The following is a 144,179-nucleotide window of genomic DNA, read 5'->3' as shown; positions in this document are numbered from 1 at the left end:
TAAATAATGTAAATAATGCTAAAATTAAATGAAAGGCCATTTCACAAGAAAATAAACAAATCCCTAAACATTAAAGTGACAGACGAGTCCCTGAGCAGAGTGGGAAGCCCCGGAGCGGTGGCCTTACTGCGGTAAAACTAAATCATCGGTACCAAAAGGGTCTAATAAGCCATTCAGCTTGATGAAAGGACACGATTACGTTACGGAGCCCAGAAGGCTCTGCTTCTGCTAATGCCACGGAGAGAATAGGTTAAAAGACTCTAAATGGTATTGCCAGGGCCTTCTGCAGCTAAATACGCAAGGCTACAGGCAGATAATAAGCCTTTATTAATTTATATAACGGGGCACTAGAACCAATGAGAAGTTTCTGCCATGTTAGATAACTGAGTTTGCTTCATTTGAACATTAGCGGGTCAAGGCTTGCAAGAAAACAAGTTTTCAGATAAGATTTTTTGAGATAATGAATTTAAATTATTGTATTGAATGAACACTTCTACTCGTGGCTCTCAACCTTCCTAACACGATTGCACTTTTGGACATAGTTTCTCACGCTCTGGTAACCTTCAGTCATAAAATTATTTTTTGTTGCTGCCTCATAGCTGTAATTTTGCTACCGTTATGAATTGTAATGTAAATATCTGATATGTGACCTCTGTGAGAAGTTCATTCGACCAATGAAGTTTGGGACCCACAGCTTGAGAACCCCTGTTCTAAATGAAAGGCATGAACACTCTAATGTATGCTTAATACAAGTTTTAGACTAGTAATGTGTGAGACATAGGGAACACCCACGTTCTTCTCTTACAACATTGCAGGCTCTCTATCTGGTACAGTTCTGGGAAGCTTGTTGTTGAGTCTTTCATGTCATTGGCATAAAATGGATGGAATGCTTCGCTTCTCAGAAAGAAAATGCTACTCTTTCAGTTCAGTATTTTGATATTTGTCTCCCTGTATGATGCTAAATATTCTTTGACCTTTCTCTCAGGAATGTCCAATAAAAAGAAGTGAAATTCAAGACACTGAACCATTTGTAAGTGCCAGTCCTCGTTCTTATCAGAAGCATGTGACACACTGCTGTCCATTAGTTGTCATGAAGGTCAACTTTGCTGAACTAGGCATGGTGCTGGACAGCTGCAATCCCAGTGTTTAGGCTGTACACAAAGGAAGACCAGGAGTTCGAGGTTAGCCTCGACTACATCCAACTTCCAAAAACAAGGAACAAAAATCAAAACCAGTTATGCTTCAAATATTACCTAATGACCTGCCATAGAATTTAACAATGATATTTGAAAATGACTTCTTTTTAAAAGATGTGAATTTCTCTGCTTTTAAATATATAATCTTCTGGCAACAGTTGCCTGATACTGTGCCCTGGCATGTTTTCAATTACAGTGAATTAAGTTTAATGGAAAATGATGCCTTTTCTATTGTTTCTTAACTAGTGTTCAAGAAGAAAGATGCAATGTTGAATGGAAAAAAAGTTATTTATGGTATTGTCCTTTTTTTTCTCTGTGCCTTCTCGAGAAGTATAAAGATAAATGCTGAGGTCCTCTGTCCGGGCATGTTTTAGTAGTTGAGAAGTACTTAATCATAATGACAGACTCCTGGTGTGACTCCAAATACTGCCTAGGTTCTCGTGGGGCAAGAGTTGATGCAACTTGCCACTCCCCTGAAGGGCATTGAGACACTTACTCTCTTGGGGCATCCTAAAGGGTTTGGCTTTCGCAATGCGTTGAATGTATTAATAATTCTGGCCTCATTTGCTGAATCTGCAATCAACTACATACTAATTTGTTTTCTCAAATGATAGTGCTTATGCGAGCATGTGCATAACCCCGTGTGTGCACTGTGGTTGGGCTATAGGACTATTCACCAATTCTCTATCATCTCTCCTCAGAGGAAAAAATGTTGATGCTTCTGATATCAGGTGATAATTAAGAGCTCTTAACAAAAGCCTGTGAGCAAAGGTCCAGGGAGAAAAATCATAAGCCTCGGTTTTGTGATCTGACTGATTATTGAAAAAAGATGGCTGCTGCTCTCAGTCCTAATTCTACACACAACAATAGAAATTATATCGATCTTCACCGAATCCTCTGCCTAGCTATCATTACGGCACATTTTTGCTGTTTTATGTCGCTGAATCCAGAATGTAAAGCTTTTCATGTACAATTGGACGTTTGTGGACTGTATCTCTGTATTGAATTAACCCTGATAAAATCCTTGATGCGGAAAATGTGGCAAGTCGGCCAGGGTTCCTTGACAAGACAATGACCTGGCTTAACATTGGTCCATCCAGCCATGACATCTTACTTTTGCAGAACAACCTCTTCATTGGGTTTCTAAGGTATGTTAACTCCTATGGATCAAACACACCCATGATATGTTTCCATGGACTGTGAGATCATCAAACAAAAGAATACTGTATCTAGCATTTATGGATGAGAGAATTGTGTTTGATGTCTGGATAGATGTTGGTGTTTGGTGGTTGTGTCCTTTCAATATGCAAACGTTGAATCTGGAATTACCCTTGAAAATAGGTCCATAAGGAGATGACAAAGTTCAAATAAAATCATTGGGAGAAAGGCTCTAGTCTGTTAAAGCTGATGCCCACATAAGAATAAGTAGAGAGTAGTTTAAAACAATACGTTGTAAATACATACATACATACAACATACATACATACATACATACATACACACACGTACACATGCGCACACACACGATTTTAAAATTAAACAAATCTTTAACAAAAAAAAGATTGCATGGTTTGAAGCTTTATACAGTTTTGGGTGATAAAATCTACTTATGAAAATTTGGCTTAATTGTATTTCTACCGAAACCCTTTCCTTGTTATTAATTTCTAAAGTCTCATCTATAAAATTCTTCCACACAGCAATTATATTGGCTTTCCAAGTTCTCCTCATTACTCATGTTTGGAAACCACCTTCTCTGCTGCTAAAGGTCTTCAGTGGACTTCATTAATGCTTATCACTCCCCATGTGCTTCATAGAAGCGCTCTCTTATTTTCATTTCCAGATTGCGTAATTAGTATTGAATTTTTTTTATCGTACATCTTTTCATGTTTATCAGGTGCCCCCCCCACCTATTTATTCTGTAACTTTAGACAGAAAATAACCTTTCTAAATCTCTGCTTAGTTTCCATTTTCCTTCTCATGTTGTATTTACTATGACTTATGCTCATGTTTAATATACTTAGCACAATTATTGCTGGTACAGATTATTGGAGCTCATTAAAAGATTGAGATTTCAATGGGTGAACTTGAACATTTCAACTTAATGTGGCTACTAGCATTGAGAATATTTTATGAATAAAATTAACATGTAATCAAAAATTGTTTTAAGTGGGTAGCTTTGTTTTAACTTAAGCTGACATAAGGGAGCCAGCAAGCTGGACTACCAGTCGCTGAATATGTTTTTTTCCTTCTAAGAAAATCCCAAGAGGTCACTTCATAAACAAGTAATTATTGAACACACGCAAGGGGATCTGGATCCTATTCCCAGATCTACCATTAAGCAAATTGCTTTAATACCCTTGTCTTCATTGGCCCAAGGTTGTGCTAAGATAGAGTCAGAGAGACTGGAAGCCACAATACGCTCGGAAGCCAGTGTGCTCTGAGGATTCAGTTTCTCATTATTATCAGCAATGGACATACGGCATAATGCCTGCAATGCCTACTTTTTATAGCACAAAACAAAATCGGGCTTCTCCTGTGAAAAATCTCTATACAGCCAAAGTCCTACTGGTTTACACAGAATGGAGGTTTGATGATGTAGTCACCAGTCTAATACTACAGTCAGTTTATTTTTGGAAAGGTTGGCTTTAAAGGAACCTCTTTGCCTCCTAATCATTTGACATATGAAGACTATCATCAAATTACAGTCTTTTTCCTTGCTTTGGTTTCGATGGAATCACAAATGACAAGACAAAAGTGACGAGGAGGTCATATCTGTCACCTGTATGACTTGTGAAAAGATAGCATCAGTTCAGGTTAGAAATGGTCCGTGTATCTTCCCAGCTCAAGGCCTTCTCATGAGCTTTTGCAGAACCAAGATTGTGCTTTGGGACTGGCAGTCAAGACCTGTTGGGTCTAGTGTCACCTCCCTTGTCCTCCTTTTTTTTCTTCCAGTGGATGGGGAAATGTGCCCACAGTCCCCTAGATAGCGTGCTCACGCTCATGCACTCAGGCATCATTCTCAGGACACGGGTTTCCAAGTACATGTGTGAATCTGTAGGACCCTACAACTGCTTGATCTATTTGCTTAGAAATTTCCGGGCATGCTCCCCCTCCACATTGACTAGGAAAGTGCAAAGTCAAATGAGTATGTGTATCACACAGAGAATTCTGGGTAGATCTCATGCACAGGATGACAATGGTGGTTCTCTGGTGATGAAGTAGTATTATAAAAAGAATTTCTGTAAGCTTTAGCCTGGAAGGATTTTTATGTAATCTGAGACCAGAAAAGTGAATAGGTACATGAAAAAGGAGGCGAAGATGTGTCCGGACTATAGAAGCTTTTTTCAAAACATTACAGAGAGCAGAAAAAGCATGACACATTGGGCAAACTTTGCAAAGTATCTTATAAGGGAATGTCAAATTCACAGGGATAAGTTACAAGAGATGGGCCTGAAACACTGGTTCTAGAATATGTCCGTAGAATGCTGACAGAGATGCAGTAGATAGCCTGGTGCCTGTGTCCTAATGAGACTGTTCTTGTGATAGCATGATGCATATATGTGATGAAGCTAGGAAGATAAGTTAGAAACCTGGCAGTCACTGAGGGGAGAAGACATGATGCCAGCCAGAGCTAGGAAGGGATGGTGAGAATGGAGAGCAGTGGAAAGAGTTGAGAGAGACAAGTTGGTAAAGCAAGAACTTGCGGTTTAACCCTATATAAAGAAATGCATGAGAAGACCAAGGGAGTGTTAACCCTTTCCTGATAGAATTCATTTGGCTGGACACAGTCAATACATCTGAAGACAAGAAATTCATATAAAAGAATAAGTTCAGTGAGAAGGAAGACAGGCCTATGAGCTCAGCTCCACACTGAATGTGTTTGAGAGGGACCCATGGGATGCTCACCAGGGATTGCAAAGCAGCTGAGTACAAAGCAGGTTGGGTTTTCAGTAGGTATATGTGATCTCGAGTACAACCCATGGGTTTTCTTAGCTGGTCCACGGAAGTCTTCTGAGAGATGAGATGCCCAAGGAGAATGAATTAAATTAGAATTTAATGCACAAAAGGGTCTGGGCAGCAGGGAGAGCATCTTTCTTCATTATCCCCAAACAGGCTTCTTCATACACAGTGGAGTGCTTAATAAACAGCCTTGAAGAGAGATAGCAGACATAGCAGAGAGTAGCTTCTTTCAGGGATGTTTCTATCAATGAAAGATACAGCAGAAACGCTCACTGACTTCAAAGCACCTTGCTTCACCAAATGCTCTGCCAGGCTAACTTCACACAGAGAATGCAGCATGCACAGGTCCGAGAGAATGGCTGTCTAGAAGTCAGAAAGAGGTAGTGCTGGATCTGAGTTCTGTCTCTCATTAACGTTTCCCTTTAAATTCAACCAAAAAACCCCACTGTAGGCTTCTAAGGGTCTGCATTCTCAAGATCTAATCTGGCTCCATTATTAATAGTGAAAAATGGCAAAGATGCTTACAAAAGAGACAGTAATGTAGCTAGATGCAAGATACAGTTGAATCTAACTTCTCTCGGTGAGTCAAAGAAGGAACTATATCCATTAGCCTTGAATTTTTAAATCTTATAGTAGACTTCTATTCATACTGCAAATGCAACCCACATTCATTCAAGACAATCAATGTTTATCACTCAGAGACTGGATCAAAGTTTCATCTCCCAGTAACTCAACTCTTTGAGTGTGGTGAAGAAAACCCATGGCAAGTTCCTCATGCAGGAAGCCCCGTTAGATATGAGGGCATCTGACGTGAGGGTCTGGTTAGCTCTTCCAGCAGACAGCCAGAAACCTCCTACTTTTCTGCAGCCGCATTCTGTTCCTCCAACAGATGAAGCCCATGGTATTCCTGATTCACAGCATCCACATAATCCAACGATTATGTCTTACTCTTAAATCAAAGGTGGTTGGCATAGCTCATCTTGACCTTTCTTACAATACAGTTTCACCAACATCCCACAGACTCTGTTTCTTCCCCATGTTGTAAAAACAAATCTTCACTATAGTAGTCTAATTCTTGATAGACATAGATGAGTGGGAATCTATGCATATACAGTATTATACCTTTGCTGGTTTCTTTCTTGAACAATATTACATGTAAGAGACATGATTTCATACAAGTGTGTATTTTAAATCACATTTTCTAGCTTCAACTTCTCTCTACTCAATTCCCATGAAAACGTAGACATTTATGAAGATCAAGGTATGGAAATACATGAACTTATTTCCACTAACCATACACGTGCACACACACACGCACACATCTGTTCATGAGTAGTGCATTTCCACATTTGGGCAGTCAGGCATTTACTCTCCCCACACATTTTATCTTAAGTTCAGAGATTCAGAGAGAATGAAAAGGGGAGGGGCTAAGAATAGATCTGAAAGCCAGGGAGCATAGTAGTTTTAACCCATGCAGAAGGAGGGGGTTGGGTGAAGTGTTACACTCAGTGCACAACAGTCTGAGGAAGTCTGGGCTGGCATGAAGGGAGCCTCGGGGCAGGCTTTCCATTAGAGCAGAAAGAGCCAGCTGTGGCAGCTGTGCTCTGCTCAGCACTGGCTGCAGTCATTTGGAGAATTTAGCCTTTGGGTGGAGCCTCCGGTCAATCATCAAAGCACGGCTGCAAGACGTTGTCAGCTAACTAGACCTGGCTGCTGTACTTCCTTGAACTGCTATCTTTACCACACAGCTGGAAGTTGCCCCCGACTTCACATTTTTTCCCATTCTTCTTTGCCCTGTACATTATGGTTGTAGAGAGTACCAAGAACCCTTACTACCAGAGGACACTGTGCAAAGCTTTATTACTGACGATGGGATCTCTTTGTATTTGGAAAGTTCTACTTATACATCTATTGTGAACTGCGTATTGAAAATTGGCTCTGTGTGATGGGAACTAGGGATATAAACCAAACACTCTTGTCATTCTCATGCAATTCATAGTCCAGTGCAGGACATAGAGCATAAACAAATAAAATATATCAGAGTTCTTTCTAAGATGGATTATTAGAGATCACAAAGAGAACATATAACTACTTTAAAAATCGTAGGGATTACAGATAGAAACTTTTTATGACTGATTTATTATGACATAATAAGTTAATTATTGGAACAAACCCTCAGTTTTTGTGGCATTCACATCTGCTGACTCTATTAAGATCCAATTGGAAACATTTCCTGCAGATGTGTCTGTACTCAATATGTTTAGTTCTTGTTATTATTTCAAAAAGAACTGCATTTATGTTGTAGTAAACATTATATAATGGGGTAAGTATGAGTTTAACTTCATGAATGTATATGCTATGTATAAATATTGTGCTATTTTATATAAGGGCATTGGAGACTCCTGAAACTAATCATCTATGGATACCAAGAAATGACCATATGTAATTCCTGTCACTATGTGTCAACCTGCTTTATCAAGTGCCTACAATGGACTCGACTGTGGATACCATCAAACCGTCTGTATTCGAGACACAGACTGATAGAAGTTGAATGATTTCAGGGTGTTATACAGCTGCTCAGCCATGATTCCACTCCTGGAACCTGACTCCCAAGCCATCTTTCTCTGCAATTATGATAAATTAATCCTCCTTCCTACACACACACACACACACACACACACACACACACACACACACACGAATCAGAGCAAAGATCTGGTCTCTGGAGAGAGACTAACTCCAAGTAGCATTTAACTGTGGTCTAAGGATGAGGGGAGGAATCCATGGAAACACATTGGAACAAATAATCCAGGCCCAGGGAGCAGCTGGGGGGTGAGACAAGAAGTGCCTCTCACACAGGAGGAGATCCAGGCCACTAAACAGATCTTTCTTTCTCCATTCCAGTAGAGAGGAAATCTTTTACATTCAAATAAGATGTAATTCTTTACTTGAGTTCACATTTCCACCCGTTGGTTGACCTAAAGCTTCTTTTCACCCCTCTTTCAAAGGAGAGTCCCAAATCTTTGAAAACAACTCTCCATTCTATTGCGTTTGTTTCCCATCCTGATCTGGTACTCTGTCCCCATTCTTGCCAATGTGGCACACTGATCCATTGCATCGTAATTCTCCTCGGGTCATGCGTCCATGTATACATGTCCCCTTTAAGACAGTCACCCTAAACTGAACAGGTGGTGAGTACGCATTGTTCTGCCCAGTGAAGACTCTGTGTCTAGATAGATGTAATGCCCACCATAAAATTTGAAACATAAAGCAGAGCAGTTCTTTGCTCTCTAAAATGGTTGGCAACCTCACTAGCATCCATTGACGGAGACACGGATGCTTTACCGGATGTCTCCGTGGCGTGGACTGTTCAGGACAATATTGGCAGCATCCAGGTTAGAATAACAATGATATGTAAAGTAAATGTTTGTGAAATACAGAAAAAAATGCACAAATGAACAAAATGAAACCTTCCACCTTTTGAATCTGACATTCATATAAATGAAACAGACAACCAGAAAAATGTATTACTTGTACAGATGATAGGCAAAGAAAGATGATGGGTGTCGATGAACAATGGAATGAGATGGAAGAGAAACATGAGAGCTATCAAAGTAGAGTGGTTCCCCTCTGGGCAGGAGAGAAGTAGCAGAAAATAAATTTTGGGGGTAAATCCATGTCACGATGTGTGGATAAATAGAACACACCCCTCTTTCTTGACAGAAACAACTCTGAAGAGAATGGTGTATACCGTCAACTCTCTTTTTGGTATTATGCTCCAAATACGTACAGTGACAAGGCATACTTTGATTCCTGTCAGCCATGTCTCATTCTATTTCCTCAGCTAAATAAAAGGTTTCTTGACTCTCCATCTTCAGAGTTTTGATGCATACTGGAGAAGTGGGGGAAACCTGAATCAGAGTAGTAAGAGCTATGTCTGAAAAGGGCATGAAGATATCGTGTTATCTTTCTAAGTGCTGTCCATATTTACTGGGCCCACTGTAATTCTCATGATGCTTCGGGGAAACCTCATCCAAGCAGCTCAGTTGGTAGGAGAGGACATCAGAGATGTGTTTATGTTCCTCCATATGCCTCTCAGCCTAGTTAGTTCCTGTTCCCGGGCCTGAGCAGTGTGCTTCCACAGATGTGTGAACTGTCAGGCTGCCTCACATGACCCCCGTCTTCCTCACGTGGAGGCCTAGCTTTTTCAGAAATTCAAAATATGAAACCCTGTCCTTGGCTGAATGATTACATCCATCCAGGCTACTAAATAGATCATCGCTGTTTACCACATTGATGAAGGAGGAATATTGCGTCACCCAATACTGCAGTCTGACCAGACACAGCACCCAATGTGAGATAGGTGATATTAGCATATTCCCATCACTTGTACCTTCCTAGAGTTTACAAAATGGAGTGGAGGCCATGCCGAATAATCCAGGTCAAGCCCAGGAGCAGAACAAACAACTGGGATGTGGAAAAGGAGTTTTCTAGAAACCCAGCAAGGCGGCCCTGGTTCTTTTAGGAGGAAGTGATTGGCTTGAGTTCCTTTGCAGGCGGACAGTGAAGCAAATCCTGATAGATTGAGTAGCAGAGGCAGTATAGCTGATCCCCTGGGAAAGGAACCAGCCAGGTGATGATTTCTTCCTATCGTGGGTAACATTGGTAATTATGATGAAAGCCACAATCTTCACATGAGGTTTCTGGGCCCTTGGGAGCCTCAGCTGTGTCAAGGTAGTACAGAAAGTTTTCAGAGCCATTAAAAGTTTGAGTGGTAAATTAATGAAAACAAACCATAGCTGTGTTAATGCCAGCTAGAAAAAAAGTAACCACGTTGCTTCGGAGGTTGACATGAAAAATTAAATATTCTTTCTACATCTGTTAGAAGGTGGTTGATCACCTTTATAGAGTTTTCTATAAAGCACTTTTCTGGGCAGAAAATGGGCTTTACTTAAATGTGTAAATATTTCATATTGTGGGTAATCATGGTGCTTGGTGTGTTCTAATTTTAGACTTCCATTCCATAAAGAGTAGATTCTATGACATTGAGAAATAGGAAGGGCCTCCGGGGATGTTCCACATACACAGGAGTGTAGGAAGCATGTCTTTATAACTGATCACCTGAACTTGGCCGCCTGTTCAGAAATCAATGGCACCAGCAGATACACTGTCATGATTTCTGATGAGAAAGGGAGGGGACACAACAAATCCTGTAGATATTTGGTGGTGTTAATCTTCAGGTCAATATGTAACATTTAAGTTGGTGGTCCAATAGTCTACACTTAGGGAAATGAACCCCATGGCATTGTCCTTATTACATTAGATAGTTCATCTACATTAATAATTTCATGAGTAAAATAAAAAATAGTTTCAGAAAAAACAGCTATGATTTCAAAGTCTTTATTTTGCTCTTACAATCAGAAGAAATTGGGCCGTCGAAAATTGTGTAAAGAGGTCTTAGAACAGAATGCTTCTGGGTTAAAACACAGATATCTCTCAGCTGTCTGGCATAGTAATAACTAATATGTTAGCCACCTTAAGACCCAGGACAGTAAATTCTCATGGAATATTTGTCCCTTCTGCTTTGTTTCAGACTCCAAGATTACACCTTCATTGTTGGAATCATAGAGAAACTTTAGAATACTTGTATCAATTTTATTTTTCATAGATTGCATGTAACCCCATTTTCAGTGTACTGGAGAACCTCATTCTTCCTAGCCAATGTGCTTCTGGAAAGTCACGAATGGAATGATATTTCAAAGGCAATCAGGAAAGAACCCTTTGAAAACACGCTGTAGTGAGGGCTTTTCAATTCAAGTGTTCTGTAAGCTTATGTTACTGAGAATTGGATTTTATTAAAATGGAGCCTTTGTACAGAGAGAAATAACTCACCTTAGACTAACAACAACCAGTGGAAATAACTGGAAAGTAGATTCTTTAAGTACAGAAAGGAAATTGTCATTTTTTAAAAGATCTTTAAACATCTAGGTGTGCAATGAGGAAATTTGCAGTGGAGTTTGGGTCTCAAGTCTGTCTTTCTAATTTTGAAAATTCATTTTTTTGTTTGCCTGAAAGAAAGTACTCTCCAGGCAGACAGATTGCTTAAATGACTCCTTAAAGGAGTTTTATAATTCATTTTACATCATTTCAGACAAAAGAATTCTTTTTTGGTCTTCTTTTCATACAAGACACAAAGCCATGCACTGACCTCCGAGGTGGCATTTAAAATAGAAGACAAGGGAGGAAAAAAAATCATTTCAAGGATATTGTTTTCATAATTCTTTTTTCACCCCATTTTATTGACTAAATTTATGTTGCAAGGAGATTGCGAAATTCTCGACAAATATGAAAATTCTTTTCAGAGCTCGGCCACCAAAAGGCTGAAAAGGATTAGCACACTTGAACAAAACCTCCACGAAAGTCAGACAGTTGGCTCTGGGAAGATAAATTGAAAGCTCGGCTTTTAGATGTCTCCATGTCTCTCTTACCCATAAGATGAAATAAGATCCACCCATGTTCAAATCAGACAAAATGGCAGCACTGACAAGGGGAAAGATACAAATCCCACCCTTGACCAAGAAGCTGTTTGTCATTGATCACTTAGGGGACAGGGAAAATCAGTTTTCTCTGATAGACTGTCACTGGGTCTATCAACCACAGTCCAGGGCAGGCCCCTCAGCAAGGACTCCATCCGTATTATATTTCTTTTACTATTTTTTGTTTTATCTTGTTTTAGTTGTTCACTTATTGTTTTTATTTTCGTTTTGAGAAGAAAAAAATGAATTTTGGTGAGTAGGGAGTTAGGGGAGAATTTGGGGGTGGGGGAAGGAGAGGAAAGACTATGACCAGAATATATTGTGTGAGAAGTATATTAAAATATATGACATATATGAATAAATTAAAATGGAATCTTAGGCTGGTGAGATGCTTCAGGATAGAAAGACACTTGCTGCCAAGCGTATGCCCAGACTTCGAGCTTAGGTTGGAACATACAAGAAGGAGAAAACTGACTTCCTCAAGTTGTTCTCTGGCCCTAACACATGTGCTGCAGCAAGTGATACCCTACATGCATGTTCATGCATGCTACATGCAGCTACATACATGTGCACCTGCGCGTGCATACATGTGCACGCATGCACACAGACACACACACACACACACACACAGAGAGAGAGAGAGAGAGAGAGAGAGAGAGAGAGAGAGAGAGAGAGAGAGAGAGAGAGAGAAAATGTATATTTTTTAAATGACAACTTAGGGAGTTATTCTGTTTAAAAGTTTTTAAGTTTAGGTTTTCTTTCTAAAGGTCAGCATATCAATCCACCTTCTAACACATATTTATTTATACTACCATTGGTTAGATACTTCATATCACATGGTGGTAACTATGATGGCACACCATGATTCATAAAGCACGATATCCACCAAGAAAAGAAAAAGGCAAACATATGGTTTAACTCTATATTCCTGGCACCGAAATAACTCACAGGAACCACTTAAGGGAAATGGGGGGGGGGGGTTCTAATGACTCACTGTTTCGGAGAGGTTTCTGTTCATCTAGGCTGGAAGGCACTACGGCAGGAGTACATACGTACAGGGGCTTTTCACATCGCAGCCAATCAGGAAACAGAGTGCAGGGCCTCCATCTAAGGTAGTTGTAATCTTGAAATCTCCTTCCCTAGTAATCAATTTCCTCTAGCGAGACCCACCTCTTAAAGGCTCTATATAGCTTTCTCTCTCCTCCTATATCACACCACCAAATGAGAGACCAAGCAAGCACTCAACCCATGGGAGAAGTGGGAGGGGCCTTTCAAATTCGACCCATGATGTCATGCAAAGAACGGGTGCAAAGGACAGTTTGGGTGCTATTAGTGCTACACACTGGATTCCTGAGAGGAGAGGCTTTATCAACACCTCTAGGACATAGGCAGCATCTGTAATGGAGAACTTTCTGTGAATTAAGGTTCAGAGTAGGTGGGAAGGGGGTTTTCTGAAGAGAAGAGGTCTGTTTCATCAGCGTGCATGAAGGGCAAAGTGGAGAGGAGCCAATTCAGCTGTGGCCTTGAATTACAAGTCAAGTGATTTAATCTGAAGTTTCTCTGGAGAGAAACAGGAGGGTTTTGAGGGAGGAAGTATTATGACAAAGCTTGAGCATATTCAACATGAGCATGTGTGAGCACATTCAAAGAGAGACCAGTCTTCAGTGTCCTTCCTCAGGAGCTGTCTAAATTGGTTTCATCTAATTCTTTTTTTTAAACCTGAGAAGGGGTTTTTCACTAGCCTGAGATTTACAGACTCGGCTCAGCTGGCTGGGGTGTGAACCTCAGGGATCCATCTTTTCCCAAATGTATGTCATCAAACCTGACCTTAAAAATTAGTGAGTACCAGGGATTGAACTCGGGTCCTTGAGATTGCATGGCAAGCACTTTACCAACTGTGCCGCCTCCATAACTCTTATTTTCTATTAGTAGGGGTGAATCTCTCTTCCGGAATGCTTGGTGTTAATTAGTAAAAATGGAAAAAATACAATCAAAATCCATGTAAGCAGAAAAACTTACATCTACTGAACAACACACAGTACCTTCCACAGACAATGGGCACTGAAGTGTAGTCAGTGTCACTATGAAGAACTCAGTGAATAGAATGGCATTTTCTGCTATTTCATTTATACTTAAATACTGGGAGTAAAGTTTGGGACTTAGTCGATTGTTTCACAAGTAAAACTTACTTCCATATATCAACATTGACTGTACTTTACTAAGTCTGGACCAAAGACTTACCTGGACATTTTCTTTGACTCTTAATTACTAGAATAAAATAGGATATGTTTGCACAACTCTTAAATGCCCTTGAAGTATGAGATCAACAAAAAAGTTGCAATCATACAGTGTATATTCATCAATAGTATTTTATAAAATCAACAAAAAATAATACATTAGTGACCTTTTGAGGGTTGCTTTTCTTCTTCTCTTTTTTTTCCTTGTGGAATGACAAAGCAAGAGCTGCCTATGTTTAGCACAGGGTAATAGTAAAGGCCAAGGGAATGAAGAAGTCTCCCCAGAAAGTCTCCAAGAGGAGTCCAAGCTCTACTTTTGTTGAGAAAAATTTAGAAGGATCATAGAAGATGGCTAAGCTCAATGCTGGGAAGAAACATTATGGGGACATCTGTCTTCTACTAGCTGTGTGTGGGCAATACTTATAGAGATTGTGCCTGGCCAGCATCCCTGCCGTGAGGAGTATTGAAGTAATGTGCTGTGGATGGATCTGAGTGGTAGATGACAGAGTGTGTTCAATCCCTCCAAGTCTCCTGGCTCTATGTCTTATTCCAGCTAAGTTTTGGTGAGCCCCAAAGCTACCTAGATTGCGCCATTCAACTTCTTCCTTACTTCCTGCTCTGTTTGTCCATGATGTCTTGGCAGGGCATATTTTGAGAACTTGACTTATACTTCTACATGTGATCCAGGAGTGGAGATGGGTGATCCACTTGTGAGGATCCCCTTACACCTCTTCTCCTAGATTTTTAAGAAGTCCTTTCAGAAGATTCTGGAAGATAGCTGACAGCTACCTTCATGTTTTTCAAGCAAACAAAAAATGCTTGCATTGGCGTCTCTCCTTTCCTCTCCATGAGATCATTGACCCACTGCAAGCAAACCTTTGTCTTAGGTCTTTTCCTGGGAACAATTCAAGCTCTGAAAGAAATGCTTTCTGAAGATGCCTGGAACTGAGCAATGCCAGTGCAGAATGGAAACTTCATCTTTCAAAACTACAAGCATCCACTTTAAGATTGTTACTAGAAATGTTGATAGACTCCCAGTGTCTGTGGACTGCAATTTTAGAAACAACTGGCGAGAATGATAGTTTAAAAGCTCTAAGGTCAATAAGCAAATGTCAGCATCAGTAGATTAGAGAAGAGGATGCATTTCTCTGACCTGTCCTATTGCTATACCCCTTTCGATCTGTTTTGGTGGCTTCTCTAAGAGTTGTCTGATCCACATACTCTTGGATTTTTTTTCTAGCCTTCTGACTTGCCTTGCTCATGAAAATGTAGATGTGGTAGGTTGGCAATTCCAGGACAGAGTGTTAGGAGGCCTTGCTAAAGGAAGAAGGTCAGTGCTGTTTGAATAATCACTGATAGAAGATGTGATGAGAGGGAGAGTGGGGGTAGACTAGTACATGACCACCCTATTATTCATCAAGGATACATTTTAGACCCCCAGTAGATTCCAGGAACACTAACCCTCTGTACATGATATTACGTTCTATATATCTGCACGGACATACATACTTAATGTATACATAGGCACATCAAGAGACAAATAGCAACAAATAATGCAGACTAAACCAATTATAACAACATATTGAAATGAAGTTGTTCAAATTCTCCCTCCTCCTTCTCTCTCAACCTGGAAGTTTCCGTTAAACATTTTTGAGCAGTGGTTGGCAAAATAACAGAGAAATGGTGGGAGGAGGCATTGTCTTTGTAGAACTATTTCATACAATGACTCAATTTACGAACGCTATCTAAATATTGCTTCTTTAGTCATACAGGATACTATATCCACTTCAAAATGACATAACTCTATGCCACGTTATGCCTTTACAGCAAAGAGTCTATTGTGTACAAAAATAAATTAAAGTTTCAAAAGATTAGAAGGTATGAGGGTTTGCTATTTCTGAAACCTAGGGATTCCAGTCCCTTTGATCTGCCCGTGTGTGGTTTCCGTTTTCTACAATGCCTCACAGTCCTCAGTTACTGCCAGAGATTCAAGGATACCATCTACCTTGGAGGGATCTGGAGGGAAAAACAGGGACAAAGCAAACCAAACCAACAGTAAAAAACACAAATTAAAGCCACCCTCCAACCCCTTTTGTAGTTGCTCAGTGCCTCCAGAGTTGTTAACAATCTGAGCTGCAGGTCAGGGATTAGGCATTTTTATACAAGTGGCCAAGAGAATACAGAGGGACACAGTGGCCTCATGTCACTAAGAGATAATGGGAAGTCAGCCATTAGGCTGGTAACTAGCGTTTCTGGCAACAGGGATGTGACTGATGTCTTACATGTCTGTAAGACCAGACATGTATTCCAACTGGCCCATACTCTGTTAGTACTACGCAGATTATGAATGTAGTTTAAAAGTGCATAGAAGCACATGTTTCAAACCTCATCCAGTCCCCATATGTTCTAATTCGACTTTTTGACAAAGATAACTTTGTCTCTTAGATCTTAACAATTCTCCTGTGTTCAATGTAGCAGCATGATGTTTCAATCTTAGAAATTAGGAAAACATTAAAGGGCTTTTGTGTGTTTGTGGTTTGCATAAAATAAGCTCAGAATATATTTTCCTTTGGTTATTGGCCATTGTCACAACAATTGAATTATTCCACACTTATCCATCATGTAACATGTTTGGATTTATAGGGGAGAATGAACAGACAATGGATAAATGTGAATTTTAAAAGATGAAGAAAATAACAATCACCTGATTGTTATGTGCCATCTGAATAGAGTTTTCTAGAAATTGTTTACTCTGAAGAGAAAGAAGAGAAAAAAAAGCAAAATGACTTCCACTTTGTAAGAAAAAAAGCAGGACGATCTCAATCTTAATCAAATATTTCTCAGATCTCTGTGGCTGGGGCTGCTTTCATAGGAACATTTCGAAAGTTTTTTTCTTTTTGTTTTGTTTCTTGTATTTTTTTTAAATTCCAGGTCTTAAGAAGTCCATGCAAGCTACAATTATACTTAATAATTTCATATTGTTTAAGTACAAATTCAAAACCAGAAACAAATATTTTTTGTCTTCTTTCTAAATAAATAGTAATATATTCATGCACTGACAGAGGGATTTTTCTGAGCCTGGATCGTGTGCCTTCAGGCCCTAGCTCGGTGCCTTTCAGCATCTACATGCAAACTTTAGTTGAAATTATGACCCTAATTGACAGGATTTTTAAATTGAGCACCCACAGGCCACATTGCTACACGGCACACCATCATTTTCTTCTCCATTGAATTAATTTTCAATCAACATTGTTAGAAAAAAATTGAGGCAGAGCAAAGCTGGCTACCGATACTCAGAAGCTATCTCAAATCCCGAAGCACAAGGATTAATTAAGAACCAATTAATACAGAAGGTATACGTCAAAGGAAGAGAGGGAAGATATGATGAGGTCAGGGCAAAAGTCGTTGCTGTTTTCTTCCTTTGGTGCTTTCCATGTTTCAAACTGTGAAGTGGAAAAGAAAAGACATGCCAAGTGGCAGCGTGTGTAGTATTTCAGAAAAGCATACATGTAGGTGTTAGAGATTAGTCTGAACAACCTTATCATAAAAGAGAAAGCACCCAAACTATCAGAAAAATGTCTCTCTTAATTTCTTAAGAAAATAGGATAGTAGGAGAGCTGATAAGCCTTGCAGTGAACCATCTCAATTGCAAGGCTGGCTTTTTCTTCGTGATTCAGAATGTATACTTGGCCTCTTTGTGCCTGATGCTGCTTCCTCCTCCTCCTCCTCCTCTTCCTCCTCCTCTTCCTCCTCCTTCTCCTCCTCCTCCTCCTTCTCCTCCTCCTCCTCCTTCTCCTCCTCCTCCTCTTCCTCCTCTTCTTCTTACTTTAAAAAATGTGATCAAATGAATTCTTAGTAGATAAAAATTGCAGGAGAAGTCAACAAACCCCCACTATTTCCAAAAGATAATTTAAAAGATTCCTCAGTAAATATCACTTCTGTTAGTGCTAGAATATGTCTGAAAGGCAACTGTGTGTGGGGGGGGTTCTTGAAGCAGCCTATATAGATCTACTACTGTCTTATATGTTAGTGTGAAATGTTAACTGTTCCAGAATATGGAAGAGTAGTGTGTGCCCTTGTCACACCTGACAAAGTATGCAGGCAAATGGTGAAGGATTTAGGAAACTATCTTCTGCTGTTCTTAAGTATTGAAGTCAAATTTCACAGGAAGGGGAAAGCTTAGGAGAAGTGTCTCAGACTGAGATGCGGCGTGCGGGGTAAAGTGGAGAACGTGTCTTTGGTTGGAAAAAAAATCCTAAGGGGGGAAAAAATCAGCCATCCTCTTAAAAGAAGAAAGCAAAAGGAAAAACGAATGAACTGAAGGAATCTGGATTAAAACAAGAGTTTGCCTTGAGAGAAACCTTTCACTGCTTTCGAGTAGGAAAGATCAAATCTTTCAGGCCAACAGCGATGGCCTCAGCAAGCATAGGAGACATCCTGTCTCCATGAGAACCGATGTCACAGTCTTGGACCTGAATTTTAGTTGTTGAGCTGCGGTCTTAGGGAGAAGTTTGCTGTGTAAACTTCAAAGGGTCTTCTTTCTAATTTACACATCAAGGTTAGGTCACATGGATCTTTCTGAGACTTCACATGTCAACAACGGGAGGAAACTCACGAAGACCACGATGCACATCTGTGTCTGTGTCTCTTTCTTCTGCTCGTCTATAAAGGCAGAGAAGTCCTGAAAATGACTCTTAAAGATTCTAGCATCATCAATTACCACTAAATCACAAAGGTGGAGATGCGCAGGAGTGTAGATGTGCTTATAGGCAGCGAAGTCCTATGGGATATCAGCAGGCATAATTGTTGAAGTCGCTGTATGGATGCCCTACCTCTAGAGAGCCATGACATTGAGTTTAACATGCAACTTTTCCCTGAAATGGGTGTCAAGTTGACTTCAATAGATAAGCCATGTACTAGACTCTCATTCCCATGCTTATTGGAAATGTTCTAGGGAGGGCTTTCTCTCTCACTTTCTTTCTTTGTAATCCATTGTTTCTTCATTATAAACCATGCATTTCAGAAATAACTTATGTCAGGCTACATTTGCTTCTCAACTTGCAACCCCTCCCCAACCTTTAATGTGCTGGCTTTTTTTTAAGTCAACTTGACACAAGCTAGGGTCCTTAGAAAGAGGAGGAAGGGTCAAGTGAGAAAATGTCTCCATAAGCTTGGGCTGTAGGCAAGCCTGTAGGGCATTTTTTAAATGATGCCCAATAGTGATTGATGCCCATTGTTAATAGTCCTGAGTTCTTTGGGAGCATGGAAAGCAAGCCATTGGGAACAAGCCAATAGCCAACACACTTCATTGGCCTCACAATCAGTTCTAGTTCCTACTCTTCTTGAGTTCTTGTCCTGACTTCTTCCATTGATGTACTATGGTGTGAAAATATAAGCCAAATAAACCCTTTCCTCTCCAAGTCTCTTTGGTCATGATTTTTCACCATAGCAATAGAAACTCTAAGAGAACATGTATATATATCCCTTCTCATCTTCCCTAAATCTTGGGGTAACCTAGTGGGGAGGTTTCAAAGAAAAACATCCCTCAAAGACTTGGATATTTCAGTACTTCATCCCCAAATAGTAGACTGGGAAAGTGGTCCAGCCCTGCTGGAGGAAGGTAGGCGACTGGCGATGGATTTTGAAAGTTTGTAACCTCACCCTACCTCCAGTTTGCTTTCTCTGCTACGTATTTGGAAATGTGATCTCTCAGCTTCTTGTTTCAGCTGCCTACTAGCAAGCCTCCCCAACCATTATGGACTCTCACTTAGAAACCATAGGCCAAAATAAACTCTTCTTTCCTTAAGTTGCTTTAGTTAGGGTAAAAACCTCCAAACAATTAGAGGAAGAAACTAAGATTTTTCTGCTGATTTATAACATATTTAATTGTGTATTGGTAACAAAGCATAACTAATTATTTCTTTTGCACTTATGACATATTAAGTCATCATGTATTTATGTTTGCAATGTTCTAAAATGGTGATAAAACCCAATTTTCTAGATAAAACTTAGAGTCAAATTTTAATTTATCAAATATTGATTGTACAACTAACATCCAATGAAATTGAGTTACGAAGGATGATTTTTATAAAGAGTGCTCTCAAAGGGCCATCTTGTTTATATTTCAGCCACATTTAATCTTGTGTTTTATTTGTTTAGAATGAGTGCATTGCTCTGCAGATAGTTCTCATTTCTTTGAAAAATCAGTTATTTTTAGTATGAGTGCTACTGATATCCTGAGTTCTCTAATTTGATGTGAGCGAATCAGTTAACCTAAATCAATTAAGTCAATAAATTAATTAAGGTAGAATTTTAACATTTCATTTTAATGTATACTTTTGTTTGTCTATCATATCTCTTCTTATCTATCTAATCCCAAGTATAAGTGACATTTGTTTTTCCACATTTTCAAAGAGAATAATAAGGTGCGAGACTGGGTGATGTGATGTTTCTTTCCTCTGTTAGTATGATATAAAAATAGTCAATTAGTTCTTTATACACAAAGCCTTTATTATGTTCTTACTGTATTTTTGTAGGGAAGTAATAGCCTCCCAAATAATTCAGGAACTTCCTATTATTGATTTAGAGTGTTTCCCATATAATAGCATTTTGTTTACAAATTATAAAATTATCACACTTATACTTGTTATGCTGCTATAGAATCATTAAATTTTGACAATAAAGTACAAAATCTATAAAGCTCTCTCTCTCTCTCTGTGTGTGTGTGTGTGTGTGTGTGTGTGTGTGTGTGTGTGTGTGTGACACTGAATTAGTGTTTGAATTAATAAGGTTAATCATCGTGGCAGGATACTGTTTTTCTGTGATAGGACAATGATACCAAGACATTATACCAAGTCATTATCCAGTTACAAGAAGTTAACTAGACTAGGTTTCTTTCTCTTGCTGTGCTAAAACACCATGACCCAAAGTGGTTTATTGAAGAAAGAGTTTATTTTACTATATGTTTCCACCCAGAAAGTCCATGGTAGCAGAGGAGGCATAGCAGACGACAGTCCCAAGAGCACGCTGAGAAATCATGTCTTCAACAGCAAACATGAAGCAGATGGAAAACTGCATGAAGGAAGCAGCTTTTCAGTAGAAGGCTTTGTTCTGGACATTGATAGGTCCCCATGGTAACTGGAGGAGAAGCGAAGGATGCACAAACAGAGTCGATCTGTGAGTGAGTGCTGTGAAAACTGTCCCCATTGTTACTTCCATTCACAGGGAAGTCTCACATTAAGTCATGAAGTAAGTGAATGTTGGGGGAACTTCTCTGTTAGGAGGCTGCAGGCTGAAGAGAAGACACAGTAGAGCTGTCTAGGGGAGAAAGAACAGAGAAGACAGGATGAGGATCTGTCTTGATAGCTGAGGAGTTTTAAAGAGCAAGTTAAACCTTAGAGTCAACTTGCTTTGCAGTATAAATCATAGGCTCATCTGGAAGAACCATTTATTACTAAAAATATATTGGGACACTTGATTCCATTCTTTTACATCACTGCCTTTACCACACCATTTGCATATGAATAGTAACTATATTTAAATTACTTTTATGTCTTCTCCAAACTATCTGATTGTGAAGTACATAGTTTGGCTGAAAACTCATGAATAAAAGTCTTAAATGCTTTGTTTTTTTTTCTCTAAATAAATGTGGGCATTGCTAATCTGAAATTTTCCAGCCCCAAATCCTCTGTATCTGAAACTTCATAAACACTGTTAAGTGGAAAATCGCACACCTGACTCCAGGTGAGGGGTCTCAGTCAAACGCAGGTGCACTTAATATATTTCATAACATTACCTTCTGGCTATGTGTATAAAATACATATAAACACAAATGAATTTCTTGTTCAGATGTGGTCTCATCCCCAAGACACTTCATTATGTGTATGCAAAAATTTTAAAATTCCCCCAATCACTCAAAATTTGAAACACTTCCCAGCCATTAAATAAGATCAAATCATCAAATCAATCAAAATGCTCTCAAAATTCTGGATAGCAATTATTCAATATGTATTTCACATTCATTTCTTTTTAAAGCTTAATAACCTGCCCAGAAGCTGGTCAGGTGTAGTACCCATATGTGGGGACTGCGGCAGGTGTTTGGGAAGTGACCTTCTTAGACTGCACTTCAACCTATCACTGGTTTTCCTCAGTTGGCTCAGTTTGACTTAGGCTACAGTCTGCCTTTGATAGTATTGAATCAGTCTCCTGACTGGCTTTGCTAGTTTGGGTCAGGACAAAGCACAAAGCCTCAAATCTAATAGCATGGCTCACAGAACTTGGGAAGATGGGGGTTGGAACCCAACAAGCTGCCAATGTTAGACAAGTGATGAAATTTGTGGTTCCTGTTTGTAGCATGGAAATGTAAGTGGTGTGTGAATATCTGGTTGCATTGCTGTACTGCTAAACAGAACAATCCATGTAATATGCCCAGAGCAGGGTCACATCCATGCTGACGAACTCATTTGCCCAGCTTTGACTTTTGTTCTTCTGAAAATCCCTTCTACCCCAAAATGATCTTTAACAAATCCGGTCTCATTAGGTTCCTACCTGATAACCAGCAATAATTTTTTTATGCTGGAAATAAATGTCTAACTTCTCACATTCTCTAGTGCTGGCATGGCATAATTCAGACCACCTCTCCCTTCACCCGAGGTGTCGTGGCTTTCCCTTCGGATCTCTTTCTGATCTGTAGCTTTTTTTTCTTTTCTCTGCTCAGAACCCTTGGCTCGTAGTCCTTGGCTATCTGCCATGCCTTCTTCTCAGTCAGGTCTTGGATCAGATGCTACCTCTGCAGAGAAGAGCACTCTCTGCAAAAGAGCTCGGCCTACCTCTTCTTGTTTTATTTATCCATAACTGAAATTGACATTGTTATTTACCATCGTGTCAATTTTTTACCCTCGCCCCCCAAGCTGGTATAAACTGAAGAAGACTGTGGAGACTGTTTATATCTTTCACTGGTGGAGCACTCGTGGCCACAGTCACAGATCACCAAAGCAACAGCATGGTGCTAGCACATTGGGTACTGACTAAATCTATTACTGTCATCTTCTAATTCGCAAACACAATCAGTTAGTATATCCTTCAGTGAATGGAGTTAGACTCTATAAATCCCACAAAGATCTTGGGGAATCTCCCAACTTCTCCTTACTCCTTATCCTCCATAGAATCAATCCATACCTTCCCTTTACTGACACTGCTCAGGATTCTCTCTGTTTTTATGAGACAAGGTCTCACAACAAGAATAATAAGGTCAAGAAATCACATTTGGGGCTGTGTACCATTGTTACTTAAAACCCTCTGACATTCAAACAGTTACACTGTACACCAGACACTGATAGACCTTAACTTAAGCATACACCTAACTTGCCTGAAGTTGGGGACAGTCTCTGAGAGGTCGAAAGTTTTCCATCTCAAGTCTACCCTTTTTGTACTCTTTCTTCCTCCTCCTCATCCTCTTCCTTCCACCCCACCTCTCTCTCCTGGGAGCTATGTAGTACTCATTGAATTCTGGGAGCACTGTTAAAAACTGGGCTATAACATCATAGATAAACACCCTTGTCTTTCTCACTCTCCCAGATCCAGACTTTGAAACTTTCTCAGTTTTCACTGGGTTTCTTTTACTCCGAATGCCCCTGGAGGCTAACATTCCAATGACTGTCAAAGAGAGATGGCACTGTACGATGTAAAAGTAAGGCCTGTTGCCTATAACCAGAAATATACATTAATTGAACATTTTTGTATCTTCATATCTCACTTTCTCTTCTTCTTTCCTTGTATATGATGAAGCCCACTTAGATAAAATAACTACATGAACACCAAACACATTGTCTCAGGGCCAATATTCAGGACATATGAAGGAAGGTAGATGCCTGAAGTCCGGACTACATTTTCTTCTCCACGTTAGTTCCCCTAAGTGGACAGCCACTTCCTACTCTTACCCCTGTGTATGGGGACCACAGCAATTTCTTGAGTACACTGGGACATTCTTTCTGCATAAGCCTGTATACTCTTCTAGTATTTTAAACACTACTACAATACCCTGTTGGTTAACCACGTGTCTCATTCTACCAAGCCTTCAATGAACGGCAGCTCAAATAGAGTCAGAAATGTATACTTGCTCATGTAATTCCTTAAAAATGTAAAAACATTTTCGTTTAATTTTACAGAGTACCACATAAATATATTGCTGAAACTGTGAGAGGACATGTAAGCAGATATGACAACATGCAGTAATTTTTTACAATTAGGATTATACGTCTTTCTGCTTTATAATGAGCTGAAAGCAATACTCAGTAATACGTATTCAGAAACAGTGAAAGATGTCAGAAACAGTCTAGAAGTCCAGAAAATACATTTGTTGGAGTCAGACAAATTTAATATGCCAATAGGAACCTAAAATTTCTTTTTATAAAAGCCATGTTCTTTTTATGGAAAATTACCACACTATTACTTTTCATAGAGATGTTTTCCCTTGCCAAAAATGTTCAGCGAAAGTAGCATTAGCTTAACTTTAAGTAAACTTTTAAGTTGTACCAGCAAGAGCTGAAGCGATGATAGAATTTAACTCATTATGCCTTTATTTTTACCGTAATACTCTTAGCAAGAGATAAATATCATTTCAAACATATAATTAAAGTCTTTGAGTAATCCATGCTCTAATATGATTTAAGACGGTAAATACCTCCTACAACCATCTCACTGCCCCTTTTACTGTTATGGCTTTCGTTTTCCACAATGTTTTAATTTTGATACAAATACAACAAAAATTCAGTGTTCCTACACACTGCCAGTATGTATTGTCATGAATATATGTAGAAAAATGGATGCTCTTCTTGCTCTGGAGTCAAGATCTAATAGTTACCTGGTCAAATATTGTAAATGCATGGGTTCCATGTAGAAGTATATTTCTAGTTTTTTTCATTCAGGTCTTTATATATCTGGGGAATCTCTATTCCTTGTCAGACCTCAGAGGATGCCTATATCCTAGCAACACGGGTTGCCTGTACCCCATCACCAGAATCTGCTTATGCCATTGCATGCCTGTGTTCCCATCAACAATCTACTTGGATACTGGCCATTAGGTTTTTAATGGATTTCCTCTGTACTTACCTGCAGAATGATGGCCCTAGTTACATCTATTTTTCCAATATTACATATTAAGCTCTCTAGTGTTGTATTTAATGTAAGAAAATACCGGGAAAGAAAGCTTGAAACTTCCTCCAGGATACATTTCTCTTTATTTTTTTCATAATAAACCTTTAGTTGATGACTTTCTTCAGGTTTTTATTTTTGCATTTCAGTTTTATTAAGCATATACTTTTCCCACAAACTTAGCCTAATTTCCTAGTATGTGCTGGTAAGTCTTAAGACAGTAATGGGGGCCTTAAAATGCCTTTACAAAAAGAAGAATACAGACTAGTTCAAATTAAGGTGCAGTAAAGTTATTAAGGAAGTTAATGTAAATGTTAACAAACTAACCGAAACTTCTCATTTACCTTTCTGGTTTTCCATAGATATTGTATTTCTTTATTGTTTTCAATGTGCTTTATAGCTAATATGATAACTCTATAGTAATATAGTTCATAGCTCTAAAATTGCAACAATTAACAAGTATGGCTGGTTGAAATCAGAAAAAGGAAGAGTGCATTGCCGAGACACTTAAGAGAAATGTTTGTAATACAGTGTAGCTGTACAGTCTTTGGAGAGGCATTATTTACTAGGAGTCTTGCCAAAGCAGGCCCTGAGGACAACTACTTGGGAAACTTTTAGAAATGTAAATCCTATGTCCCTCCCTAGACCCACTACGGAACATAGTTTTAACTCATCTTGACACAAACTAAAATCATTTGAGTGAAGGAAACCTCAAGTGAGAAAATAACCTCATAAAATAGGGCTGTGAGGCATTTTATTAATTGATGGTTAATTATAGAGGGCCTAGCCCAATGTGGGTGGTGCTCTATGGGAAATGGTCCTGGGTTCTACAGGAAAACAGTCTGAGCAAGCCCTGGGAAGCAAGTAAATAAATAGCACCCCATTCGTGGCCTCTGTATCAGCTCCTGCCTCCAGGTTCCTACCCTGTTTCAGTGCCTGTCCTGACTTCCTTCCTTATGGAGGTATAAGTCTAATAAACCCTTTCCTCCCCAACTTGCCTTTGGTCATGATGCTTCATCATATCAATTGTAACAAAAACTAAGACACTAACTGTGTCAGAGACTCTGAGTAGGTTCAGAAATCAGACTCTAAACCAGGCCTCCCAGGAATCTGAAGCTCACACTCATGCCACAGATCACAGCTGTAGATGTTCCCCACCATGCTGCCCAATGTACATTCTTCCATATGAAGAAACAGCTAGGTCTGTAATCAAACCTCATCTAGCAATAGTTATAAAGGCCTATGATTTGGGCTGATCTAGTTTGAACAGCAAGCTCTAGATGTTTTCTAGGTTATGTCTAACCCTCTAAGGGCCGGAACCCGGTTCTGGTTCTTGTGATTCTTCTCTATTTTGTCTTACAGGTAGACCTAGGCATGTGAACTTACTCCCATCTAATGTTAAGGAGAGTAGAATCCACTAGTTTACAGGCAAGGCAACAGGAAATAAGAATACATCAGTGTTAGATATTTTTACCAAGAAGCAAATGGATGACAAATCAGGGTCATGAATTTGGTTTATTATACACAGAGGAGATCATTTCTCTACTTACTCTATGCCATTGTTACTGGCTATAAATACATTTACAGTAGATGTTTTGAAACACTCAAAAACAATTAGCATGTGGATAAATCAACATAGGCTCCTTCTGGAATATCCAGCATGTTTGTTAATATTCACACTTAGAACTATTTGTCCTTTGATACATAGAATCCTTTTAAAAGTTTAAAAGTTGTTTGGTTTGTATTGGATGGGCTCAAAGTCTTAGTTTACAACTGGGGAAGTTCAAACCTTTTCCCCTAATGCTTGGATTTTAGAAGGGTAGGCTTGCTGTCTTTCAACTCAAAACCCATAAATACTTCACATTGTTCTATTCTTCACACTTGATCTTAGCCAAAAGGCCGAGAAGCGATACATTGTTCTATTCTTAATGCCCCCCTCAGAACCACATTTGATGGCAGTTCAACTGTTCCTTGAAAGTTTAAATGGTATTACAAGTACCAGAGGGGTTGTATTAAAATCATCTCGTGCAACTCTTGTGTGAGATCTTTGCTACCCACTGGTTGTCATCTGAAGGAGGAAAGTAAGCTTCTCCATAGAGAACCTAAATGATATTGTGGAGATGCTTGGCATTTTCCCGAAATTTTCAGGGATATTTATCTGTCAAAATATCACTTACCAAATGCTTTTGAAGTGTTCACTCCTGACAGTACAGGCTCAGATTCTCCAGAAGCAGAAGCAGAAGCAGAAGCAGAAGCAGAAGCAGAAGCAGAAGCAGAAGCAGAAGCAGAAGCAGAAGCAGAAGCAGAAGCAGTGCATATGATTTACGTTTGTTATTATTTGTGGTAGCTTTGTCTGTTCGACAGCTTCTTTATCTGAGGGTTGCTCATGGTCACCATGGTGATGTCATAGGAATAAAACTAAAGCCCTTGCTATCACTGCAGGGGTCTCCATGTCCTTCCTTTGTAGATCTCTATTTTCTTGCTGGGGTAGGGGAAGTAATACAAGTTTCAAACTGCAGAGAGTAATGAAGTCCTATTCATTCAACCTATGAGGTGGGAAAGGAATCATTGTTTCCCCGTTAAAAAACATGAAACTGGGATCTTTGCCATCACCAAGCACTTCCTCCAAGCCACGAAGCATTCTCTACTTAACCAAACCAGGCTAAAGACCAGCTCTTTGGATCCTAATGTAGAATTCGAACTAGTTTCTGATGCCCTTACTAAGTGACCAACCAACCAACCAACCAAACAGCCAACCTAACACACAACTGAGATGCAGTGTGGGGACATTTGTGAACTACACAACTACATTAGAAAACTGCTTCTTTGTGGTAGGTATGATTGAAAATTCCCTCTGTGGAGGAGGGAATGAGGCATTTGATCTGGAGCTTACTTAAGCTGGAAAGAACTTGGTCTTGGAGGAATTATACTCAACCAGCAAAGGAGGAAATGGTTATAAGGAGGACCACAGCAGATGAACTGTAGGATGGATGGATGTACTCTTGGTCTTGAAGAGCCATCCTGACGGTGCCTGGTCCTGTCTGTTTGTTGAGATTCTGATATGCTGCCAAAGTCCCATGGTTAGAGCTTTTAGAGCAAATCAACACTGATGGAGTCCACATCCTTCAATGCAGCTTTTGTTTACCTACAGGTACAGCAGGAAGATGAGGATTCTTAGCCAGGATCTTTGAGCCATTTTTGTTTTGTTTTTAGATCTTTGAACTGCTCTGGTTCTTTCAATGTCTGGGACTATAATGTCTGGGACTATAATGTCTGGGACTATAATGTCTGGGATTTTTTGCAAGAAGACTTTACATGAGATGTGGTTTTTTTCCTCCTGCATTTTAGATGAATCTACACAGTGGAGGAAAAAGCAGCATTGTCCTCAAACAGCGCAACAGTCAGACCTAATTATCTATTAGTTTCTGAAAAGAAAGTCCAGGAAAAATGTCCAAGCCTCCAAAACATGCTTGACATACGATTGCTCTTCCTTTTTCTCAGAGCACTGAGCCTCTGACAGTAGATGGCAGTGTGAGATGGGGAATTTGAGACTTGGCAGTGATTTTTCTTGAAATAAGCCCAGTAAAATGCCTTTTCTTCCTCATTTTCTTTCTTTCTTTTTTTTAACTTGGAAGCACTGAATTGAGTTTTCAGGCAGAGTTTTGTCTGGGAGCCAAGATCCCACCCTGGAAGGCTCTGGCAACCTACAGGTGAGGCTAAGCGAGGGTTTTGTTTGAAGTGGGGCCGTTGCCCTGCTCAGAAGCAAGGTGGGAAGTATGTGTTCACAACTTATTGTCATCCAGCCAAGCCAACTGCCACTCACCAGTCTTGGCAAGTCTGTACGCCTCCCTGGTGAAGCCAGCTCCCCTCCCCGTCACGTTTCTCAGAAATCCATGCTGTTTAGACCTACTACACAGAAGCTTTGATATAGCCAAGGTACTAAAGCAGCTTCAGGAGTTTACTTAATCTTCACTCTCCTAAACCCCTTAAAAATCTGAGGCAGGGAGAGAGGAGATGTCCAAATTGAAATGTGAATTAAATTATGAGAGAAAAAAAAAACGTTCCCTGGGTTCAAAATCATCCCCTTCCCTGTGGTCCCTCAAGTCAGGGATCCTACTCAGAATCTGTGAGAAGTCAGGAAAAATATGAGTGTATTAAAAGTGGTTATCACTTGTCTTCTTTATCGTCATAGTGTAGTGGCAGGATGTGGGGTCTCTACTCACCTAGACTAGTGGAGAGCATCTTATAAATGCACTGTGCTTTAAACAGGATAGGAATAACTAGTTGATTTGTTAAATGTTTCAGTTCATAAAAATTGATTTAATTAACCATTCTGATAAAATCCTTTACCGCACACAGTAATATCAGGATTTGAATAGTGTGTCTCATCCATGTTTCTGGGTTAATAATTGTTTTGCTTTCTATTCTTATGTGACAACGATACTTACCCAGTTGTAGGTGTCCTCTAGTCTAGTTTAATCTCAGTGCTTGTATGACAAAATACCCATGACTTAGCCACGTTAAGCTCCAGTTTCCCAATTGCACGATTGGAATAATGTCATATTTACTCCATGGTGCCTGAGGTAGAGCACTGGTCATTCTGTTCAGATGTGCAATAAATATTATCCATTGGCATTAGGCATAATGGATGACATTGGTGCTTACTCTCACTTTCCAAAATGGTCAACACTTAATTACTCTGGATGAAGAAAAGTCAAATAGGCAAACTTCATACTTAAAATGTGATGATGTGGGGTTGGGGATGTAGCTCAGTGGTAGAGCACTTGCCTAGCAAGCACAAGGCCTTGGGTTTCTGTCTTCAGCTCCAGAAGAAAAAAATGTGATGATGCTTGCAAGAGTGAGTGAAGGGAACATCTAGATTGCTCTAAGAACACTTTACATTTAAGCGAGAAAACAGAATGTTATAGCTAAATCTTTCCTCAGCTGTGAGTGTGTGAATAGACATACACTTTGCATAACCACTTCAGCCAATGGTTTGGTTAGCAGGTGAGGAAGAAGGCTTCTAGGATGAAGGGAAAATGGAGGTAAGGGAACAGACACAGTCATGAGGGAGCCTGAGAGTGAGAGCCTGAAAAGGTAGGAAGTCTTAGGGTGAAGGCACTAACCGCTAGCTGGTTGGGCAGCACAGGTTTGTAATCCCAGCACGAAGGAAGCTGATGCAGGGGGAATGCCAGGATTTGAAACAGCCTGGGATACAAAGTGAGTTGGAGGCCAGCCTAGACTACATAGAAGAAAATGCTTCAGAAGAATATAGCAACAAAAGAATGCCCATAGCAATCTTTTTCTTAAATTAAAAAAGCATTTTTTTATTAAGTAGTTGTCTAATGCATGGAGTCTCTATGTCAACCTGGATGTTGAAAGATTGACAACCACATCATGGCTTAACACCAGGATGCTATTTCTTAAACTCTTCACTTTTAACATTTTTGTATTCCCTTAAGTTATTCATTTATTGTCTTATTAGTGTAAATAAAATGTTTTCTTCTTGTTCTGTGACTCTAACAAACTGCTACATAGCCCTGTATACTATGAAAATGGGGAACAACACGCAGAATATTTCAAGGTAAAACTACTTAGCACTCAATCATGGCAGTTACTTGGTCAGTCTTAGGCATATGGTAGGCCAGTGAATAGAGCCAGGCATGGAAAGCACCTTCCCAGTTGATAAAGATAGAACCAGACAACGATAGAGTGCTATGACTGCAAGAACCCCATAGTAGCCAAAATTTCTTTTTCTTATAAATGCAGAAGATGATTACTAGAAAGGTTAAGTTGAGATTGCTAACATAAATTGCATTTGAATTCTAAGCAAAAGAAACTAGGAGAACACACATAAACACAGCATAAGTTCTATTATCAAGAGTCGGGTCCCATCCTACTTTGAGACTGAGGAATCCCAAGATCGGTAGTTAGCAAGTTGGGAGTTCAGAAAGCTAATGGCTTGGAGCTAGCCTAAAGTCTGTCATGCTTGAGATCTAGGGAAAGCCACTGTCTTGGCTGCATCTGAGGGCAAGGAGAGACTGACAACTAACTCAAAGCAGTCAGCCATGACAGATTCCCGGACTGACAAGAAGGGTGGATTCAAGAGTCCCTGTTTTATTCTACCCAGGACTTCCATTTACTCGGCAGTCGGCTTCATTTGATCTGCTGATTCAAATGAGAACCATCTAGAAGTATTCTGCCGGGAACATTCAGAGACATATTTGATTAGATATTTTGACATCCTTGGCTCCATCTAATAGACATGTTTATGTTCTCTTTATATTGAAGTCTGTGAAACTGTCACCTCAGAGGAAGCAGAGCCAGGGTGTCCTACATGCTCAATGTAGAATTTTTTTTTGTTTTAGTCCTAAACAGGACCAGAGTTTCCTTTTTCTGCAGACAAGTAAACATTCTCAAGCTTTAGTTTCATTCTGGTTTGGCAAAAGCATTCTAGAACTTTTAGTTCATGGCCTTCAAGCAGATGTACGTGTGAAGGTGTTTCCCCTAAAAATGCCCTATCTGTACTGTACTGGTATTGACTCAGCCTTTGAAGCTGCATAAGGAGTAAAGAGTGGGTTTGCAAACAACAGGAGAACTGTGATTCAAATCCACTTAAACGAAATATCAGAGACAGATCGTGGTTTACCCATCATTCAGGATGTTGATGTAGTTTCCAGTATGGGCAGCCCTTGGAGGTTGAGTGCTATTCCAGGCGCTAGGATGAGCAAAGGATAGCATGTTTATGAAAGGTTGCAGCAAACTCAGCTAAATCCTGGTTTAATTTTTTCACCGTTAAACTGGCTATCTTTCAAACACTACTGAGTTTACTTGAACTAAAGTTTGAATCAGGCAAAGAATGAACAAGAGCTCAGGGTTTTATCTACTCACTGCTAAAATTCCAAACTATTGGGTCTCACCCAACGTAACACATATTTCCCCAGTGATCGCAGAGCATCAGAACCCCTAAATGCTGACACACGGATTAATAGATTAAAGCACCTACTATCAGAGAACTGGGCTACATGTCTGTGCTTTGTTATAGTCAGTTTCGATGGTCAGTTTGACAGGATCTAGAATCACCTAGGAGACAAACTTCGGGGTGTAAAGGAGTTTCCTTGGGTTAATTGGATAACATTGGGCTAATTGAAGAGTCATACTATAAATATAAGTGGCTCTATTCCACACGATTAGGCCCTCATCTGACTAAAAGGGAGAAGTTGTGTTGAGCCTAAGCTTTTTTCTCCCTCGACTTCCCCACTGCAGACGTACTGTGACTATGTGTCTCAGGCCGTGATCACCAAGGCTTTCTTGGGATGGACTGCACCTTCCAACGGAGCTAAAATGTGTTCACCTTAAGTTACTTCTCGTCATGTCTCTGTTCATAGCAGCAAGACAGATAACTAACATGTGCCCTCTTTCATAACTTATTGCTAGAGTAGAAAACAGTACTGTCCCAGTGAAGGATTCGGATCCTGTATAAGATCAAGGATGAGAAGCCTTGTGGGATGAGAGTTAGTCACAGGATCAGTCTTGACTTCAAATATTTGCACACTTATCAATATAAACGAGGTAGGTGTATTTAGAAGAATAATTTTCGAAGAACACACTTGGAGGTCTATGGACAGGTATTACACTTTTATTTGCTATCTAAGGCTTTTTCCTGATTTACTTCTAATTTATTTAATATATGACAGGCTAAGTTGGAATGAAATAGCTCTGCTCTAAGTATTTGCCCAAGAATTTGAGGATTATTGAATCTATAGGCTAGATTCATTCTTTAAAGAACTATCTGATGTAGAAGGCTCCAAGTCCATTAGAAGTTGAGAGATCTGTTGTACTGTTCTAATTGTAAAAAGAGTATACCCAACTATTGATACTTCTAATGAAAGCAGCGAGCTTGATTCAAATCAGCTTAGAGCAAGAGTTCAAGATAAAGGTCCCTTGTCTTTCCTTTAATGCCCTTTGAAAGTCAAAGAAGTTACTCATCTATTTCATTAATATCTATTCTTATGTCTATAAGGAATACGTTAAGAAAAATTTTCCTTTAATTTAAAATGGACAGAATGCATGCATGCTGAATGACTGGGGAATATTTAGATGTTTCCTGAGCATGCTTACTGCTGGTCAGGGTACGGCAATGCAAGAGCGGGAAAGGGGGTATTAAGATGGCTCAGTGGGCAGTGTTTATTGGAGAAGCATGAAGGTGTGAGTTAGAATCTTCAACATTGAAACTGGAAGCAGGGTTGATGGCATACATTCAGACCACAGCATTGAGAGATAGCGGGAGATGGATGCCAGGATCTTGTTGACTAACCACTTTATCTCAACTAGTAAACTCTATATACACCTAATGTCCACACATGCCTTCTACCACAAGACTATGAACATGCATGAGTGGTTACATACACACATACATGTGCATATATACAACAAGAATTTAACAAAAGAAAGAGATAAAGGATAGATACTTTAGTCCCCAGAGTGAGCTCGGCTAGAAGGTCCTAAATGAATACCTCCACACAGAAGTTCAGTTTTTGTGTGAGGAAAGTTAGAATTCTTGAGTGTTTCCCTTTATAAAGGGGATAGATGAAGAAAGAGGCTTTACTTTCAGGTTTTAGGATTTCTGAGAGTATCGAAGAAGAAGTACCTATTTGTGTTTCCATTAAAAAAAATCAGAATCTAAAACCTCAGTTATTAAAGCAGTGAATTCATGGCTATGGTACTGGGGGTGTTTGAAGGCTGAATTATTCTTGCCAGGAGTGGTCGATGATAGATCAAGGTTCTATTTTAGAGGGAAGGGGAACATTCTTTACTAAGTACAGTTTCTCTAAAGTGCAGGACTGTTAGTAAATGCTGGTGTTGCTACAGCTATGGGTGTAAATTCAGGACACGTGAGTCCCAGTATCCTCTCTGCCTCTAAGAGCCCACATAACAGTACAGACATTACTGCCTCTCTAAGCTGATTTTATTTCATCCATCACCAAAATCCAAGAGTGAATTAGATGTTTTTCGTCTTTCTGCAAACATGATAACTAGGATATCTGCAAAATATCTAGGACTTTATATAGACAATATTTTCAGAAAGTCCACTGCACATACATGATTGATTATACATAATTTAGGAAAAAAGTTGAAAGTTGTAATTCCTAATATTTAAACAAATAGAGTTTATGTTCAGGAGTACATTTTCACAGACTAGCCTTTTGCTTGTTTTGTGGACTTTATTTTGACAGCATCATTAGCCAAAATCTCTGGCAGAAGAGATGGAGAAAAGTTATGTCCCCTTCAGAAAATGTTACCCATCAAAGTTGGGATTGAGACTGGACAGTTTCTCCTTATCTACTTCCTCAGCTGCTCCTAGAGAAGCTTGGTGCCCTGCTTCTGTGAGTTTGTTCTCACAGACTCCTCATGCTGGAGAGGGAAAATATCCAAAGGTATAGATAACTATTTAGATAAAAGGTTTCCGTTGCTCTCCTAGATGTACTAATTTCTTGTACCATTTTACTGGTTGAAATACATCTTTTGTTTTTTATATCAGTGATACATCCTAAACCTTGTTGCTTCTTTTCCCATGAAACTGGGATTTCCTTGGTATCTCTCAAGAATTCCTTGATATTAGCTGACAGAGGTTTTTCTTGTTGTTTCTCTGTGGCGGTCCCCATGAAAAGGTTTAAGCAGTTTCACATATTAAACATCACACATCACACACATCACACACCACACACGTACACACACACAGTATACATCACACATACATACACACACATATGCACACACACATACACACATACTACATCATATCCCACATACCATACACTGTACACACACACATCACACATATCACACATACCACAAGCAAATACCATACACACCACATATAAACACACAAAAAAACATACACATACCACATCTCACATACTGTACACCAACTCCCACACACACAGCAAACACCCCCCACAAACACACAACACTCACACACATCACACATCACATGTAGATTGTGGGTCTTTGACTTGGAAAGTATATAGCACTCCCTACCACCACCACCACCAGCACACAGCTTTACTTTGACTCTGTACTTTTCTGTCACATTCTCTCTTCCAGAATCCCCGTCCCTCCCAGGTAGTAAGTTGCCACCTTGTTTGAAAACCTGAGGCTCACCTGAGGCATGTTGATGAGTTTGAGTTACCTGGAGTACTGTGAACATTACCTCACAGTGGTACCCACCCATGTTTCTCTACTTTAACTCCCCTTCATTCACTTGGGGTTCAAACTGCTACTCACTTCATTGCTCAGCTGCTCTAAAAAAAAACAAGTAATAGTTTTGATCCCCACAGGGGTCAATTAAGACCTTAAGGATCAACATACCATAATTCACCCCCAATGAAAACTGCTATTATACATCTGGCTTGTTCAACTGCAGAAGAGGGAAGGTGGGCAGAATAAGGCAAAGGGGAGGCAAACATTTTGAATAGATTTACCCAATTCCATAAGTACACCTGGAAAAACTCTAGAAAAGATAGATTTTTGAATTTGAAGCCAACATTTGATACTGGGCTTGGTGGTACATTTACTGTTTGCCCATAAGAAGCTGTGTGACCATCAAAAACTCAGTTTCTTCGTGTGTGAAATGTAGATAATAAAGACAACTTTATTGGATTACTGAATACAACAAAGAAAGTAGATATCATGTTTAAAGTTCCTGCAACTCGAGAAGAAGGGGCGCTGTCTAAATCATATCCATTACCATGACTAACAACACTACAAGTTAATCCCATTCCTATCAATGAGAAATGAACAGTCTCCTGCATGCAATTTAACTATTATTCATTGAATACCATCTGGATTCTCTAGCTGAGGGTGGGGGCTGGGGGCTGTGTGAAAGTGACATGAGTTTTAACTGTTTTAAGCATTCCTCCGTCCTTAGCTCAGTCTACTATATAAAATCCAATATTTCAGTACTATACTTAAAGTGAAATACTATTTTCTTACTTGGTTCTCATTCAGATTTTTCTAGACCATTCTCTTGTCCTTAACCCCATAATTCATATTGTTTATGAGTCAGAATATGTATGTGTGTACATGGCTGTGTATGCATGTGGTGTGTGTGTCCACATATGTAGCATGTATATGCATGTTTGGTGTTTTTGTTGCATGTGTTGTGTGTGTAGTGTATATATGGACATGTAGTGTGTATGTGTGTGTGTGTGTGTGTACATGTCTGGTGTGTATATGTGTGTACATATAATGTGTGTATGTGAATGTTTATGTTTATGTGGTGTGTGTGTATGTTATATGTGCACATGTATGGTATACATGATGTGTATGGTACGTATGATATAGGGTGTGTGTGTGGTTTGTGTGTGTATGTATCATGTGGCACATGTGTATGTGCAGTGTGATATTGTAATGTGTGTGTGTATGTGTATGCATGGTGTGTGTTATGTGTGGTACGTGAGATATGGTATATGTGTGTGTCCAGTTTGTGTAATGTGTGTGTGTGGTGTATATGTGTTGTATATGTGGTTTATTTTTGTGTGATGTGTGTGTGGTTGTTGTGATGTGTTTGTGTGTGTATGTGTGGTATGTGTATATGCATGGTTTGTATGATGTGTAGTATATATGTGTGTATCTCCTGTGTTCTTTTGGACTGAAGACAGATCACTCTCATACCTGCTATGAAATAACTTCCTATGTAAGCTCTCCAAGAACATTGTTATCATGATGCTATCTCAAATAGTTTCATCACTAACTGAAAATATTATTGTTGAAAATTCCTATAGCACAGCTAAGCTACAGAACAGCCTTTGTGGTCCTAGTGCTTATGGGAGTCATGATTGGTACCCAGGCTCCACAGAGAGACTCAAATCACATATTTCTGACCTGGAAAGGGACTAATTAAAGGCAGAAATAGAAATAATATCGAACATGCATCATCTTTGCACCATTACAAAGTCAAAAAATCCTACAATGGAGATTGTGTGTATTGTCATCTGTGTGACGTGGACAAACTCAGAATCTAGTTTCATTGTTTGTCTGTCCACAAATGGAGGTTGTTAATGACTTACATAACTGAGAGGATATACCAAAACCTTTGCAATGTAACAGGAGATTTACCTTTAAATATAGTAGTAGTAGTAGTAGTAGTAGTAGTAGTAGTAGTAGCAGCAGTAGTTGTAGTAATAGTAGTAGTTGTAGTAGTAGTAGTTGTTGTAGTAGTAGTAGTTGTAGTAGTAGTAGTAGTAGTAGTAGTAGTTGTAGTAGTAATAGTAGTAGTTGTAGTAGTAATAGTAGTAGTTGTAGTAGTAATAGTAGTAGTAGTAGTTGTAGTAGTAGTAGTTGTAGTAGTAGTAGTTGTAGTAGTAATAGTAGTAGTTGTAGTAGTAATAGTAGTAGTAGTAGTTGTAGTAGTAGTAGTTGTAGTAGTAGTAGTTGTAGTAGTAGTAGTAGTAGTTGTAGTAGTAGTTGTAGTAGTTGTAGTAGTAGTAATACCATCTTTACATTGATTTACATGTAGGTGCATAGATGTCTTCCACTAGGTTTGATTTCATCCAGGCTAATCCACAGCTCCATGATTCTCACAGAGCCCAGCAACTATTGGAAAGAAAGAGACACAAATGCCCCCTCATCTGTCAATCTCTGGACTCCTGTGTACGGAGGAGGCTCCAGCTGATGCGACGATGTCCCAGGTCATCCTTCTTCAACTCGGCCCCTCTTTTAAGGGCAGAACACAGTCTGAGACTTCAGATTGTTGGTAGCTCTTAATGCTTCCTAAAATTCAAGTTTGAAGTTTAAACATTCTAGTTGCTGCACTTTATTTTGTTCGTGTCTCACAAAAGGGATTCATTGTGTAAGCAGGACTCATATATCTTATTACTTGTCTTTCATTTAATGGCAATCTAACAGTTTCTTGTGGGCCAAATAGAACTAGCAGCATTTGAAAACTATAGTTCAAGATAAATGACAGAGCAGACTGGTACCTTAGTTCACTAGGATGGACACTTCAGCTTAGGATCTCTAAAACAGAAATAAAATTTTAAAACAAACAAACAAAAACAAAAGAACCAAAACAAAGCAAACCTGTCTTCAGCATTCTGGCTGGTACATTTTATGGTACTACCTTAGCTTTTGAAAGAGGGTCGTCACCAAGCAGATGGGAGAACGGTACAAATGAGCGAACGAGAGAAATGCAGAACAAAGGTAACAGCAGCAGCAGCAAACCCAGAAAAGCCCCAAACAATCAAGCTCGTGTTTAAAAAGCTATCAAATATACGCCAGCATCTAAGATGCCCGATTCTTCATGTGAATTGGTTTACGGTTTTTCAGGAGAGCAGCGCATCTTTCTCCTAAGTGGAATTAATGCAAGGGGCTCTGCTAACCTCTGGTAGTTTTTACTCGCGTGTTTTTCGTCAAAGGACTTGAGTTGATTCAATTAATTATGCCTCCCCACTGAGTTCCATTTTCATCGAAACCCACATGGCAAAGCTGTAAATGATACGTGCAAATAAGGAATCATCTCTGGGGAAAGCCGACTTTGAGGAACGTAGTTCTTGCTCTGCGAGAGGCTAACAGTGTGTGTAGCTACGTTTCAGGGCTCTGACCTAAGAAAAGATGCTTCTCTCCTCTTTTTCTGCTTTTTCAGTATGGGTGCCAAAAGAACCCTCTTTCCCATCGTTGGACAACAAGGTGAGAAGGTGAATCACATTTCTCATAATTTCAGAAATTCCTATAAAGATGTAGTCTCTTCTCTCTTCATTGCATTGAAGGATGTACCAGACAGTCCATGTTTACTCAGGTGTTATTAAAACTCAAATACACCTCTTTCAATCTTTTCACCGTGATCCCTTTTCAGTGATTATTGAAACTTCTTGATGAATATCTACAGGCAACTAATGACCACTAAGAGCAATAATCTGCCTTCTCCAGGGATGATCCCACTGGTGGGTTATTCAGTTCTAAGTAGTCAGCCTAAAACACATACTACACTACATACAAACAACACTGACTGCACTCATCAGGAACAGATTATATATATATATATGTGTGTGTGTGTGTGTGTGTGTGTGTGTATGTGTGTATGTGTGTATGTGAGTATGTATAATAACAATGATAATTAAAGAGGAAGTCATGAATTTAAGAGTGGGGGACATAAGAGGAGTTGGAGGGGGAGAGGGAGGGGGCAGAAATGATGTAAATATATTATCTATATGTGGGATTCTCAAAATACTTAATTTAAGAATAATAAAGTAAAAATAACAAAATTTCCAACAAAAGTAATATTAGAGTGAATTTCACACTGAAGTAGTTCATTTCTTCCTATGGGAAAATATCTTTTCAAAATTCAGGTAAGACTTCGCATTAATTGTTCCAAGTGAATGGAATAGCCAAGCAATACAGTTTAGATTGTTCGTGATTTTTTTAATTTTAATTTTGGGTTTTAGGCAACACATACAATTATGGCAGGGACTACTAAATCTTGCTTGCTTTTGACTCATCACTTGCAACCTGAAGTATCATTCAAGACATGTAGAGATTACTCTGGGGCTGATTTCTGTCTAGCTTGTCAGTTTGTCAGTGAATGTAAAATTGGAAAGTACTGTGCACAGAATGAACCATAGTGGATCCTGGACAAACTGGGCTCGTAATCAGCTCTGCTCCTGGGGAAATATATATTCTCAGTCTAGTTTCTTATTATCTCTGTATTTCACCTTTCCCAACGTAAGTAGATATACTAATGCCTACCTTAAAGGGTGATTTGGGGAATTAAATATGTTATGTTGTACTGAGAGCTTCATACATAGTCAAATGTAATTGCTTTGTTAATTAACTATACTCCTTAGACCTGCAGCATGAGCTTAACCTGAGAACTTATTAGAATTCTCAACCTCACGCAACTGCTGAATATGAAATCTGGGAGCTGGATCCAGATATTCATATTTTAAACAAGCCAACATGTGGATATAAACCTCATGAGAAAAGGTCTTATTTTTAACTGAATGGGCCATCCCATCTCTCCTAGTGAAGGGAAACATTTCTGATGTACCCTTCTGTATCAAGAATTTTTTCTATTGACCTGAATAAATTTTGATGAAGGACCTCTTTAGAAAGCATATATCTTCCTTGGATTGCAAATTAACCATAACTGCCTCCCCCGACACATGTACACCCTCCCACACACACTGATTGGGGAATTGTTTTAACATTAATTTTGCCAATGTACTTGCAATTCATGGAACCAAGCTGACATTTCACTCAGACATTAATCATATAGCCATAAAACTTGGAGTTGAAATAGAATTTGGAGAATAATAGTTACTTGTTCACAATGAGAACTCAGACCCTGATGTTAAGTGACCTGTGTTCAAGGTTAAATGGTTGTTATGGGATAAGCTAGAAGACACCCTCAAAGTCGGTTGACTCCTAGTCAACATTTTTCTTCACTTAAAACTACCTTAATATAAGTGAGCTGTCTTTGAGTGTGAGCGTGTAACATCTGAAAGGTAGGTGTACTCTGCCCCACAGCAAAACTGGCTTTCACATAAAGTGTAGAATTCTTCTAGTCTGGGCTTTCCACTAAAAGAATGGTAGCTTTTGTCAAATGAACATAATGATACTTCAGTTTCCTTAATTCTGAATTTGGGGGACAAATATTTTACTTAAAAACTTTATAAGCACATTTGTAGGCACAAATTGTTTGCAACCTACTTTTAATAAGGTTTCAACCTCTCCTCTAGCCCATTGCTCAGCAGAGGTAGTGAAAGAGAAAAGGTTTTAGCATATGGGGGTAGTGGACCTGTTCACAATTGTTCTTTGGAGGAGAGCTCAATCTTCTTTGCTAGAAATTCAGGCCCATAACAAACACCAAATAGGATTCAGCAGCTGTGGAACAGGCCTGTAGGCAGGCAAACACCAGGCACAAAATGGCAGCTATAGTCCAGCCCTTTCAGCAAGCAGACATCGAACACAAACAAGCAACTGTAGTTCACTCCTGAAGAAACTGCCAGGCTTATCAACTGGCTGCAGCAGGAACCCTGAGAGCAGTTCTTGGGTGAGTTTCTTTCAATGGCAGCATTTCCACAAGTGGAGATCAATAATACTATGTAAGGCAAACCAATACATGCTTGTAATTAGTTAGTGAAGAATAGCAAGGCGAAGCAAACCAAACCGAGGCTCAGTGCTCCTCCCCCACTGTCTCTGTCACATCAAGTGTCTTTTTACCTGTGTATGCTTCAGGAAAATAGCTTTTCACATGTTTGCTTTAGCAAGATATCCTTTCACCTGCATGCCCCAGCAAAACACCATTTGACCTAAGTAACTTTCTAAGGAATCTAGAAGTTTCTACTCTGCACATTTGCCATTCTAATGTCCATCCCATGTTCTAGTTTGGTTTCTATTGTCGTGGTAAAACACTTGCCACAACCAACTAGGGGATAAAAGGGTTTATTTTGCTTGTAGGATACAGTACATTATATGGAAACCTGAAGGCAGGAACTCAAGTCAAGAACTTGGAGGCAGAGATTAAAGCAGAAAGACAGAGGATGGGAACCGACTGGCTTGGTTTCCACAGGTTTCTCAGTTTGCTTCCTTACACAACATAGGATCATCTGCTAAGGGGCAACTTCCACATCAATGATTAATGTAGGAAACTTTTCAATGGCATGATTACAAGCCAGTCTGATGAATATAATTCTTCATTTAAGGTTCTCTCTTTCCAGATCACTATACTTTATGTCAAGTACTTAACCAGCATAATGGACATCTTATCATTCAACTGTAACCTTTATTTTCTTATTTATCCTCAGTATCTCTTATTAGTACTACAATGTAAAACATAGTATACCTTTAAAAGTACCACAGTCTTTTAAAATCCCATATGCTTTAAGAGTCCAAAGATCCAAAGTATTTTTGAAAAGTTCCAAGTGATCCATTGTGGGCTCCTAGAAAATCACAAATAATTTACAAGTGTCTTATTACAAGGATGGAGAAATCAGAATCAAATTAAAGCAAAGCCAATATCTAGAAGCGTGAATCAAATATGGTGGCTCAATACCTAGCATCAGAGATTCACTCCCAATCTTTGGATACAGAGATCAGGGCATCTCCACTTCTGCCTCTGCTGTCTGTAGCATACATTGCTTGTGTCCTAGGCATGTGTTGGCTCTGTTTCACACTTGCTTTTCTTATTGGTAGTCAGCCCATGGTTCTATTAACCCAAGTATTCTGGGATATCCACTGAAGCCATGGCTGTACCTTAACCTTTGGCTCCCTGGTCTTTCTTCAGTAATTCTAACTCAGAGGAGTGGTACCCAGCTTCAATTTTCTCCTCATGATCCTTTCAGTCTTGAGTTTTCCATGACAGCTGAACCTGTACCTCTCTCAACATTTCTATTATCCATTCAGCTCTGAGAAGTCAACGGTTGTCTAGTCCAAAACTGCAGTGTCTTTCTTTAATCCTCTCTGAAAACAACACAGCCCGGTTCATCACATCAGCATCTTGCTCTTTGGTACCAACTTCTATCATAGCTTGCTGTCTGTTGCTGTGATAAAACACGATCAGGAGCAACTTGAAGAGGGAGGATTTGTTTGGCTTATGAGTTACAGGCCATCATTAAAGGAGCCAAGGAAGGAATCCAAAATGAGAATCCGGAGGTGGGAACAGAAACAGAGACGAAACAGAAAGGCTGCTAACTGGCTGGCTTTCTTGGCTTGCTCAACTTTCTTTATCACACAGCCCAAGACTCCTGGCAAAGGGTTACACCTTCTACAATTTTCTGATTTCTCCCATATTGATAATTTATGAAGAAAATGCCTCATAGACAGGAAGGTCTGGTGTAGGCAATTCCTCAATTGACACCTCTTCCCAGGTGTCTCTACTTTGTGTCAAGTTGACAAAAACTAAGTAGCACTTCCCACATAACAGCCATCTGAAGCTGGTGGCCCGTATTGCATAATTGATACCCTGAGAGAATTTGTTCATCGCCATCCTAGGTGTATGTGTAGTTCATGATCAGAAAAGCAAACAAAAGCTAAATATGCCCGAGAAAACAGGTAACGTCCTGAGAATTTGTATAATTGATATAAAATCTTTCATAAGAAGGATTTACTAATCTCACCCGCGACACCATTGATTTACTAAAAATCACAGTAGAAATTCCATAGTGTTTCCTTATTCTAGAGTTAAACCTAATTTGCCTTTGAAAGATTATGAAAGTAGCTTATATAGAGCATGCACAATGGGTGCATAGTATATACATGTAGTAACATGTGTTTTATATGTATTTACTTGTTTACAATACAGTTAACCCATGAACATCTATCTATGCATATATGTTTGTGTTTGTACCCATCTGTAAGACAAGCTGAGGCAATGAGTTCGTGTGTGCCCATGATCAGTGGACAGTTAGATTTATTTATAGCAAAGAGAGTAGATTGATTAGGAAGGTCTAGCAGTTGACAGGTTAAAGCCCCCCTGCAGCATTTGCTATGGCCACTCTATTTCCCTAATTAGAGGATTTTAACTAGGTAAGCCATTTGGAGTTTGTTCATTCCAAGCATTCTTGTCAGAGGATCCTCTTGCAGAATGTGAAGTGCCCTTGCCGCTTAGAACAGTTGGCCAGAGTGTGTCATAATTCTTTTAAAAACAAAGAGAATGTGATAAGGGGAAAGAAAAGAAGAGGTTCTCATGTTTGCTCTCTTATATTTTAGTGCTGTATGAAGACTTGCTTCCCTTTGGAGGATGAAAGAAAAATGCGAGCTTCATTTCATGGACTGGTCCTTGTGGATGACTGGCTGACTGGCGGACCAGCATGGGACACAGATCTGAGGGCTGGGTGTGCAGCACCCAGGAGAAGGGAGGAATTGTCAATTACCCATAATTAATATTTACTGGGGGACTCAAGAGGTAGGTAGGAGGAAGTGTCAAACATAGCCACAAAAAGTTATGTTATTTCAAGTTAAATATAGATTCGGCTCGAGGTTTTCCCCAGCAGCCTCGTATTTTTTCATTCCTTTAGAAATCTAACCATGTCTTTTTAAAGAAGGGTTGGCCGTATATTCTTTAACTTGTTTCTTTTTTACTTCTCCCTCAGGCAAAAGGAAGCCACGGCAACAGAAATAAAAGTTTTTATGACCTCGCTGAATCGAGATGCTAAGACAAGAGTTAAATGAAGAGGCGTGGTGGTTTTAATGAAGAAAAATAAAACAATTTAAGCGTTGCCAGGTGGAAAATGAGACGGTCTCTTCATGTGGCATGTGTAGAAGAGGAAGAGGCACAGAGATGCCCGAGAAGGCAGTTTCTAGTGTCAGGAAAATTTTGCTATGGTCTTTGATCTGCAGTCCAATTTTAGTCGTGGTCTAGACGAGGAAAACAAGGGAACAGATACAAAAACAACAAAAAGAGAAGAAAACTATTATTTGCTTTAATGAAAATGTCTCCGTGAGCCAAGACTGACGATGCAAAACTGAGGGAAGAAAATGAGTGTTGATTCATAAAAGCAAACATCTTTAAAAACAAAAATCAAGACAACACAAAGGTCCGCTCTCCTCTCTCCCTCCCCAGTCAAGGCCACAAACTAACCCTCAACATCAGAGCCGCCACACACCCAATGTACTCCTCACTCAGGATTATCATGTTTGTGGTTCTCTAAGCATCGCATCTTTCCTTCAGAATGAGTCATGTTACCTCAGATCTCAGGACTAGCCATGGTTCTGACTGGGAACTTTCTTTCTTTTTTCCCCCATCTTTATTAAATTGGGTATTTCTTATTTACATTTCAAATGTTATTCCCTTTCCCGGTTTTCAGGCCAACATCCTCCTAACCCCTCCCCCTCCCCTTCTATATGGTTGTTTCCCTCCCCATCCTCCCCCATTACCACCCTCCCCCCAAGAGTTCCATTCACTGGGGGTCCAGCCTTGGCAGGACCAAGGGCTTCACTTCCACTGGTGCTCTTACTAGGCTATTCATTGCTTCCTATGCAGTTGGAGCCCAGGGTCAGTCCATGTACAGTCTTTGGGTAGTGGCTTAGTCCCTGGAAGCTCTGGTTGGTTGGCATTGTTGTTCATATGGGGTCTCAAGCCCCTTCAAGCTCTTTCAGTCCTTTCTCTGATTCCTTCAACGGGGGTCTCATTCTCAGTTTAGTGGTTTGCTGCTGGCATTCACCTATGTATTTGCTGTATTCTGGCTGTGTCTTCCAGGAGAGATCTACATCTGGTTCCTGTCAGCCTGCACTTCTTTGCTTCATCCATCTTATCTAGTTTGGTGGCTGTATCTTTGTTTCATCCATCTTATCTAGTTTGGTGGCTGTATATGTATTGGCCACATGTGGGGCAGGCTCTGAATGGGCGTTCCTTCAGCCTCTGTTCTAAACTTTGCCTCCCTATTCCCTGCCAAGGGTATTCTTGCTCCCCTTTTAAGGAAGGAGTGAAGCATCTGCATGTTGATCATCCTTCTTGAGTTTCATGTGTTCTGTGCATCAATGTAATTCGACCATTTGGGCTAATATCCACTTATCAATGAGTGCATACCATGTGTGTTTTTCTGTGATTGGGTTACCTCACTCAGGATGATATTTTCCAGTTCCATCCATTTGCCTATGAATTTCATAAAGTCATTGTTTTTGATAGCTGAGTAATATTCCATTGTGTAGATATACCACATTTTCTGTATCCATTCCTCTGCTGAAGGGCATCTGGGTTCTTTCCAGCTTCTGGCTATTATAAATAGGGCTGTTGTGAATATAGTGGAGCATGTGTCTTTGTTATATGTTGGGGCATCTTTTGGGTATATGTCCAAGAGAGGTATAGCTGGGTCCTCAGGTAGTTCAATGTCCCATTTTCTGAGGACCTGAGTTTGCTTGCCAGAATTCACGTCAGGCAGCTCACGACCACATGTTACTCCAACTCCAGTGGAGCCAGTGCCCACTTCTGGTCTCCTCTGCCACTGCACTCACCGGAGATTTGACGAGGTATGGCTCCCATAGATTCATGTGTTTGATTGCTTGGCCCATGGGGAGTGGCACTATTAGAAGGTATGGCCTTTTGGAGGAGCTGTGACCTTGTTGGAGGAAGTGTGCCATTGTAGGTGGGTTTTGAGGTTTCCGTCTATGCTCAGGCTTTACCCAGCATAAATGATAGCCTCATCCTGCCTGCCTTCTGATCAAGATGTAGAACTCTTGGTTCCTCCAGTGCCATGTCTGCCTACAAGCTGCCATGCTTCCAGTCATGCTGATAATGGAGTAAACTTCTGAAACTGTAAATTGCCCCAGTGAAACGTTGTTTTTTATAAGAGTTGACTTGATCATGGTGTCTCTTCACAGCAGTGAGATCCTAACCAAAGTGCATTCACAGGAACACGTGGATTCACATAAATAAAACCTTTCTAAAATAAATATTTTAAAGGACAAAGGTTTTATGCTTCTGTAAAAGAAATATTAATTTCTGACTGATTCAAGTGCAAGAAGTAGATAAGTATTGTGATTGTATTGAGTCCAGTGAGAAGAAGCGATCAAGTATTGTAGAAACACATCAGTATAATCAATGTCATCATAGGCACAAAAATAAGCATTATAGCTAAAAATAAGAAGGCAAATGGACTGGAAGGTTCAGCTTATTGACATCTTTGAATGCAGGAGACCTTGCCTGGGTCCATCCTCTAAGTCTTAAAATAAGAAGGTGACAAAAGAGAGCAGTGAGCTAACATGTTGACTTGAATATCAGTTGGGATTTGGATGTATTTAATAAACTGCTAAGACTGTTCAATATCATTTCAAATGGATCTAAGAACGCACTGATCCCTTGCTCTGATTCACTTTGTGTGGACGAAGTCCATTTGTACTCAGTGAGTGAGTTCTGGCTGATTTACACAAGTTGCTTCTTACAATGCCTGAAGCTGCAGGGCCAGAATGCTTCTCTTTGCATTCCCGATGGCCTTTCTCATGCCTCAGAAGGGCATAAGCATGGAGAAAGCAGCTTTGGTTGTCTGATATCCCACTCAATGTCAGACTTACCCACGCTTCCTTCTGGTAGGCCAGCAGGACCTGTGGAAGGATGGGCAATTTCTTCTATATCCAAGGTGATCTCTTTGCCCTGGTCTCCCCAAGGCTAAGACGTTATCCCTTCTTTTATTCTTTAATGCAATGAAAATATGCCAAAGAACTCACCACTCAAATGCTTTACAGGTTGCTTTTGGGGGTTGTTTGTTTTGGGGTTTGTTTGTTGCTCATTTCTAGATGACTGATACAGTGCAAATATTCAGAGTCTGTGCATTCAGGTCATTATAGCTGTGTTGATAGAAAAGGTTCTCCCATTCCCTAAGTTCAGGTCAATCCTGCTGTACTATATCCAGCTTTCCTTAGCTTTCTACTTCTTGCTTTTCTTGCGGACCAGAAACTGCTTGTACTTCTTTGAATACTCCCAGGTTCACTCTCAACAAAATAATGTCATTTTCCCTGGACATCGATAAATCTGATATATTTTGACTATTTATCTCTCTGGCCATAAAGATCTTTGGACAGAGTGCATTTCATGAATTAGCTCAAATTACATTTTGAGCTGCAGAGAAAGGTGCCATGCATTTGATACTCTGAGCCACATTGGATTTAACTTCAGGGGAGAATAGAACTTCTCATTGTCTCATTAAAAGTAAAGTGAAAATAAAAATCTGCTTTGTTAAAAAAACAAAACAAAACAAAACAAACATTGGGTCATTTATTTTAATTTATCTGTCACTTTTATTAGAGGAATCATGGTGATGTACATGTTCTGCAGTTTAGGGATGAATCAAAATGAGCCAATGCACGTAAAAATGTACATCTGTCTTTTTTAGATGGTTTATTGTACAGTATTGACTATGAACTATTAAAATGACCATGAAAAATTGAGAAATAGTGATACGATCTATACCCTCCCTGACTTCCTGGTATTGTTGTCGTCATTTATTAGACATGTCTGCAAGATATTTCAGCTCATGATATCCATATCCAGATAGGGAGGACACCTGCCAGTTGGGAATTGAAAATGTGTTTTTCTTGTGATTTGTTTTTACCATAAAAGGGCGTGCCAGTCAGATGTCCATCCCCTGCTGTCCCAAAACACTTGAGATAACTAACTTATAATAAAGAAAGTTTTGTTGCATTTAATTTTGGGGGGCGGTGGAGGTTTTGGTCCATAGATGGGCAACCCCATTGCTTAAGCTCTGGGGCAGTAGTACACCATTCGTGGAAGAGTCTGCGTCAATGAGGCTGCTCAACTCAAGCCCAGCACGTGGACAAGGGAATGGGATTGGTTGGGGCTCACAATCTTCTTCCTGGTCTTGGGTCATGACTCCAATGAGCGGATTTCTCACAAGACCCCACCTCTTACAGTTTGTGTGCCTTCCAATTATTGGGGATGATACCATTAACAAGTAGACCATCCCTAATCTAAACAGCAGCGAGGCTGTAAGAATCCTTCCCAGCAGCCACATGAGAAAATTCTCTTATGCATAACCTAATCCCTGAATATAGGAAGAGTAGGTATGTGCTGTGTAGTCAACTTCCTGATTTTCTCAGACCCCCCCCCCTCCCCATAACTAGAGGCTGCAAATCAAAATCAAAACATTGGCTAGTCAGCACTGCTCAAGGACAGAGATTAAAAAACTGACACCTCTTGTGACAGATGGTTCTGGGAATTGTAGGCCTTTTATAATCAGAATTTCCCCCTCTTGTGGCGCTCACATATAATGGAAGACTTGATCAGTGAGTAGTGATGTGGTGATGTGGGTCAGCCATGCCCTTCTGGCTTTGGAGAGGCACTGGTTTTCGGGGGTGGGGGGGAGGGAGGAAGGGAGGAAAGGAAAGGGAGAGGGAGAGGCAGAGGAAGATACAGAGAAAGATACAAAGATACAGAAACACAGAGACACAAAGAGACAGGGGGATAGAGACAGGGACAGACAGGGAGAGATATAGACAGGGGCTAACTTTCAGTCAAAGAATTTTTTTTAAAGAGCAAGACAAAGTGGTGAGACGAGGAGAAACTTTCCAACTAATTCAGCTAGAGCAGAGCTAGTTCTTGAAAAGTCCTGCATGAGAGGTAGGAGGGTAAAGGTCTGATGCACTGAGGAAACAGGCCCAACATTGACAGATACAGCCTAACTAGACACACACCTCATCCTTTCTCTTATCTCTGGCCCAAGCAGGTGTTTTAAAAGGTTCTAAGAGCATGGGTTCATTTGCTAAAGAAAGAGAAGTTTGACTGTGCAAATGGTTTGTGTTTGTTATTTGGAAAAACCAGATCGAGGAAAGGCCAGATGACGAGGGGAGAAATAAAAGCTTTGAACAGAGAAGAAAAATGGAAGGAGGGTGTGTCTGGATCTCTGAGGATACCCAGCCTATGAACTAACATTTGTAATTCTGTCAAACATAAGCATAGGAAGCCTTATTGATTTCATAGTGTACATTCTAACTGCATCCTGCTTTTATTTTCTCCACTAACTTAGTGAAAGTTTGTTTTGTGTACCTGGTGGAGATCACCATGCTCATTCCAGACAATAGAAGTCCATGTGATGAGAGATCACATTTACAATGTTTAAGAGTCTTTGTGTCTTATACTGATGTTATTCTTAAGCTGTGAGTTACATGTGACTACAGTTATCTGTTTAAGAGACAGGGCCATTGACTCTGTGAGGACAGGTGCTTGCAACTAAACTTGACCACTGAGTTTGATCCATGGAACACACATGGTGAAAGGAAAGAACTTACACTTGTAGGTCATCCTCTGATCTCAATACTGATACCAAGACATGGCTTTTGTGGTGGTTTCAATGAGAATGGCCACCATAGGCTCATAGATTTGAATGTTTGTTCATTAGAGAATGGCACTACTTGAGAGGGATTAGGAGGCGTGCCCTTGGTGGAGGATATGTGTCCCTGGGGGGCGATTTTAGGGTTTCCTAAGCCCAAGCGAGTTCCGGAGTCACTCTCTTTCTGATGCCTGTGGATCCAGATGTAGAACTTTCAACTACTCCTCTAGCAACATGTCTGCATGTGTGCTGCCATACGGGAGTGATGAAAATGGGCTAAGCCGCTGAAACTATTAAGTGAGCCCCGAATTAAATGTTTTCTTTTATAAATTGTTGTGGTCATGCTGTCTCTCTTCACAGCAATAGAACATTAACTGAGATAACTCTGTGTAAAAAAAAGTGAATAAATAAGCAAAACATTTTAAAACATATTATCTCACATCTTTAACATCCTTCAATGTCATTTTAAGTAATCATTCTTGGACCTAACAACAGAGAAGGCACCTGCCATTAGTTACTGATGAGCCAGGTCTTTAGGGGCTCCTGCCACTCTCTTTCTGATTTTTTGGGTTGCTTTTGAAGTAGATAGTACTGACCAAACTCTTCTTTATCTACTACCTAGATGGTTCCTGCAAGGAAAGTCTGACCAGAAAAATCTCAACCTGAATTTTCTTTGAAGGTAAAATTTCAGTAGTAACCATAATTTCTCTTGTAAATACCAGAACCTTTAAAATTTTCCACTGATTCATAGTATTTTTTTCTTTTAGAATCTAGTTAAAGAAAATATTCCAATTTGTTTTTGAGGATATGGATACTATACTTCTATACTTTTGGTATGCTTTGATAAGCATGTGACTGTTGAGATCTTAAGTCTGGTTTTGCATTCAGGCTGCATTTTTTATTTTCTTTGAATTTTATTGATTTGAATTTTCTTATACATTATAGCTCTTCAACATGATACATAATTAAATTTGTTTTTGTCCCTTTAGATATCACTTTCAATATGTCTAGATACTTTAGAGTTTAATAATTATATTTATTTATTCAGTGGGTCTTATATGATGCTATAATTGATTTTACATTTTATTTACATTTAAAAGAAAAGACAAACCAATTATGCTAACACATGTAATAATTATTAGTATGAAGTATTTAAATGGATCCAACCAATGGGTGGGTTATTTTTATTTATTCCAGTTGACTGAAGTACTCTTGCTGTACTGCAGTTTCTCCTTTGCAAACTCAGGTCCACTCTATCTCCATGACAGTGGGATATTTTCTAAGATCCTTAATTTCTTGGTTGTGAAACATGGTTCCCTAAGCTTCCCAAAGCTGTAGGAAGTTCTACTTTGACACCCAGCTTCTTAACCTCTCTCCTCACAGCAAAAGAATTTGGTAAAGGCCTGGAGCAGAAGATACACGAAGGCCCACTTGGCTACTTTTCTGTGGGACTTTGGTTGCCCTGGAGACCTTCTGGGGCAATTTTTGATTCCCTAATGCTCTGAGGTAACAGAATCTCAGGCGGCCTCTTCTGGCCTTCTGGCCCATGCCTTGCACTCTCATAATTTTTTTAACATTTTACTCGGTGCCAAGGACCAGAAAATGTCCCAGAGGATAGACAGGAGTCAAAGAAGCAGGATCACATATCTCTACTTCCTGTCTCCATCACTCCAGTCACTCATTTCCTAACTATCTTCCCAACAGCGTCCCATGGTGTTTGAACTGAATTTTCTAGGTGTTCTCAGCAGGGAATTGCTAATGTGCAGATATGTAGCCCAGCTCACAGTGGAGATTGTGTTAAGACTAATACAAATTTTAACCAAGATTGTGTGTGTGTGTGTGCGTGTGTGTGTGTGCGCGCGTGCGTGCATGCGTGTGTTTGTGTGTGTGTGTGTGTGTGTGTGTGTGTGTGTGTGTAGCACGAAGACTTCTTTTTAATTTGCTAAAGGTGACTGGGTTATCTGGTAATTATAATTTAGATGACTATAGAGTTCAAATACATACTGCTTTAAAACTCACTTAAGGGTAGGACTCAAAATCTGGTATAATCGCCTGTTTGAAAGTCTCAAGTCCGTGTACGTGAAGTCATTTGAGTTATAGAATCAGTTTTGTGAAAGCCAGTTCTTATTATTAAAAATCACGTTATAAAATTTTTCATTTGGATTGTCTTTAATAACATTTCTTTTATGGCAGCATCCCTCCCAGTAAATACTATCATGTAAGTTTATATATTTTTTCACATTGATATACAAATTATTTATTCATGCTGTTTTACCATAACAGGACAGGAATGAAAAAAACACCTCAATCCTTGAGATATAGTATAATAATTAATCAACATATTTTCAATATCTGCATGAGATATTTTCACAGGCTCGATGGCAAATCCTGATACCTTCAGTAGAGTGGCAACAAAGGAGTCGATCAGATTTTTAAGCTACTTAGGAAGGAGCCTAGAACCCAAAGAGAAAAAACCAATGCAAAGATTAAATAGCCCCATGTTAATTCAGTCAGTAGCAATGGTCCCACTGCCTTTGTGTGGAAAATATTGATTGAAGCTGATTGATGGGTTTCACGGATGGAAGAGAAACCGATTACAGGAACTGGGTAGATGAACTCACAGAGCTAGGCTCATTCATTAGGGAATGGACGTTGTGCTGCATATACAGACTGCCTGCTCGACTTCGAGTACACTTGTCTTTTAACATGTCTGGAAGCATTACCTGTACGCGTAGTAAAACAGTGTCCAGGAGAAAGCAGCTGTGCATTCAGCTATCCCTTTAAGCTGGATGAATCCAGCCACAGGGAGGTGTTCCCATGGGTTTGCACTGGAAGCTCATTTAGCAACATATATCTTTTAATTGGATCATTTCTTACGATATCACTCGATGGGGAAATGCAAGTAATTTAACTACTAATATGGCTGCTGAGACATTTTGAGCAAAGACAACATTATTCTTATGTATGCAAAGAAGCAACGGCTGTCACCTAAGGGATATTTGGGGATGGGGACTTAACCATGACTGTGCTCCCTGGGAACTAGTGGCTTTTCTACCGTAATATGAGTGCACATTGGCTCCTAAGAAGATCACAATCTGAGGCTGGGATTTGGATCTGAATGATTCTTCCCATTCATTCTTTGAAACATATGGTACCCTTCTTTAGTGCCAAGCAGGAGCAAAGAGCAAAGCCCACAAACTCAGATCATATCTAAATCACAGGGTACACATCATTTGCTGAATTTGTGTACTGGTATCCTGGAAGGGACTGTTTGGAAAAGGGGCAAGAATACACTTCTGACAAAAGAGGAGCAGAGAGGTCTTACCAGAGCATGCACTTTATAAACAGAGGGGTGTACATAGTGCAGATGACAGGCTACCTCAGAACTGAAGTTCTGTTTAAATTCCCACTTATCATGAAGGGAAATGACTTCTTGCTTAGAATCTGACTTCAGCTATTGTAAAAGTGGGATCTTATTGGTAGGTAAAGGCACAAATTAAAAACACCAGAGAGAGTTTACTGAAAGGTTCTCTTCTGTTTCAAACATGTTGAGGCATATCTAAATCACTGGAAAGTTGTGCTGTGCAAAGTTACTCTGGTAGCCAGATTTTCTTTGTAATACCAGTACCATTCTTACAAATACCCTAAAAATAAAACTACACCTTTATTTACTCCTCAATGCTCACTTACAAATATACCCTGACTCCCCTGTACACTAACATAGAGTTCTGGCCAAGAAGACAACTGCTAGGATATAAGATAAATGCCAATATGCTACCTTTTATGCCTAAAACAAGATAGATTGTGACCAGAAATGAGGACCTGGGAATTCAACCAAGGTGTGTTAGTTTCTTTTCCCATTCCTGTGCAGGTGACCTGATAAAAATATGTAATGGAAGAAGGGGTTATTTTGGCTCACAGTTGAAGAGGCCGCAGTCTGTCTTGGTGAGGAAGGCATGCTTACTGGACAGTACTACACATGACAGTGGAAGCTTGTGGAGTAGGAGTTCCTTTCCTTCTCTTTTTTTACCCTGTCCTGATATATTCAAGAAGCAAAGAGCTCTAACCTGGACCACAACAAAGATGTTAACTTCGAGATACAGCATTTCTGCTAGCAGGTTACATGTTCCACATGTTCCATTACATTAAAAACCAGTGTGGTTGGCTAGGAACCAAGTGCTTAAACAATAAGCTGGTGTGTGTGTGTGTGTGTGTGTGTGTGTGTGTGTGTGCATGTGTGTGTGCATGTGTGTGTGTGTGTTGCAAATTTATATTTAAATTACAACACAAAGCTAATGATGTATCTGTGAGACAGTAGTGAATATAAAATGATATATTGGAAAATGAAATTTGCTGCAAAGGTTTTGGTTGTTTTTAAATTGTTGGTTTTGGTTATTTCTGGATGGTCTAAATGGAGTCTTGGGAATAGAGTGGAAAATGGTTTGGAGAACTTCAATGGCAAATCAGAGTCTACAGGGGAACCCATGTGGTCCTCAGTTCAGAGTCTACAAGGGAACCCATGTGATCTTTAGATCAGAGTCTACAGGGGAACTTATGTGGACCTCAGATCAGTGTGGGGAACCTAAGATCAGAGTCTACAGGGAACCCGTGTGGTCTTCTGAGGTGTTGGCTTTGGAAGGTGATTTGGTTAAGACACAGTGAATAGGTCTAATGTGCTCTTAAGAGAGGTCTCTTGCTTTCCTACCATATGTAGCCATAAAGAGAAGATATCACCTATGCACAGAACCCTGAGCCCTCACGGGACTTCAAATTTCTTGGCAGTGCGGTTTTGAATATCCAGGTACCAGCCTTTAAAACTGATCAAATAAAATTCTTGTTCCTATAGGAGCTGGAATCCAGGGAATGATGTTCTACTCGCGATGGAGAGGAGGAGAGTGGCATCAGGTGTGTGGGTCAGGAAGTAACACGTGACTGGGAGCTCAGTTTAGGCAAATGGCTCCATCTTGGGTCTGAGCATGTTGACTTCGTGCTCTCCTAGGAGTAACTTTATGGGGGAAAACACTGCAAGGGAAGTTGAAAGATAGATTTCAAATTCTTTAACCCAAAATTCATAATCTGGGGGTCAAAAAGAAAACCCACCCAGCGTATCACAGGAGAAAGATGGGTTGAAGTGGGGGACGGGGGGAGTCAGGCTGCTGTAGGACAAATCTTAACACCTGGCCCTTCCCCCCTGGGCTGTACCAGTTCAGTGATGGATTTAAGTTCGAACTTATATGGATATGTGTACAAGAAGCATCAGCTGTTCGGGTAAGTTGCTAACTCTTTCTGTAAGTGCAAATATCTTACCATTGATGGGATGAGGACAAGTGTCGTGTAACTCACAGGATTGAAGCACACCCTTCATGAAGATACTTGATGAACTGTCCTGTGCACCCAAGGACCAAACTCTCCTAAGATGGGTTGGGAATGGTTGTGACTTTGGAAGCAGATGACGGGATCTTAGTTAAGTACATGCGTATAGAGCAGTTTTGTTGTTTTGTTTTTACAACACACTTGAATGTGTGGACAAGTCACACACAACTAGTCAATTAATATAGCATAAATCAACAAGTAATTTATATACCATAGATGTATTGTGAAGAACAAACACGAAAGTTCTAGCAAAGTGTGGGAAAAAGGATAATTACCACTAGAAGCAAACCTAACCTGGTTAAGTTTGCAAGTTCTTAATCAGCTTCTGCAAGGAAGTGTCCAAACTTTGGGAAAAAAAGAAAGTGGCAATTTACTTCATAAGAAAAACCTTGGAGGGGGTTGGGGATTTAGCTCAGCGGTAGAGCGCTTGGCTAGCGAGCGCAAGGCCCTGGGTTCGGTCCCCAGCTCCGGAAAAAAGAAAAAAAAAAAAAAAAGAAAAGCCTTGGAATATTTAAATCATTATATTTAATAATTGTGAAACTCGGGGACCTTATATTGTCTTGTCAACAACTGTCATCCACCAACTGATTCCTGTTTACTCTTTCCTCCAACTTAGAAAACAAAAACTGAATGATTTAATTTCAAATCAAAGTCTATGCCTTCTTTGCTGTTCATCCACTCTGGATTTTAAGGGGCAAAAACAAGCCCTCTGTCACCGGGAAGTAGAAACAGAGATCCAAATAGAACTTTTAAAAAATAATCTTTATTTGTACTTTAATTTTCCGGAACAGAATTTGAAATTCCTAGTCATCACTTGTGTTTTTATTATAGATATTTACATATGAAAATATATACTATATAATATGGTATATCAACTTGTCAGCAACTGTCATCCACAGAGTGATCCATGTTTACATTTTCCTCCAATTTAGAAAACAAAAACTAAATGATTAAATTTCAAATTATATAACATATGATGTATTAATATATAAATATATGATAGAATGGAAATGATTAGAAATTAATATATTGTATAATATACATTTGTATATAAATATGCAATATATAAGAGATATACTGTGTATTTAAATGCATGTACTATGAACCATACATGGGAGTGCATGCCAATGCACTTCTATGGCTTCGTTCTGCAGCTTTCACATCTACAACTACTTTCCATGTTGAGCCCAGCTCCTCGGAGGTGAATCTGCTTTCCTTGACCCATGACCTCCCTGATGGAAGACTGTGCATCTCTTGGTGCACTTTGCAACTAGATCCAGAATGTTCCTCATTTTGCTGGTGACCTTGCAGCTCTCTCCCCTCTCTCTGTGGTGTAAAATGCCTTTCAAAGTCGAGGTTAGCTTTTTCAAATTGTTTTCCACCAAACACAGTAAATCTAACAAATTTTGACGGATGCCTGCTAAGGGCAAATGGTAGGAGCAGCATGTGAACGAGGAGATGTTCGAGGGGGGATTTGACAATTAGCATGAGGTCCTGTTTCCTTCCAATAAGTAGTAAAAGAGAGAAACATCTAACAGTGGGGTTTATATCTGCAGATATCAAGCAGACTAAAATTACGTGTTAGAATCTTGGCTTCTGTTTAATTCTGGGGGAGATCTTATATGTTTCCCTCCTGGGCATGGAAAAGAAAATGCTAGTTTTCCCAGGCACAAGAGAAAGGCCCAGGTGACTGAGGCTTTGCCAAGGGCTCCCTGTGAGGCAGTCAGGAGCCAGGCCCGACTCAGGGTACAGAACCCTGCAGAAGCACACAGGGCAGAGACAGGGAAGAACAGATTTGGAATCGGCATGCGGAACTCTACCCTTTGTAATTATCCACTGCGCTGCTTTGATTCTTAAAACCCCCATCTTTAAAGGGAGTGGGCCATAGCCTCTGACCGGGGTTTGTGTGCGGAGACGCCCCGCAAAGCCCCTGAATCTTGGAGTGGTGGGAGAGTAAGTACTAGGTTGGTTTTAATTAAAATTTGAAAAAAGACTCAACCCTATCCTTCCTTTTCCTTGCATTAAGGATTCTGCAATTACTACATTAGTCCAGTAAGGTCTGCTTTCAGAATTGTGAATTTTTACCAGCAGATAATTTGTGTCTTCTATTGTTGGCTACTTTTGGGGTGCATTTTACTGCTCTCATCTCTGGCAGAACTAATCTGGTTTTCCTCAGCCGCGGTTCCGTGCCTTAATCCAGTTAGAGATTTCTACGTAGTTTCTCCTTGGCTGGGAAGGGCAGTACCTTCAAGGATTTCTCTGCAGACACTTAGGAAAGTTTGTTCTTGGTTTTCTGTTCCGTGTGTGTGTGTGTGTGTGTGTGTGGGTGTGTGTGTGTGTGTGTGTGTGTGTGTGTGTGTGTGTCCCACATCTGACACATATGTCTAAAGGGTTTTATATTCCAGTTGGTTTATTTACTTTTAAAATAACTTTTCACATGTGGTTATAAGTTTCTCCACAGATTCATTTGTATTTTTTAATGTATAAGGCACATTTATGAGGGACAGTCCCCCAAAGATAAATATGGTACAATTTCTGAGTTCTACAAAGGCCTAATGAATTAGTGGCAATCCTTTCTCAAGTTCATCTTCCCCCAAAAAAATCAGAGGAGGAAGAAATACATCTAAATCACTCCGTGAGGCCAGCTGTACTCTGATACCAAAGGCAACTGAAGACACCAGGAGAAGGTAGCGCTCAACATCCCTTGTGAGCAGAGATAGAAACATCTTTGACAGCGTACTAACAGCCTGGTTCACACTGCATATTCAAAGGATTCTAGCGCATGAGCGGGTAGGTTTGGCACTCGAACACCAATCAGTGTGACATCTCATATAAACAGAATGAAGGAAAATAAGATAAAATAAACTGGTCATGCCATTGATGAGGCTGTCTCATGTTTTAGAAAACACTTCAGTTATAAGCTCAAAGGAACTTTCTATGCGTGGTGCGCGACAACAACAAAAAGCAGCACCTACGTCACACCCGGTGGGGGAGGAGGGGACAGTGTGAAGTTTGATTGGCACAGATACTTCAAGACTAAATTCTCGGGACAAAGGAAATGACTTTGCCTCACAGGGACAAAGGGCAGGCAATAAAAGAAAGATAGGAGATAGAGAATGATGGAGGAGAAGGAAAAGAACAAGGGAAGAGATGTTTGTGCCGGGGTAGGAGGTTAGGGGAAGCTGCCTCTGGATAGAGAGGAGACAGACAGGGCCCATAGGTCAATACAGTTTATAAAGGAAAAAGGGGAAACCCTATGTTGGAATGAGGTGTTTAATTTTCATCGGACTGGTTAATTAGGGTAGCTGCAAGAGGGCTTTTGATTTCTAGACTTCAATAACTCGAAGCACAATTGGTCAAATAAAGGAATAGACCTTGCTGACTAGCGTTAGAAATATTAATTAATTTATTTATTAATTTGGAATGGGGGAAGGGCAAGGCCTAGCAGAGTCATGTTTGCTATGCTCGGGATGACCAGAGTCAGTACAGGTGACAGCATCACTGTCACTGTTGTGTCACTGCAGTGACCTCAAAACTGTGGGCTAAGGATAAGGGTGCATCTATAGGCATTTGACTGTTGATAAAAAGATTTCAGCCATTTTCCAAAATTTATTTATAATAGATCAATGGCTTAAAAATAAGAATTTAGAATATGGGAAGACGTCTCAGTGGTTAAGAGAATACACTGCCCTTGCAGGGGATCCAAGTCCGGTTTTCAGCACCTACTTAAGGCAGGAAGCAACTGATTCCATCTCCTGGGACTCTCCTGGCCTTTGTAGACATCGATGCTCACATGAACTGAGCCTGGCACAGAAACATACATACATGTGACTTTTTTTTAAAGAACAGATAAACTAATAAAATTATAAAAATCTTAAAACATCTGAGGGCATCTTCATAATTTTGACTTTAGCAATGATTTTTAATTTTTAAAACCATGGTTCTAGGAATTAATCCCAAGGCCATGTATGCAAGGCATTCACTTTAGTACTGAGCAAAAATCCCCAGTCTTTGGCTGCCATTGCATAGATATGATACCAAAAGTATAAATAACACGATTAATATGTAGGTTGGACTTTGCCAGAGTTACATACAACCTGTTGTACATCAAATGACACTCGAATACAACTACAGCTAACAGGATGGATGTAGATAATTTCACATGATTTAAGGATACTGGTCCCCTGTGAGCAATACAGAAAGGACTCTTGCAATTCAACAGTAAAAGACAAGTGAATCAAAACTGAGCGAAAGCCTGGAGTGGACCTTTATCCAGAGATATGAATGATTCAGAAGTCCACAAAAAGGTTCTCAACATCATTGATTATAGGGAAATGCAAATCAAAACCACACTTTCATACCAAGTCATTGCCATTGGAATGGTGAGCATCAAAAGACTTGAAAGCGAGAAGTGTTTATGATACAGAGAAATTAGGTCATTGGTGGGAATGAAAGAATGGTACAGCTGCTGTGAAATAAATCATTGGTGCCTCAGAAATTTAAAAGTGAGATGATCACATTTGAGGGTTCCCTAGAAGAACAGTCCCCATAGGATGAATAAATCTATCTCTATATCATCTCTCTCCATCTCTCTCTTTCCTCTCTCTCTCTCTCTCTCTCTCTCTCTCTCTCTCTCTCTCTCTCTCTCTCTCTGTATTACCAGTTGACATTCGTTCATTAGACTGGCTAACATGAAAGGGTTAGTGAGTTCAACATTGACTGTCTGTACATGGTGGGGCTGAGAAACTGATAATTACTTAAACTATCAAATAGCAGTTCTAGGCTAGCATGAGTGCCTAGAAGACTCTTAGAGAGTAACTAGCTTGTATCTATTCTGAAGGAGCTGAGTTCTGAGGTGAACAATGGTTTGTGACAGCACCAGTGGGATAGAGTCACCTTGTAGCAGGAAGCAAAACAGCTTCTCTTCCTCAGACCTCTTTATATTTGGGCTGCCATGGGAAGATGATGCCCATTTAGGGGTGGGTCTTCCCTTCTCCGTTTATTTTTTCCCTGGGAATGTCCTCACAAACCCACTCAGAGGTATGTCTCTTAGTTGATTCCAGACCCAACTAAATTGACATTTAAGAATAACCACTACAGACCACATGACGCACTAATTCCACTCCCAAATCACACATGAGATAATTAAAAGCATACATTCAACCGAAGATCGTGGCAGAATTCTTCATTGTAGTAGGTAAGAAACTAAAATCACTGGGATTTAGTCTCCCTAAGTACATGAATTCTTTTCAGTGATGGGTGAGAGGCAGTGCTGTGGTTTGAATCTGACCTGTCTCTTGAAGGACTTTGGTATTACATACTTTGTCCTTGGTATTATTAGGCTATGGTGGGAGCTTTAGGAGATGGGTCTTTGCAGGGAACTTTAGATCATTAAGGGTACAGCTCTACAGCTCTAAAGGATGGAGGAAACCCAGTTATTTCTCTTTCTCTCTCCTTTGCTTTCTCAGCATCAGGTAAGCAGCTTTTGCACATCACAAACTACCCCTCCTTATTATATTGACTTACCACAAGATAGAAGTATGAGGACTACCTTACTGTGGACCGCAATCTCAGGACCATAAGTACGTAGCCTTTTTTCTCTTCTGGGCATTTTACTATCCCAGTTCTTTGATAAGTAACCAAAAGCTGACTGATACAAGAAGATTCAAGGAAAGATGCTTTTATTGGCTCACAAGAGAATTAGAGGTAGAAGAAAAGGAGTCAGGAAAACAGGGAGAGTATGAGGATATAAAAACGGAAAGATAACTTTGATATTTTAAGAAAGAAATAAAATAGCAGCAAATTTCAGCGAACAGAAAAATCTAAGCATTGGGCCTCTTGGTTCCTATGATGGCTGGCTTCTATCATAGCAAAGGTCTTGGCTGTGAGAACTCTCAGAATCAAGGTGACGTACAGGAAGAGTTTCATTTTTACCATCTGCACGTTGGTCTTATAACAATTGGCTGTAGGTTGGCAACTTATTATTCTTATCATTATTTTCACATGATTTCCAGAAATTATTCTATGATAATGAGAGAGAATGCTCTGTGGGGAGCATGGTCTTTTGCTTACTAGGATGCTATTGATGGAGAAGTGGGAAGTTCTAATAGCGCTTGTAGATGTCAGCCAAAGTTAGCCTACATTTGGCGTCAAATTTACAACTGAACTTATGAATTAGATGGTGCATTTATTTTCTCTATTTGATTGGAGGGTATGTGGTACACACACATGTAGATATATGGATGATTTTGCCTGCCTATCAGTATGTATAGACCAAAACTTGACATCAATGTCATCCTCTATCACTTTTCGCCAGTGTTTTGTCTGTCTGTTTGTTTGTTTGTTTGTTTGTTTTTGAGACAAGATCTCTTACTAAGCCTGGAGCTCATGGATGTAGGTAGAGTGTCTATCTAGAAGCAAGGACCTACTCATCTCTGCACCAAGCTTGGGATGCTCCCCCCTGTGATCCTCATGCTTGTGCTCTGAGCACTTTAAACACGAGGCATCTCCCGTTCCCTTCTACTCATTTCCTGTCAAAAGAATACCACGGAGACAATGTTTCATGTCACCCTGATCAGCACTGGAGCTGAGACACCACTGCTTCTGATCTCGTTGAAAGCTTTGTCTGTGTATTTAGACTGCGCAGATCATGTGACAGGAATGAAAAAGTGACACTAGAAATTATTTTCACATGCGTAATATATGTTTACTCTCCTTTTAATTCAACTTCAAGATTCATAGGTTTCTGACCTGAGTTCAAACAGGAGGTAAATAAATTACTATCTGACTTGATCCACCAGGTTGATCTCATGGATTCTAAGAGAATCTCAGTATCAGGAATCACTTGGAGGTGGGAAGACAGTATTCTCTACCTCCTGTCTAGCTTGTACATAAATAAATCATCATAGATATGATGGCCTCTCAGAGCTTTGAAACTACCTGGTGATGTGTAGAAAGTGATGGAGCCCATACAAAAAGACTTTAAGGATCAATCTTCTGCTCTCCCCTTTCTCATTCTCTGCTGTCAGGGTGAGCTGAAGCTGCTGGTGGGGTTAATTCTTTGATCGTTGTGTCAGATATGAGGCTCTGCTACATATACTTCTGTCTATGTGAACAACTGTTTTTTAATAACCTGCCAAGAAGGTATAATCTCCCATTGCAGTCCCCCTGGGATTTAATTAGAATGGCTTTCCAAAGTCTGACATGTTTATGGGGCATAGGTAAAGAGACAGTTCATAAAACTGTCAATTTTCTGAGAAATTAGAGAAAAATTGGCCTGTTTAGTGCTTTGGCAATTCTGGGCTGCTGATACTAGCATAGCAAGCAATGAAATCAAAGGGAGTATAACAAGATCCTGGTGCATTAGGTATGGGCAAGTTAAAAATCATGTACAAGGGCATTTGTCAATTTGAATGCATAAAGAGGTAAGAGAAGAAAGGACACCGAAACTGGGCTAGCTCAAGTTGGAGGTGTTTGGGAACGAGGAAGTAAATACTAAACTTCAGCTTGTTTGCATCTGGAAGGAGTTATTATCTTTCCTTTTCATAGACGAGATCAAGAAATGAATTCTCAGGAGAATGCTGGGTCTCCCCTGGGACTCGAGACTGTGATAGTACTGTTTTGTTTTTCTTGGGGGGGTCCTTCATTTGAACTATCTCTTCCTCCTTGAACTGAAAGGTGTCAGTCACACAGAGACTGTCATGAAGAGAGAGTTGTTGAGGCTTTTGGTAAGCGGGAGGCAGATATGAGCTGGTCAGGCTTTCTTGTGCACTTCGTCTCTATTATCTTTTATAAAGCCCTCTCTCTGAAAGCCGCCTATGACCATAACGTTGAATGTGTTGAGTTATTGCACCTTACTTGCTGTAGGAACAGGGTAAAGTGAAGGCACCACGTAGTCTTCATAGTAGTATTAGCCAAGGAGTATTTTTAGGGTTACTGTGAACAAAACTACGATCAAGACATAGTTTATCTGAGTTATTATATTAGATAATTATCATACATTTCTCCTTAGACTTTTGCTAACTTTGTTCTGAAGGATGTGCTATATATGTCATTTTGTATGTGAGTGAAAAGGCACGGAGATGTTATGTAATCGACTCAAGATCTTTTGGTCAGGAAGAGGTGGATAGAGCTGATACAAAGGAATCATTATTTACACAGTTTTAAGGCATCTATAGGATTGTGGAACACATGTAAGACATGGAGGGTTTAAAACAAGTGGAGTTTTAAGATTGTTACCCACATAGCAGAGACTTGCATGAAGATAACCACATCGTAATAGTGGATCAGTGGTTTCCTGGAGTTGAGTGTCGGCATGATCCTGTTCCTCAGTTCCAGCTAAAAGGCAGAGACTGGACAATGGAACTGAGTATGGTTTCCTCACTATGCATCTGGAGTTTTCTTTCACAACCACAATAGCATGACAAAATTCACGACTGATGAGTTTTATACGTTTTTATATTCATTCATTTAATGTGAGTTTCTCAGAGATTTGGCAAAGCACGTGAAATCTGAAATGCACTAAGACACAGTTTTGTTTGCATAGTGGAAAATAGGATTTAAACCATACGGAGTTGGTTCAAGATTACGACTCTGGTTCTCAATAGTACTGATTATTTAACCTCCCAGTTTTTATCACAATGAAATAGTACTTATTTCAAAATTGGATTGACACACAGACTACTGCTTTTATCTTTTATTTTTGTTCTTCAGGACCTTCTATGTCGGTGATATATGTAGGCACAGCAAAAGCAAGAAAATGATGAATGCTAGAGTACTAATTAATAGATTATACACAGATGTATGAATTGAACTTTACAAAGTATTAGACACTGAACTTAGAATATCCTCTAATTCCAAGGCATCAAATCTCTAACATAGTGCTCATAGAAAGTAGTGGAGCCTTTAAAAGATAGGGGTGTCAGAGATGAATTTAAAAAGCCAGTGCCAGATGTGGGATATTCTTCCTTTAGTTGTTAGTCATGGGGTCACAGAGAACCCCTCCCTACCAAAAATATAGGCTGTTGTTCCTGTTTCTTCACCAGAACTTGATGGTAAGACCCTAGTGTAGATGACACAGTATACTTTGGCTATAGAACGTGAATAAATCGGGTTGGTAATGTCCAGAAGGCTCCCTCTCCACTGTCTAGATTTCATAGTACCATAAGATGCTATGTAAGGTCCTTAAGAAAATTATACTTACCATTCTTACCCAACTGTGCACTCTGTGAGCTACAGTAATCACCAAAATGGGAAGACATGTTCCCATGTGTTATAGTTGTGTAGACGTTATGGGAGTAGCCCACTGCTTTCTGACTATATTTAAGGCCCCCTCCACAGGAGGAACGATATGCCTGTGTATTGGCTAGTTTTACATCAGCTTGACACAGATAGATTCCTTTTGGAAAGAGGGAAATTCAATGATGAGCATGCCCACACCATATTTGCATAACGCATCTTTTTGATTAACATCAAAGAGGCCATATCGCTGCAGGTGATCCCACCACTGGTCAGGAAGTTCTGAGTGCTTTAAGAGAGCAGGCTGGAAAAGCCACGCCACACAAGCCAGTAAGCAGCACTTTTTCATGGTCTTTGCAACAGTCTCTGCATTTAGATATTCAGGTTTCTGCCTTGAATTCCAGCTCTGGCTTCTTTGGATGATAGACTATACGCTAGAAACTGAAATAAACCCACTCCTCCATAAGTTGCAATAGAAACCATAACCACGATGGCTGAGTACTTTAAATCTAGCCAAGAACCCATGGTTAAGGAGAGCATGGGTCCCAGGTGAGTGAACTTACTACTATTATTTTCCTAAGTCAACACAGTATCAAACTGTCTTTTAAACTTAGATCTCCATACTCATAGATTAGAACAACTTTCAGGCCTCATCGGAGAAGTTTCTTTGCCCAGAAGATGGTGGTTACCATAGAAACTCACAACTGGTTTTAATGTGGAGAATAAGTGTCCCTGGAGGACTCAGCCACAAATAGGCCTCCTGCCTCAAACCACTCTTTCCAAGGTTCAGGGACCATAGTGGAGGAACAAGAAGCTGACAAGATTGTAAGGACCAGAAAACAGAGGAGGACATGACCCTGGTGAAGCAATGACTTCTGGATGTCTTGGGATTAATACAAAGCAGCTCTGATTGTTTTTCCAGATCACACAAAATGGCATTTTAGCACAGAACAGGGAAGAGCTCAGAAGCGCCACACTAAAACTAAGGAACTATTGGCAGTTGAAGGCTTTTGAGATAAGGAGAATTGGTTTTCTTTAAGAGTGTATCTCTTGGTAGGTCAACTGCATTCTTGCGATTGAACGGCCCTTCCTAACTTAAAATAAAATATTTGTATAACTCCAACAAATATTTTTACAGGATAATAATGATAGTTTAGTTCTCAAACACTATGTACTGACATCTTTGATTTTACAAACTACAAAAAACTGTGAGAAACAAATTTTGTGACGTCAATGGGTGTGATTTAATTAATCTAGGACATATTTCCCACCACAAAACCCGTTGAGTTGCCAAGATAAGAATCGTTTTGGAAAAACATGTTGGATCATTCATCCTCTAGCAAAACATAGCCTTGATTTCAAATTATATATGGATTGTTTTCACCAAATCAACGGCACCATAGCTTGATAAAAATCCATAGCCTACCAACACAACTTTGCATAGTTTCGCCAATCAAGAGGCCTGCCAGCACTGGATATGATTGCTAGAGTTAAGTGATTATAATTACAGCCTATGCAAACCCATAATTAATGCAATGTTGTATTTATAATTTTGTAATGGCAATAATTTAGCAGGCTGTAACTTCTTTCATCTAAGGGTTAAGATATGATTCATAATCATTAACCGATTAAGCATTGTAAAGTATTCCAAGAATAAACCAAATGGTCTATTCACATTGGATACCCCAATCAGCAAATTCACTCTGCATTTGATACTGTTGGAAAGTAAGTGAGTGGTTAGATAGGAAAACGAGTGATTTAGTTTGTGATTTAATCGAAATTGATTGAGAACATTCCGGACTTGGTTTGTGAAGTGTACTTTGTATAGAAAATACAGGGGCCTGTGTGCACCATTTCCACCAAGAATACGGGTCATGTCAGACACAGGAAAGTCAGTGTCCCCACAGAACCATGACTGTGAGACTGAGGAGGCTGCCTACACATGGAGCACAGAACCAAGGCCTAAAGAAAATGCTTTGGTCTGTGCTGGTGATGATTCAGCAGGCCAAGGTGTTTGCTACCAATCCTGATGGCCTGACCTTGAGTCCCAGGATGCACATGGTGGGAGTAGGGAAGTTGTCTGTCTACTCCATAGGTAAACATAAACACCTACACACATACATAGAACAAAGCATAATAAATAAATTTTATAAAAAGAAAACGCTTTTTTTTAGTAAGTGATATGAATGTAGGGATAAAAACATTCCTTATAATTATCACTGAACACAAGAGAGCTTGATTCTAGATGTACCAGTGTATCCAGTAATGACTCTATAAATATACTCTATTGGGTGTTCATACCAGAAAACACAACTACAGTTCAGTTTGTCATATTAACAACTAATTAAAATAAACTTGTAAAATCAACATATTGTAGTACAAACTATTAATTTTTTCTCTCATTTTCCAGGTCTACCCTTTTCTGTTTCGAACGTTTCCAATTTGCTGTCCCATAGCATGCAGACTTGACTATCGCCCCTTCTTGCTCTGTCCTCCGTGCTGTGGTCCTTATCTTCTAAGTTTTTGGAATCATTATCGTTACTCTTAGGGAAGATATAAAGGTGTCGCTAGACGCCGGACTCTGTGTAATTTGTCTTTTATAAAACATAAATAACCAGAGAGAGGGAGAGAGAAGGAGGGAGACTGGGAGGGGGAGGGGAAGGAGGGAGAGGTAGGGGGAGAGGAAGAGAGAGAAGTTAAGCACTTTAAGACATTGTATTTTTATTTCTTGGGTGATTATTTAGCTTGTGTTTTGACATTTTTTTTTTAATCTTCAAATCACCAAAAGCCTTCCTGGTTCTTACATATTCATGAAATAAAACCAACTAAATATCAAATCTCTTTCAAAGTGAAAATGAACGTACACACATGTATATGCATGCACTTTACAGAAAGGAGGAAGTGGTGTTGGTAAAAGAGCAAAGGGCAGAGGTCAAAAGGAGCCGTGCTAAAGATCACTGATGTAAGGCAGGGAGAATTCATTCAGATCAAAGAAAGCTGGGGGTTATTTGACAGTGTTTAACATGAAGCAGCATCCCAGAGAGGTCTTTAGTAATAGTCCATTCTTCTTTTGACTTGCAGAGTTCTGAGCTGTCTCCAAAGAATTCAGTTTATGGAATGAGGCCACCGCTTCCTGATTTCCCTTTCCTGTCCAATTCAGAAGTCATTCAGCAGTGTGATGTGCCTGCCTGTGAGATAGATGTGTCAGTCTCTATAAGCACCACATGTCCTGATCCTGAGGTGTTGGGCTACGAAATGGATTTTTGGTGCGGCAACAGATAGCGTTGCCTTGCTTGCACTTCCTAGGGCTGTAGTGGATGGGAAGCAATGAATTCTCTAGCCAGCCCGGCCATCTTCTCGGCCAGCTTTGCCTGGGGCACCCAGGATATTGCTGCTTTAGAGCTATATTTCATGTGTTCTCAAATGTTCTCAGCTAACAGCCCATGTTTGAAGGCTGAACCCTCTGCCACATAACCAAACTGTCCAGCTCCCACCACTTCTAAGAAACTATCCATCAGAATTTGCTAGAATTTATTGCAAGAACAACCTTCCATTTCATGTGTTTGCTACGTGTGAACCTTGGCTTTATCCACTATTTGAGTAACGTGACAGCTTCTAATCTCTATCTAATAAAACAACAAAAAAATTATCAATTGGTCAATGAAGGGACTCTCTAGCTCCAAAAAGTGGTTCGTGAAGTCTGTGTTTGAAAACTTTCACTAGGTATTGTGAAAGTTAAGGGAACGCAATAATTCACATTGACTTCCCTAATTATTTCTTAACAAAAGTATCAAATTCACGAAGAAATAAATTCCAATAAATTCTGACTTCAGAGCAGAACATGACAGGTTTGTAGGAAAACTCATTTACCTTTTTTCATTTTTTTAAATTTAATTTTATCTTTAAATAAAGCTAGTGAGCTTTTGCGTGTGTGTGCGGGCATACATGCGTGCATGCCTGTGTGTGCACAGATGCCTGCAGAGGCCACAAGAGGCCACCAGATCCCCTGAGGGTGCAGTTACAGGGGTAGTCAGCTACCTGATACAGGTGTTGGGAACTCTACTTTTCCACAGGAATAACACATTCTCTCAAGAGCTGAGCCATCTCTACCTCCTTATATTTGTTGTGGTGGTTCTTCTTCTGGGGATCCAAGTCAGAGCTTTAAGTCCCCTGCACACTAGCAAGTGTTCTTTTTCTGGGACACACTCCCTTCCCCTCACTTCTCAGAATCAGAGTGGTTAAACAAATCCTTCCTTGCTTCTCAGGTTCTCTGTCTTCTCAGCAGAGGAATGAGCTCACTGATTCATCCTCCTGTTCCTAATTCAAAGAGCAAATATCCTGTCCCCGGTTTGACATGTGTGAGGGCAATTCTTCCTCTACTGGATTCTGTCTTCATTCTTTCTGATCACCCTGGGATCTTCTTCTAAGCCTTCTTTTCTTTATTTGACTTATGTTCCCACCGGAGAAAATCAATTGGTATTGCTTGCAAGCTCTTATCAGCTTCGTGAAATCTGGAATGTTTTCAATGTCTTTGCATGGAAAGTTTCATGTGTACACAGGCACAGAGAATAGAATGATGGGACCCACTCAATGCAATACCAACTGTCCTCAGTTCAGGATCAGTCACTTCCGTTGAGACTCCCATGACATCTCCCTGTCTGATTATTTTGAAACAAATCTCACCCATAGAAAAATCCTCATTGTGTGTCATGAAAAGACTCTTAAGTTCTATTTAATGAAAATGTCATTATTATTGCATGTAAAAAAAAAGGCAACAGTATTCTAATACTATCAAATATATAGTGTTTAAATGTTTCCTTCCTATTGTTTCTGGTAATTTTTATGCATGTTGAGTCAAGATGCGAATGGAATCCCACTTTGCATTACTTGATACATTTTCTATGCTTTTCCTTTCTTTTAGCAGTTTGTCTGTCAAAGCTTTGCGGCACCCTTTGCCTGGGGTCCCTCACCTGATCGATGTTACCACTTTCCTTCCGCAAACATTTAGCAGGGCTGGTCCCTGACGTTCCTACGAGTTGGACATTGATTGAGGAAAGCAAATTGAACTCAAGTTTACTGTTGGTAGCAATAGCTGTATTTTAGACACTCATACATAAAAACTGTCCACGCAGATGCAGTTCCTCTGAGAATCTTTCAAGGTTAAATTTTGAATTTGGATTTTTTTTCCCTCCTGGTAGCAAGTGGAGCTCTCGCACCCCCATCAACCCTGAGATCACAGGGAAAAACGACTGATATCCTAGTGTGCCCTGTGGTCCTTCCAGGGTGTTTTCCAGATTAGGGTCATGAGACACCCTTTGACTTCCGATAATTTCACTATACAGTGGGTTCACTAGAATGCAACCCCACTACAAAGGAAAAGCTCAACTGTAGTTGGTAGGTAGCTGATAGCTTTCTATCATCCTTGTGATACTGAAACTAACTGACCAGATATAGGAGCACAGCTCTGATGGAGGTCAGGAGGCTAAGCTGTAAGCAGGAAGTGGTTCCAGTGATTCAGTAGTTTAGCGTATTAGTTCTCAATTCCAAGGGTTGTCTTTGAAAAGAAATCTTCTACTAAATGCTAAATTACTAGTGTTGACTGTTGAGTTTGAATAATGTAGACGCCAGACTCACATTCATGCACCTGTATGACTTCCTCTGATAGAGCTCTGTTCAACGTGGTAGCGAATTTGGAGAAGACTGGTTACATAAAGTCACAGGCGAGCATGAGGTAAGGATAGACTTTTCAATTTTGAGAGTAAGTTCATAAGGATCGAGAGCCGTTAGATAGTCAGTTGGGATTTTAATGCTTCCTGTGCCACCCCAGAGATTTAGTTTCAATGAGTAAGGATATGGGAGACATCATACGACATAAGCTGAGAGACTTCAGTTCAAGGAAACGTTTTTAAAAGACAGAAAGAGAGGTGCAAGATGCAATCGTTTTGTGAGGTCAGTGCAAATCATTTCATCTTGTCATCTCCTTGCAGTCTTATTAGAGTTAGTTTGTACATGCTTTAAAACTTAAGCATGTGTTTCTAGAGCAGCACAGAACACATGCTCAATTCTTCCTCTTTATTTACTAGCTTTCAAAAGAATGGTTTGCGTCCCTGGCCAAGTGTCCCCGCTAGTCATTTCAGCCACCAGCCACTCATTGACCGGAGGAGCAGCAGCAACTTCATCAGCTGTGCCTCAATGGCTTACACTGCCTGCCTTCTCAGTGATGTAGACTCCTCAAGGTAGTTCTTGAATTTTTCTCAAAAAAGCTTTAATTTTGTTTGAGAACGTTCTTGCTATCAGCGTACATATTACGTCAATTCTACTGGGTTCAGTCTTCCTAACAGTCTTGAAATCACTCATTATCCTAAAAAACAGGTTTTCTGCGGTATGCCATAGTTTAGAACATCATCCACATACTAATAGTGTTTATTCCTGTTGTCCAGGCAACCCTTCCATGGCCTTCTCAGTGGAATACAGAGGCAATGTGCACAGCATGTCCTTACTAATGCTGGTCTCCACATTGCCAGTTTCCCTAGTTCAATGTTGAGCTCATCTCACGGTGGCAAATTATGTTTCTCAATAATACCAATATGAATAAGAATCTGTTCTATTACATGTAAAACACTGTCAAAAATCACAAAGCCGGCACTACTGTGAGCGCCATTACTTTACAAACACAATACAATGACATCTGACTTGTACTTCTGTACCTCTGTGCCTTCATTTTCTTTTGAAGAACTACATGGTTCCTTTCCTAGCATACTCATACACTGATGTGTTCTTTCATATATATAATATATATGGAATATATAAATATAAAATATATGACTATAAAATGCTCACAGACACATATGTGCTTCAGATAGTTTCATTACTTTGTCCAAGAAAATAGAAATGTAAAGAAATAAGTAATTAAACATGACCGTTTCTCTTCAGCTTTTTCTTGGTTTTTTTTTAAGATCCTAAAGTTTAATATCTGTACCTAGTGAAACACAGAATCAAGATCTTGGATTTTGGCATCATGCACCTTACATGCCACTGCACACAGTGTGGCTTTTGCCTGTATGGTAGAAGGAAGACTGTTCTGTCCTTATATTCTCTGTGAGTCAGTTCAGTTTATCTATCAGACATTAATATATATTGTAATATGTTTCTATGTATTCAAATTATACCAAAACTTTAAACCAGCAACTGAGTAGCATCTGTGACAAATATTAATCATCATTATTAACCTAGCTCCTTGCTCATGCATTGATACTGCATTTCTAATTCTTCAAAAGCTATCAATCATGGTAAGAGTGGAACTCAATAGGCTGGCTGGCCATTAAGAAAGTAGAAGGCACTGATTTTTCTCTTCCACTCATTGGCTTTTCCCAGATAGAGATCACAAAAACAGCAGTTGTTTTTACCTCTGGAAACCTGAGTCAATTTAAACCAGTCTTAAGTCACTGCACCCTGAAGGTAATTTCTCTGATTGCTAGTTATGATGATGAGAAAAAAGTTAATTTTAAAACAAGGTCTATTCTTAACCTCATTCCACCAGCACCACCAGCAGCAAATGTCTCTTTTACTACTTTGAGATGAGGAGGAAAGTAGTTGAGATGTAATCCCCTGAAATTACTAAATTCCTAGCCATCATTCCACCCATTTTTTTCAACCCTCTTTTCATGAAGAACTGAGGATTTGTTTAGTTGGTGGAAAGGAAAGCAGCTTGGGAATTACCCATGTACTACAAACTATGACATCTTTCTATGAATGTCATGAATATTGACTGAAAACATAATCCTTACATTGGCAACCGACCCATATTTGTGTTGAAGGCACGAAGTCAGCCTTGTCCTGCTTAGAATAAGAGTAGCTGGGACTATAGTGTTGCAGTTGCCTCAGACTGCACCTACTCAACTTTCTTACTTTACAGAGGAGAGAGTTTCAGTTCAGACAAGGAAAAAGCGACTCACTTTATAAATGAAATCAGTGAAATCGTAATGCATGGGGCCATTGGCACCTTTATTTTTATGCTTTATTCTTTCTTACCAACTTCACAATAAAAATGAGTACTGTCTCTTCTTTATCTTGAGAAAATTACCTCCTTTTGACATTCAATGTTCAATGAAGGTATTTTCTAATCTAGTGTTTTCTTCTTACAGCACATCTTGAGATATTGAAAAGGCTTCTCTGTTTTAGATAAATATACAAATTTGAAGAAGTGATAATCAAAATTCCCAAAATATATTTTATAAATTTTTGTAAATCAATTATAAAGAAGTCAAGAAAGCAGAGTAATAGGTGGGAAGGTTTTTAAGTGAGAAATAGGGCAAGCATTTCCTACAGACATCAGGATACAATATATAAGGACAGCCAAAAAAATCATGTGTGGTTTAAGCATAAAATAATAGAAGAGTGGTATATACTAGATTGCAGTACAGACATGCTGATAGTTGAAGAAGGATTAAAAAATATTGAAGAAGGATTAAAAAATAGTTTGTGTTGGTATACAAAGAAATGGGTTTATTGTTATGATTTTATGTTTATATATTTTCAAATTTTAATTTCCTAAATGACAAAATATGCTTACACAATTTATACACACACACATATATATGTGTATATATACATATATATATATATATATATAAAGACAGAGTCAAGAAATTGATAATTCCAGCAATACAAAATAAGCTAAAATGGCCTTGTGTATATATAAGAAACTTGTTACCCAATTTGCTCTTTAAATTGTGTTGTGTATATGGTAAATAAAGAAGAAAGGAAGTCATCAGTGTAACTGGAGAGACTATCCTGTTTTGTTTCTTGACTCTATATGTCCATATAGTATTTTGAATATTTACTTTTGCAACTATTATGAAGAATTCAGCCCAGGTAAGAAACAACATTCTGGTGGGCTGTAAGTCCTGCTTCATAGGATGCATCCCATCCCCAACAACATTTTGGGTCAATAACTTATGACCGGACTGGTCATAGGACGTAGGAGAGGACCTAATAGAATCAACTTGCTAAATGAGCATAATGACTCCTAGTGACTCGTCATTATACCTGTAGATCAGTCTTCTGTCAACCCTCCTCAGAGGAGTTTCTGTTTGTAGGAGATGATGATTGACACAGAGACACACAACTAGCTAGGTTTTAAAGAATAAGAGACTACAGACTCTACAGCAAAAAAAAAAAAAAAAAAAAAAGAAAAGAAAAGAAACATATAGCGTACTACTCCTCTCCCCAGTAACTCCAGAATCCTCATGCAAGAGGGAACAAAGAGGGTGTCAGAGCTTGAGGCAATGGAGAACTACAGGTAGCTGTGTCTTCAGATACAGATACAGGAAAGTAGTAGCCCACCTCAGTTCTCAGTGATTATGACGTCATGCACACCACATGTGCAATCGTAAAATAGACTGACTCCCTGCATGTTGCTATGTGAAGGACGTACAATCCCACCCTTACGTGAGACATTACTGGCAGTTATTAACTGCTGAGAGAGAGAGAGAGAGAGAGAGAGAGAGAGAGAGAGAGAGAGAGAGCGACAGTTTTTTCTGAGTATAGTCTGGTAAGCTGACTACTTTCCAGTAGTAGGTCACATATTCAATTATATTTGCGCAGCAAAATGCTTAGCCTCCATGGGTTAAAAATAGGACAGAAGGTTGGATTGGTAGAGAAGAGGGGTTAATTTGGGAAGATCCGGTTGGGGGTGGGGGAGTGAATCAAAGCTCATCATCTTCTGAAAAACTAATACAAATATTTAAAAAAGAAGTTTAGGTCCAAAATTACCCCTAATGAGTTGCACATTTTGTAGAACATTTTTAGCAAATAGTGTCTCTTTGGTATGTTTTAAAACCACATCATATTGTAAATTAAGAAAAGGGACTATTGTGTCTACTCTTCAACACAGTAAGTGGTCCCTCTCTAAAAACCAGAATTATCCCCTTATCCCTCCAGTATTAAGCTTGAGTGTTGGTCCATCTGGTTTTCTTTAATCCTGCTTCTTTCTACTTATCCTTAAAATCTGGGTGACCTGATGTTGATTAAGCATGTCGTGCTGACTTCTGAATGGTGGGCATTTTTCTGGACTCTGTTATCTGCTTCTGCTTAAGCTTTGATCCATGCAAGTTTTCTATAGCTGAGGTGAAGTATAAAGATTTCAAGTCCCCTTCTTTATAAATGACCTAGTATCTAAAGGCCAAAGATGTCTGTTTGGTCATGAGAGATGAAGAAACTGGTTTTAAAAGATAGATGGCCAATGGATGTAATTATTAGAAGTAACAGCAAAGATCTACAGGTAGAAGACTTCTTTGAATGGCTTTTAGGCATCAGTTCATGCCATCCTCAAACACAAGGCTGTCTTTCTCATGAAGAAACTGGCACAGGGAACTTGGAAACCAGCCCTTGTACACTGAGCTCAGAAGTGTTGGCATCAGGATGTAACCCAGGCTATCTGTTTCCAGAATCTATTCTGCAAACACAGCCAAGGGTGCAGGAAACAATTTTGTGTAGGTTTTCTCATGGCCACCCATTTAAGTTGTATTTAAAATTTTTGGCTTTTGATTAACTGGTTACAACTTGCTTCTTACTTCTCTATATTCTTTCGGCACTTTTTCTATGAATCCTTGGGATGAGTCGATTTTGGATTTTCAATCAATTTTCAATCACCTAGACAGCTGAGAAAGTTTCTGATGGAATTGTCCTATAGACTTGTAAGATTTTGTTTTGAATGGACCTGAATGGGAAATGATACATTCTGTGGGAAAACTGGATTCCTTGTTCTGTTCCTCTGCTATTTCCTGGGCCATGCACTGGTAAGTATGGCATGATTAAAGGAAACTTTCCTTCGCATTCACTCCCCCTTGCAATATTTCACATGGATAGGAGGATGTTTTATATGTTTTTGCATTTAAGATTGGAATAATTTCTCATGGCCTTTGACCCTTGTAGAATCAATGAGAAAGGCATTAGGTTCTAGGAAAATCAAACTCCTTTTTACTGTATATATAAATTGACTCAGGAGAATGGACATCTTGATTGGACCTACCTTGTCCTTTTGAATATGCTAGAAGGTCTAATTAAGACAGGATGTTAAAACTCAATTGTTACTGACTCTTACTGACTTTATAGTAGCTAGCTTCCAAGAGGGGAATGGGTAGCTCCCAAAGTACTATCCTGGGAGTTCTGATCTCTGTCACATGTCAAATCTTGAGCAATAGTATTTGAAAATGGATTGCTGCTTTTAATGAATATCGAGAACTTTTCATACTATGCTCTAGAATGTTCATCTAGACTGATACATGTTACCAAGTATAGAAAATACCATTTGGACACAAATAATAATTTCTTCTTCTTCTTCTTCTTCTTCTTCTTCTTCTTCTTCTTCTTCTTCTTCTTCTTCTTCTTCTTCTTCTTCTTCTTCTTCTTCTTCTTCTTCATCATCATAGCAAGTCTGATGCCGCAGAGTCCCTACTGACTTGTCACTTGTGACTGATTTGATGCCTTTGGGTGAGACTGAGCAGATATATTGCAGAGTGAGCAAGTGAAGCAACATTTCAAAGGCTGGATGTGAAGTCATCCTAACCTAATGGTTACAGCTGAATTTAACTGCTTGTACAAGTTCTTTAGGTTGGATCTACAATACAAAATGAGGACAATTTAGTCAAGTACCATTTCAGACAGAAGTGCTACAAAATTAGACAAAAATATAGCTTTCAAAATGGCTTAGTTCTACTCTCTCCAAGAGTCAATGTAGAGAAAAAAATAAATTATGATTTTCAATGTTTTATGGTGGAATAACTAAGAATATATCCCAACTGTTGAGATTATACATATCACCCCCCTCCTTTAGTTAACCTTGGGCAATGTCTTTCAAAAGCCATTCCTACCATCTGCTCAATGTTTTGTTTGATGTCTCCCATCAACTCTCTTCCTTGTTTTTCACAGCAGTCTTATAGACTACTCATATATTTCCATTTTATAGTCGAAGAATTTGAAGCTTAGAGAAGTTTGGCAAGCTAAACTAGCTAGCTGCAATGAAAGAGAGTTTTAAACAGGGTTGTGTTGCTTCTTATTTCATTTTGTCCTACCCATTTCTCCATTAACTAGCAATATAATGAAATAAAATAAAAAAAGTTGAAACAGGAATAGAGCAGTGACTTTTGTGAGGTGATTCACGTTTTAGTTATATATACATCACTCTTTTCCTGTTAACTTTTAATTACTCAAGAAATAATGGGTTTAGTTACAATTCTTATTGCCTCCTTTCTTCCTCAAAATAATTTGATCTTTTTTTTATTTTTATCATATGAAGTGTGTGTGCATGTGTGCGTGTGTGTGTGTGTGTGTGTGTGTGTGTGTGTGTGTGTGTAAGAGAGAGGGAGGGAGAACAGAGGCAGAGAGACAGATGATATATATGATATATGGCATTTTGTATTTCTTTATGACATTACCCTGTTGTTTTTTTCTCTGTCTCCTACGTTTAAACTTCTTCCACTCTCCTCAGGGCCCCATTCTACATCAGTCTCATGTCTGTCTGCCTGTCTATGTACATGTACATTTGATATATATTTAAACTTAGATATCCCATTTGAGATATAATGGCATATTTGATTCTTGAATGAGCAATCAAATCCTAACATTTGAAAGAGCCCCATCATCTTATTCACTGTTCTGTTGCCATGAAGAGACATTGTGACCATGGCAACTCTTCTAAAGGAAAGCATTTAACTGGGGCTACTTTCCACTTTCAGAGGTTTAGTCCACTGTAATCATGGTGGACAGAATGGCACCTTGTAGGCAGACATGGTACTAAAGAAGTAACATAGAGTGTTATATCGAGATCTGCAGGCAGTGGGATGAGAACGAGAGCTGCTGAGTCTAGCTTTGACTTTTGAAAGCCTCAAGGTCTACTGGCCTACTTCCGGTGATGCGCTTCCTCTAACGAGGTCACATCCCTAATCCTTCAAGTAGTACCAGTCTTGGCTGACTAAGCATTCTAATCTGTGGGCCTGTGAAGGCCATTCTCATTCCAACCTCGACTCAGTTAGCCCATGTCTATTCACCCCACTATTTATATGCTACTAATTTTATTACTTAAATTGCTGAGAAGCTGAAGGTTGTTGGGTAGTTCATAACTTTCAATGCTAGGTGCGTTTGGAGGACTTCTCAGCTTTCTGAACTTTATGCATCTGGCAGACTATTTGACTTTAAGGAATCCTGATTTCAGGATCCTTCCTTCTCAAAAACTATGAATTCACAGTCGGATCAGATACAGACAGGCCTGATAAAGGTAGACCAGAGGGTTCTCTATCAGATCTTTTTCTTTACATTTTACTTAAAAAATGGAAAATGAACATAAATGGGATTTTAAAAAGGATATTTTAAGGTGTATTGGTCCCAATTTTTGTATGGAAATTTTGAATGAATAAAATTATAAAAGTAAAGTTTTTAAAATGTTATTTAAACACAGTATGAGAACACTAGTAGCCCAAATCTCACTTGAAAACCGATCTTAAAATACACTGGACAAATAAGAGATTTTATTAATTCATGAAGCTTAATGGTCAAATTTTCTTTCCTTCAAGTGATTGACGACTATAAAGAATTACAACAAGGTAAACACTGTGGTACATATCTGTAATCCCAGAATTTAGAATGCCCAGGCAGGCAGATTGTGAGTTCAAGGCCAGCATAAGGTCCGAGGAACATTCAGAAGACTGAGGTAGCTGGCTTGTGAGTTCAAGCCAGCTCGAGCTATCAGAGCTTTCAGTAGTCCAAGGGAAGAGGAGGATTGTGACTTTGACTAGTTCAAACCAAATAGTGAGATCCTCAAAATACCAAATGTTTAAAAACCAAACAAAACAAAGCTTAATCAAGTCAAAGGAATGAGGTCAGTCTGAGCTAAGGGATAAGGCTTGTTCCTATACAAATGATCTTCCAATTTTGTTTTCATTTAACCAGTATAAACTAGTGCAATCTTAATCATCTTATTTGAAAAATCTGTTTTTAGAGAGAAAAACAAACAACAAAACCACCCATGCCAGAGGCTGGTGGCATAGGCAGCCTAATTCTCTGTGACTTGCCCTCTGACATAGGCATGGCTGTGCCTTGTGTCCACAGAAGATGCTCACTTGCCTCCACTGGGCCTGGTCACCCCATTTCCTTTATGCTCTCTTCTCCAAAGCTCTGGGATTCTTCACCTAACTGTGTGCTAGGAGAGTGCGAGAGTTAGAGAGTAGAACGTTAGAACATTAAAGGCCCACGTCTTACAGGTTTGTCCCCCTAGGATGCTGTGGCTGACAGGTGGTAGGATGAGTGGCTCAGTGAGAGGAATTAGGTCACAGGGTGCATGCATTTGAAGGAGATACTGTAATCCTGCCCCCCACCCCTGCCTCCACTTTTGCTCAATATTTTGCTTTCTGGCTATGGGGTGTTTTTGTCCCTTTGTATTCTCTGCCCTGTTGCTTTGTCGTACCCCAACACTGACCTAAAAGCAGCAAGTATGTCCAATCACAGGGACCAGTGAAATGATAGAACGAAGTACACCATTTGTGCTTATAGATAAACTATATCAAATATTAATTATGGTGGCATAAAGTTAGTTAACACAGGAATAGGAAATATTAGTGACCCTAACTTGGCTCTCATTTTGACACAGACAAGAGGCATTTTTTGATAGACCAGACAGATCCAGACAGACATACCAAATGCTAAATATCCAAGTTCCCATCGTGCTTCTTCTGTATGGGTGTTATGCAATGAGAGGTGGAGCATTTAATGTCTCTGGTTTGTTTTTTTTAAACAATGGTAGAAAATCATGTCATCTAAAGAGTTAAATATAAAACCTTACTTGCTTGGTTTGAAGTACAGAATTGGGGGAAGAGAATTGTAGCGATCTGGTAAAACAGAAAGGAGATCAAATCATATTGAAGAAAATCACAAAAAAACCCTTCAGATTAAAATCAGTAAAATCAAGATGACAGATCATTTCTCAAATCCTTGAACATAACCTCTTCAAGCCCCCAGCCTGCAAAAAAAAATAAACCCCTTATAATTATTATAGATAGCTGTAAAATCAATTTGTTCAATAGCCTCTCTGTTTTATTGCTTAGACTTGCTGGGATATTTTGCTTATACATGGATTTCATATGGAGCTCATTTCAAATCATAAGGATAGGCCCGGCCTGTCTGTGGGTTATGAGACTACCACAAGTTCTTGTTTGTCCTCACAATAGATGGGTAATTGGTTTAGAAGCACTTAAACAACACATGGTTTCAGTACAGACAGGGCAGATTTGACCCTCAGACACAATGTTGTTATTTTTTAATAAGAGTGATTGAAGAAAGGCAGGAATAAATGCAGTTATGATAAACAAGGCAGAGGGAGGCTTACTCACCACAGGCAGAAGTCAAGCTCTTTGAGGAAGGTGATTATTACCTCTGACGTGTAGAATGTATACTGCTTTAAATTAAGGTTCTTAACGAGGCATTTCATTGTATGTCTGTAGCCAAGGAAGTTGGGGGAGTGGGGATAGCTTTGTTTCCAAAGTCTATGCAAAAGACAAGTTCTATATTCAAGAGTTGGCTGGAAGTGACGATTTGAGGAATGACTCAGTCAGGGATATTAAATGCATAAGGGCACGTGTAATTTCAGAAGAGACCATTTGTGTGGAAAGCACAACTAAGTGCTTTGTTTCTTGGTAGGAAACTTAAACTTGGCCACATCCTAACAATATGTGTGTTCAGGTTAGACAGGAGACAAGTACGCTGTCCTTGTCTTTGTGTTATTAGTGAAATAAATACGTTTGAATAAGGAGTTTGCAGAAAGTATCACAGACACACTGTAAACTTTACTTCTACTGCTTGGTTTCATTGCTGCCTTATTTCTTTGCTGTTCTTCAACAAATTTATCTTCCTACTCTACATGTTTAATTGCTCGTAGGATGTGAGACAAGCTTCATTTCTTTTAGACTTACAATCTCTTATCTGCCCACAAGATGAGAGATTTTTCTTGACCCCCAAAACCTCTTTGTGCCCATCCTTAAGCCGAGTCTGCCTAAAAATAACTATATTATGCTCTAATATGCGCCTCTTATGATACTTGTAGTCGCAAACGTGTATATTTCGAGCCAACTAAATTGCTTCTCACCGAGCACATTTATTTTAAAAAGATCTATTTTGTGGCTCCGCTTCCCTACATTTAAAAATATCTCACCAAACCACAATGCTATTACAAGAAACGGATCGGGGCTGTTGCTCAAATCTAAAGTTTGCGTTGGAACTCTTTCTGCGAGCATATAGCTAAATTCTGGAAAACCTAGAGCCCATCACCATGATTTCCCCTGGGGTGTTTACCTGCTCCATCTAAGAATAAGTGAGGGTATAGCAATTTCCTAGCCTCATTTTCTCTATCTGAAAAGCAGTAGTGTCTACGGGGTACCCAGGAGACGGGCAAGGCCAGGATGGAATCTATGATCGGTATCTACCATGGAGAGAAGAGTCTAAATCTTTCTAAACTTTATCAGATGAGAGCATTTGCATGGGACCCATAATATTACTAACGGGTTAAAATCCATTTCCAGTTAAATTACAAAGTTCCATTGTTACTCACATGAATATCGTCACGGGACTTTTGCGACTGGTTCATGTCCTTGGCAAGGCTCAAAACCTTCTTCTCTAAGGTCAAATAGTCTGCGACATGAAGCGTTACATAAGGGCTTGATGTGGCCCCAGCTTCCATTGCCTTCCATCATGATGTCATGCCTCAAATAGATGTTTAGTCTGATTTTAAAATAAATACGCCACTTTCTGAATCTGCCATGCACTGTCTGTCTAATATCAACAGTCTGTATTGCCTTTATTCCTCACCACCATCTTCGGGTTATTTACCCTTTGTACGGGAGACATCTTGTCATTGGCCCTTTAGCTCATATAGTTTACTCTGTACATCCCCTGTAATTTAAATTTAAAAAATCTAATGAAAACAATGGAATATTAATTTGCCTAGCTGTGACCATCATCCACCATACATTTGTATAAGAAGACATCATAATATATATATACATATATTTATATGTATATGAGTATATATAAAATATAATGAGTTAAAACATCGAAATTCAGAACATAATTTTAACATTGAATTTGTTTGCCAACTTATGCATATTATACATTTGATCACCATGAACACTTCCTCTATTTCACATCCTTCAACCTGTATTCCTACCCTCTCCTTCGTGCACGTTCTCTTCTTGCTTCCACATCTTTTTCTTTTCTTTGGAGACTCACTGATTTTAATAAGGATCCCTTGGAGTATGGTGGTCTCCTCCGAGGGTACATGGTTGAAGATAATGACAGCACTCTTTTAGAATCCAGGAGCACCCAGTAGTTCCACAAGAAAGGCTAAGTACCCAGTGGCCCCTCCCCATCAGATGATTGACTGTTGATAGGCCCAGTCTTAGGCATGCCCATTGCTGTCAGCCATAGCAGCTCTGGGATCATGATTTTATTGATGGTGTCATGCGCAGAAGACAGCATTTTCACAGCCCTCCTCCCTATCTACTTCCTCATGCATTCTTTACACTCTTATTTCCTCTATGCTTCCCAAGATTTAGAAGGGGTGGTACATAAGTAAATTTCCTATGTACAGATTAATATTCAGTGATAACTTATCCTCAGCATCTTGAGCAATGATGTGTCTCTGCCCTCACTACTGTTCTTCCCAAGGAAACATCTCTGACTGAGGCTGGGAGTAGCATGGGTCTATGGGCATAAACATAAACATTTGTACTTTAGTTTCTTAAGGGTAGCAATACAGTCCTGGAGGAGATGAAATTTCAAAGTAGCTTTAACTTGTACTTTGCTGGTGCTAATTGATGATACACACTTTTAAAAATGCTTATTGGCCACTTGTACCAATTCTGTTAGAGAATTCTATTCAGATCCATAGCTTGGTATTTTATTATGATATATATGTCTTGATATTTAGTTTCTCCAGTTCTATCTGTAGTCTAGATGTTAACCATCAATTAGAGCTGAGCAAAGATTGTTCTTTTTCCTGAAGGTTGCTTCTTCACTCAGTTGATGCTTTCCCTTGAAGTACAGATGCCTTTTTTTTATTTGACAGAATCCCATCTGGCAAGCACGTTTCCTTTGCTACATCATTTTCAGAAAGTCCTTGCCTCTGCTAATACGGCAATGTACACTCACTACTTTTCCTATCTGAGTTTGAGAATTTTAGGTCTTGTGCTGGGATGCCTACTCTATCTAGAGTTGAGGACATTGCATAGCAAAAGAGAAGGATCTCATCTTTCCCTCTGCTAGTTGACATCCCATTTTCCCAGAACCATATGTTGAAAAATCTGTCTTGTCTCTGGTTTGTATTTATGTCATTTTAATAAAAAAATATGAGACAGCTGCTGTCACATGGTCTAACATCTTGGTCCCTTACTTTGTTCTACTCTTCTGTTTACTGATCTAATTTTGCATCAGTCCTGTGCTGTTTTCACTACTATGGTGCTGTAGTATTCCTTTAAACCTCGTGTGGCACTACATCCCCACAGGATTCTTTTATTTAGAATTGTTTGGCTCATTCATGTTCTTCTGTGCTTCTACATACATTTTAAGATTCTTTTCAATATCTGTAAAGAATGGCCCTGGGAATTACAATTGGGATTACATTGAATTTTTAGTTTGCTTTTGATAAGGTGGCCATTTTCACAATAGCATTTCTTCCATTCCATGAAAAAGAAAGTCCTTATCTTTTGGTATTTTCATTAAATTCTTTCTTCAGTGTCTTAAAGATGTGATTTTTCCCCTCAGATAATGGTTACTTTCATATATATTATTAATTTTTGATTTGATATTATTAACTGAGTCTTTCTCTTTATTTCCTTCTCACTGTGCTTGTCATCTGAATTAGGGAGATCGATCTATAATTTTAATTTTTAGTTGTGTCTTAATTTGTTTTTGATATAAGGATAGTATTAAAATTCCTAAAAGAGTTTGGAATTTTCTTCTTTTCTCTATTTTATAGTCTATCACTATTGATGTTAATTCTTTTTTAGAGATCTGACAGGAATCCCTTTTGTACTGGGATTTGGGGGATGGGTTTGAAGAATTTTGTTTCTTCTTACTCCTTCTTTTCCTTTCCTTTCCTTTTTTCTCTTTTCTTTTCTTTTCTTTTCCTTTCCTTTCCTTTCCTTTCCTTTTCCTTTCCTTTCCTTTTCCTTTCCTTTCCTTTTCTTTTCCTTTCCTTTCCTTTTCTTTTCTTTTTCTTCTTTTCTTTTCTTTTCTTTTCTTTTCTTTTCTTTTCCTTTCCTTTCCTTTTCCTTTTCTTTTCTTTTCCTTTCCTTTCCTTTCCTTTTTCCTTTCCTTTCCTTTTCCCTTTCCTTTCCTTTTCCTTTCCTTTCCTTTCCTTTCCTTTCCTTTCCTTTTGTTTTCCTTTCCTTTAAGAGGATCTTTCTGTCCTGGAACTCACTATGTATACCCAGCTGGTCTCAGGGATCTGACTTGCATCTACACCCTAATGTTGAGATTAAGGGTGTAAACTACCATTCCCAACTTGAAAAGTTTTAATTAGTGCTTCAAACCAACTCATTACTGTTTAAAGAGTTATTTAAATCATGTATTTAGTCTTGGTTTAATTTTGATGGCCATACACTAAAATTTTACTCAGATCTAAAAATTTAATCATTTCTTTTATATTTTCTGCTTTACTAATTTTATTAGAAGTTTTAATCTCCTTTGTTTCATCTCTAATTTTATTAATTTGGGCCATTCTTTTGACTAATTTTTCTAAGGGTTTGTCAATCTTGCTGATCTTTCCAATGAACCAAATATTCATTTAATTGATTCTCTGATTTTTGTTTCTGTTTTATTGATTTATGTTTTCATTTCAGTTATTTACCCCCTCCTACTGTTTTTGTTTGGTTTCTTCTTGTTCTCCAAGGCCTTAAGGTATACGATCAATTTACTTGAATTCTCTGCGATTCTTTTTAATGTAGGCATTTAGATTACCAACTTGTCTCTAAGGCCTTCCTTGATCTTCATCTCCCACCATAAATTTTATATGGTGTAGCTTCATTTTCACTCAGTGGTATCTTTTATTCTCTTTTACATCTTCAATGATTCAATCATCATTAAGTGTATAATTTTCAGTCTTCATGATTATGCATGTTTTCTATGATATGTAGTAGGCAACTCATGTTTTGCTTGAGTATTAGAGAGAAATATGTGAAAATCTCTGACCCAGCTTTCAAGAAACACAGCATGAATGTTCTTCCTTTACTCTTTTCTTTGTTTATTTGATTTTGTCACAAATGAAATCATTTTTCTTGTTTAAATTCCCCATATGTAACATATGGGCAGATCTTACAACCAAATTTGTTACTCCTAACCACGCAATCTTAATTACAATTCTTTTGCCTTTCCTGTTATAAGATTTTGAAAATGCTTTACATTCCAGCTCCTTGCTTATTGGTCCACCCCCAGGAACTCTGGGTAAGTGGGTGGAGACTCAGAGCAGCTTGGACTTTTTTGGCTGGGGATCTCCTAATGCCAGTTGAGATCGGACAATTTCCATAAATAAAGCCTCAGCCACTTGCCCGTGAGAGTCGAGTGTGGAGGAGTAGGAACACCGCCTGGCTGATAGGACTTGGAGCGCCAATAGAGAGTGACTGGAGGAAGATGAGAGGGAAAAGAACACTTAGCACAGAGCCTGGAAGACATAGTAGGCTTACGTGTTCTTCATATCTGTGTCTGAAATTTTGAACTGAGCTTCAGATCACCCCTAGGCATATGTTTCTCTTTCGTTCTTTTGGAACCAAGCACAGTAGCCCTTAAAACCATTTTGTTAGCCATCTCCATGTTTTGCGGCCCATCACCTAGATACCTGACAAGATCATTTGACCTTTGCTGTGCCATCAGAAGTCTTAGGAAACAGATGCAGTTGACAAACTGTCCTTGTAGAGGTTTTAAAGAGACATCATCCTGTAAACCCCTGCGGTGCATTGTTCCGCACTGCATCTCCTTGTCTCTCATCCTAAAAACACCCAGAAAGAAGTCAGGTGCTCTTCATTTGGGTTGACTTTTTTCTTTGTTGACAGGGGTTTTAATTTTAGTATTTCTACCTCAACTTCTTTTTTGGTTTTCTATTTTCTTGATATTTCTAGATGTTTCCTATTCAACTGAGGCTGAGCCCAGGGATGTTCTGCTTCATAATTCCACAGTTCATATCAGTGTCTTTTTCCCCTCAGGCTATCTCTTATCCATGGCCTTCTATAAGACCCTTTTGCTTTGTTTTAGATATTCTAGAGTTGTTCGGTAAAAGTCAACTTGCTTTCTGTTTGGCCCACAGAGAGCGAAGGGGATGACCTCTCACATTTGTTGTCACATCTTAGTCAATGTCTTTTCTTGTTGAGTTCTCTTTCATCTTCCGTCATGTCTTTTCCAATGTGTTTAAGTCTGTAGTGTTTTCTTTTTATCTTTCCTTAATCTCTCTCTTTTGAAGACAATTGTGTGAGACAGCGAAGATGCGTATCTGCATTTAGCTGTCTGTGATTAACTGAATGCCTTCCATCTTCCTTTCTCAAAGGTCGAAAACAGCTCACTTATTAACCCTCAATTTTCCCAAGACTCTTTGCATTGTTATTTTCCTTTCAGTTGTGCAGTGTTAAGTATTTCTTATTCTTCACATGCCCTTCCTTTCTTATTACTTGTGTGATGTCTATTCCCTAATATGAAAATTTTCAAAGGCCCTGTTTATATCCTTCTCACTTCTAAAGGCCAAATTGGGTAACACATGTCCATCACTTATTGCAGATATAGCATAAGGCATGAACTCGATTATCACCCCTTGAGGATGATCTCCTTGAATTTTCTCTTGTCCTGTGATACTTACTGAAACAGACTGTGTTATCTGAGCAGTGAGAATCTAACTTAAACTTCCTACAGTCCATAGCACCTAGAACAATAGATAATGTATGTGAATATAAAAATGCTGATCGTTCAATAGATGCTCGCACAGGGAAGTCCATAGGCTTTCTGTCTCCCTAGTATGAGGGCATCTGAATACCTCTGATCAGTTCCTGGAACCAAAAAATCTAGAAAACAGTAATTCCTAATATCTGTTCAGACAAATATATTCTGTAAAAGGAAAAATTTATAAGAATGTCTAAGAGCCCAGCAAAGTGAAGTTTATTCTCAGAGTTAAGTTCATAGCTACTCATGCCTCATGGTAACCAGCCTACCACAGCTCTGGGGACAGTTTTGTGAAGAAGATGTGCTTGGGTTTCTCCAGTGGCTCTGATACCAATGTGTGACAAATATTCGATAATCTCAAAGGTAGTCATGGTGACACTGGCCACGCCATTTTACAAGTTCCCTATCAAACCATTTCTGTAAATATTGTACTCAGGAAGTTATTTTCTGAGCATCTTCAAGATCTAAGTGACTAGCTTTAAAACTTTGAGAGTTTTATTCTCTTTCTCACTTAATAGCAATGAAAAGATCCTACATAGTTTCAATTTAATTGGGGTCATACTACAATATCAGGTAGGGTGCTCCATCCCTCAACTAGACACCGCAGTGCTTGCAAGTTAAAATCCCAGTACCAGGAATGGGTAGCCTCGTTTTCAGTTGTTAACCCAAGGGACCTCATAATCACACCTAACACCTTGCCACCACAACATAAGAAACTGATGTCATTACTCTCATTTTCCCTCCAGAATTACATGAGAAGACTCTATTCTATTGCTGCAGACGATCACATACTTATATCTTCAAACATGGAAAAATCAAGCTGGTGCTGATCTGGAAGCTTCAGCCCAACTGGTTCGATCTCATAGCTAAAAGGTGTTATGCCTGCTACTGGAGAAGAAAAATAATCACCACGTTAAACTAGCTGTGAATCCTGTAAGTTATAACAAATGACTATCTTAGCAAGTTAGACATATTGCTGAAGGAGTGGTGTGAATGTTATGGGAGAAACGAACCACTTTATTATTGGATCTGAAGCCTAGTTCATAAAATGAAACCCATACTTGAAACCATTATGGGAGCTCAGAACCTATAGCTGGATAGGTCATATGCCCTTAGGGAAGAACCTACTATTATTATTTTGCTAATAATTTGCATTAAGTCTTTGAGAGTTTCATGTAATGAATTTCAAACATATTCACTCCCATGTCTACACCCTACTTCCATATCCATATGGCTTCTATCTCTCTATCATTAACCTACAATTTAAAAGATTCCTAATGATGGCCATTACTGTATCTATAAAACAACGCATATCTCAACCCTCATGAAAGAAACTTTCTTTGGCAGTATATGTCAACCAACAGAGAGGCCCAAGCTCGGCTAGAACAAGACATCTGTATTATACCTCTTCTGTATTATACCTCATGGCAGAAGATAAAATAAAACTATCTTAAGAGCCAGCGAGAGTGGATGACTACAATGAACCTATGTTCTGGGCACAGCAGGGCAGTTTCACACATGAACTCAGAAAAATTGTGACAGTAAACATAAGACTTACTCAAGCTCAGGCCAGAAATAAAAAATCCTGGCATGGAGGGTGGAAGGCATGCATCAAGTTCCACATCTAGCTGGTGAGATATTGGCATCTAGTAGCTTCTGGGAGAAGAGGAGTCTTTAGTCACACTCTTTAATAAGAGTGTTACTTCTAGTAAGTCAACTGTGGTTAAGAAGAGGCCCCATATCTGAGAATAACTGTGTAACACAAGTTAGACTTACTAGGATTTTAAGATAGATAAATAGATAGATAGATAGATAGATAGATAGATAGATAGATAGATAGATAGATAGATGACATATGAATATGGAGGTAGGATATAGATGTGGGGGAGTATATATGTTTAAAATACATTATATGAAACACTCAAAGACTTAATGCAAATATTATTTTAAACAATATGAAAAAGAAATTTATTTTACTTCTGCTTGTTCTGCTCAAGTTCTACGAAAATAAAAGAGGTATTTATGCTAATTTTCATAATGACCACTTTGTCCAGTTTAGCTGATGAAGAAGTTTGGGGCTACCCGGTAGGCAGTCCCTTTTTTCAACCTGTTTGTCTATAGGAAATTCCTGTGATTTTGGCGTCAGGTCGGCAACAGTCAGTCACAGCACTAGCCAACTTGGGCGGGCAGCCATGTGAGACATATACAAGGCAACATATTCCAGGGCAAGAAGCTCAGAGCGCTCTCCTGAGGAACTCAGCTTCATATCAGAAGAGGTAAAGTGGATACAAGAAAAATGCCATGTGTGTGGAGAGCATTAGGAAAGGTCATATATTTCAAAAAAGAATATTGTTTACAAGGAGTGTTAATAGGTTTCAGGGGAAATGTTAATTTTTTTTTCCTGGATGAAATAGCTACTGTAACTTTTTAATGGTTAATCATTCATTCCTGAATTTTTATATTAAGCATTTCATATTACTTTATTGACTTAACTTTTATGCTCTTCTTCATTTTGACAGTAAAGAATGACCAGGCAATACTCTCGGAAAATTGGAGACCATTTTGCAGCTGCTCTCTGTTGAGGGAAGTGAATAATAGGGTGCCCTCAAGGAATTTCAAAGGTATCACTCAACGGAAACTTTTGTGTCTGAAGAAAACTAGATCATTTTATCATGGTAGGCATACTGATATGTTTGCTTTAATAAAATGCCATATTTCTGCCTTTAATCTCTTGTCAACCTGCTATTAAAAAGCCCCAGAGTGCATGCGTGCAGCACATGTAAACACTTGTGGTTTGGAAGTCACCACAGAACATACTAACAAAGCATGTAATTTGTGTTTGGTGCACAGACTGTATTAATTTATTGAGTGGTAGAAAGAAGCTAGAAAAGGGTTTTCCCTGACATTAGCCAACAGGACAATTTAATTAGAGTGCTCCAAGCAGGGATGCATGTGTTCGAGTGATGAGAAAAAACTGTCAGGTGTGCAAACCTTTCTCCTGTCAAGGGCAAGCATACCATTTTCAGAAGGGAGGAGTGTGTGTGTGTGTGTGTGTGTGTGTGTGTGTGTGTGAGAGCATGTACATGTGTGCATGTGTGCATGTGCGTGTGCATACACGCACATTTGTCCCCAAAACTGACAATACATTAACAGAGCACAGATCAAGTTAATTCAAGGGATTTAAGACATACCATAACAGCGATCACTTTTATGCTTTATGGACATTTTCTACATTGCCTCAGGGAAAGAGGACAGAGAACAATGTCTTTTCTCTTTTTATGTGGATCCACAAAACGTGGAAAGCTTGAGTCCCCCCCCATGCTTCCTAGATCTCATTGTCAGACGTCAGTCTGACTGTGCTCCTTTAAACAGTCAATTTACACACTCATGTGAGGTCCTCGCAGGCAACTTTTGCTTGGACGTTGCTCATCTTTCTTGTCCCCTCTCATCCCTCCTAAGACACGCTGCACAAGTAAATCAACACAGATCATTGGGATGGAAATGCCACAAGCCCATGGAAGCAAGAATGTTGAATTTGTCCATTTCTGAAAATTTTAATAAAATTTTGTATTTGAAAAATAAAAACCCACCTCTTAAGCACATTTTAGGTACAAAATAAAAGCATGTCCAGTTAAGAGAAACTATCTGTGCTCAAAGCAAAGGACGAGTAGCTGTTGAAATGTGTTTATTTCTAAAAGATGAAAGACTTCTCTCCTGGGAACCATGTCTCTGTTTTCTGTGTGTGCTCTTACAGGTAAACTCCACTCGATATGCATGAGTATAAGTGCATCAAGTTTCAACACGGACTTGAATCTAGGACTGCACAGAGTTCACATTTGAGAGTTGCCTAAAATGAACCTCTTGCCTTACCTGTGAGAACCCGTGTTTGTAGCTTGCATATTCATCTGTCTCTAATTAACTGGGAGTAAAGGACATCCAAAGGCTCTTGGTTTGTATCAAGATGCGATGAAAATCTGGAAGGAGGCAAGGGCACAGAAACACATACCTGAGTGCAGGAGACTAGGAGGAGAATTCAAGTTGCACGTAGCTATCTATTGAGGATAGCTGGTGGTCTTATAGACAAATGAATCCTCGCTCTATTGAAAGGGAACCAGGCTTTCTCTTGTGTTCCTAAACCATCATGTTTCATGTTTTCAACAAGTATTCTCTATGCCTTCTCCAATCAAATTTGATGTCACAAATCCCTGTTAAAGAGGTCTTCAGCTTCTGTTGCCAGGGCAAGGACCATCAGGTTATAACAGCATGCACTGGATTCTGCCCTCTGGGATGGACTGATGAATGGCCTTGATGGTAGAAGATACTAAAGCATCTTCAAAAGAAGAAAGCTCTGATTTTTCCATAGGAGAGGTAAAGTCACCGTAAGTGATGGTCTTAGGGGAATGCGACAGGGTCAGAGAGGGAAATTCTGAGATAGAGGAGGCATTGTTTTTAGTGTGGCCCCATAGGATGGGAGTGGATATGAAGCGCCATCAAATCAAAAGCAAAAGACAACAATAACCGGAAAGAGACATTTCTGTCTGGCACAAATACAGCGGCTAATAGTGGTAGCTGAGGATCCCATCACAGGGTAGTATCACGAAGCACAACCTACAGCTTCTTAGAGGTCATTCTGTCCTAGCGTGCTTTCTGTTATTGTGAATGTTATGATTGAATACAACTTGGGGACCAAGGGCTTTATTTGCCTGACTTGTCCAGATCACAGTCCGTCACTGAAGAAGGCAGGAGCAAATGCAGGAACTACAGAGGAACACTGCATCCTGGCTTACTCTTGGGCTCAAGTTCAACAATCTTTCTTATACCACCCAAGACCATCTGTCCAGGGTCACCACCCATGGTATCACATCACGCCAATCTCTCATCAAGCAAACCATCCACAGACATGTCTACAGTCTGATGCCAATGTTCCCTAAGGGAAGGTCTCTCCCTTTAGCTGTCTCTAGTTTGTGTCAAGTTGACCAAAAATTGCCATCACAAGGCTCTAGATGGCTCCTTGTGGTTTTCTCCAAATGATGTGTCTTCTGAAACAATGAAAGATAATTTGAAGAAAAGTTAGCTGTCATTTAAAGTGGCATCTGCTCCCCTCCCTGCAAATATCAGAGCTTATTCCTGACAGAATAGGTCCTGCTTTGCTTTTTTGGGGGGGGTGTTTTTGTTTTTGTTGTTTGTTTTGTCTTTCCAACGTGACACAGGCTAGAGTTGTTTAGGAAGAGGAAACTCAATTGAGAAAATTCACTTTGCCCCTTCCAGATTGGCCCAGGACAAATATTTAGTGCATGTTCATGGTTAATGACTGATGTCGAAGGACCCAGCCCACTATGGGTGATACCACTATGGGCAAGTGGGGTTGGACTACATAAGAAAGAAGACTGAGCAAAGCCATAAAGAGCAAGCCAGTCAGCAGCATTCCTCCGTGGTCTCTGCATTAGTTCCTGCCTCCATGTTCCTGCTAAGACTTCTTGCTCTCACTTCTCTTCATTTTGACTTATAAAGTATAAGGTGACATAAACCCTTTCCTCTTAACTAATTTTTGGTCATGACCTCTATTACAGCAATAGAAATAACAATTAAGAGGAAAGAAATGGGTACCATATTTATTGGGTATTGCTGTGACAGCCAGACCCTGAGGTTTTGGAGAGAGTTGTGAGAATGTTTGGAGTTTTGAGGAGATAGCATCACTGAATACTTAGCATTTAATGGGTTATTCTGTGGGAATGTGGATGCTAATGCTTAAACAACCATCTGTGATTCGTAAGTCAATCACTGAAGCGAGCCCCGCCCCCTGACTTTATAACTAGGGCAATGGATGCTGGTTCCTCAGCACCAAGAAGTCAGCTGTGATTAAGGAGAGCAGCATCCTTATGTGAAATCTGCTTGGAAGTTTTTCTCCCAGACCAGCATTCAAAACTGTGGTCTAGAGGCTGGGAGGTGACCCAGTACCGTGGAAGAGTGTCACATGTGTTTTGGCAGCATGAGAGCTGCAAGATTTGAAAGGGTATTAGAGAAAAGCTGAGGGGGACTCTAGGAGGGTAGGAGATGCTGGTGAGGCTATAGTCTCATTGCAGTAGAATCCCCAGGATACTGGAGATGGCACAGCATTGTGAACAGCAGTCAATGCTGGAGATGTAGCACTTCCCAGGCCAGTTGGAACCCAGAGGATCGTGAGCAGGTCCCAGATCTTGAGCACTGAACTTTCTGCACTGTTAAATTTTGGTACTGCTTTGATTTGATTGTGACTATGCCCTGGTGCCATCAAGTGAGTGGGATCCAATTGTGAAGGCATTTGGGAACGCATTGTGTGTTTTAACGAGCATTTGAGGACCAATGTTGGTTTAGCTACTGAGAGCTTCTCAGAGGTCTGTTGCTAGCTGTGGCAGAAATATATGCATCTGGTGAACATTGATTGCCACCAGCAGAGGTGCAACAGCTCTCTGTTCATAGAAGGCTGTGACTCCCATTGATGAAAGTACCAGACAAATCCCTGAAGCATCTCTCTCTCTGGCCATTGAAAAGATGATGAAGAAAGCAAGCAGAGGAGGTCAGGGTGGGACGTATGCCCCACCCTCACTCCCCAGTCAGATCTTTCTAAGAGACTGGAACATGCTGAGTTTCTAGATCACTGCAAGTGCTCACTTCATAGCAACCTCAAGATTAAGCCACAGAAGCCCAACCTCACAACATGCTTCATCCTACAAAGAAGCTTTCCCATAGATTGGTGGGCACAGAGCACACACCCGAAGCTTGCAACAGATGACTCTAAACATGTTTTAAAAGGTTTTTTTTTTCTTCTAGGACTACAACTTTAAGGCTCCTTTTTTTTCTAGTGCATTTCTGTAAAACTAAAAAGGTAGATTCTTATCTTTCACCTGGGAGCCTTTGGGTATTCAAAACAGGTCCCAGCCATGTGTGTTTGATTTATTACTGAGACCATCATAGCATTCTACATGGCCACTGGTGTTCAGTGCTTAAGTATTCTTTCCTTCCTAGAGGGACTATTACATTCTAAGTGGCATTCTTATATTTCTCTTTTTCTGGACTCTGTTTAACCCCAGATTACAAAGGTAACCAGTTGCAGGAAAGAGAGACTGTCCAAAGTCCTGGGGAGCTCATAACCTGTCAAGGCTGATGTTGTCTGCTCCATTTCAACCCATAAAGCCAGAGTAAAATTCTAGGCTCGGTTTGTGCTATCCAGGGTGCTTGCCTTTTATTTCACACCAGCATCAATCTTTTGCCAGCAACAGTATAGTACAGCGTACTAAAACAAGGGAGCTGGTTTCTTTTTAGCTATTATGTGTAAGCCAGCCTAGTTTGTTTTATCACAGAAACATAAGACGCCAGGATCCAGGCTAACTATCATGAGGTTGCAAATCAAGTTTGGGGGTTGTCTTTCCCCCAATTCTCTAGTTCTGTTGGAGGAGGGCTGTATAGATAGGTTAATCTGGAAATGCCTCTAGGCTAATTCAGTCCTTTTCTAAGTTCCCAGCACACACCAGCATCATTTTACACCCATGGATTATTTGCCCAATACGTTTCCTCCCTAAGCTAGTTAATGAAAGTTAAGCCTCTAGAGAAACGACTCTTGTATCTTGTTTCTATATTGATCCCTTTAATATCTTTCCCCATCTTTTTGGGAACTTAACCCAGTGTCGGCTTTTGTTTTGTTTTGTTTTAATGTGAGGGCGTGCTCGAAAGGAGTCAGTTTGAAGGGAGACACAAGGAATAACAGGGGATGCTATGCTCTACTCATCCCATTTCTGCCAGCAATGTGCTGTGTGGTTTCAAAGAAGCACAAGGCTTACTGCATTTCTCTTCTTGGCATAGAGCCCTTCCTTGTTATTTAACCATAGGCTGGAGGCTATATACTACATGTGAATGATGAAAATATGCTTGCTGTGTAACCCACTTACCTGTGTGCGTGCTGATCAGGTAGTTTTCTGTTCGATTCATCCATTCTTGATTTCCACAGTTTTCTGTCTATCTTAATTAGGTACCAAGCCAAGAATTAGGTCCTGGAGACAGAGCTTTCTATGTCACCATTGCCCAGTCAAGTTCCCTAGACAAGGAAACAAAAGACCAAAGAGGTGGCACTGGCAAGACAGGAAGGAAATTCTCCTTCTTTCTCTTTTCGAGATTGATATCAGTTCAAATTCTTTGTTTTCTTAAACATTCCTATTCCCAGAAACAAATGTGGAGAAGATACAGAATAAAGGAAGATACATCTTGTTAGGAAGAGGTACACAATTCACAAAATGAATACTAGACTATTGGATGCCTGTGTAAAAAGTACCAGAGGACTTCCTAAGCTCATGGCCAACCCATATAATGCAGTAGACAGGGAATTGTGAAATGCTAGAAAGGGGCATTTGTATAGGAAAATTCATGAGGGGTAGATCCAGGAAAGGCAGAATGTTCACATTTGAGAAACACAAATTAGAGGTTAGAGGGAATTAAGAAAGCCTGAGGAGAGCATGAAGTTAAAGGCATAGGTGACGTTGGAGAGAATTCAAAACACCATGCCAGCGAGAAGCCTTTGAAGAGTTGGACCAGGAAGAGAATCTTAATAATATGTAAGGTTTAGAATGACACCTGTGTCCACAGTGTAAAAACCAGATTCAGGTGCCAGGTGTCTTTGGGATGTTTATACATTAGGTAGGAAAGAATATTTGTTATTGCCTAAAGGGTTAAGATAACCACACTGTTAATAATTGATAGGACCTCATGAAACTGAAAAGCTTCTCTAAGGAAAGACACTGTCCACAGCACAAAACGGTAGCCTACAGAATGTGAAAAGATTTTCACCAACTCCACATCTGACAGAGGGCTAATTTCCAAAATACATAAAGAACTCAAGAAGCTAGACATCAACGAACCAAATAATCCAATTAAAATATGGGGTAGAGATCCAAACAGAGATTTCTCAACAGAGGAATCTCTAATGGCCAAGAAGCACTTGAAGAAATGTTCAGCATCCTTAGCCATCAGGAAAATGTGAGTCAAAATGACTCTGAAATTCCATCCTATAGCAATCAGAATGGCTAAAATAAAAATGTAAATGACAGCTCAGCGAAGATGTGAAGCAAGGGCGAGCACTCCTCCATTGCCAGTTAGAGTGCAAATTTGTACAGCCACACGTTTCTCAGAAAATTGGTAACTGATCAACCTCAAAATTTCCTCAGAGAAATCTGAATAGTTGAAAGTAAGCACACGTGTATATGGAAGCCAGAGGCTGACATAAAGTGTCTTCCTCAGTCTCTCTCCAACTCATTTTTCTTGAGGTAGGTCTCTCACTGAACCTAGTATTTATGGACTGGCTCAATTAACCAGCCAGGAAACCCATTTCTGCATCCTAATCACTAAGATTCCAGGCACATATTACTGCATTCAGCTTTTTATGTGGGTGTTAGGAATCTAAACTTAGGGACACATGTTTATACAGGAAGCAGGTCACTGGTCAAGCCAAGTGCTCAGCCCTTTTAATCCTTTGTATCATCTAAACAAAAGATGCTCAGATAAGCTGCATAATTCCCGACGACAGAACTAGACTTCTCAATTTTTCCTTTACCATCACCACTGTTTTAATTATTATCATCATTGCCTCACATATAGCTCCATCATAGAATGCTTCATCATAGATAATCGCTCACCATGTATAGCTTCATCATAAGTAGCTACACCCTAGAGAGCTCCACCATGTAAAGCTTAATCATAGATAGCTCCATCATAGCTCCACAGAGCTTAACAGAGGGGACATTTATTTGGGCTCTTGTTCTCACACAGTGGTTATTTTAATCTCACTGCTTTGGAATCTGTGCTGAGGGAGAGTTTTATAATGGGAGTGCATGGGAGAAAATGCTGCTCACCTCAGGGGAGGCAAGAAGTTAAAAGGATAGGAATTGATTGAGGTCTTAATAGGTCCTTTCAGCACCCCCGCCCCACCCAACAACATACACAATGATCTGACTCTGCCCCATTAGGCTCCACTTCCTAAAGATTGCATCACATCCCAAAGGCACGCAGAAAGTGATGAATACTTTGACACGTGAGAGTTTGGAAGACACAAGCGAGGTGTGTATGTGCAAGGGGTTCCCAGGAGGGTAGAAATGATTTAGAGAAAAACAATGCCCATTGAGTTTAGTTATAGGCATTCTCTTTTTGTATTCATTTAATGGGTGAGTCAGGACCGTGTATCTGCCTGAGAACAGCTAGTGGAGAACAACCACAGAAAGCTCTCCCAATTACTCCTCCCCTTTCCATTCATTCTCCCTACTTATTGTCTACACATGGTCATTTGTACATGCAGCATGTTTTGATGTTTGAGTTGCCTTGTGTAATTTGTGTTTCTCACTTGTCTTTCTTTAACTCTGGTCCTAATCACATTGCTCTATCTTGTTTCATGATTCTTCTCCAGAGACTGGCAACTTAGCACCTCGTTCATAGTCGACCTTGATAAAGGAAGAAACCAAAGACCTAAGAAGTTGGGATACAAAGACCCCCCCCCCAAAATGGACACCTGTGCTGCCCGCTTTGTATTTTCATCATGTCAGTCCAAGGTGGTTGAATTCTCAGCGATTCCTTTATCCACACACAGAGGTAGAAACAATACGGGCTCAGTATATGAACACTTAAAATCAAGGCAGGTCTACATGGGAAGAGAAGGAACTGCTAACAGAAAATTAACTTCCTTTGAACTTCACTTTAATTTGTCTTAAAGGAATGTGGTTATTCCTAATACTATCTCTATTTAGGAAATATATGTTTTAAATTGTATTCAGAAATTAATTTATTTGTAAGTTTTATATCTTATATATGCTTGAGTAAGATTACTCTACAATATTGATTTGTTTTGGCTGAAACATTTACTTTATTAGCCAAACTATTTCAATAAAATATACACGTGCAGACATATGACTAAATACCTTTGGATATCTATCTATCTATCTATCTATCTATCTATCTATCTATCTATCTATCTGTATCTATTTATCATTTATCAAACTATCCTATTTATGGATTATCATTCATGTAACTTTCTATCTACCTATTTATCATCTATGAATTTACCATCCATCTATCTTACTACTGTATGATACTTAAGTGAATTATGAAGTCTCTAGACTCAAATAAAGTTTTACACATACGTCTAATAGCTTCATCAGTTTACAACACAGAAGGCTAACGACATCTTAAAGCATGTTGCACCTTTTGGATATTTGAATATTCAATTTTCTTGCTTCGTGTCACTGTTCTACACACACAGGGCTTTAGATGCGGCAGAAACAACACAATCATTTGCTCTAGCCTTAATATACAGATGTGTAACCTCTATGCCAGCTATCAGAGGTCATACATGTTGAGGTGTGGTCTTTCACTATGCTAATCGCTCCCAGAGACCTCATGAAGACGTGGGTGACACTATGTGACATTGCCCCCCAACTTAACCCTGATTGTTGAATAAAGATACTATGTCCAATAGCTGGGCAGAAGAGAGACAGGTGGAGTATAGGGTTTCTGGGGCTTGGGGTCAGAGGAGATGATGAGGAGAGGAAGCTGGAAAAGAGGTGCCCTGGGTTAGGAATCAAGAAAGCATGGCCATGAGGGCTGGCTGACTGGAGTTAAGAGAGGCCCAGATGAAACATAGTAATAACTCATGGTTATTAATAGGAAATAGATTTTAATAGCATAGAGAGTGATATCTGCCAGCTTTAGTGATGCTTAAGGCTTACTGTGAACAATGAAAGTTGTGTGTCTTTTATCCAGAAACTGAATGATCAAAGGTGGATTAGAAGCCCCTAATTGAGAAGAAATATTTCATCAACTGATACAGATCATTTACAGCCTTTGACTCCTTGCTTTCTGCTTCATCACAGAATAAATCTAATCTTTTTTTCTACCTAGCAACAACAGCAAAAACCCTTTAAGTCTAGTGTTCTTTCACCTTCCATTACAGCTTCTTTTTTTCAATTGGATATTTACTTATTTATTTACATTTCAAATGTTATCCCCTTTCTCGGTTTCCTGTCCATAAACCTCCTATCCCACCCCCTCCCCCTTCTTCTACGAGGGTGTTCCCCCACCCATCCACCCACCCCTTCCTGCCCCCCCAACCCTGACATTCCTCTACACTGGGGGGTTGAGCCTTGGCAGGACTAAGGACTTCTCCCCACATTGATGCCCAACAAGGACATCTTCTACATATACAGCTGGAGCCATGGGTCTGTCCATGTGTACTCTTTGGATGGTGGTTTAGTCCGTGGGAGCTCTGGTTGGTATTGTTGTTCTTATGGGTTGCAAACCCTTTCAGCTCTTTCAGTCCTTTCTCTAACTCCTACAATGGGGACCCAATTCTCAGTTCAATGGTTGGTTGGGAGAGTCTGCCTCTGTATTTGTCATGCTCTGGCATAGCCTCTCAGGAGACAGCTATATCAGGATCCTGTCAGCATGCTCCTCTTGGCATCTGCAATATTGTCTGGGTTTGGTGGCTGTATATATATATGGGCTGGATCCCCAGGTGAGGCAGTCTCTGAATGGCCTTTCCTTCAGTCTCTCCTCTAAACTTTGTCTCTGTATCTCCTCCTATGAATATTTTTGTTCCCCCTTTTAAGAAGGACTGAAGCATCTGTATTTCAGTTATGACTTGAGTTGTCAAACCTCTTGAAGACAGTCCTACAGGACTGAACACAGCCTTCTGAAACCAGGCAGGGTGACAAGAGAAGGAGTCATCGTCCACCTTCTTTGGGTCTGAAATATGAAAAGAAATAATTTTTAAAAGTGTCTAAAGCACTTTTTCATATTTTTCATATTGCCTAACATATTTGGGGTTGGAGTTAGATTAGCAAATGTCCTTCTGAGCTTTTGTGATTTTCTTCATTGCTTATTCAGATTCACATTAGAAAAGCAAATGATTAAAAGAGAGAGAGAGAGAAAGAGAAAGAGAGAAGTATTCAGAAATAATATCATGACTCATGTGAAAAAAACATAGAGTCACTCATTGAAAAGAGATTTTAAAAGAAAGTTTTCCCCTTTAAACTATTAGATCAGAAATAGAGAAGAGATGTGAAATAAACCACAGGATACATAAATTCCAAAATTTTGTTGTTATTTTGCAATTTCATATTTTCCCTATATTTTAAAACACTTCATTTACACTTCATATTCATTTTATTTATTTCATAAAAGGTAGGTAGTTTCTTTTTATCTTTCTTCTCTTTCAACCATAGCTCATTTCTTTTTCAGCATCAAGAAGTATTTTTCAGACTGTTCAGAAGTATCTCATGGCTGTTCTTAAACCATGGCTGAGTTTTCAACTGTCTTCTCCATTTCTTTCTCCTATTGCTTTCTGGGAGATGGTTCACTTTAAGAACTTTTCCAGCCACTTGCTTCAGAGTTCCAAATTAGATCCTGTGCAAATCTAAGTTAAGGAGGAAAGTCTGTGAGTTTTTTTCCACCTCATCTTTGGGAATGTAATGTCTTGCTCCCCTTCTATTCATACTCTAATGTCCATGACAGAGCAAAGACAGAACTAATAGAAGGTGATATTTGTTGAAAGCATTTTTAAAACGTGAATGGAATGTTAACATATAAGTAAATTAATAAGGACATCATTCTAGTGTGCTTTCTGTCACACTGTACTAAAACAGTCTGACAGAACGCAACTCAGAGTGGAAAAGATTTATTTGGCTTCCATTTACAGTTCCTCATCCAGGAAAGCCAGGGAATTAACTCAAGGTAGGGCTTGAAGAAGACGCCATGGAGGGGTCCTGCTTACTGGTTTGCTTCCCTCAGCTTGCTCAGACATCTTTCTTATACACTCCAGGTTCACCTGTTCAGGTATGACACTGCCCACAGTGTGCTGGGTCAAGTTTCTTCAATTAGCAGTCAAGAAAATGCTCCCCCAGATATGCCTACCACCAAGATGATGGATAAAGTTCTTCAGGTGATAGTTCTTCATCTGGGTATGTCTAGATTTGTGTCAAGGTGATAACCTAACCAGCATGTTTCTATTAAATGGTACAGCCAGCTGAGCAAGGTAACACAAATTTAGAATACTAGAACTCAAGAAGCAGAGAATCACAAGAATGTGGCCAATCTATACTATATGAGATACCCCCTTTAAGTATAGCCATATATTTTAGGACATTTTATAAAGATGTGTTGGTGTGAAAATAGTTACATAGCCTCAAGTAATGAAAGACAAATAGATAACATTGCATGTCCTTTGAATCTTTCATGGAAACGTCAGTCAACAATTTTAAGTTCCTTGGGCTCTTAATGTAAGTATTATTTACTAGGCTATTAAATTGCAAGAAAAGCTGGTTCAAAGCAGTCTCACGGCATACTTAAATAGTTAGCCATGCTTTTTAAAAATTTAGTGTCTTCCTAATCTTAGCCTCTTGTCTATCATCTTGACCCAACTTGAGAAAGGGGAATCAGTTGTTTGTTAGTTATGGTTCCTAACATGCCACAATGGCATAATTGCCCTGCTTAAGCCCTGTTTATTACTTTTATTGAAACATTATTAAATAGGACAAAAGTCTTTTAAGAGTTGAATTTGACAGGTTTTTCCTATTGAACAAAGCGTACACATTTAATGCAAATTGCAGACCTATCTAATTATTACCCTATGGAGTTTTCTGACATGCAATGGCTAGAATTACTGTTTTATGGAACTGCCTCATTACATAATGTGATTAGCACAAGCTTTTGCTTAGCAGCAATGATAAAGAGAAAGATAGAGAAAAGAAAAGAAATGCCACACATCACCCACTCCATAAATAAGATGGGGAAAATCACCGCAGAATCTAAGAACAATAAAAGACATAATCATTGAAACAGACATCTCTGTGCCCACAAATGTAACATTTGTGAATGTATGAACTTGTAAAAAAAGGTTTGCCAAAATGACATAAGAAAGAAGTAAATATCCAGAATAATTTCCACTTGTCAAAGAAACTAAATAAATAATTTCACTTTCAAAGCAGAAAATAGTAGGCGTATATGAGTTCACTGGAAAATTCTACCATATATTGAAGAAAGAGCTATCATTTCTCTACTATATTTCTCAAAAAACAGAATCAGATGGGCCCCTTCTAACTTACTCTGTGAGGCTCAGTATTTCTGTAGGTCAAAAATAGATAAATAAATAAATAAATAAATACAAGAACATAGTCACAGAACAATATCTTTCATAGATATATGAAAAATATTTTAAGATAATAATACTTTTAGTTTAAATTTAACTTTAAAAAAATACCATAACACGTTAATAATTCCAGGTTTACAAAGTTCAACATAAAAGACTACTTTATATAGTCCATCACATCAAGACCATCAAAGCTTTTAGATTAAAATTGTGAGCAGGCAAAGCTTTCCTAGTTAATCATCACTGCTTCTTTCCATCATTTAAACATGAACTAGAGGGTCTAACCATTGCAATAAGGCATGAAAAATAAATACCATGTATGCAGATGAAAAGGAAAGAAAGAAAGCTTTCCTTTTTCAAAGAGAACATAGCTCTCTATGTAGAAAATCCAGTGAATTTAAATAAAACCAGAGAAACCTTTAATACTAATAAGCAATGAAAATAATATACAGGTCAAAACTTGACATACAAAAGTCAATCATATGTCTAAATAACAACGAACATGATAAAATTGATGTGTCTCAGAATAGTTAACACAGTATTAAAAATAACTTCAAGATTATTGCAAGATATTGCAAGAAATATATATAAGTTCTCTACAATATTCCTCAAAAGACAGATTCAGATAGAGCCCTTCTTACTCTGTGAGGCTCAGTATTTCTGTAAGACAAAAATATAAATAAATAAAAATAAAAAATAAAAATATTACAGGAACACAACCAGAGAATATTATCTTTCAAAGACACATATACAAAATATTTTAAGATAATAATACTTACAGTTCAACTTCAACAGCGATCATAGAACCATACAGATTTGGTCAATTGCTCTTCAACAAAGGATTAAAGAGAATACAAAGTCAAGTTAACAAATTCAATACAGAATAGTAGAGTAATTAAATGTTTGTATATAAATTTATGAAACTAAACCATGATTTATACTCTTTGAAAAATTAAACATAAAAGAAAAAAAATAAATATAAAGCACAATCCACAGACTAAGAAAATATTTGCTCTTAACATATCCTCTGAAATATATTACTGTGGTTTACTGTGTAGTGTTTATTTCAGGAAGTTGTGGAAACATTAGGAAATGGATCATAACATGTAGAAATTGATTAGGGCTTGAAGTATAACCTTGCTTCTAGTCCATATCTAGTACATTTCACGTAAAAAGAAGTGTGTAACATGGGCTTCTCCAGCTATTATGACTCGCACTGTGGATGATAGCAACTCTTTGAAATCATCAAAAAAAAAGTGTAAGATGTTTCTGTCAGATGTTTTGTTGCTGTGACCTGAAAAATGACTAAGATGTTTATGAAGAACTCTTGTATAATAAGTCAATAAAGATTACTTTATTATTAAGTGGGTAGAAGATCTGGAAAAACACCTCATCAAAGAATAAAGCACAAAGGACAAAGATTATAACATGTTCAACATCATAGTTGTTATGTAAATTCAAACTAAAACAACCAGGAGATATCATTATTAGAAAATCTAAAATACCATGATATTAAATGTTAATGAGGACACGAAGCAACAGAAGCCTTCATTTGTTCCTGGGAGAATCGTGAAACAGTTCTATCTCTTTGGAAGACAGATTGACTTCCTTACAAGCTTTAATAAGCTCTTACCATACAATCAGGCAATCTTGTCCCTGGGAATCTACTCGAATGGACTAAAATTTATGACCATTCAGAAACTTGCAGAGGAAAGCTTTTAGAAGCTTTATTTATAATTATAGAAACATGAAAGAAAGCGAATGTTGATCAGTAGGTGAGTAGATGATAAACTGTGATCTCTCCCCATAATGGCATAGTAATCGCTGCTAAAGTGAAGGTAGCTATTAAAACATGAACAAATATAGGGGTATCTTAAATGTACATTACCAAATAAAACAGGCCAAATCTGATACAGGCAGGATTTCTTTTAGCAAACTATATTTATTATATAGGATATAATAATTACAGTATGTATTCCTGTACAGCACTGAGGTTTAGTTCTAGTGTACAATAAGGACTTGTGTGTCAAGATAGATCAGTGAAGGAAAGCTGTCTGTAACAAATGTTCTATTCAGTCACAAGGAATAGGTGGCGAGGGTGGCGGGGAGGCAGGACTCTGTGCAGCCCACACCATTTAGCTGCAAACCTAAAACTACTCTACAAAATGAAGCTCACTTAACAGAAAAGAACTGAGCATGGACTATTGATCTCAACGGCACTAAGCTGAGTGACAAAAACAACTACAAGGGGCCATATTCTGCAGGATTCCGTTCCTACAACATTACGAAGCCCTGGAGCTGCAAAGCTATGTAGACAAAGATCAGGTTTGTCAGTGCTTAGACATTGCAGGGTGGGGGATGGGAGAGGGTGTGCTCTGTGGTGATGGGAGTGATCTGGGTTAAGGTGTGGTCGAGTGGTATAGAAAGTTTAGGATACATCAGGGTCAATCTCCTGGCTTCGGTAATACAAGAGCACTCACTAATTAAGATGTTCCCATGATGTAAAGTTTCGTTTATTTTCCCAGTAATAATTGTTATCTTCAAGGTTTACTCCTTCCTTTTAGCCTTCATGTAATCTCATGTAGACCTAGAATGTTTTCAGCCCCTGAGATTTACTGCTGAATAAACTCACCCCTTCCTAGTTCGTTCCGAATTCCGGCTGGCTGGTTTAACTCAGCTGTTCTGGTTCAAACTCCTCTCTAAGCTAGCTGATTCCACCTGGCTTCTCTCAGCCTCTCCCGAATTGTTCTGCTTGGCCTCATATTAACGTTGGCAATACGTTCTAATCTTCTGACTCCTTCTCATTCTCTGGCTTATTCTGTCTTCACCCATGTCTAGTTAGTTCTCTCTTCATTCTGTCTCTATAAGAAGACTCTAGATAAAACTGACTCTGTCTTTCTGCGTTGCTCCCTCAAGTAGCTTCCCTTTCCTCTGTGCTCTCCTGAGGTTGGGCATATCCTGTTCCATCAATCGATTCTGCTTCATGAGTCAATGCTGATGCACCACTTTGTCTGCCACTCAGAGGTCACTTTCAAGCATGGGTGCTTCCTTCTACAAACCAGCATTACCTTCACTGTTTGGGATTAAAGTGTGTATTAAGGGCAATGTCTGTATTCCACTCAGAGGAGTTAAATGTGTATACTAAGGGCTGAGCCCTTAGTTGCTAATAAACAACAACCTGGGGGTTCACAGTGTGATTACATATACTGCAACACCATTGGAGAAAAACATAAATAAGGATTCTCTGAATAATTTACCTATTTATTATTATTATTATTATTATTATTATTAGCATGTGCGTGTGACTTGTGTGAGTGCAGGTATCTGTATATCACAGTGTGGGAGGACAACTTGTCGTAGTCTGGTCTCCCCTTGTAAAATATGTTTTCTTGGGTATTAAATTCAGGTCTTCAGGCTTGTTCAGCAAGCATTTTACCAACTGAATTATTTTGCTGGCCTGATTACTATTTTTTTTTCAACTAACTTTTAAAAATAATTTTCTTCATCATCATCGTCGTCGTCGTCATCGTTTGTAAGTGTGTGTATACGTGTGTGCATGCCTGGGATGGCATGTGTGTAAAGATTAGAGAACAGCTTGGGGGAATCAGTTCCCTCCTGCTGCCATGTGCCTCTGAGAGACTGAATTATGCTTTTCAGGTGCAGTGAAGAGCCATCTAGTTGGCCCCTGATTAATTTTGAAACATCTCTGATTCTATTACTTTTAAGGTTTAAGATGGGACTAGAAGGCTCAGGGTGGAAACTCAAATAAATTTCTGGAGAATATGGTGTTTCTTAGAAAAGTTATTAACACCACAGGCAGACAGACAGACAGACAAGAGCACAGTGTGTGCTCAGAGATTTCAGAACCCTAGCAACAGAGAGAGGTGGCCGAGCAGGGGCTCTGTAAGAGGAAACCAGGGTTAAATGGCAGAAACGGGGTCCTATATCTTTTTTCATATGGGAGAAGTTTCATAGTACAAGCCTACAGCCAGGCTCTGATTCTCAGGAAGGAGGCAGGGAGGGGGTAGGGATAGTGTGGCACCTTGACTAGATGTGACATAGAAGGGTCTCCAGCACACTGAGGAAAATTGGTAGGAATGTCTGATTAAGAAACTGGCCCCCACTGTTTCTCTCTTGAGTAGATCAGGGAAAGTCTTGAATGATAGAAGTCTTTTTGCAGAACGTTAGTACCTCAGCTGTGTGCGCAGAGACCTCAGATCCTCAAATAGCCTGGCTCACTGATGGACAGATAACTCTTCTTACTCTTCCTCCTCTTTTTTTGAAAAACAAAACAAAACAAAATAAAATCTACCTATTTTCCCTCTCATTCTCACAGAAGATGCCTGTGGTCCTCAGAAAGGAAATGGGTGTTGGTCAGGATTCCTAGGACGGCAGGAAAGAAGCTTCTTATTAAAATTTGATGGGAGTAACAAAACAGCCCATCTCAGAACCCATTCCTCCGAAAGCAAGTAATGTCCCCTAAGACATAATCATTAACTAAGCAAAGCGAAGCTGAAGGGGTGTTCAGAGGATTCCTGTTTGAAGTGGGGACTAATCCCGTAATTGCTACTTCTCTAGAGAAGCTCGGTGGAGATGTGGGAGAGAGCCATCATGGAACACCGCTGCCCTTCAAAGCTGGCCATGTCATGGATGTTTAGCACCGTCAAAACGGTCAGAAGTTAAAAAAAAAATAGCAAGTAGGAGACTGGAGGCAGAGATTTCAAATGAAGCTCTGAAGGAAAGGAAAGAAATGCCCTCTGTATGGGCAAGCCCATTCTTTCATATCACTAAGGAAATGCAGTTTGACGAACACTGGTCATTTGTGAGGCATAAAGATACTAAGGACACATTTCCTTAGCAGGAGCTGTCTGAATGGTAGAGTGGCCTTCATTCGTCCCCGAGTTCAGGGTTGGCTCCTTTGTGGGAATTTAGAACACAGCCAGATGCAGCGGCCATGTAAATCACAACTCAGTCACACTATTTCTCTCCTTAAAGTCTCAAAATAGATTCCGCATACACTTAACGTAGAAGTGTAAACCCCTGACATGAAATAGAAACTCAAACCATTATGTCTCCTCTGACTTCTCATCTATCTCTTTCAAATTAGGTCCTTTTTGTTTTTTAACTCTACAGTTGCCTGTGGCTCTTGGAGCCACCATGTTGTTCATGCAACCCATGGTGGCTCAGGCTCTTTGTCCATTCTGGAGTTCTTTCCTCCTCTAACCTGCAGGTTAGGTTCTTGGTCTGATTTGGGTGTGACTTGTCCCCTAGAGTTTGCCAAGAAGTTTGTGCTCCATGTCATGGTATTGGTACGGTAGAGATCTTAAGACATAGTCCTAACAGGAAATAACTGAGCTGAGGGACACTGCCATTGTGAGGATTGTCACCCACCTCTGTCCTTCATCTTTTGGGAGTAAATGAGATCTTTTGTGTCGGGATTGTTTCTTCTGAAGCAAATGTGGGTAGGGGAGACCAGACAGTGCACATAGCTACCACCTTCCCCAGGCTCCTGTTATGCCATGCTTCTGCTGTGGCTGAGTTAATTGGGATCAGTCCTCTCTCCTTCCACCCCTGGTTCTCGAGAATGACAAAGGTGGTACTTCTTGGCAAATGCCTTTACCCATTTCATCTTGCTGGCTCTCTCAGCTCACTCTTTATCAAGTCATGCTCCAGTTCTTTGGACTCCAGGAAACCTTAGGAATTCAATACATTATTTTGAATTACACTTTATTCTAAAATTCTCCACACAACACTTAGAAGGTTATTCCTATGATCTCTGAGGTTCTGAGATGGACTTTTAGGCAATAATTGAGCTTGACGACTAGTATGTTATGAGGGCTCATGCCAGAATTAATTTCAATTTGTCTGTTAAAAATAAAGATTCTTAAGTATCAGCCATCTCCTAGACGTGAAAGTTTGCAAAAGTCCCAAAACTGTTCATTGAATTTTTAGATATTTGTATTTTTTCTTTTTCTTTTTTTCTATTTTAACATTTTTTAGGAAAAATTTTATTGGATATTTTATTTATTGACATTTCAAAAGCTATTCCCTTTCCCAATTTCCCTTCTAGAAACTCCCTACCCCATCCCCCTACCCCTGCTTCTATGAGGGGGATCCCCCACCCACCTCCCCACCCACTCCTACCTCCCCACCCTGGCGATCCCCTACCCTGGGGCATTGAGCCTTCACTGGACCTAGGGCCTCTACTCCCATTGATGTCTGACAAGGCCATCCTCTGTAATATATGTGACTGGAGCCATGGGTCTGTCCATGTGTACTCTTTGGCTGGTGGTGTACTCCCTGGGAGCTCTGGAGGGTCTGGTTGGTTGATATTGATCTTTCTGTGGGGTTGCAAACCCCTTCAGCTTCTTCAGTCCTTTCTCTAATTCTTCCACTGGGGGCCCTGTTCTCAGTCCAATGGTTGGCTGCAAGCATCTACCTCTGTATTAGTCAGGCTTTGTCAGAGCCTCTCAGGAGACAGCTATATCAGGCTTCTGTCAGCATGCACTTCTTGGCATCTGCCATAGTGTCTGGATTTGGTGTCTGTATATGGGATGGATCCCTAGATGGGGCAGTCTCTAGATGGCCCTTCTTTCAGTCTCTGCTCTACACTTTGTCTCTGTATTTCCTCTCTTGAGTATTTTGTTCTCCCTTCTAAGAAGGACTGAAGCACCCACATTTTGGTCTTCCTTCTTCTTGAGCTTCATGTGGTCTGTGAATTGTATCTTAGATAATTCGAGCTTTTGGGCTAATATCCACTTATCAGTGAATGCATATCATGTGTGGTTTTTTTTTGTGATTGGGTTACCTCACTGAGAAAGATATTTTCTAATTCCATCCATTTGCCTAAGAATTTCATGAAGACATTGTTTTTAATAAGTGAGTAGTATGCCATTGTGTAGATGTACCACATTTTCTATATCCATTCCTCTGTTGAAGGACATTCAGGTTCTTTCCAGCTTCTGGCTATTCTAAATAAGGCTGTTATGAACATAGTAGAGCATGTGTCCTTTTTATATGTTTGTATTTTCAAGACAGGGAACCAATAACCTTCTTGTAATATTTTTGCATGTTTGGAAAGAAGAAAAAGAAAGTGAAATGTCCAAATAAGAATAAGGGTAAATGATTTATGGTTGTACCAGATTCTCAAAATAGCAAAATGTATTGAAAGGAAGAAACACAGGATCCCAGACAAATTTTGTTTATTGAGCTGTCTGTTTGCAAATTAGATGGGGGTTGGTATTCAGTTCCTTTCTCAAGAAATAATACTTGAATGAATATACCTTCCCTCTAAGGTGTGGTTTACAAAAGTATATGTCACTCAGAAGTCCAGAGTCCTGACCATTGTACACTTTCCCTGTCTTTAATTGTACCTTGATATTATTTGGATCTTAAGTGTCCCCCACCCAAGTTCAATAAAGTTCACTTTCCCGTGAGGCTCTATTAGGACTTAGTAGATATTTTGAGAAGGTCAATGGGAAAATGCTCTTGAAGTTACTAGTGGTACCTTGTGACCCTCCTCTGTTCCCGATTTGTTCCCTAACATTCTTTCAGGTCCCCTCCTGCTGTTGCCACCTATAGCTGCTCCAAGGTTACCAGGGACCCCAAGGCAATGGCTCTGCCCGAGTAGGAACTGACATTTCTATATCCTTGACCCACAATAAAATGTATCTCTTCCTAAGTTAATTATCTCAGGCATTGGTTATAGGGACAGGAGGCTAAATAGCTAGGGCTAGATAGAGATGACGATTATTTATTTTTAGTCTTGTTTTTGATCAAAATAAACGTGGAAATGTTATCTCCAAGAAACCATGTTTCATTGGAAAAACTCTGCTCTCCTAGTCAGGAAAATTACTGATAGGACAGGGACAAAAGTCCACAAGTTTTCACTGAGCTAAGCGTGGAAACCATGAGCCTATCCAGCTATTGTCCGTGGAGACCTGCAGTGACTGAGCGCTTTTCATCGCTTGGAGACACTGGCCATCAGGTTTAAAATTACACTGAAACAGGAAGACATATAAAACAAATAAAACCCCAGCGCCCCTCTTAATTAAACTCTATTAATCATGAAATAAATTAATTCTAAATGAGCTGACAACTTTTTTTGGGGGAAAACAGTTCCAAACTCCCAACTTTAAGGAGGAGAAGCCCCAACTACAGAAGTGAAGCCAAGTCATGTATTCAGCCCTCAGGCCACGTTTCCCGGCTGCCTTAGGACGCTCAGCACTGCCTTTTGAGTTGCATGTAGGTTGAAGACTTCCGAACACGGGATTCAATTTACTAGATTCACATATATGTCCGTCATCCAAATCAAGAGGCCAAATAGCAGTACTTTTTAGCAAGCTTCCCTAGTCAGATCACCTTAATTTGTTGTCTTACAAAGGATCAGGAGTAGCAGCGTGAGTTTGCAAACAATCTGATTTTACATGCATTTTTAATAATAAAAATCTTCCCCAGCAGTTACGTCTTGTTAGCTATGGTGGTTCATCTCAAATCCCCCGAGGGCTCTTTATTCTGGGAAAAGAATTTCAAGGCAACCCCCGGGTACTATTTAGGAGAAATGACTGTATGATCATCTACTCCTGTGTCAGTTCAAGTTAAAATATTTTATGGCACTGTCAAAATTTGGTCAATAGAAAATAACTTATTGTCATAGTCTATTGCCCTAACAAGTAAGCATTTGTCAATAGTAATGCAAAAACTAGCTCACCCATCTTGAGTTCCTGTGTGAGTGAAACTGAGTCAGACGTCAACAAAAAAAAGAGAGAAGAGGGTAGCCGGCGATGAACCGTGGTTCTAGGCTGCATTTGGTACCTTGTCAATGGGAAGATTTACGCTCTTAAATAACGGGGGAGACCTTCAAGGAGTGAAGAAAAATGAGAATTTGACAGAAGATTTTCTCAAGCAGAGCAAAGGAGATATTTTTTGAGTGTTCTTCAATACAGCTCTTCCTTGAAATGTTTTACGGAATGATTTAGTGCGTATTGTACCATTCAGACAGTTAATACAGAGATTATTTTAAAATGACAACTAGCAGTGTTTGGGCTGCTCTCTGCCAGGAAGGAGAAACTTGCCACCAAGTCAGAAGCTCTTGTTATCCTCATGCATGATGCTACTACTCTGGCCTCTTCACCTCAGCCAGGAGGAAAATGTGTGCACCTGAGCCACACAGCAGGGGCCTGTGAGGAGTGGAGGGAACATTTGCATGCTCCTTGCTTCTGGATGTCAAATCCATTTGGCAGTCTTAGCTTCTGAGGCTCAATGAAGCAGTCCAAGGCGCTAATTCCCTGAAGCATGAGCAGATCATAAAGTCAGGGAGTAAGAGTGACATTTGGGGCCGACTAATCCCACACCTTTTCTCAGAATAAAACTCTTCTCACCGACCCAAAACTGGTGTAGCACAGCCTCCAGGGAGGCAGTGCTCACTCCTTTCCAGGGCATTTACATCCACCAGTGCTAGTGCAGTAAACATCGCAAAAGTAGTCTTTCTCTTTAATTGTTTCTGACCGCCAGCTTTTCTCTTTTGCAGCACTGCAAGAGAGCTGTCATTCATTCCAGAAACTTCCTCTCACTTTGTAGAGTGGCTCAGTATACTGGCTCAATTCAAAACCTTTCCCCATTTGGTGACCCTGAGTAGATAATTCTGTTTTTCATCATATCTCTTTATGTCAGGATACTCTTCCTTTGGGTAAATTTTGACCACTGCATGCTAAAAAGCATCCCTGATTTTATTTATCGATGGATGACGGCAGTTTTAATACCCCACACATCATATCTTATTATAAATCCAGAGAAGTTGCAGAGTGCAGCAGTCAGAGTCTAGAAACAATGATCCCAACCTTTATTTCCGTTTCAAAGGCCAAGACATCTGGGCACACTGTCAGGATATCCAGAATACACACTCCCTTAGCAGGAGCAAAGCACACAGGTGGTAAGTTTGAACTCAAGGGCCATGCAAAGCCATTGTGACAGAGGGGAATCTGTGCTTTAGTCTGACTAGAGAAAATGTTCAAGAACAGTGAATGGCCTTTTTTTTTCCTTCCTGAGAACTGCTGCTCATACTTGGTTGTGTTTAATCCTTGCTGTCTTTGAGCAGGTAAGAATATCATTGCTATTTCATGAAAGAACAAACTAAAGCTGGAAATCGTTAAGTGCATCCATCACCAGGGTCACACCATCAATGAAGACACTGGAAACCAGCTTGGATGATGTGATTCCAGTGCACAGTAGATAAAAAGGGGGCACCAGGCTTCAAACCCATAGCTTCTTCCTTGCTTTGAAATTAACCAAGGGTCCAAGGTATGACCTGAGAAGGAAAACAGAACTGAGGGGCTCGGGAGTAACTAAAAAAATCTTACACTGTAAAGATCAGAACTGGAAGAGCCTGAGATCTATAATTGACCTTCAAGGGGATTTACTCTCATGCTGGTGAAGGTGACCTGCTGGATAGAGAGGAAAGCATGAAGGCCTTTGTCTCACAAAGAGCCACTTTGCCAACCTTTGCTCCCAGTAAAGAAGCTTGCTCTCAAACACAAATTGGAAGGTGGCATTATGCCTGTATTTACACACACACACACACACACACACACACACACACACACACACACACACACACTCAGAAAGAGAGAGAGGCAGAGAGACAGACAGAGACTAACAGAGATGAAGACAGACACAGAGACAGAGAAAGAAAGAGACAGAGACAGATAAACACACTCATTAGAAATAGGAAGATCTACTATAAAAACTCCTAAAGTAAATGACTTTGACCTGGCATTTAGAATAACAATAATTATGACGGTTTTCTTTTTTTTTTTTTTTATTAACTTGAGTATTTCTTATTTACATTTCGAGTGTTATTCCCTTTCCTGGTTTCCGGGCAAACATCCCCCTAATCCCTCCCTCTCCCCTTCTTTATGGATGTTCCCCTCCCCATCCTCCCCCCATTGCTGCCCTCCCCCCAACAATCTAGTTCACTGGGGGTTCAGTCTTAGCAGGACCCAGGGCTTCCCCTTCCACTGGTGCTCTTACTAGGATATTCATTGCTACCTATGAGGTCAGAGTCCAGGGTCAGTCCATAGTCTTTAGGTAGTGGCTTAGTCCCTGGAAACTCTGGTTGCTTGGCATTGTTGTTCGAGCCCCTTCAAGCTCTTCCAGTTCTTTCTCTGATTCCTTCAACGGGGGTCCTATTCTCAGTTCAGTGGTTTGCTGCTGGCATTCGCCTCTGTATTTGCTGTATTCTGGCTGTGTCTCTCAGGATCGATCTACATCCGGCTCCTGTCGGCCTGCACTTCTTTGCTTCATCCATCTTGTCTAATTGGATGGCTGTATATGTATGGGCCACATGTGGGGCAGGCTCTGAATGGGTGTTCCTTCTGTGTCTGTTTTAATCTTTGCCTCTCTATTCCCTGCCAAGGGTATTCTTGTTCCCCTTTTAAAGAAGGAGTGAAGCATTCACATTTTGATCATCCGTCTTGAGTTTCATTTGTTCTAGGCATCTAGGGTAATTCAAGCATTTGGGCTAATAGCCACTTATCAATGAGTGCATACCATGTGTGTTTTTCTGTGATTGGGTTACCTCAACTCAGGATGATATTTTCCAGTTCCAACCATTTGTCTATGAATTTCATAAAGTCATTGTTTTTGATAGCTGAGTAATATTCCATTGTGTAGATGTACCACATTTTCTGTATCCATTCCTCTGTTGAAGGGCATCTGGGTTCTTTCCAGCTTCTGGCTATTATAAATAAGGCTGCTATGAATTATGAAGGTTTTCTAACTAGCCACTGTCTGCCTCTCTTTCCACTTTAGCTTCTCTCTGTGCATTAATTTTTACTTAATCCTCATAGAACTTTATAAATGAGTCTCAGTGTATCCTGATTTTAAAACACAGGTAAACTGAGTCCTGGATAGTTTATGAAGCATTCACAGACAGCCACAAAAGGTGTTTTCAGAGCCCCTCTTGCATTATGGGAGTATGGCAATAGTTTTGAATTCCTGGTGGCATTTCCCGTGCGACTGCAGGCTTTTACCCATATTGAACTGAGGTATGCTACCCTCTCACCAACACTCTTCTCAGTCCTTGAATCTCTGGTTAAATGGAAAAGCTTCACCTAAGGCCACATCTCTCACCTGACTAATCTGAGTGGAGGAAAACATGGTTTGGGGATAGCTGTTTTGAAGCTATGGTGGTCTGTTTTTCCCTCTGTCTGACAGAATATTTTAACAGAGGTTTTAAAGGGCAACATTTTTATTATTTCTTTTACTTTCTCCATGCAGAAACTACAAATGCTTAAGAGATCTTCTGTAAGTCTCGAGACATATCCATAGAACCTATCAATTCTTTTGGCTGATGGAGGCCCCTTTTCCTATAACTACCTTTGCATTCAGAGTTTCCTGCTTTCATTGTTTTAATTCCTACTTTACAAAACAAACTACAATAAAACAACCTTTCCCAGAAGACAATACTTCCGCAATTTAGACTTGTTCATGATTTGAGTACTCTGGTACTCTGAAGGATTGCTATGTTAAATGACAGGGATGCCATTTCCAGGATAAACCAGCGTGCGAGCTGTGCTCACTTTGACCTGTTTGCTATTTTCTGTGCTTCTTCTCTCTACCTTGTCCATGTTTATTGAACTCCATAGAATGCCAAGACAGCATTTGTGAAGGGGGATTTATTTAACGCTGGGTGAGTGGTACAAATACAATAATGCAGCCCAACTCTTGTTTAATTTTGAAGGCTCTCTCCTAGACAACACAGCTCATAATGGACGGTTCAAGCCAAATTATCCATTATTGTTCCCAAAGTTTACAATTAAACTATCGATCAAATCTGGCAGTGATTCCTCCAATCGCCTGAGCTCAGAAACTGCTGAATTACATCAGAACCTGCACACTTGGAGCCAGGAAATGCGGCACAGACAGACAGATACTAGACAGACAGTCACCTTCCACTAGCCACCCTGGGGCCCAGCCTTTGGTAATTTTCCCTGAGCCAAGAGATGGGCTCCTATCCCAGCTAGGGTTAGCAGGTGAGCCATTTTAATAGTCAGGGGTGCCTGCAATTTGTGACCCCTATCCCTAGCTGTAAAAATTGGAGTTTAACAGGTTCGGCTCCTTGGGGAACAAAACCTCAGCTTTTAGACTCCTTCAGACAATGTGGAATGCATCTTTTCTGGGGAATTCCACAATAAAATGACTGTTATTTATCATTACAAACCTCTTTATCATTTAGTCAATAAAAGGCCTCTCTCTCACACACTTTTTTTTCCTGTGGCGTGCTCAGAGTCAGAAATCGGTATTAGTCTCTCCTGGCCTGAAGGCAGGAGATGTCAAAAGCTAAATCATGATCTACCCTGGCTTCCTGGCTAAATTGTGTATGAAGGCCCCAGGCAAAAGGGCTCACATGCTCTTTATTTGAAACCGATATTTTTTTTTCATCCCACTTTGAGTTTTTCTTTCTTTTTCTCCTCTTTCTTTTTACATATTGAGACATATAATAAGGGCATGACTTAGAAGCCATCAGACATGACACAAGGCAACAAGAAACCCACATAGCCTTTCATAGATCTTCTGATCAAGGCTGGCAGCAAATGGGGAGAGGCATGACAAGTAGGAGAGAACAGTGGGTTATATCACTTGGGAAATTTTGATTCCTGATATAATTTTTTTCAAGTATATTTTGGGATCTGGTATACCAGTAATCAGACTTTAAGACAGACATGTAGGTTGGATATGAATAGTCCGTCCGGTTTTTGTTGTTCTGAGAAGTTAGTGTTGAGTCTGTTGTGGACTTGGAAGAGGAAGCCACTACTGTGAGTCTGCAAGCTGGCTTCGCCTCAGGGGTTTGCACTTCCTACCATTTTTCAGTGGTGGACATGTGGCAGGAGGTATCAAGAGTCACAGAAGGTCAGAAAGAAAATCCAAGTAAGGATGCCTGAGGACAGAAGTCATCTGGGGCAGCTCTTGGAGGTCCAACTACCCCGGCTATGGTCACAACTTAGTGTTTTAACAAAAAATATTTCGTGATACTGGATCTTGCATTCATTGAATTGCTCTGGTGATGTTTTCTCTTCTGATTTTCACCTGACCACATCATGACAGTGGTCTTTGGGGCCTCAGGTTTCTTCATGACTTCCTTGTCATATTTATTCTGTGTGCCTTGTGAGCTTATACTAAGTATCATTGTAATGGGTTTGGCAGAAATGAAGATATTCTAAAATGGCTCTCTTGTTTCTCAATCCAGTTCTCAGACTTGTGAAACAATGACCCCCAGAGAAATAGGGGTTTTTCTCATGAATCTCAGGATGGAAGAGGAAAGAATATTAACTAGAGGGACAGAGAGGCAACTCCTCTTCTGAAAGAAATTTCAAACAATTCTAAGAACTCGTCAGACCATATTCCAGGATGAGACCGAAACCCAGATAATGATGGGTTAGTAATGGGCAGGCCCACATCGTGATGGGAGCTGCTTAGATTTGCATGCTGTTAACCCTCTATTTACATGTGAATTTTATATCAGAACCCTAAAGACAGACTTGAGGATATTCTTGGATCTCTGTCCCTCTTCTGAATGTGACCATATTGAATAAACCTTTTTTTTTACCTCCCCTATTAATTTGCTTTGTACAGTGGCTTAATAAGACAGGTGGCCAGATTTGACTCGAGGCATAGATTGTGACCCCCGTGTTCACTAGCCAGGCAGTGAAGGGGACAGAGCTGTTAATAAGTAGGGAGTGGTGAGCATGTTGACACCTGCCTGGGGAAAATCTCTTAGTGACTGAAGTTATATGGATATATGTCCATTTTTTTGTTTCATTTCTATGGGACCAGTCTACAAAATAAAAAATGAAACCTCATGGAATCTCTAATGCTTGATGCTTTCCCTGGTCATCTGATTCCTAGAAGAAGTCACATTTAGAAACTTAGAATGATAAAACTTTTTTATTGCCGAAAATAGTAGAGAAAGTAACATGTGAAGGTTGAATGGCAAATCTAACAATAATGGCCAATTGACGAGACATTCAACTAGCCATTGGTGTGTGGGAGCTTTCCACACACCTCAATACTTCCAACTGATGTGTTCAGTAATGGGATGTTGTATAGGGGTTCAAAGAGATAATGTGACTGCTTGACAGACATGAAGAGACAGAAACAGCCTTTGTGGCATGACATAATTGGACTTAGTGTTACCATTAGCCTATCTGTGCTCTTAGAGGGAGGGCCCAAGTTATGATGTGTCAGCCGGCTACATCTCTAAAAATAATTGTCTTTTTTCTTTTTTTTTTTTCCGGAGCTGGGGACCGAACCCAAGGCCTTGTGCTCGCTAGGCAAGCGCTCTACCGCTGAGCTAAATCCCCAACCCCAATTGTCTTTAGTGTCAACCCAGCACTGTTTCCCAGGTCTACCTTGTGTATCCAAGGTGCTCAAGTCCCTTCTATGAGGTAGAAGTGTGTTTTCAGAAAATCTTTCCTCATTTTCTTGTATATTAAACCATTTCTAGACTACTTGTAATTCTAAAACAATGAGAATATGATGGAAATATTTATGAATCTGTGTTCTTTAAGAAGTCCCAACATGTCTAATACAAATGAGATTATTCTCAAAAATTAAAAATGCATTTATTATTTTACAGATATGTGTGTACACCTTGGTACATGTGCATGTGACCAAGGAGACCAGAAGAAGGTATCACATACCCTGTAATTATTATATTTTTATTGGGCTGTAAGCTGCCTCATGTGGGTGCTAGGAGACAGACCTGGAAGCTGGACACAAAACCCCAGTCCTTTGCAAGAGCAACAAGTAGTCGTAACCACTGACCCATCTCCCCAGTCCCCAAATAACTAGATGTAGAATCCACAGAAACAAAAAATAACTATCTGCATTTCCATATATGGTTCTGTCTCAGTGCACAGTCGTACAAAATTCTGAACTGCAGGGTAGAAGAAGACTTAAGATTTCACAGGAACTTACTCATAGGTAGCAGTTCCTAATCTTGATGGCTGATACAGTCAAGCCTTGTTTGGGGGATCGCACTGGGAGATCCCACGTAAATATAGTGCCGAGGGGAAAGTATCGGGGGTACTTAGATCCCCTCCTCATACAGACCATAGCACTCTCCCAGAGGAAGTTACCCACAGCTATAATTTCCCAGTTAAGAACTTACTTATCATCAAGAGATATTTATGAAAAAGAAAACCTTGCATGTGTCGGACCCTTACTTCTTTTCTCCAAATAAGCTGTTAGAGTAGATAACCAATCACTGTATGTCAGTTTGTACTGAGGGTACAAATGGAGAGACACTACTGGCCCCCACCAACATGGCAAAAGGCTGTGTTGCATCTGCATGTACGTCAGTCCCCAGGGTGGTATTTAAAGAAAATACCATCTAGAAAACGTTCAGAATTGAAAAAGAACAGTTTAAATGCACATTTGCTGTTTCTCTCTTACTGTTGCCGTGCTGGGGGGGGGGGGGGGGAGAATCTCAGGCCTGTGTATGCTACCTATGTGTTCCACAGCAGAGATAAATCATCATTTTTTATCCTCTTTTGATTTTTAATCCACAGATACAATTGACTATAACTTGCTGTTAAAACCAGTGTGTCTACTCACTAAGGAAGGCCAATTTTTCCCCATATTGTTTCTCAAATGATATAATTCTTTTTTCTTTTATCATTTAATCTCCTAGAGACACCTGTAGCCCAGACTCAGTCATTAGAAGAGGAACATTGAGATGCTCGTGACTTTAAGGCAGTCTCATACGCCATCCGAAGTACCTATTGATTTCTCAGTAAATAAAAATGGCTTCCTTGGACTAATGCAGTGTGGTGCCTGCACACACATGGCCTGCTTCTCGGTGATGTGATCGAATATCCTCTCATTTTCAGACTGCACCATAGTCTTTGAATATTCAAATTGGTGACATCTCCTAGGAGACAGAAGCCAGAGGGAAACAGTGATTTTGTGTGGTAGAGGGGCTGTCTCTCTGTCCTGGGTAGGTGTAGGTGTAGGTGTGTTCCTTAGCTCTCTGGCATTGCCATATGTCTTCTTCTCATTTTCAGAGTATGGAATCTTTGAGAACAGGCAGTGCCTTGTGGAACAGATCACTTTGGGTATCATGAGGTTCGAGAATGTGCCAGCCACACCGAATCTTGTGCAAGCGTGCTCTCTCACCTGTCGTTTATGTCCCTATATTTGTCTGCGGTATTATATTTCATACTGAAGTTCCCAACGATAATAAGAAGTCTTGAAATACCTTTAATTTCTTGCAAGTTTTCATGTTCTCATCTAATTAGGTGAATTTTACATTGTATAGAAAGAAAACATAGCTGCTTGTTTTAACTAAACTTCATTATGGGCAATACACTTGGACTAGAAATGCTCTTCTGATGTAACTCTCTTACAGCTGCTGCTACTCTTCTTGGATATCGCTACTCCTCCAGGAAAGGGTGTGTCCCCAAGCAGGTACCCACCATGAAGAATTTTATGGCGAGAGACTCACAATATCACATTTTGTGGCTTATGAAGTTGGCTTGATCTTGAAATCTGGTCTTCTAGTGACAAATAAGTAGTTGGCCAAACGACCTCAGAAGGAAGAGACCTGCTGTGTCTTATGCATTTTGCTTTCTGCAGTTCTCTGTCACTGCCTTGGGAGTAGTATGTCTCAGGTAAAGGACTCTTCCCTCAGCCCAGGTATCATGTCGAATGGAATACAGCCATAAAGCCTTGACCTCCAAAATCTCACCGAACAGACTTGTGTGTATAACTTTAAAGGTTTAAATCAAACCACAGAATTGTCGATTTCTAATTAGAGTTTGATTCGAACCTGATAGGGTGTGCCTTTCCTTTTCAAATTGATTAGCTTCATATGTATTACATGACAATTTTATATGGCTAGAAGACCTCCCTTTAAGCCTCCTCCTATGCTCACGGGTGGTTAGTGTTTGAGGGAGACAAATGGTGACAAATGGTTATTTTCTTCTGTTATTGTCTTTTTGTAATTGAATATGCTGTCAATGGCTATACTATCTGTATTAGGAAGACATGTTTCTTTATAAAGGAACAGGTAATATTTGAGTATTGGTTTCTCTTTTATATGAATTAAAATCAATTTCAATTCCATCGTGAAGGAAGTAGCTTTGATTGCTTTCTTTCTTTCTTTCTTTTTCTTTTGGCGAATAGTCATTTGACCTGACGATCTATTTCAAAAGATGGAAATCTTTAAAGAAATTTCATTACAGCGCTAGAACCAATTCCCATACAGATCTTAGTAACAAATTTGCAAAGGAGCACCACTGAAAAGGCCCGCCCTCTCAGGGCTTTCATCTTTGACGTTTAGCAGTGACTATTTTAGAAGCCCTTGAGGAATATGCGAATAGGAAAAGGGAAAGGACTCCTGCACCAACCTCAGGAGATCACATCTGCATTCAACATGAGTTGTCCTAAATCCCCAAGGAGCCTGGACCCTGGGACAGAATCTAATACAAAGCGAACGGCAGGCCTTCCTGACCTGTGGGGTTCCAGATGTGGGAACAGTAGGCTTGCACAAGTCTTATCATAAAAAATAAGAAAGTTTCCAGGCGGCTGGATGGCATTGAAGTAGTAAAGCTGCAGTCCCTGCTGTTGAATTTAGAATAGAAACTTCTCTCATGCTTTCGATAATATCTGTGAGTTGTTCGACCTGACTTTTCACCCAAATTGTTTTCTTATAAATCAGGTGTGACCTTACCTATCGGTTTCTAAGCATATCCGTCATCCCGGGTTACAGTTATTGTAATGAAAGCTGAGGAAATACTCTGTAAAAGCTACTTGATCGCACAGCTAACACATCTCCTCTTCTTTTTTAATGGAAGTGCCGAAGAGAGAATCCAGGGCCTCGCATGTGCCAGGTGAGAGATTTACCACGGACTCTTGTCCCTAGCCCAAGGCCAAAATTTTATTCTGCACTCCATTGCCTACTTGGCTTCTAAATTTCAGGTGTGACTATGGTCCAAATATTAGGTTCATTTTTGAGAGAGGTCTCACTGCCCGCTCCAGACTGACTTGTACCTTCTGGGCACCTCAGTCTTCTGAGTGCTAGGATGACAAAACAGGCACCTGGCTTTCCACAGTCTTATGTGTTTCCCGTGATAACATCCTGTTCCTTTATCTACGAAAACGTAAATGTTCCCATACTGCTAGGTATAATTTTACATGAAAAAATTGCAACAAATCTATTCATTTTTCTAATTAAAACAGTGTATTAAAGATGGTGGGAAATTTAGAAAATATAAAGCAAATGAAAATTAAGGCTCTCCTAAATATCATAGACTTTTCCTTATTAAACTAATTTTTGAATTGGCTGGATATAATCTTCCTGTCTATCATGTTAATGATTTCATAGTATTTTTTTTTTACTAGAGCAAGGTGTCCACGTTCTGAAGCTAATTTATTATTATCTAGTTTTAGAACTCAGCTCCCTCAGAAGTACTATGATGGATACCTTAGTAAATAAATAAAATTTCACTCTGATTAATTTTTTTCTGGTACATCTATAAATATTAAGATTTTTATGTAATATGATGGCCAAATTTGGTGCCTTTATAGTCAGATAAGTTCCACCAAAACCTGAACAAACAAAGAGAGGAAAACACAGAAGTATTAAAGGCAGTCTCATCCTAATGTCTCTCAGGGTTAGTTTTCATCATTTATAAAATACATACAAAACAGATTATAACCAGCTAATAGGATTACTGAGATTAAAAAACCGAGGTCAGCATACGTGTATATACATATTTCATGGACACTGCTTTTCATATATTATTTCAATTATTTTGCCAATAAAATGTCAGTGAATATTAATCTTGACTGTAATTTTGGGAGGGAAGGCAATCACAGTATTCTCTAATCATAAAAACGAAGACAATCACGTCATCCTTTGTCAGCCTTTATTTTTAAAATGTCAGAACTTTAGCTTTTATTATGAGCATTTCATCCACACTATATCCCTCATCATTCAAATTTTTCTTACGGTCACCCTATCTTTTTGATGAAATATAACACATTCATATTTTTAATTTTCTGATTATGGGGTTTGGGGGTTGTGCCGTTTATTAAGTTTAGTGATTGGGAGTAAATTCTGCACATTTGAACTTCAATCTCAAAATTGCAACTGGTGATAATTTAAGTATTACTGTGTATCATGTCACAGACCTTTTTATACCAGAATATTTAATTTTACTGTGAAAAATTAACCTTAAGTAGAGATTCTTTATCTAGATTGGCGACTCTCTTGGTGTTTTCAGCCTATGCTTTGCACACAGATCTCAGCTGGAAGTTCTTTCTGTGGTGTGCAAAGACAATGTAGGTGAGGGAGCCATGAGGATGGAGTTTCTAGAAATGTGTGTAGCGAGATAGGATTCCTCAGTTCTACCCATTGTGCAATTTTATGAGGTTTTTTTTAATTAACTTGAGTATTTCTTATATACATTTCGAGTGTTTTTCCCTTTCCCGGTTTCCGGGCAAACATCCCCCTCCCCCCTCCCCTTCCTTATGGGTGTTCCCCTCCCAACCCTCCCCCCTTTGCCGCCCTCCCCCCACCAGTCTAGTTCACTGGGGGTTCAGTCTTAGCAGGACCCAGGGCTTCCCCTTCCACTGGTGCTCTTACTAGGATATTCATTGCTACCTATGGGGTCAGAGTCCAGGGTCAGTCCATGTATAGTCTTTAGATAGTGGCTTAGTCCCTGGAAGCTCTGGTTGCTTGGCATTGTTGTACATATGGGGTCTCGAGCCCCTTCAAGCTCTTCCAGTTCTTTCTCTGATTCCTTCAACGGGGGTCCTATTCTCAGTTCAGTGGTTTGCTGCTGGCATTCGCCTCTGTATTTGCTGTATTCTGGCTGTGCCTCTCAGGAGCGATCTACATCCGGCTCCTGTCGGGCTGCATTTCTTTGCTTCATCCATCTTGTCTAATTGGGTGGCTGCATATGTATGGGCCACATGTGGGGCAGGCTCTGAATGGGTGTTCCTTCAGTCTCTGTTTTAATCTTTGCCTCTCTCTTCCCTGCCAAGGGTATTCTTGTTCCCCTTTTAAAGAAGGAGTGAAGCATTCACATTTTCATGATCCGTCTTGAGTTTCATTTGTTCTAGGCATCTAGGGTAATTCAAGCATTTGGGCTAATAGCCACTTATCAATGAGTGCATACCATGTATGTCTTTCTGTGATTGTGTTAGCTCACTCAGGATGATGTTTTCCAGTTCCAACCATTTGCCTACGAATTTCATAAAGTCGTTGTTTTTGATAGCTGAGTAATATTCCATTGTGTAGATGTACCACATTTTCTGTATCCATTCCTCTGTTGAAGGGCATCTGGGTTCTTTCCAGCTTCTGGCTATTATAAATAAGGCTGCAATGAACATAGTGGAGCACGTGTCTTTTTTATATGTTGGGGCATCTTTTGGGTATATGCCCAAGAGAGGTATAGCTGGATCCTCAGGCAGTTCAATGTCCAATTTTCTGAGGAACCTCCAGACTGATTTCCAGAATGGTTGTACCAGTTTGCAATCCCACCAACAATGGAGGAGTGTTCCTCTTTCTCCACATCCTCGCCAGCATCTGTTGTCCCCTGAGTTTTTGATCTTAGCCATTCTCACTGGTGTGAGGTGAAATCTCAGGGTTGTTTTGATTTGCATTTCCCTTATGACTAAAGATGTTGAACATTTCTTTAGGTGTTTCTCAGCCATTCGGCATTCCTCAGCTGTGAATTCTTTGTTTAGCTCTGAACCCCATTTTTTAATAGGGTTATTTGTTTCCCTGCGGTCTAACTTCTTGAGTTCTTTGTATATTTTGGATATAAGGCCTCTATCTGTTGTAGGATTGGTAAAGATCTTTTCCCAATCTGTTGGTTGCCGTTTTGTCCTAACCACAGTGTCCTTCGCCTTACAGAGGCTTTGCAGTTTTATGAGATCCCAATTGTTGATTCTTGATCTTAGAGCATAAGCCATTGGTGTTTTGTTTAGGAAATTTTTTCCAGTGCCCATGTGTTCCAGATGCTTCCCTAGTTTTTCTTCTATTAGTTTGAGTGTGTCTGGTTTGATGTGGAGGTCCTTGATCCACTTGGACTTAAGCTTTGTACCGGGTGATAAGCATGGATCGATCTGCATTCTTCTACATGTTGACCTCCAGTTGAACCAGCACCATTTGCTGAAAATGCTATCTTTTTTCCATTGGATGGTTTTGGCTCCTTTGTCAAAAATCAAGTGACCATAGGTGTGTGGGATCATTTCTGGGTCTTCAATTCTATTCCATTGGTCTATCTGTCTGTCTCTGTACCAATACCATGCAGTTTTTATCACTATTGCTCTGTAATACTGCTTGAGTTCAGGGATAGTGATTCCCCCTGAAGTCCTTTTATTGTTGAGGATAGCTTTAGCTATCCTGGGTTTTTTGTTATTCCAGATGAATTTGCAAATTGTTCTGTCTAACTCTTTGAAGAATTGGATTGGTATTTTGATGGGGATTGCATTGAATCTGTAGATTGCTTTTGGTAAAATGGCCATTTTTACTATATTAATCCTGCCAATCCATGAGCATGGGAGATCTTTCCATCTTCTGAGGTCTTCTTCAATTTCCTTCTTCAGTGTCTTGAAGTTCTTATTGTACAGATCTTTTACTTGCTTTGTTAAAGTCACAACGAGGTACTTTATATTATTTGGGTCTATTATGAAGGGTGTCGTTTCCCTAATTTCTTTCTCGGCTTGTTTTTCTTTTGTATAGAGGAAGGCAACTGATTTATTTGAGTTAATTTTATACCCAGCCACTTTGCTGAAGTTGTTTATCAGCTTTAGTAGTTCTCTGGTGGAACTTTTGGGATCACTTAAATATACTATCATATCATCTGCAAAAAGTGATATTTTTTTTCATTCTTTTTTTTTTTGTTAACTTGAGTATTTCTTATGTACATTTCGAGTGTTATTCCCTTTCCCGGTTTCCGGGCAAACATCCCCCTCCCCCCTCCCCTTCCTTATGGGTGTTCCCCTCCCAACCCTCCCCCCATTGCCACCCTCCCCCCATAGTCTAGTTCACTGGGGGTTCAGTCTTAGCAGGACCCAGGGCTTCCCCTTCCACTGGTGCTCTTACTAGGATATTCATTGCTACCTATGGGGTCAGAGTCCAGGGTCAGTCCATGTATAGTCTTTAGGTAGTGGCTTAGTCCCTGGAAGCTCTGGTTGCTTGACATTGTTGTACTTTTGGGGTCTCGAGCCCCTTCAAGCTCTTCCAGTTCTTTCTCTGATTCCTTCAACGGGGGCCTATTCTCAGTTCAGTGGTTTGCTGCTGGCATTCGCCTCTGTATTTGCTGTATTGTGGCTGTGTCTCTCAGGAGCGATCTACATCCGGTTCCTGTAGGCCTGCACTTCTTTGCTTCGTCCATCTTCTCTAATTGGGTGGCTGTATATGTATGGGTCATATGTGGGGCAGGCTCTGAATGGGTGTTCCTTCAGTCTCTGTTTTAATCTTTGCCTCTCCCTTCCCTGCCAAGGGTATTCTTTTTCCTCATTTAAAGAAGGAGTGAAGCATTCACATTTTGATCATCCGTCTTGAGTTTCATTTGTTCTAGGGATCTAGGGTAATTCAAGCATTTGGGCTAATAGCCACTTATCAATGAGTGCATACCATGTATGTCTTTCTGTGAATGGGTTAGCTCACTCAGGATGATATTTTCCAGTTCCAACCATTTGCCTACGAATTTCATAAACTCGTTGTTTTTGATAGCTGAGTAATATTCCATTGTGTAGATGTACCACATTTTCTGAATCCATTCCTCTGTTGAAGGGCATCTGGGTTCTTTCCAGTTTCTGGCTATTATAAATAAGGCTGCGATGAACATAGTGGAGCATGTGTCTCTTTTGTATGTTGAGGAATCTTTTGGGTATATGCCCAAGAGAGGTAAAAAGTGATATTTTGACTTCTTCTTTTCCGATGTATCCCCTTGACCTCCTTTTGTTGTCTGATTGCTCTGGCTAGAACTTCAAGAACTATATTGAATAAGTAGGGAGAGAGTGGGCAGCCTTGTCTAGTCCCTGATTTTAGTGGGATTGCTTCAAGTTTCTCTCCATTTAGTTTAATGTTAGCAACTGGTTTGCTGTATATGGCTTTTACTATGTTCAGGTATGGGCCTTGAATTCCTATTCTTTCCAGGACTTTTATCATGAAGGGGTGTTGAATTTTGTCAAATGCTTTCTCAGCGTCTAATGAAATGATCATGTGGTTTTGTTCTTTCAGTTTGTTTATATAATGGATCACGTTGATGGTTTTCCATATATTAAACCATCCCTGCATGCCTGGGATGAAGCCTACTTGGTCATGGTGGATGATTGTTTTGATGTGCTCTTGGATTCGGTTTGCCAGAATTTTGTTGAGTATTTTTGCATCGATATTCATAAGGGAAATTGGTCTGAAGATCTCTTTCTTTGTTGTGTCTTTGTGTGGTTTAGGTATAAGAGTAATTGTGGCTTCGTAGAAGGTATTCGGTAGTGATCCATCTGTTTCAATTTTGTGGAATAGTTTGGATAATATTGGTATGAGGTCTTCTATGAAGGTTTGATAGAATTCTGCACTAAACCCGTCTGGACCTGGGCTCTTTTTGGTTGGGAGACCTTTAATGACTGCTTCTATTTCCTTAGGAGTTATGGGGTTGTTTAACTGGTTTATCTGTTCCTGATTTAACTTCGGTACCTGGTATCTGTCTAGGAAATTGTCCATTTCCTGAAGATTTTCAAGGTTTGTTGAATATAGGTTTTTATAGTAAGATCTGATGATGTTTTGAATTTCCTCTGAATCTGTAGTTATGTCTCCCTTTTCATTTCTGATTTTGTTAATTTGGACACACTCTCTGTGTCCTCACGTTAGTCTGGCTAAGGGTTTATATATCTTGTTGATTTTCTCAAAGAACCAATTTTTGGTTCTGCTGATTCTTTCTATGGTCCTTTTTGTTTTTACTTGTTTGATTTCCGCTCTGAGTTTGATTATTTCCTGCCTTCTACTCCTCCTGGGTGTATTTGCTTCTTTTTGTTCTAGAGCTTTTAGGTGTGCTGTCAAGCTGCTGACATATGCTCTTTCCTGTTTCTTTCTGCAGGCACTCAGCGCTATGAGTTTTCCTCTTAGCACAGCTTTCATTGTGTCCCATAAGTTTGGGTATGTTGTACCTTCATTTTCATTAAATTCTAAAAAGTTTTTAATTTCTTTCTTTATTTCTTCCTTGACCAGGTTATCATTGAGTAGAGCATTGTTCAATTTCCAAGTATATGTGGGCATTCTTCCTTTATTGTTATTGAAGACCAGTTTTAGGCCGTGGTGGTCCGATAGCACGCATGGGATTATTTCTATCTTTCTGTACCTGTTGAGGCCCGTTTTTTGACCCAATTATATGGTCAATTTTGGAGAAAGTACCATGAGGAGCTGAGAAGAAGGTATATCCTTTTGCTTTAGGATAGAATGTTCTATAAATATCCGTTAAGTCCATTTGGCTCATGACTTCTCTTAGTCTGTCTACATCTCTGTTTAATTTCTGTTTCCCTGATCTGTCCATTGATGAGAGTGGGGTGTTGAAATCTCCCACTATTATTGTGTGAGGTGCAATGTGTGTTTTGAGCTTTAGTAAGGTTTCTTTTACATATGTAGGTGCCCTTGTATTTGGGGCATAGATATTTAGGATTGAGAGTTCATCTTGGTGGATTTTTCCTTTGATGAATATGAAGTGTCCTTCCTTATCTTTTTTGATGACTTTTAATTGAAAATTGATTTTATTTGATATTAGAATGGCTACTCCAGCTTGCTTCTTCTGACCATTTGCTTGGAAAATTGTTTTCCAGCCTTTCACTCTGAGGTAATGTCTGTTTTTGTCTCTGAGGTGTGTTTCCTGTAGGCAGCAGAATGCAGGGTCCTCGTTGCGTATCCAGTTTGTTAATCTATGTCTTTTTATTGGGGAGTTCAGGCCATTGATGTTGAGAGATATTAAGGAATAGTGATTATTGCTTCCCCTTATATTCATATTTGGATGTGAGGTTATGTTTGTGTGCTTTCATTCTCTTTGTTTTGTTGCCAAGACGATTAGTTTCTTGCTTCTTCTAGGGTATAGCTTGCCTCCTTATGTTGGGCTTTACCATTTATTATCCTTTGTAGTGCTGGATTTGTAGAAAGATATTGTGTAAATTTGGTTTTGTCATGAATATCTTGGTTTCTCCACATATGTTAATTGAGAGTTTTGCAGGATACAGTAACCTGGGCTGGTATTTGTGTTCTCTTAGGGTCTGTATGACATCAGTCCAGGATCTTCTGGCCTTCATAGTTTCTGGCGAGAAGTCTGGTGTGATTCTGATAGGTCTGCCTTTATATGTTACTTGACCTTTTTCCCTTACTGCTTTTAATATTCTTTCTTTATTTTGTGCGTTTGGTGTTTTGACTATTATGTGACGGGAGGTGTTTCTTTTCTGGTCCAATCTATTTGGAGTTCTGTAGGCTTCTTGTATGCCTATGGGTATCTCTTTTTTTAGGTTAGGGAAGTTTTCTTCTATGATTTTGTTGAAGATATTTACTGGTCCTTTGAGCTGGGAGTCTTTACTCTCTTCTATACCTATTATCCTTAGGTTTGATCTTCTCATTGAGTCCTGGATTTCCTGTATGTTTTGGACCAGTAGCTTTTTCTGCTTTACATTATCTTTGACAGTTGAGTCAATGATTTCTATGGAATCTTCTGCTCCTGAGATGCTCTCTTCCATCTCTTGTATTCTGTTGGTGAAGCTTGTATCTACAGCTCCTTGTCTCTTCTTTTGGTTTTCTATATCCAGGGTTCTTTCCATGTGTTCTTTCTTGATTGCTTCTATTTCCATTTTTAATTCCTTCAACTGTTTGATTGTGTTTTCCTGGAATTCTTTCAGGGATTTTTGCGATTCTTTCAGGGATTTTTGCGATTCCTCTCTGTAGGCTTCTACTTGTTTATTAATGTTTTCCTGTGTTTCCCTAAGGGAGTTCTTCACGTCTTTCTTGAAGTCCTCCAGCATCATGATCAAATATGATTTTGAAACTAGATCTTGCTTTTCAGGTGTGTTTGGATATTCCATGTTTGTTTTGGTGGGAGAATTGGGCTCCGATGATGCCATGTAGTCTTGGTTTCTGTTGCTTGGGTTCCTGCGCTTGCCTCTCGCATCAGATTATCTCTAGTGTTACTTTGTTCTGCTATTTCTGACAGTGGCTAGACTGTCCTATAAGCCTGTGTGTCAGGAGTGCTGTAGACCTGTTTTCCTCTCTTTCAGTCAGTTACGGGGACAGAGTGTTCTGCTTTCAGGCGTGTAGTTTTTCCTCTCTACAGGTCTTCAGCTGTTCCTGTGGGCATGTGTCTTGAGTTCACCAGGCAGCTTTCTTGCAGCAGAAAAGTTGGTCTTACCTGTGGTCCTGAGGCTCAAGTTCGCTCGTGGGGTGCTGCCCACGGGCTCTCTGCAGCGGCAGCAACCAGGAAGATATGTGCCACCCCTTCCGGGAGCTTCAGTGCACCAGGGTTCCAGATGGCCTTTGGTGTTTTCCTCTGGCGTCCGAGATGTGTGTGCAGAGAGCAGTCTCTTCTGTTTTCCCAGGCTTGTCTGCCTCTCTGAAGGTTTAGCTCTCCCTCCCACGGGATTTGGGTGCAGAGAACTGTTTATCCGGTCTGTTTCCTTCAGGTTCCGGCGGTGTCTCAGGCAGGGGTCCTGCCGCTCCTGGGCCCTCCCCCACGGGAGCCCAGAGGCCTTATACAGTTTCCTCTTGGGCCAGGGATGTGGGCAGGGGTGGGCAGTGTTGGTGGTCTCTTCAGCTCTGCAGCCTCAGGAGTGCCCACCTGACCAGGCGGTGAGGTCTCTTTCCCACCGAGTTTTTTTTTAAAGCCTCAATTTTTGAGAGAACATACACACATACATACAATATATGAAAAGCCATACCATATGTATATATCAATAAAATATTAAATTGAATGTAAACTAAATGCCATTGTTTTACCTTCCTAACCTACAGCTTTTACTTTCCTTTCCTCATAACCCCATGAAATGGACCTACTTCCATGAGCTTCTGGGATCTATCTTCAAATGGTAAGATTTGCAAAGGAGCCATCAATTAAATATCTACATGGCATATATGTGTATATACACACACGGTTCTACTTCTATATCTGTATATAATCTATAAAATAGTTATTCTGATCAAAGAAAAGTGGAACAAAAGCTAAAAGTCAACAAGAACAACAAAACACTAATGCTGCCTCTTCTCTGGAAGCATGTCCTTCCTGTGAGGAGAGGATTATGGGATACCCAAGCATCACCACGAAGTTGTCTTCAGATTTACTCAGCCCTGTCCCAGAGTCACTGCATCAAAGACACCGATATATACTATGTCTTCAATTACTTCTGTTCCTCCATTTTTGTTAGAGTTTAATTAATTGTACAAAATAATGGGCTTCATTATGACACAATTTTGTCGATGTTTAGAGGCAGAGTCTCACTAATCCAGACTGTCCTGAAGCTTACTATGCAGCCTAGGATGGCCACGATTTCATGGCAGTACTCCTTGTTCTGCTTTCCAAAGGTTGGGATTAGAAGAATAAACTACTATGTCCAGCCATCTGCAGTGCTTTGATAGATACTTTAATATTCGTTCCTAGGAGACACACCTCTTGCTAGCACAGCTGAAGCCATGCCATTTTGCCTCAGCACAGAGACCCACCTCACCCCAGCCGGAAAAAGGTAGAGAGCAAGGCTTGCATCACATCGCTTGTGTACTGCAATGACGTCAGCCTACCAACCAGCTTACCCAAAAGTCTTCTGCGCTGTTCATCACATACAAATGCTTGTGTTTGGCCTTCTTGCCATCACTCTGTCTGACAAATTCATCTACTTTGTTGGGGGCAATGCTGTATTCTTTTGCTGTTATTAGGATCCAACTTCAGCATTCCAATGTAGACAGAAGACCGATAGCTTCCAGCCATCCTCTGAGCATTTTGTGCCTCTCAGGGATTGCTAAAACATTCAGCTTTCTGGATTGATCAACTAGTGGCTTCTAGGCTTTTTGGTATGAGAGTCCCATTGTTGGACTAGTCAGACCATGTTACACAAGCCAAACTAATGAATCCCCACTTAATGGATGTTCATTCTATCAGTTCTGTTTATCTTTACTTATATACAGGTTAATCATTCAATAACGACAGTCTGAAAAACAATAGGTCACAGGTCTTCTAAAGTATTACGGAGTATACACCAGAATCAGTCCAGGAACTATTTTCTGGTACTGAAGACATAACAGAGTGGTGTAGCGGAAATGAACCATACCTGCCATTTGTTGTTGTTGTGTTGTTGTTGTTGATGATGATGATGTTATTGTTGTTGTTGAGAAGATTGTAGTGGAGTAACTGATGTAGTTTGAATGAGACGTGGACTAGATAACCATAATGAAACAATGTCAACTTATGGGCATTCGGTTATTCTGTGATTATGGAAAAAGTATTGTTTACAGGTTTGTGTACATGGATATGCATGTACACATGTGTACAAAAGCATACAGAGGCCCCTTCACTTATGGCGTGTTTATTCTGATAAATCCAATACAAATTAGAAATACCTCCAACTGAAGACATAGTTAAGACACTGTTTATGGACTGTCACAAATAGTCCAGTTTGCTTTGAAGGGCTCAGGATATGCATCTAGCCCTTATTTGGGCAAGTTTTTTAACACGATGTTCACTTTATAGTAACATGTTGAAATCCTGTGTGACTTATCAAATATCCATTTAAAATGCTGGCAACAGCAATTGGGAGCATGAGTCGCTTTGCTCATACTCTACTCTCAGTGGGATGGCTCGCCTGGAGAATGTTGCTCACAATGTACTGAAAAATTCCAACAGGCCTGCTGGGTATCAGCACCCGGGATGTGATGCAAATATGGGACAATGCAAAGCTTGTTTCTCCTTTACAGTACATCACCCCTGCACCACTGTGAGGGCAGAAAGGCACAGCCCAAATCATGGTGTAAGAGCTGAAGCTTATCTGCGAAAATGCACATTGAAGCTTCTAGGCTTCAGGGGCAAACCTAGAAAGGATACACAGGAGTATATGAAAGAAAATTGGGAGTAATTTTAACCCATTTAAAACATTATAAATTGTATTTTTCATGTATTTGGTGAATATATATATATATTATTTCCTGTAAGCTGTATACTTTGGTATTGTTCTAATTCTCTTGGTTTATCATGTTTTGGTGGATGTAAGATGCTCTCAGGTAATGATACACTGCACAAAAACACTGTATTGTTCTATTATTTTTACTAAATATAAAACTAGGCATTTTGTTATTAATAATAGATGTTTTATATTATTAATCATTTTATTATTGTCATAATAAATGTAACTTGTTATTGATGATTATTGGTGAATATGTATTGTGTGTTATTAATAAATATAAATAGTAAATCATGTTTACTGACTGCTTATCATTTGTGAGTTACCTTCCTTGTGTTCTGTTGATTTCCTTGGAAAAGAGAAGGGGTTTCCCAACTAACTCTATTAACTACTACTAGTTTGTGTGTGTGTGTGTGAGAGAGAGAGAGAGAGAGAGAGAGAGAGAGAGAGAGAGAGAGTGTATGTGTTTATTCAAGATTATACCATGGCTCACATGTGGAGATCAGAGGGCATGCTCGTAAAGTCAGTTCTCTTTTCTGTTTTTCACATGAATCTTGGGTATCAAACCCAGGTCATGAGTCTTTGTATAGCTGAATGACAACCTCCTAAGACATCTTGCTAGCCCAATTCAAATTATTTTTATGAAAAGAATGCCAACTATTTTCATGTTTTTTGCGAATAACATATGTGTTTTTTGTGTGTGTATGTCCATACCTTTAGTTCTGCTGCAGTTTGTGTACTATTCACTCTGATTAATGAAAACCTTATTTTAAAAAATAATTTATCTTTTTTCTGTGTGTATACATGTATTTGTGGGTGTCTGTTGGACCTGTAGGTCCATGCACACGAAAGCAAGTGGTCACGCAGGTCAAAAGAGGGTGTCAGACCCCTGGAACTGCAGTCATAAGCAGTCCTGCGACACTGGCCTTGGGTTCCAGGAAGCCAAGTGATGTCCTGTACAAGAGCAGCCCATATTCTTAGCTATTGAACCATGTTTCCATCTCAGTGTTTATTCCTTTTTCTTATATTGCATAATGGAAAGATAAGTGACGATTGGTACAGTGGCTCCTTGCTTTTTCTGTTGGATGGCTTATTTGATGTATAAGCCTAGTATTTTCTTAGCTTTTGAAAGCCAGTGAGGGCAAGGACGGTTGTCCTCGCCAGCCAAAGGATAGCAAAAGCGTGAACTAGAGAAATAAGCACCCAAATGAGTATGTAGTTGTGGAGATGAGCTGCTCCTGAGTTTGGTTCCTTTGGGCTTATTCTCATATGTGTCCTTCAGCTTTGATACACTTGCACATATTGTGTGCAGGCTCTCAGACTTTGTTAAGTAGCAGCTCTCAGACATGAGAGGAAGCTCCAGAGAAATGAGATGGGAACCCTCTCCTACTTATGCATAGACTCCTAGTGCTTAGCTGATCCTACATATTCAGCACTGGGAGGACTGAGGAATTAGTAAATGACACATGAGCCCTAGAATCAGGAGGGCAAGCCTAGAAGGGAGAAGAGAATTTGAAGGAAAGGAAGGTCTGCAGGGAGGTAGGGTGAGAGACAGGAAAGTTGACAATTTTGCCCAAAGCCAACTCTACAGTTTTAACAAGATTTTCTTTTGCTGCCCAAATTCCTAGGATTCTAGTTCTAATATTTTTGTTTCCTGTAAATAGTTTCCGCGAGGGAGAAGGAAATTCCCTTGAATAACAATGAACAGACTTGAATAGAATATTGCTGGGCTGGGGCTTAACTCCAGAATTTGCTTACTATCTCCTGGGGTTTGCCTTATAAATTATTCCACATCTCTCCTGTCCTTTTCATAATATAGCTTTTGTCAAAATACACAGTTTTATAAACTTGTCTGATTTCCATTTTCGTTGATTTCTTTTTATACAGTCACAGTGATGTTCAGAGTTCACGGGCAGCTACACAATGGACATGTACCATAAAACACATGTCACATGAAGCGGTTCATCTTTCAAAACTAATTTCTCTGCCTGGGTCACTAGATCATCAGCGAAGGAGGGAAACAAACCATCCACCTAAAGTCATTCTGCTTAGGATTGCCCCTCCTGCCAAGAAAGTCTCCTTCCAGGAAACAATCTCCTGGGGTGGAGCTGTGGCATTAGAGCATCTCCCATTAAAGCTCAGATTCTAGAGAATTTTCTAAGCTTTCTTCAACAGCCAGACACGGGGAAGCTAGCGCAGTTGTTATTGTTTAGCCTTGAATGCCAATATAATCTTAAAGCAGATTTTATTATGTGAGCATCACATAATAACAGGATTATTATTATATTATATGTTGTATCAAAAGATGAGTCTCTCATTCTAACAGCTCAATAGGAAACCACAGTGTCTTCAGAACATAGTAACTTGTGTTGGGCCCTACCTTGGTGTTTCCCTTCCTCCTCGCTGAGCCTCTTAGCCTGCTATAGCAAGAAATTGTTTACACCCTTGGGAGCTGCTCTTAGCCCCTGATTTGGGGCTGGGATTTTCCATGGCCCCCTTCCTCCCCACTGAGCCTTCCTGCTTGTTGTTGTTAAGAAGTTGTTTATGCCCCTGATTGGGCCAGAACTTTCACCACATAGACTTTTCCTGTTTTCCTGGTTGGGGATTTTCACCTGCCTTGTTGTTTTCCAAGGCCTTTGCCTTGGGTATATAAGGAGATCTCAGTAAAGCCTTGGGGGCACTCGCTGAAAACTGATGACCTGTGTACTTGATTTATTTCAATCCCGCAGACCTACGCCCGATATTCACACATTGTCGGTGCAGGAGCCGACAAACTTGTGCAGCAACAACTCTTCTAGAAATCCAGAGCTCCAAGTTCTACCTAACCCTTCCACTGATCTTTGATGACTAGTCATACTTAGTTACCTGTCTGCTGTCTTTGAAGCCTTACACACATGTTTTAATCAAGCAGAAGTGTCCACAATCTAGCTCTCCATGTTCTAGATCTTCACTACGGTTTGTCTTAACCTTTATTCCTTGTTCAGCACAAGGCTCATTCTTCACCCTAAACCCACATATGAAAAATGTTGGTTATTATTGACAATTTTGGGTTTGTTTGTTTGGTTTTTGTATTGACTCATCTCCACTTCTGTTGCTAACACTGTTATTCTAAGGCTCAGTAACTTCACCAGGCTCTTAGTTAAGCATCACGGTACCATGAAAGTCCTCACTGGATATGCCCTGTATACCGTGCAACCCTCCTCTGTCTGATAAAAAAGAAACAGGGCCAATTTCTAGGCTGAAACAACCCAATGGCTTCGACTGCCACATTCTGCTCACTGGGCATGCTATGCCCTGCCTTTAACATTCAGATCCCTACCATGCTCTCCTCTGCCTACCCATTTTCCACTTCATATTTTTGTCATGGTTGATGATGTCTTTTACAAGGCTAGGGACTCTATTGTCCTAGGCTTTGCAGCCTTATTGTACAGTTCAGACTCCAAAATAAGATTAGAAGTCAATAAAGTTTGAATCATGAAGGTGAGGCAATTAGAGCAATTAGAGATGACTCCTTCCCTCTCTCAGGTAAACACACACACACACACACACACACACACACACACACACACACACACACACAGAGCAAGGATCCCCATCTAAAATCATTGATTTTAAAATCATGAGCTCATAGGCTTTGGAATCAGACTGACTGGTTAAAATATGTCACCTGTCCTCTATCCCCAAGATTGTCTATACAAACCATAAGTCTAAAAAGACACATACTCCTTATCTTCGAGTTGAGCATTGTCATACTTCAAAATTCTGCAAAGCATCAGAGATTGGAAGGATGCAAATGAAGGTCGTTACTGATGATAGTGATGGTCCTGGTAACACTAATGATGATAGTGACTGGGATGATGGCAGAGGTCATGGTGACAGTGATTGTGACAATGATGGTGACTGTGATTAGGACAGTGCTGGTGTTCCAAGTGACAGTGGTTCAATCAATGCCCAATCACTGTGACAAAACTGCTATATAAAATAAACAATAAAATTGGACAAAATATGTATTTTGGTACACAATTTCAGACCTGTCATTCTGTAGTTGTTTGGAACCAGTGCTTTGAACCTGTGAAGTCTAGGGCAACATGAAGGGAATATGTAGAGGTGAGGCCTGATTTGTCAGACAGGTAGTAAAAAGAGGAGTGGGGGCAGCCTTAGAGTCTCTTTCATAAGTATGTGTCAATCACCTAAGCTCCTTCCCTAGACCCCACCTCCTAGAAGTTCCATCACCTTTCCAACAGCACCACAACATGATGACCCAGCCTTTATCATGGTTTTAAAAGACTTTTAAGATTTGAATCGTAATGATGGTGACAGGCATTTGTACCTGTGAGTCTTTGTTCATAGATTTACCTACCTTTACTAAGAATACTTCACCAGTTCCTTCCTTGTTCACCTACCTAAGCACAACTCAATAATGTATAGCTTTGGATTTGACATCCTTTGCTGGGGAGCAGTCTTACAGTTCTCAAAGCAAATGGAGTGCTCTGGACACAACCTCCCATGACGTGTTGTGTTTGTTCCCTCCTCAGAATTATCCACAGACGTCTTTCTCCTAGTTTGGCCTGAGGAGGGCCCAGGCTGCTCACTTTGAATCTAGCACTTTCCCAGACATGATTCTAGCCCTCCTGCAACTAATTGTGGCAAAGGATGCTCTCTTGCCCTCACTCAAAGAGTCGAAGCAAATGACTGCTTGCCTGCAGTTTAAAGACCGTTTTGAAGGCTAGAGCAGTTTTAAATAAGAGTTGGGAGAGATGGGCAGTTTTTTAGTGTCCCAGGTGAATCTGAATTCTTGACTGATGACATTCTGTTAAACAAATAAATAAAAAGAAAGAAAAACTATTGGTGAGAAATGGAAGAAATAAAAAGACTTCACTGATTGTGGCCTGCCCCAGACGCCCTTGTGCAGTAGACGCTTTCTAGATAATGAGGCTTGGTGAGTGACAGTGGGGCATTGATGGGCAACAGCGAGTGCCCTGATGCTTTACTGTCTTAGGCTAGTCTCCATGTAGGACAAGAAAGGCCCATAAAGATGACATGTTTGCTTGGCGGCTCCCTGTTGGGGCTCCAATGTATTACCTGGATCTAATTATCTCCTCTCCAGCTGACAGAGGGGTTTCCATGGAACCTCTCCATCACCGCTGCCTCAACCCAGCTTCCAGGGGGCTGTCTAATAGCTTGATATATTTTTGGATCCCCTGCTCATTGGATGAACAAGCTGAAGCAAATCATGTATTGACCTCAAAGCATTTATAAACCGTAGAACATTATATTCTCATCAGAGCCATAGGGGCAGTAAACTATGGTTTCTCTGCTGTGAAACATGGTTTTGGTTATGCACTGTGTTGCTGGGGCTGTACCTAAACAATAATATATCATTTGTGGCACATGTCGCCTTCTTTATTGAAAGGCAAAACAAAGAGTTGAGGACAAAAATCATTACTTCTTTAGCAATTTTTCACAAAATGCTTTTCTTTTGTAGTTGACACACAGATGGGACATTGTTCTGCGAGGGAAATGATGTACGGCAGTGTGACAAATTTCATTTCCTCTCGAAAACCAGAATCAGAAGGATGCAGAAATTTGGGGAAGTTTAGGAGGGGGGTGGAGAGAGAGAGAGAGAGAGAGAGAGAGAGAGAGAGAGAGAGAGAGAGAAAAGAGAAGAGAGGAGAGAGAGCTTTTAAAAAGCAGAAGGCATTCCAGCGGGTCTCCCCAAGAAAGCATTTGTATGTCTTAATTGACTTGTCGAGTATTGATCAAAGAACTTAAATGAATATATTGGTAACAATAATCCCACTCATGTAGGCCTTTTGTGTCATCTTGAACGTGATCAACCATGACTGAGGCTGGAATTAACAAATGCGATGCAGCCGAGCAGGAAATGGACGGGGGCACACAGCATGAGTTCAGCTCCGTTCAGCTCCTCTAGGCCTAGGACTTTCTCCTCTACCAACCTCCTGAGGGTTCTGAGTTCAGCTGCTCCTCTCGGTTCTTGGCCATTCTTCCTCCCTTGTCTTGTTCTTTTATTTTCTCATCCTCCAATGCATCTCAAAGTTGATCAAGACAGTTCCAAATTCGAGTCCCTCCAATGAGTCCTATAGATCTGGTTTTCCTATATCAATCTCAACTCCATTAGAATAAATAGTTAGGGTACAGAAGCACGGCTGATGCCTTTATACACAAGGGGAGTTTACTGCACCTAGAAGTCTATAAAATCACTGCCCGTGTCTCTCTTTTCAGATTGCTCTGAGGACAAATCCTGATTACCACCCAGCAAATGCCTAACTCTATTTTAATGTTACCATAGACACAGTTCTTTACTCTACCCACAGAGTTCCGTGTTTACAGAGGGAGATTTGCCTGATAGTGAGAAACGAACATTGTGTGTCAGGCAATTTAATATTTATGCCAAAGGGAGTAGCTGCCTCAGAAAATATTTCCTAGGAAATGTTGCATTAGTTAAAATAATCAAGTCAGCCCTAACTTGTCTAAGTTTATATCTAGAATATTTAAGCAACTGTCTTTTGTTTTCTTTAACTTTGTTACTAGTTACCTGTCCCATAAAATGTAAGCAATCTCTTCAAGCTCTCATGGCCACAGTGATGATCAGCATTTCCTGATGTTTCTGAGACAGATCTCATCTACAATATCAGTATTTCCTATCTGTGGTCATCATGAATCCTCCTGAGGTTTTTGATAAAAGCCCTTCCATTTCTTTCCACCGGAGTACTCTGAGTGGAGACGCAGATTAAGTCTTTCCTCATTCCAAGGGATTCCAGGATCTTCCAGAGCTTCTTAGCTAACAAGAAGGCTACGTAGGAACACCGTGAGACTAAGAGCCATTCTCTCCTCACTTGCCTGACTGGGCACTTTGGCTCAGACCTCTTCTGGAGCTTTCTGATGATGGCAGCACAGAATGTTTCTTTCTAAAGGTTTGGTTCCAACAACTGGTTCAAACATCAAAGGGGCCCTGTTAGCTTTGTGCACTACACAGCACAGCACCGTTTTGCACTCTGATGGTGCCAGTGTGGTAATTCATCATGTGTTTCTGGGTAGTTTGTGTTCAAAGTTTGAGGCTGACCCACAGAAGTCATAAACAATGAAAATGTTTTGCAAGAGTTGGTCTGGGCAAACTATTTTCCCGAGCTGTCAAAAGTGCACGAAATCAGCTATGCACACTACAAAATGTGTCACAATTTTATATGTAAGAGGACAAATAAAACCGCACTTCATTTTCTTAGAGCAGTTTTATATTCCCAGAAAATTGAAAGCACTGAAGGTTCTTATATGTTCCCTGATTCCGCAGTGCACAAAACTTCCCCATTACACAACAGATATTTTTCACAGTCAAATCCACACTGACAAATCATGACCCAACTCTCAAGTCCAGACTGGGGTTTGTTCTTGGCATTGCATAGGCTACGGGTCATGGTATGGGCTTGGATTAATGTGTAATGACTTGTGTCCACCATTACAGGGGCGTTTAGAAAAGTGCCCCGGCCTTTAATCCTGTGTGTTTCACTGTTCCTCTTCTCCTCCATCCATCTGGCTACCACTGATCTTTACACTGCCTACGTCGTGCTTAGCCATATAAAATTACGGTGTCAGTGAGAGAAAGTGAGGATGTAGCCTTTTCCGATCGCTTCACTTAATAATGTAAAGTCTCCTTCATCTTTTTCATGCTCTGCTGGCTAATTTCTTGCAGCACTGATAAAATTCTGCCAAATTTTTTTCCATTGTGTAAACAGGGTTTATTTACTCATTCATATACTGAACACCTGGGTTGTTTCAAAGTTTGAGCAAATATAACTAAAGCATCTGTAAACATACCTGTGAAACTGCGTGTAGATAAAAGCTTTCAGGTCATTTGGGTGAATGCCAAGAAGTATGATTGCATCATATGGGCTGTGTGTGTGTGTGTGTGTGTGTGTGTGTATGTGTGTGTGTATGTGTTGTGATCTGCATGTGTGTGTGTATGCGTGTGTGTGTTCGCGCACATGTGTATGTGTGTGTGTATATGTGTGTGAGTGTGTGTGCGTGCATGTTAAATGCAGTTGCTAACTCGTCTTCCAAAGCAGCTGTATTTTTCTGCTTTCCTCCTAGGAAATGAGTTCTCTCATTGTTTTCTGGGTTTTGGAATTGGATCTTTCCAGAGGTGAGTGGGAGAAGTTCATGAGGGCTTTGTCATTTCCCATGGCAAATTGTGTGATTCTATCTTCTCCTAAGGACCTGAGTCACGCCTTTCATTCTGTGACTTGCCGTCTGTCAGTATGCCAATCTTCTCAATGAGATGAATGTCCAGGCCTTTAGCAATTTTTTAAAATTGATCTGTCTGCTTTCTAGCTGAATTTTAGAAGTCTTTGTGTATAGAGTTTATTTTTATCAGATATATTGCTTTCATATACACTCTTCCAGGCTGTGGAAAGACCACTCTTTATCCTGAGCCCTCTAATGAGTTAAGGATTCCAGTCTTAATGGCCTCAGAACATTGTACTGTTCTCCTTTATTTCCTTGGTAGACTTTAAGGTACAGAGAAATGTATGTTTTATCTTGTTCTTTTAAATATAATTTTTATTTATGTATTTTTAATGTCTGAGTGCTCTGTCTACATGGACACTTGCATGAGAGACACTTGCCTGAGAGAAGAGGGCATCAGACCTTTTGCTAGATGGTTGTGAACTACCGTGTACTATGTGGGTGCTGGGAATTGAGCTCTGGAATGCAGGAAGTACAACCAGGGCTCTTAACCACTGAGCCATCTCACCAGCCTTTATTTTGGTCTTTTGACAATATTTTTGAAAATTTAGTTTCATAAATTTAATCAACTATATAATGCTCCTAATTATTTCCAAAATATTTTAGGAAAAAAACCTTGTATGAACAGTAATTCACAATTTAATTTACAAAGACTATTCTTCTCTTCCTCAACAACAACAACAACAATAATAGTAGTGTATTTGTGTGTGTATTCACATGCATATGTGTGTAGATGTATTTAGGCAATGGCCAAAGACCTTGAAATGTTTCTCTGCCCTATACATCACCATCAGTCTCATTGGAAGGAACTAGGGTCTTTGAAGTTCTCCTTAAAATGTGGGTTTATGTTGTGACAATATCATGTATTAAGGTTTGTAGTTTGAACATTAGAATTACAACTCTAGTTCTTTATTTTTAGTTAATCATTGCAGTATAGGCAAAGCAAACATAAAGGAAATTTCAAATCACTTTATTCTCTATTCCCAGCATCATTGGTAGAAAAGAGTTCTCCCAGCTTTAAGATTTGTCTTCATTATTGTGGGACTGGAACTATTTTAACTATTGGGGAAAAGGTCCTGAAACCCATGCAGCTTATTCATATATAGATGGTAAGCATTCTAGAAGGCCATGCGGAAGGCAGCCCAAAGCTAAGAAAAGGGACCTCTAAACTTGTGATTCGGACATCTTATGGCTTTATGCAACAGCGATACACAGTACTGTACATGTCGCTCTCTGGTGTGTATTGGAAAGAACAATTCTAAGCAGCTGGTTTCATGGAAGAAACTGATGTAGAGTAACACACAATTCTGTTGGTGTGTGTGATATTTCTGATTCTATCCCAAATTTGCCTCCCATACCCACTTAATTTCACTTCATGGTCCATTGTGGGGAGATTTGTTGCCTCAGCCTGTCATGACAACATTTGAGCTTGTATCAACATAGGAGACATTGTTACTTGTAGCTTTTGCTATCCCACCTAAGCTCGGGGAACCGGCCATGCTACCAGCCCCTGCCCAGAGAAGATTGGATCTGCTGATGAAAATCACAGACAAGCACAGTTGTTCAATTTCAACTTACCTTATTGGCACAATTGCTAGGAGCCCTTACCCTTGCCTCCCAGGCATAATCGGATAGAGTGGCCAATGGCCACCAGAAATGAAAACTCACATGGCTAGTGGGCATTTTATCCTGCTGCTGTCCTTCCTCTTTCCTTTGTTCTCTTGTGTCTATTAGCTTGCCTGAGGGGACCCTGAAGTCCCGCCTATTCTGCTCAGCTCACTGATCGCTAGCATCTTTATTGATAGATCGGGAACCAACTGGGGAATGGGACATTAGCATCAGACCCATCCTTACAAGATATACACTGTTTTCTTAGCCCAGTCAGCTGTAAAATGCCTCTAGCACCCAAGTGGTCAACTACTAGATGGCCTCTCAGTTCCTTCAGAAAGGTGTCAATAGTTATTAAGACTATTTTGAGGTGTTCTTTTTCCTCCAATTTTAAAATGTCAGCTCTACTTCTCTTTTTGTCATAGTTACCTTAAACTTATTGATTCCCATGTTGGTGCTAATATGTGTTCACTAATTAAAAGAAAGAACCTGGTTAAGAATGAATTTCAGGTTAGGGATGACAATACAACCCAGTTTACCTAACACTCTGAATACTGACATAGAGAATCCCAAGTTTTAAGCCAGCCCTAGAAACAAAGTAAGACTCTATCTTACATAAAAAGGATATATGTAGACATGAGTCTACAAGGATGCAGCAGTGTTTTGTGTTTCTACCATGATTAAACTGTTTCTATTTACAAGCCACTTCTATCTATTATAAGCTATAAAATAAGTACAAATGTTAAGAGGTGTAGCCTGGAAACACATGTGATTTCCACAACACAGCACATGTGAAATGTACTAAGAAGTGAACATTTCATGCCTTATTCATGGTACAGCTATGGAACTGCTTAGAATTGGGCTAAGAAAAAAAAATGCATGCTCATTAGTCATATATGTTTGTTAATAAAATTAAACCCATTGAGAATGTAACATTTAGACACGAGAGGATGATAGTTTTTAATGTCACACTCAAAACCACACTTCTTTTAATCAACATCTGCTCTGGGTTATGCTGCCTATAAAGTGCACTGCCCCGTTGAGTGTGGAAGATGAAAACAAACAAACGGACAGCAACCAAAGACATGGTATTAACATCAAAGTGAAGGATGCTACCCTCGTGCTTTGGCATTGGGAAATGTCTTTTGACCTCAAGGAGTTGGATTTTTCTTCTCTGCTATCTTGATCTAGAAACCGTGCATTAAGAAGATTTATACATGAAATGTAACACAAGACTTAAGGAGAACTGTATCAGACTATTTGTGACTTCAAACTTGTGAAATTCTCTTGGACAGTCTGAGAAAATCAACGTGGCTTAAAGACAGGTGCCATATTGACAGTGAACTGATCTCACATCCTTATTAAGGTAGATACAAAACAATTTAAAGATTGGGGCTATGGAGAAGAATATTTTTTTTGCAGATATTGCAGTGTGGGAATATTGAGGACAGTGGTTATACCTTGGAATTAGATCTATGTCCTTGCAAAAGCTAAAATTAATGTGTGAAATATCTCCCCTTGGAGCACTGCTGACTGTAATGTTATCATTGTATATGCTACATAAATTACAGGGATGGGAAATGGCTCAGTGGATAAAATGCTTGCTGTGGATATCTTGAGTTCAGATCCCCAAAGCCCATGGTAAAAATAAAAAGCCAGGTATCCATGATGGCTGTCTTAGTTAGGGTAATTTCTGTGATGAAACACCATGACCAAAAGAAACCTGGGGAGGAAAAGGTTTACTTGATTACTTCCAGGAAACAGTCTATCACAGAAGAAGGCTGAGGTAAGAATTCAATCAAGGCAGAAACCTGGGTTCAGGAGTTGGTACAGAGGCTATAGAGGATATGGTTCTGGCTTTCTCCCTGTGGCTTGCTCGGACTCTATTATATGGCAAAACCACCAGCCCAAGGAACACAACACCAGTGATGAGCTAGGCCCTTCCACATCAATCATTAATTAAGAAAATACTTGCCCAGCCATGATATGATGGTTTGTGCCTAGTCTTATTGTAAATTTTGTTCTGTGTTTGGTTGATATTCCTGGGAGGCACTCTCTTTTCTGAAAGGAAACAGGAGAAATAGATCTTGGAGTGGGAGTACAGGGGGATCTGGGAGGAGTGAAGGAAGGGGAAACTTTAGTCTGTAGGTATTGCATTAGAGAAGAATATAAAAGAAAGCAAGAAATCAAGAAAGAGAGAAGAGATCACACTTTATAAGCCTGTCTATAACCTGGTTTTATGGGGCAGTTTCTCAATTGAGTTTCCCTCCTTTTATGTAACTCTACATTGCATCAAGTTGACATAGAACTAGCCAGCACAATGAGCCACCTTTAATCCCAGATTTGTGGGGAGAGCTGGAAAGATAAGTAAGCTAACAAGAATGGCAAATCAGCAAGCGCTCAGGTCATTGAGAGACTTTGACATAATAAAGAAGGTGGGGTATGACCATGGATTACACCTGATGCCAATCCCTGTTGTACACATATGCATAAAAATGTACATGCATATAAGGCATGCAGTACCTACACATAGAGGTACACATACATTT

Source organism: Rattus norvegicus, chromosome 17, assembly GCF_036323735.1.
Source record: "Rattus norvegicus strain BN/NHsdMcwi chromosome 17, GRCr8, whole genome shotgun sequence".
Lineage (NCBI taxonomy): Eukaryota > Metazoa > Chordata > Mammalia > Rodentia > Muridae > Rattus > Rattus norvegicus.
The sequence above is the reverse complement of the archived record's forward strand: the minus strand, read 5'-3'. Positions refer to the sequence as shown.